This window comes from Haliotis asinina, chromosome 14, assembly GCF_037392515.1.
Source record: "Haliotis asinina isolate JCU_RB_2024 chromosome 14, JCU_Hal_asi_v2, whole genome shotgun sequence".
NCBI classification, from domain to species: Eukaryota; Metazoa; Mollusca; class Gastropoda; order Lepetellida; family Haliotidae; genus Haliotis; species Haliotis asinina.
The window spans coordinates 6,143,496-6,287,674 of record NC_090293.1 but is presented as its reverse complement, the minus strand read 5'-3'; the positions used below and the strand labels follow the sequence as shown (position 1 = coordinate 6,287,674).

Genomic DNA, 144,179 nt, shown 5'->3' with positions numbered 1-144,179 from the left:
ACCGTGTTATATCCTTTGTGGGGTGTAGGAAGGGGTATTCCATATTCTTATCCAGTAGTTCATGATCTTTTTATTTTATTCTGAAAGACAAGAGAACTACCACATTCACAATGACCATAACCCATTACGTTCGCTGTGCTAGAAATCTTTAAATACATACTCAAGGAATCATCCTATCAAATCGAAAGTTTAAAAAAAAATGGTCTACAATTAGCATCACCAATCTTGTTAAAAGGAGTCATAGGTCAAGTCACCTCATATATTCATATATCTTATTATGTCTATTAAAATTTTCTTGGCTTGTTTTGATACTTGACAGATGATTCGTAAATTTACAAATACATAGAGGACATAATGTGAGTGTTGATATCATATCATGTTAAGGTACGAATGCCTAAAGGTTGTTATTTCCCGAGCAGACCTAGAGCCATACCGATATTTAGGCATCAATGTCGCAAATATGCTAAGGTATGGACACGAATACAATTTCTGCTCATAACCGGTCGTCAAATTGGGGCAAATATACCAAAATCTACTTTCAAACAGGCTGGCTACCCGTCGTCGCCACATATGTAGCACGCAACGTCATAGAGGAAACGTTACGTCATAGCATTGTTCATGACGTCACGTCACTACAAAGTAATATTTGGCCCTTATGAAAAATATGATGAAGCCAAAACATTATATTTTCGTAATATAGATCTATATGTTTATGAGTTGGTAGTTTCTATAATATCACCTTTGATGTAATTGGAAATCACATAATTAAGCCAATGTCTTAAATTCAAAAATACACATTATTTTAGTAAAAACAATGTATGGATCAGGATTTTGTTCAAACTTTTTAATCAAGAAACTGGTCTATAACTTCAAAATTTGAAAATTATGAAAATGTTTACTCGAGTGAGTAAATGCGAACATGAATGATCAATGACAAGATCTTTTGTGGATAAATCTTCTTTCAATTCTGTGATTTATCCACAAAAGATCTTGGTCATATATAACGACTTCTAAATGCCTCTAAAAGACATCATACGTGAGTGATATATTTGACATTTGTCTAATTAATGCAAAAGACGAACTATTATGAGAGAAAGTGACTCCCATCTTAGACAATGATCAGTCTCCATAGGGTGTATTTAGATCGTGAAAAGCTTTGCATTTGGAAAGGGACGTAACTGTAAACACCCAGGAATTAAATCCAAATGTAAGCTCATGGGTTTAAATATGGAAAGAAATCCCGTATTAGAGCCCATGGGCTAAATTTTGCGTGGGCCTAAAGACATGAATTCCGGGTACCATTATTTAAAAAAAGAGCCATTTCTGAAAACATTTATTTTAGTTTCGTGTTTGTTGACGCTTAGTTTCATGAATCTAATTGTGAAGACTGCGTATGGTTTATACTTAGGAATAGTAACAATACCATTACCATGAATTAGGGACATACTCATTTTCGATGACGGTTCTAAATGAGGCAGTGCAATAATATGCAATAATATTCAGGTGATTTGTTGACATTAATATGTCTAATTCTAGTTAAGAAGTTTTACTGTGTTATCGGGGTGCCAAGTCACGAATCAGATGTACTATTTCTGTTGCCCATTTATCAGGGCTATTTGTTTCAACGGACATGTCATATTTTGAATTATTGTCGTTTCTTAGAATTGATTTTCCATTTTAACTTTTGTGCATGAGCCAAAATTGGAGCCTTTTGATTCTCTTTTCAAGATGTTCTAGTTTCATTTTGAAACATTCATTTTGATTTAGTTTGCATAATGCGCAGAACCTCTTCCTGCCGAATTGATGCTGCTCTGAATTAACGGGATCCGATGGTCGCGTTAGTAGGGGAAAAGTAATCCGTTCAGCACACACAATAGCATTCCTAAGAGAACAAAAGCATTCCAGACGAATACAATAGCATTCCAGACGAATACAATAGACATTCCAGAGAAGTAATCCTCAAAATCCTCCCTATGAGTACAATGCATTCCACAGCACAATAGCATTCCTGAACACACCTCCCTATGAGCACAAAGCATTCCAGAGGGATGAGTCAAACTATTTAAACTATTTAACGATATTATTCCACATATGTATCCTAAATACAATAGCATTCCACAAGAACGACTCTTAACACTCTTAAAACTAGGCAAACTATTTAACCTTGGCATTCCACAAAGTGCTCTTTAACGCAAAGTATGCAAACTATTTAACGATGGCATTACACAGATACATACTGAGTCAACTGAAACCGTTCAAACGATATGCGGTGAACAACCAAGTTATACATTAACCCCTTTGAGCAGATCGTTAGCTTATATAGAGTGTTTGTTTGTTTGTTTTTTTTGTTTTTTTTTTGTTTTTTTTTGTTTTTTTTTGTTTTTTTTGTTTGTTTTTTTTGTTTGTTTTTTCAGATCTATGATAGAAGGTAAAGGTTAACTTTATGAAACGTGAACATTCATAGAGTTCGGAATGTATCAAATAATGAATGAATAAACGAGACGTTGCTTTGAAAAACTTGAAATGCTCGCTGAGACATATACACAGAGAATCAATGTTCCCGTACGCTCTCGAAATTGATCGCCAAAACGCAGAAACAGGCGAAGTAACGCATTCGGTTTGACCTCATAACGCCTTGGCAGTTGCGTTCGAGTGAATGTTCTACGGTTCATGGTCTATGAAATGGAATTGTAATGCATCAATAACATCGCATCATAGTAAAGTACAACACATTTAAGTGTGATGACACATTTTGTTCACCCATGTAACACTTGTTACTCAATGGAACACATTAAATGAATGAAACTTACCTAAAGTTTAACATAACAGGGTTTGCAGATGCACTCCGTTATCGTCTTTAGACAGGTCATGTTCATTTTTTTTTTCAAAAATGGTAGCGTTAACACCTGTAGTTCCACCATACACTTGATATTTAAACACAGTCTCTTCCTAGTTGTGTCCTTAAATATTTCCAGATTGTCCTCTCCTCTCTTCCTCTTCACTATCTTCTCTTTCTTTCTCCTTTGCTTAATTGTTTTCTCTTCCAATGTCTTCTGTTCTTTCTTAATTGCTTTCCCTCTCTGTCTTATCTCTTTCAGTCTTTTCAGTTTCTGTTCTCTCTTGAACTTTTCGCAGTAAGCCTTAATTATTGGTTGATTTTCTAGTATTTCTATTTGACGATCCAACAAACTAGGAGTCTGTTTTTTGGTAAATGTTTGGTTTACTTTCCTTAATCCTAGAACGTTAAAAAAAATCTTCCATCATACCAGCAGTAAACTGTCCAAACGTACAGAATATTCATCACACACTCACATCGTCTTTGACTCAGTATTTACCAAAACAGTGTTCTATTGAAAATATTTCAATCTACCTTGTGGTTAATTTGAGGGTTGAGTTTATGGGCGGAGGGGAGGACTTCTTTGCCAAAAAGAACGTGAGCTAGGTTAACAAAGTGTGGTAGCCGTCCATGACCAAGGTTTTGATATTTGTCATGCCAACGTCAGCAAGATTTGATATCGCTTATGTGAATGTACCTAACTTCTTGAAACGTGGACAATTTCTTTTTTGTCTATAAGAATACACCCATCATGACTTGTAGTTTTTGTTGAAATCTATGTCACGATTCTCGTTTTCAAAGCTGCGACTGTGCGATATATATAAGATGGTATAAACTTATATTAATCAAACGGTATGGCTTATCTCACCTTCACCTTCTGTTTCGGGATACGATTTCGCTATACTTAAAGCAAACCATAGTATATCTTTTTGTTCTATTTCGTTCGAGAATTTGATTGATACCTTTGGATTTATTTTTTCAAAACTTGTGGAATATCAAAATTATTTATCCTTTTTCGTTGTACGAGAGAATTCAATTCACGCCCTTAAAACTAGGCAAACTATTTAACCTCAGCATTCCACAAAGCGCTCTTTAACGGAAAGTATGTAAACTATTTAATGATAGCATTTCACAGATGCATCCCGAATCAATTGAAACCGTTGAAAACGATATATGGTGAACAAACAAGTTATACATTAACCCTTGAATAGCTCGATCCGGTTAGTATCGTAAGCGTTCTATATACACGTGTGTTTCACAGCTCTCACTAGTGACAAAAAACATGCCAACAAGTTTGTTAGCTTATAAATGAATCCTTTTGTATAAGTTTGTAATCTTCTGTCACTATTCAGATCTATGATAGGAGATAAAGGGTTAACTCTATGAAACGTGCTCATTCATGGCGTTTGGAATGTGTTTTCAAATACATGAATGAATGAACGAGACGTTGCTTTGAAAAACTTGTCATGTTCACTGAAGCATATACGCAGAGAATCAATGTTTCCGTACGCTCTCGAATTTGAACGCCAAAACGCAGAAACAGGAGAAGTCAGGCGTTCGGTTTGGCCTCATAATGCATTAGCAGTTGCGTTCGAGCGAATATTTCCGGTTCATGGTCTATGAAATGGAATTGTAATGCATAAATAACATCGCATCATAGCAAAGTTCAACACCTTTAAGTGTGATGGTACATTTTGTCCTCGCATGTAAGACATATTACTCAAAGCAAAACAAATAAATGAATAAAACCTACCTAAAATTCGAACAAAAACGGGTTTGCATACACACTCTGCCGTTTTCATATCAGTGATGCTTTCTTTTTTATATAAAACTAATTCCAGTGTTAGTCTTTCCAGTTTCACTGAACATTCCAGTTTCACTGAACATTCGGTCTTTAAACACAATTTTCACATCACTTTTCAGGACAGGTTTCACATTCACATTACAGTTTTAGATTGGTACAATATTTCCATTGGAATAAATCAACAGGTGTTTTTCCGCTATAAATCACCAAAAGTCCGTTTTTCATGAGAAAGTGTCATTAAGATATCAATCCCACACATTTCAACACGTTAAGTCGCAAATAGTTTTCATATCAGTCATTAGCTACATACATAGTGAGATTTCTTCTTGGCGTCATGTAGCAGTTATACAAACAAATTGTTCAAATACTGTGATGCCCTCGGAGCACGATTGAAGTGGGTGGAGTAGTTTTACAAATCCTTTCAGCGGAATCGCACTCAGGGTTCAACTGGTGAAAAACCATAAGACATCTCACGCATGGTCGGTTTTATCGTTTGCTTCAGCCTTTCGCCGAAACAACAGGCTTTATGCAGTAACCGTTATCACAAACCGACCTCTACCCTGCGCATTTTATACTAACCGATAAACTAATGTATCACACGTTTTTGCCATAATGTCGGACACGCATAAGCGTTATACAACAAATATCACGACTTCTACTACAAACTTCAATAAAATGTACTGTTCAAAATGTCACGGACAGGATTTTGCAATAGGTTTAGTATGTAAGACGAAAAATACCCATGCATTATAACAGAGACCATTTAATAAATTTATTATATGGTCTCTGACTATAAGTGTCATGCCTGTTCTATTGATTTCACCTGCAACATTTGGCTTTGATTATTTATTGGTTATTCCTAACCATCAAATTTCTCTTTATGAACATACCATTCCATTTTCATAACTACTTTAGATCAAATCAGGAATTGACGAAACAACTTTTATCATTTTTTTTTTTTTTGGTTCATACTACCATTATTTTATGTCAAACATAAATTAGTTTCACTGTTAATTTATTTACCACGTCTGTGGAGATAACCGGTTATATTAGTAAAAAAAATTGTGAACAGAGCCGATCGCTACGTGTTCACCACCACCTTCCTGAAACACCCATGTGCCAAAAGACATCCTGGTACCTATTCATGCTACATAGTAATCTGTCCGATTGATCATTTCTTTCCGATTCAGTGCTGTATCACGTTGCGACCCAGCCCAAGTCAAAAGAATGTGCCGACTCTCTCCATCTTTTATAATCTAATGTAAAATGTAGACAAATGAAACCTGCCAAAGAGAAATTTCTCACGATTTGATATTGCAATGTCCTGGCACTTTCATAGAACTCTTTATCTCTTACAGACACCGCTAGTGCTTAGTCACAAGAACCATGATATTGCAAAAATATTTCATCTATAAAAGAGTGAGCTTTCCTATCATTCACTCACAGGACATCAGGCAAGCATACGCATTCTGGAAAAGCCTAGACTTGTCACACCGAGGATTCTTCATCCGTTCTTGCATACAACAGAACGGTAAGCATTTTTACTGACTTAATTGAATAGTTTTGTCTGTTCTTTTTTAAGTATAAGCTTGTGTTGCATGTGCTATCATCAGTTAGTTGCAATGATAATTCTATAACATTCGACATTACCTTGATCGTTTATAGGTAGAGTAAGACAAACATTGTGCCCAATATAAATGTGCATTATGCTGAGCTATGTGACTTTTATTGGTTTTCCTCTCTCTACAGATCGTCAAGGGGTGTAACTTAGAAATTGATGAATAGCCAATGGTTGTACACATTGTTGTTAGCCTAACACTAGTTAGCCATGAGTGATTTGAACTCCCCGCCGGTGTTTGTTTGTGATCATTGTCAGCAAACCTTTGGTCTTAAACATAATTTACTACGTCACCAAAGACATTGTGGTAGAGTAGACACTTTATACTCTTGTAAATTTTGTCAGAAGACTTTCAACCGAAAAGATAATTTGAACGGGCATGCCAAATCCTGTCTGCAAAAAGTGACCTATCACCATCAATGTCTGCATTGTTTTCAACATGTTCAAAATGATCCTGATTATCTAAACCATCACTGTGCATCAAGTAGAGCTACTGGTCTCACTTGTCAAACCTGTCACCAATCCTTTCCTACCTCAAAAGCATTCAGACTGCACAAAAGTCAATCAGGTCATGATATGATAGGGCATGGTAAAGGCAGGGCTAAGACAAAGTCTAAGCCAGCAACAGTGTCTGTAGCACCTCCTGATTCACCTCCTGTTTCCACTGCTCCCCCCGCTTCGCCTCGCCATCCTAGTCAACCCAAAGATCATTCAAAGGCATGTTCTAGTCAGGCTTTACATGGTGATGTGAGGGAGTATGATTTTGAAGGACAAACGTCTACTGACGCATTAGAATTTCTAGTCCGAGAACAGAGTAATGTCATTTCAACCCTTGAGTCAGAAATAGGTGAGAAAAGGGCAATTAAATGGACTTTATGTTTGCACATTAAAATGGAGAAACCGAGCGAAGATACTCATTCAAATTATCACGAGGCCTACTTTAGGAGCAGCATGCAGATAGCCATGGAAGGGAGTGATTTGATTGAACAATATTTGGATGCCATGAACAAAATGTTGCAAACACTAGACGATTATGAAGGGGTTCATTCAGGATTAAATGTTTCTGACATTGTCCTTTTGAAACTGACTGTGGTGAAGTTCGCTCCATTGAACGGTGGTACTTACATTCCACTTCCTCCAGCCCTGGCTAAACATGCACGCTGTATTTTAAATATTCAAAACAAAGACAATGATTTATGTTTTGCTCTCTCCATTCTTGCCAAATTGTACCCAGTCTCGTCAAACAAGGAAAGAGAAACACATTACCTCCCCTATTTGAATAGGCTCAATTTAGAAGGGTTTTCTTTTCCTATGACATTGAAACACATTCCTCGTTTTGAACGGCTTAACCAGTTGAGCATCAATGTGTACGGTTTTGAAGATGGTACCTTGTACCCTATGTACATCAGTAATGAGTCGAACGTGGAGGAACATAGGTGCGTAGATTTATTGTTATTGTCACAAGAAAGTCAACCAGATGATTTTGAGGGAGTCTTGGGGTTAGAAGATCACGAGGAAGTCATGGATGTAGACAAGATACCCAACACACATTATTGTCTCATTAACAACTTGAACAGATTAGTTAGAAACAGAAAAGGTAACACAAACATGTGTTTTGTTTGTAGAAAATGTTTGTGGTCTTACTCATCTCGGGAAAGGTTGGAAGCTCACAAAGACTATTGTTTTAAGAAAGCACAAAGAGTCATTTTACCTAAACCAGAGGAAGCAGTGTATGAATTCGGTTTAAGATCACAAAGCAAAACTGAAAGAGCCAAGTTTTTGATTGTAGCCGATTTTGAAAGCTTGTTAGTGACTGAAGATGATGATTCTTCACGTTTAAACCGCCATGTCCCATGCGGCTATGCCTACAAGGTGGTGTGTACCGATGAACAGTATTCCAAACCCATTCAAACCTATATAGGTGAAAACGCAGCAGAACATTTCATCAACAGCATTTTGGAAGAATATGATGCCATCATGTGCCTGTTTGATTCTGTCAAACCTATGCAACTCACTAACCAAGATAAAATTCTCATTGCTACTACAGAACATTGTGGGTTGTGTGGAAAGCCCTTAGGAACAGACAGAGTATTGGATCATGACCACTTGTCGGGGAAGTTCCGTCAAGTCTTGCATAACAAATGTAACCTAAATTTTCAGTTCAGCAAGAAGGTGATTGTGATGTTTCACAATCTAGAACATTATGATGCTCATCTTTTGTTAGAAGTAGCACAACAGTTTGGCGATCGTGAGATCACAGTGATACCTCATACCACTGAGCAATTTCTGTCCTTCACAGTAGACCATAGATTAGTGTTTTTGGATTCCTACAAATTTTTACAAAGTTCTTTGGATGCATTGACACAAAATCTGTTGAAAAAAGGTGCGGATTCTTTTGTGTATTTGAAAGAGCAATTTCCTCAGCATGTGGATTTGTTAACACGAAAACTTCCATTTCCCTATGAACATATGGATTCCTGGGAAACGTTAAATGAGACATGCTTGCCTTCAAAGGAAGCATTCTACAGTTCATTGACTGAGCAGGGTGTAAGTGAGGATGACTATGCATTTGCCCATCAATTATGGCATACATTTCAATGTCAATCCATGAGCGACTTCATGAGATTGTATGTGACAGTAGATGTGTTGCTGTTAACTGATGTTATTGAAACCTTTAGAACTGGTTGTTTAGCTGACTATGGACTTGACATTTGTCACTACTATTCCATGCCTGGTTTTTGTTTGGATGCTGCTATGAAAATCACCGGGGCTAAACTGGACCTATTCACAGATGTAGACACTTACAATTTTATTGAACATTCTATTCGTGGTGGTGTGTCTGTCATTGGTAAAAAATATGCAGAAAGCAACAATGAACATATGAGTGATTTTGCTCCACAGAAAGACACGTCCACTCTACTCTACTTTGATGTGAACTCACTGTATGCTACTGTCATGTTACAACCGCTTCCTATAGGAAATTATCATTTTATTGAACCTGCAGAGTTCACCACCATAGACTGGACAAGCATCGAGGTAGGGGGAGAGTATGGGTACATTCTGGAAGTCGATTTGTTATATCCCAGTCATTTGCACCACGTTCATGCAGCTTTCCCTATGGCTCCAACGCATGATGATATCCCATTTGAGGAGTTATCCCCTACACACAAAGAGCTTCTGGCTCATTTTAACAATCGTCCCATACATAAACTTCCAAACAAATCATCCGGTAGAAAACTTTTTTGTACCTTGAAAGATCGTACGCATTATGTGGTTCATTTTAAAACCTTGCAGTTGTATTTGAAACATGGTTTAGTGTTGAATCGCATACACAGAGTGCTGAAGTTTAGCCAGGGTCCATGGTTAAAATCCTATGTGGAACTCAACTTGAAAAATCGCAAAAATGCAAAGGATGATTGTGACAAAGACCGTTACAAATTGATGAACAACTGTGTGTTTGGCCGCTTCTGTATGAATAAACGCAAACACATAAGTGTACACTTGGTGACACACAGACCCAAACTTCAAAAACTGGCCTCAAAAACCAATTTCAAACAGGTTAAAATTTATTCAGAAGACGTGGTTGCGGTTGAATTGGAAAATTTAAGTGTGCATTTAGATCAACCCATTGCTGTCGGTTTTAGCATTTTGGATTTGGCTAAATATGAAATTTATGACTTTTACTACAATGTGATGCAAAAGGAATATGGACATGAACATTTAGATTTGCTCATGACAGACACTGACAGTCTCTTTATGCAAGTCCATGCCCCTCCACATAAACCCCTCCTGGACCCCTATGTGTTTATGAAACAGAATCTCCATTTATTTGACACTTCTAATTATGCTCCCAATGACCCAAAGGGGCTCTATTCCGATCAAAACAGGAAGGTGACAGGCAAGATGAAGGATGAAGCAGGTGGAAACATCATACTTGAATTCTGTGGACTAAAAAGTAAAATGTATTCCTTCTTGATGAAAACGGATAAGGATCTTATTGAGAAAAAGACAGCCAAAGGTATTAAAAAAACAGTCATCAAGAAATTTCTCAGACATAAGATGTTTACGGAGTGTCTTTTTGACAAAACAGCTGTGTCATGTTCTTTTCATCTCATTCGCTCTTTCAATAACGTCTTGTACACACAGAAACAAAACAAAGTGGCTTTGACCTCTATAGACAACAAGCGTTATGTGCTAGAGGATGGGATTCATAGTGTACCTTATGGTTATTCATCAACTGTATAGTTACTCACTCACTGCATCTGCACGAAATATGGAATTTTACAAGTCCTAACAGGTAAGCTATATGATTATTATGAAAAACATTTTTTTATTGAATTTAGAATCGCATTGAAATTCAAAATGTATAGTCATGTCATTATGTTTGTTTTAATACTAGACGTGTTTGATTTTATTTATTTTCTATTTATTTTTACAGGATGAGCAAACCAGCCTACATGTGTACAAGCTGCGATGGCTTTCTACCTGTGGACGCAAATGGTGAAGACCGATCAGGTCTCTTTACCTGCGTCTACTGTGGTACCAAATTAAAATATACGTATCATAGGTTCCTGACGCATACTGACAAATGTGTGGTCAGGAAGGCAAAACTGAAGACAGCCCATGCTTGCACTTGTCGGAAGATTCATCATAATGACTCATCATAATGACTAACAGAAGTCAAACTTACACTTGACAAGACAGCGACTGGCTGAATGTATCCTATGTTTCAACGAGCTGAATGTATCCTATGTTTCGCTGCAAGAGCAAAACATGAACACTATGAGTGGTTACTTCAAGACTACAAAGTGAACACAATGTGTGACTGCTTCAAGACTACAAAGTGAACACAATGTGTGACTGCTTCAAGACTACAAGGAGAACAAACATAAACACTATTGTGCTCACATTGTTTATTGTCACAAACTATACATAGAGTACATAGAGTTTGAGGTTTCAATAAAACGATTCTAATGTTGCCAACCCTGGAACACCTTTGGCAGCGTTACGTTTCACAAATAAAACATTTCTATGTATCTTGGTTTTGTCTTTCTTTTTTCTTCCAATACGTTTCCTGAAATGTTTGGGCAAATGTAAACGCTTTAATAGTTTAAGAAACTGTTTATAACCCACTGGTGAACGCCTACTTCGCGGTGACAGGATAAAAAAACGAATCAAGTTGACAATGTTTGAGTTTTGCAGCACATTATTATTGTTTCCCACAAGTTGTAAATGCTCATCTACACGCAATTGTCCTTTTTTAATGTTGTTTTTCACAAACAGCCACATTGACATCAATTTCCCAATGGTTTTGGTAGAAGAAATGTCCTTGATTAACTGGTCGGGAACTTGAAACAGGAGTTCTGTCTTCTTGTTGCATACAGGATTATCAGCCGGTTGTTCCGAGTTAGCTATCCCTTGTGAATCATCATCATCATCAACTATCTCATTCGCTTTCTGTGACTGAGCTGTCTGAAGAGCTGTCTGATGAGCTGTCTGTTGTGCTGTCTTTTCTTCTTCTTGTTTGGACATCAATCTCTGATAATTCTCTCTCGTCAGAAGAATCATGGGCTTGCTCATTTTGAACTGAGGACAAGTAGGCTTGGTAGTTCCTTATGCAAATAGGTACAATTGAATGGTAGGCAGCGATGAGCTCACGTTTCCTGTGTCTGCTGACACTCTTACTGCCCAAGATTCGAATGACAGACTTATGACGTGACAGACGGTTTTTGTCACCTGGTGTGAGTGGTATCTTTCCAACAAGGATATTATACACTGGTGTAATCACTGACTTAAACTGTTCAGATGAAGCATGCGTCAGCATAGCTTTTCTCTGTGCAGAATTAGCTTGTTCTGACATCATAAGAAAAGCCCAATGCTTTTGCAGCAGACCGCTCATGTTGATGTTGTAGGGTAGCTGTTCCACGTTCAAAGAGAGCTGACTGTAGAATGAGTGAAGTGAAGTGAACTGACTGTTATATTGACTATATAAATTAATTCAAAGTTGTATGTGTTCTAACCTTCCTTGTTGGTTTTGGGTTCAGACACCATGTGGATATAAGCACAATGTGGGGACAGTCTAAAATGTTCTGCTAATGGATCATCTTCGGCTACGAATGCACTCTCAGTGCGCATTGGAAACAGTAGACCTTGTCAGATTGTCCCGTATAGATAAATCCTGCTTCTGCCATGACTTTTGGAGGCTGCTTCATTTGTACTGGCCAACTGTTGAAAGACTTCAGTCTGTCACTAAACTTTTGCCCAAACCTAATATTATTGCATGGTATTTCAATACAGTCTGCCACTAGGTTATCAAACGGTCCGCACACATCCATGGCTCTGTTCGGTATGAAAGTGAAAAGGATGAGACGTGGCTGTATATTACCTTAGTTATGTCACTCTATATCTGTGGCAGATACACTGTACACACCTCATCAGAGAATATACCTGTACGCAAACGACCATACTGTTCATCTGCATAGGGCGAGGTATCCATGACCAGATAACCATATTTCTTTCTACTTACAGCATCTTGAAAAGATTCGGTGAAATATTTAGCCTGTCCTGGAAATATTTGTGATGCTAAAATTTTATACTCATGTGCCGAACGAGGGTTAGACAATAACACAAAATAATGTGTGTTCAGTGACATAGTTCTGTTACATTCCCCCTTTGGATACGCTGATTGTAGGATGTTGATAACAGAAATTCCCAGATGGTGGGATAATGTGGTATATAGGTGTAAAAACAGCTGACTTTTACACACTTGTTGCATGAAGTCATCTACTACCAGGAGACAATGTTTATCCGATTCTAAAGAATATGAATTTAACTCCTGTTCTGTGGGAAGGACATCTTGAAAACGTATATTGGGAATGATTCTCTTGAGCTCACTATAGACATCCTGCCACACAGCATAGCAGTAAATAATCAATTTGGGTGCAGGATCAAACATGACATTGGCTTGTCTTAACAGGTGTGAAACCCAAAAGGTTTTACCACTTGACGATCCACCTATTACGGATATGGTTGTAGGCGTTTTAAAAGGCAACAGACAAGCACTTTCATCCATGATGTAGCCTGGTCTGCTGTTCAGTATGAAACTGAACTTACTCACCAACACAGAGGGTATTTATACATAACAAAAACATCATTTGAACTAAATCTAATTTTTTTTTTATTCTACATGGAAAAAACATTGTACATCATTATCAATTAAAACAGGAAGGAGTACAGTATTTGAAATAGTTGCATATACACTGTGATACGAAAGTATCATTCCATAGGAAGTTCCTTACATCAAACTGATGAACAATACGATGAAAACTCCAGTGAGCTTTCAATGTACATAACAGATAATACAAACAATAGAACCCACACACATTGGTATCTACAGATTGTATCTGTTCACTGTTGTGCAAGTAAGATCTAACATAGGATTTTAGGTACCTATCAAATACAGCATCAATGGGTTCTGATAGGCTGTCGAACAATTCTGCTCTATTTCCTTTGAAATACATAGCAACCCAGTGACGACCTTTCTTTTGACTACAGTCTGTATTTACAATTAGTCCAACTCCCCTTCTTATCATGCAAGATGTCAGTACAGGCAAAGTGTCTTTAGCATACACTCCCAGGACGTGACACTGTAAGACAGGATCACACTGTATGGCACACTTCAGTTCAGAAGCTTTCATGTTTTACTTGATGTACACATTTCGCGCTTTATCAATTTCTATGATGGAATTTCTTTCACTCATGATAACACAGCTCAATGTCTTAGTCAAAGCAGATTTGAATTCAATTTCAAGTCTCACATTTCCCGATTTCACAAGATTGAGATAATCGACATCTACTTCATCCAGTTGGTAAACAAAAAGAGCACTGCCAAGCAAAAAGTCCTGTCTTGAAATACCATTGCCCTGGTTTTGACACCAGAGTTTCTTGCTATCAAACAGGTTGAGATAGGTGTCTGCATCGTCTGCACTTGTAGCTCTCCCTGGAACACTGACTCCATTCACATACAGGTTGATCGTTTTAATCATGCCCGATTGAAAGTTGAAAGGATTCCCATCATATTTCCCATTAAAACTGCTGCTATCAACAAATGCTACGATATATCGATTAGCAATGGGATTGGAGACATTGTCAATGGTATGTGTTAACTGAGAGACGGGAATGCTAGTGACCTTCACCTCAGACTTGACGAATGGATAGAGGGCATTAGAGTTGTTCTCAAACAAGGTATTGTGAGCTATAATCAGGGCTGGGTTGACATTCAGTCTGCAGATTTTGAGATAAGCATCCAGAAGTGTTATAGTGAATTTTTTGTTGGCCACACCACTCATGAGACAGAAGGTGGGAGAGGATCTGTACAATTTCAAAGTCATAGGTACACCATTAATCATGTATCTATTCATCTCAAAGACATCTTCAAATAAGTTTCCAGACATGGTCATCTCTTGACTCAATTTAATGAACGCTCCCCGTGCCATCAAGCCCGTGTTGCTTCCTGTTTCTGTATCCGTTGATTCTATATCACTGTTCGATGCTCCTACATCTTTGTAGAACAACTGAGAGGTTAACTGAGTAGTCTTTGCATCGGCTCCAAAATTCAGTAATGCTTTCATCATGCTCTTGTAAGCATAATGATTGTTTGTGGAAGAGACCAGTGTGTCATTCAAATAAACTGAAACCTGACTAAAAAGCGACTGAAGAAACAAGTTGACTGGAGCCACGTGTTCCTTGGGAAGCAATATGCTCCCATCATTGTGAGTGACCTTGAGTTTCACGTGCAATCTTGTCCTCTTCAAATCAAGGTAGTCACTACCTGTGTTAGAAATACTGAATTCCAAAGGCGCTTCGTCGTTGATTTGACTCACTGGACGTACATTTTCATAGTAATGTTGTTGAACACATGTCTGAAATGGCGGTAGTGAGAACAAATTCAGGGATTCTGGAATTATCTCATCGAAGTGTTTACTGGTGAGCAGCGACATGGTGTTAACCAAAGATATCGTTTTCGTTCACTGGTGTGCTCTTGAACACACGAGCTGTCTTGGAGGGGGTGTTGCTCGTTAGACGTATCCTCTTGGTTGTGGCCACTCGTTCACCTGCAGCTCTTTTTAATGATTTCTGTCTCTTCTCTTTAGCATCTGCTCTTTCCACCACACTTTGAGGTTCGGAAGTGACCTGCAGTTTGACTTTAACTTCTTTTGATGCTTCCTCAGATTGATCAGATGAAATGAGCTTAGGTTGTGGTTTTCCATTCACCAGTTGAGAACTACCTGCCATGTGTTTTTTGAAAAAAATCTGCCATTTGTTGTAATCGGGTACATACAAAGGTAACGTCTCCATCTTAGGCAACAAAAGGATAACGTCTGAAGTGAAGTGTTAGGCGAGTCTCCTCTTTCAAGAATGACAGTGGAGTTCCATCGCTTGCTTTTATACTAATTTCTATGTCAGGAGATTCTTTCACCATCACATGGATATTGTATTCATTAGCAAATGTAAAGTTAGGTCCCTCCCTCAGGTCTATGCGTCTCAACAATGGTAATTGAGTCTGTCCTACCAATGAACTGTCGCATAGGTTACACAACACATCTATGTAAGGATCATTCATATGAGTGAGATCCACCTTTCCAAAGTTTAATTCTGTCAAGCTGACTACCCAGAAGCCATCAAACACCAACCTTTGATTCAGTTTCACACGAAAATGATACGGGGTGTTGCCTTTGAAGTAATCTTTCTTCGAGTCTGAAGACTTCAGAAACACATAGGTCTCCATTACACATTTTTCAATTGACGTTCCTCCACATAAGAATCAAAGGAACTGGGCCAACCTAACCATCGAACCAAAGCATAAGTCTTTCCATTCATACGTTTCTTCTTTAAGATCTTTTCCACCTGCCACTCAATATCTTCTGCTTTACTGACCTTCTGCAATTCACTGGTATAAAAAGTACCTTGGATCATTTCATCATGAAAATCTTTGACTTTGTACAGTGGAATTTCCTGTCTTTTAAAACGATGAGCTATTTTGAACAGTTCTTGTGTCCACTTCAAGTCAAGTTCTTTGTTGAAAGGTCTCTTCAGATATGGAATGCGAACAAGATCTCCTACTTTATATTTGAACTTCTTCCTAGGGTGCAGGCTTTTGAGGTGTTTCAACAAAGGTTTGACATACACATGTTGCCAAACTTTCAATTCATTGTCCTTATTCACTTGTGCAGGTGATAAATTAGGTAGGGAGGAATGCAACGTATGATTGTAGTTGTGCACAAGTTTAGGTAAAACATTGATGTAATGTTTGGTATTGTTGTGAGTCATGTAGCGTGTAATCAACGATTTTAGCGTTCTGTTGAAACGTTCTACGTAATTACTTTTGATGTTTTCATTCCGCGTAATGGTGTGAGTGATGTTTTTCTTTTTCAAATATGAATCAAAGCCTGCTCGAAATTCTGATCCAGCATCTGTGCGAACCTTCTTTGGTTGTCTAGTTTTCAGTATTTCTTTGAAGGCTTTCAACACTGATTCAGGTTTCTTGTTTTCTAAAGGTAGCACAAAAGCATATCTGCTCAAGATATCAATAGCCACCAGCAAATATCTGACACCATCATTCTCTTTGCTATAACGAGAGAGGTCGGCCAGATCCACATCAAACATTTCATTCATATAATTCACCCTTACTTTTAACCTTTTAAATCTATGCTTGACTGGTCTATGTAAACTATAGGCGTCTTGATTCTTCACAAATCGTTTCACATTCCTCAACCTGATATGTTGTTGTTTTCTGTTTTTCTTCAATTCATCACGTAGTTTTGATGGACCAAAATAAGCTCCAGGATTTTCAGCATTGAAATAATACTTTTCTATGGCTTTTTCTTGCTTTAACATGCTGTTCTTCTTCTGCGAACTCATGTTGCACTGTGGAAACTGTGGCTGGCTAAGAAATATATAACATGAAACAGCATTGGTTTATTCATTTTATTTGAACATTCACTAAAGTTTGTTACGATACATAATGATAACTGTCATGATGAAAGCACTACTGTATTTTACACTGATAGAATATGACCTTCAAAGTCCTGTGATACCATGTCTTCCATCATTCCCTCTTCATCGTAGTAGCACATACAGTTCATGAGATCCATACAACACACATGACACTGAATTTGTCCACTATTACAGCTCATGTAACGCAACCTATTGTTGTAACGGCATACACTGCAACTTTTCTGAAGAGGAGTAAGTTTGTCTTCCTGATAGAGATCGTCCATGATTCCACTGGATGAATCAGCAGCTGTTATGTCTGTGGTTTGTTTCTCTTTTCGTTCTATGTCCTCCATGAGTTGAGTGTAATCCAACCACCAGTCATCTATCGTAGGTTCTGTGGTAGGTTCTGTGGTAGGTGTTATGGACTGATTCGTGAGGGATGGAGTTGACACTGCTTCATGATCTTCTCCCCTGTTCCTGAACATGACAAATAAGATTGGAGAATGTAGAACTGCAAACACAGTAACACGTATATACATAAATGAAAAGCTATTCCAAATGATATTCACAGTGATAAACTATTCGCTTACTTTGGTTGCATAGGAGGGGATTTCTGCTTCTGACCTCTTTTCTGTTCCTTCACTTTCCTTGGCTTCTTAGCCTTAGCAAGACGTTTGTTGGGTGATTGACGTTTTCTGTTACTTGAATTTCTATCCTCAGAGGTGGCAGCAATTTTTGAATAATCCAGCATCAAGCTCATGAGAGCTGGCGATAACGAGGGGAATTTCTGTTCTAGAGTCTTCATTCTCTGGAACATCTCTGTGTATGTGGTTTTATACAACTCACTTGTTCGCATCATCGTTTCGTGCAAATGGAGCTGAGTGTTAAGAATATCCTTCATTTCTTGAAACATACTCGAGAGCAACTGCTCTGTTGAAAAGTCCACATGTTGAAGGTGAAACATCTTCTGTGCCATATGGATTGCGAGCGGAGGTGTCTTTCTGAAACTTGTTCGCTTGATAATGACGATGAAACTGATTTGAAATGTCTTATACTAAAGGTGCATGTAGGCGCTGATTGGATGTAGAGTAGTGCACACGCAGTTTGGTTGGTTAACCCTCTACATCAGTGGAATACTTTATTCATGTTTGTTCACCGTGACATCAATAGATTAAATGCTTTCAGAAGCTTTAAGAAACACGTCACTAGAATGCTTATTCATGTCTTCTGGAATGTTTTTGTATTCTATTGAATGCTTTGACTCTCCTCTGGAATGTTTGTTCACCCGTGACGTCTTGTGCTCAGGAATGTTATTGAGCTCTGGAATGCTTTGTGCTCATAGGGAGACGTGTTCAGGAATGCTATTGTGCTGTGGAATGCATTGTGCTCATAGGGAGGATTTTGAGGATTACTTCTCTGGAATGTCTATTGTATTCGTCTGGAATGCTATTGTATTCGTCTGGAATGCTTTTGTTCTCTTAGGAATGCTATTGTGTGTGCTGAACGAATTACTTTTCCCCTACTCGCGTTGACTTGGTTGACACAGTTGCATAGATCCATGCTCATGCTCCTGATCACTGGATTGTCTGGTCCAGTTTCGATTAGCAGGCCGCCGCCATACAGCTGCTGCAGTATTGCTGAGTGCGGCGTAAAATATACTCACTCACTAAGACATGTATGGCATTTTATCAGTAGCTGTCGGGTACATATGAAACGCACGTATAGTTTCATGATGAGCGGAAGAGGGGAAGGAAAGTCAGCGACATCAAAGACTGGTGACGAGGTAGTTTTGAATTCTGCTACACTTGCTATAGTAGATGTGAAATCCCCCTTTCTGAATACGAATAACATCTATCATTTTCATTATGTGGATATTTAAAACTGAAGATAATTCAACAGAGGCACCAGAGATAAATGCTACAGATTTGTCAGTTGGTAAAATAGTCCTGTAGAAATTCCCACATCGGATCGTCTCGCTCTTCCTATGTGGTTTTTCAGACTGCCTTGTACCCTATGGATGTACAAATCATCTTATTCTTGTCCTCCAGGTTACCTATAGAGCGCCCACAGGAATGTAGTTTGCCATATCTCGGTGCATGAAGGGCATTAAACGACTAGGTAGCCAAATGGTATATACCAGCCGCTCGTCTTGCTGAAGACCCGGGTTCGATTCCTCATACGGGTACATGCAATGCGTGAATATTGCTGGAATATTCTTAAAAGCGGCGTAAAACCATACTCATTCAATCCAAATTACGCAAACCTCCGAAAAGTTCATGAGAACGTAGTTTGACTTGTCACAAAGTTCCAATACCCATCGTGTAATATTTCGTCTGTTTTGGAACTCAAAGTCATAGATATTATACATAATCAGAACATTCATTTCAACAGTATCACATTTGTGCAGCATGATTTATCAATTTGCTCATGCTCATCTTAAAACGTTTTTCATTCTTTACTCTCTCAGAGTGTGTCAGACAATACCCGTAACACAACACTGTGTAGGGTGCTGACCGCCATGTTTGGTAGCATTAGCAAAATACACTTTCCCCGTATATTCTTTACGAGACGTCAGGAATGAAATACATTTTGCATCACTTATATTTCACACGTAGCCACACTGAACACATCCCCGAAGTCAAAATACCTTTAGCTATCACATCACAAACTGTCTGTTTACTAGGTCAAATGTAGTTTATGAAATCATAAAATTTTAACAGGCAAGAAAACGAACCCAATGCTCCGAAAACCATATTTGTCTGAAAAATAACAATATACAAATTAGGGGTTTAATACCGTGCACCATATATACTAATCTTTGGTATACTCTTTACACACAATTGCTCATAAATGATCGAATGCACGGCTACAATCATAGTCGCATCAGATTTGTGGAATAAAAAACAGACACACTGCAAAACTTTAAAACAAAAACGTGGCATAGCTTTCACAATTCTACTGAACTTGAAAATTTCAATCACGAGGTAAAAAATAAGCCTAATCATATTTTGTTGTTTGCGGTTTTATTGATGATGTAACATTTTCATAGTAAGTTTACATAATGATCTTTTGCCCTAATTTCCTTACATACAACAGGCCACAGACTCTGAAATACCTGATTTATCTGCGCCAAGTCATTTCACTTTTGGCTAAACTAAACTGTTCACGTTGATAATAAATTATAGCCACATATCATATTATCCTATGGTATCTCATACAGTAACATTAACTTACGACTATCTTAGCGCTAAGAAAGCTTCGAAAATCTAGGCCTTGATTATTTGCAGACCGCCGCTAACCAACCAGTAAAATTTACCAAGAGGGAGAACCAAGGTAAAGGAACAGTCAGTTTGAGTGCTTCTACCCAGTAACTTAAAATCGGGAATTGAACCCGAGTCTTCGGCGTGACGTACGAACGCTTCACCACAAAAGTCTACCTCACCGTCCTCATTTATCCGGTTATTAGCCACAAAATACATGTCTCAGAGTCATTGGTCTGAAGGCATCACATTTTACGGAATGCAGAAATGCAGGCACGCGCGCATAAGGACATCTATATTTTGACTTTTTCGCGCTTTGATGCCGTTTGCGCTGCTGTTTTGACATGGCTGCTGTTTCAGCACCAGCCTCACAATAGTAATACATCCTGGTTCCCGGGCCTCTCATTAATATTCATGAGAGGCCGGGAACGAGGATGACGAGTAATAACGCTTCACTGCGCTTAATTCTTTGAAGGGAGGATGTTGTTTTTGCACTCACTCTTTACGACAGGGTGTAGTCATCTACACACACTGCCTTTTGACAAATCCGCTAGAAGATAAAAGTAATTAATCAATCAGTGTGTTATCGGTTAATCCTTTGATCGATGTTTGTTTTTGTAACTCAGCTGATAAACCCTCTTGTATCACTTACATGCACATATTACATAACATACAATACATTTGCCATTACAGACCTTAATTTATAATGTTGATCGAGTATTTACTCCAGACAGCAGAAATGCCAAATGGGAACCTTTGTTGAGTAACCGAAGTGGTGTTACTACTAATTATACCTGTTAAAAATTCATTAATTGACCATCCAGAGAATGATGACAAATAACACGTGTAGGTTTACACCACCAAATGCAAGTTACAGCAAGGAAGATGTAATCTCTGTGTCGCATGCAGCCTGAAAACACTTATGGGCCGAAACTGTTTTGAGGATACCAACGGAATTTCTTTACATAAGGAATACACACAGGCATTTGCTGTGTACTTGGGTAAATAGGTGAAATAAGGGTTTTTTTACGTAAGAAAATTTTCAGATTTCTCTACCAAAGGCAAAGTCATCGTTTTTTGTTTACGAATTCAAATAAATCAACTGTGTTTTTATTATCATAAATAATAAATTATTGTAGCTACCATAGCTACCAAAATTTACGTATGATATTTGCTATCACAGCTGAACCAACACTCAAAACTACCTATATATATAAAGCTTTGCAATCTTCCGTACTGAAACAAATGGCTTGCTACGTGCCTGTAGACATCATAGTTTCATGTAACATGTTTAAATATCGAGGTTAAAAACACAGAAATAGGATCAAATTGGATCAGTAACTATACCATCCAAGCATCCGAAAAGAACTACACTGCTGGGATATTTGGTTACGATCAGACAAGGGATACCATGGATATTTTTAAACAAATGGCATATGATGGGCATCCGGCCTCCTGACTGTTTAGGTGAAGAAATTCTGCTAATATGGACAGGAGCCCAGTTCCTTTGTCCGTCACGGTCGAAGGAGCGGGCGCTGACCAATTTGCGGTTTGGTTTCGTGATTCGACCGTTGGCGAGAAACATTATTCGCTCCGCATCAGTGCCCCTTTAAGCGCTTGGTATTAACGGGGATAGTCCACAATAGGGATAGACCACTCGCTTGCTTTCTTTACCATTTGTACTAAATAACGTGTGCCTCGTCATGCTCCAACGCACACATTGACTTGGCTCGATCCCAGAGCAACTTCAATTGTGTTTAACAGAACATCAGCCAGTTTATTGTATCAGTCGGAATTTTACACTGAATGAATGAATTATAGTAAGAATTAAGAGCAAGTATTATGTGAATGAATGAAAGAAAGAAAGAAAGAAAAAGAATAAAAGAAAGAAGTACATATGTGAATGAATGAAAGACTAAATGATACACAAACATGTTAAAGAACGCAAAAGTATCGCGAGAACACGTGTTAACATCAGCTGTCTTTTTTAAAAATCTACTTTGAAACATTTTGTTTACATTAATAATTAATTCAGATATCTTATTGCATGTGGGGAATGGAATGGACATTAACAAAATGTTAACTGACACTGTCACACTGCCCTTAAAAAATATAGTGTAAAACTCTCACAAAGCGTTCTAAAACACCTTTCCTGTTTTGTCAAACAATAAGATCAACAAGAAAGAAAGACGTTATGGAACTATTACCCTCAATCATCAATGACGAATCTGATCAGATCGGTGATGTCATATTTTTCACACACCTCAGTTACACCCTAACAATGTTTCAAGTCATATAACTGTCAGTATTACTTGCAAATACCTTTCAACTAAAGGTATGTTTTCCTTCTAAAAGTTAAACGAATGTGTGAAAGAAGTTTTTATCGGCACAATTTAGTCTGCCTTCGCGGTGAATCGAGAATAGAAGCCAGTGAGACATAACATACCAACTTGAAACTTTACTACAAATCTACTGTCCTAATACTAACACTAGTATCAATTATTTGACTTAAACTGAAGTGACAAAATAGTTAACCTATCTTCTACATGTAGGATTTCAGTGGTTACAACACTCGGCGAACTTAATCACCCCCTGAAACCACTGTCCTGCAGAGGTGCAGTGATGGGGTGACTGTCCGCCTGTATTTGCAGTGATAGCGTGCTTATCGCGTGCTTGTTTTGGTGGCGAATGTAAGATCGGTGTTAAAAAGCTAGTCACCATTTGCAAAACACGAACAATATCGTTTAAATATTAACATTTCACGAATGCACAGGTCCTGATGGTGATATATAGAAAGTTTCAAGTTTCTAGGTTAAACATGAATAAAGCAATCGTCGATTATCGGCAGATCATATCTTTTCAAGTAGACAAATACTGATTTCTTTATATTTCCATTTTTCCTATGAAAGACAAACATAGTTAATATGCATCACCAGTAGTACCCTCTGTGAAAAGAGGAAGTCATTCAGATCAAAACTGAAGAAGTTATTGTACAAAATGTAAGCCTGATATTCAGTGAAGTGATCGCGGGAGTACAGTGAACACATAATTCAGTGATCGGAAATTTGGTGTATGCAGCGATCGGAAATTTCTGTACACTTTTTCTCAAAATTTATAGAAAATATGAAATGAGTAGGTTTATCGATGTAACAAAGTATATTTTCAGCCAGTTTCAGACCGAGCAACATGAATGATGGGGTTAGGTGAGGATATTGCCCTTCTATGGATGACCTGTCTGCAGTTGTCAATTACTGTGTGCAGAAACACGGAGATTTGGAAATAGGGACAATGACAAAACACTTAACAAAAACGAGGGCAATAATTCATATTTACCAAGCGTACACGTATGACAATGTATATCAAGCAAACATGAGGGTACGAAAAATACATTACACATTTGCAAAAACAAAAACAATCTCTAGGCATAGTACCTTAAGCCACAGCCTGTTCCCTAAGCAAGAAAGTGAACCAGAGACACATATCCAGGATGCATCGCCAAAGTGTGGAAATCAGTGACGTCATTTGGCGGAAATATGCGTCACACTCCGACTTTCCATTAACATACTCACAACTACTCGCAGAGATTTGTTGTTGACCAACTGATCAGTGGTCACCACACAGACACACATGTAGACGGGGAAGGTTTTCACAATGTAGAGTACATACAATCAGGGAGCCTATATAGAGAGGGGAGGTGAAACTCCTCGAAAAACCGCTGAACGTATGTCTCGCTTTGTCACGTGACCAGTGGAGACAATATGGCGGCAGCGTAGTATTTAAGATTGAGCTCGGTTCATTTTCAACAGCTGATTACATTCGCTGAGTGTTGTGACAACTCGGAACCTACACGTAGAAGGTAAGTCACCTGTTCTGTTACTTCAGTTCTAGTCACATATTTGTAATTAGTGTCAGTATAAGAAAATATGTTTGTAGTAAAGTTTCAAGTCGGCATCTTGTAACACTCTGGCTTCAATTATCGGTACACAGCGAAGATAGACTGAGTTTCGTCAATAAAAGCTTCTTTCACACATTCCTTTATGTTTTAGCAGGGAATTATACCTTTAGTTGAAAGGTGTCTGCAAGCAATAGTGATAGTTTTGTGACTTAAAAACATGTTGGGGTTTAATTGGGGTGTGTGAAAAATGTGGCAGATCGCCGATCTGATCTGATGCGCCATTGAAATACTACACGCCGTTGTTTGAAGTGTGTCTAGATATTACTCATCACCGTCTTTCAGATACACCTTTAATTTTTATGAGGGGAATTTACCATCAGGCGAAAGGTGTTTGCAGGTAATAGTGATAGTTTCATAATCTAAAATAAATTGTTAGGATGTACTTGAGGTGTGTGAAATATGTGCCATCTCGCCGATCTGATCCGATCCGCCATTGAAATATTCCACGGCGTTGTTTGAGTGCTTTTGTTTCAGCTTCAAAAACTTCATTCACATACACCTTTAATTTCCATTAGGGGAACATACCATCTAGTGAAAGGTGTTTGGAAGTAATAGTGCTAATTTTATAATTTAAAAAAAATCGGTAGGGTGTTTTTGAGGTGTTGAAAAATGTGCCATCTCGCGGTTCTGTTCTGATCCGCCATTGAAATAGTATAACTTTGAGTGTTTCTAGTTATTGCTCCAAAACCTCTTTCACATGCACCTTAAATATTTATGAGGGGAATATACTATGACCCGAAAGGTGTTTGCAGGTAATATTTATAATTTGATAATCTAAACATATTGTTAGGATGTATTTGAGGTGTGTGAAAAACGTGTCATCTCGCTGATCTGTTCTGATCCGCCATTGAAATATATATACTACACAGCATTTTTTGAGTGTTTCTAGTTATTGCTCAAAAAACTTCTTTCACACACACCTTTAATTTCTGTTAGGGAAACGTTCCATATGGTGAGAGGTGTTTGGAAGTAATAGTGATGATTTTATGAATTAAAAAAATAATTGGTAGGGTGTATACATTCACAAGTATTTCATGTGTGTGAAAAATATGACATATCGTTGATCTGATCTGATCACTCATTACTACAAGCCAATGTTTGAATGTGTTTAGTCGTCCTAAAATTCATTTCTTTCAAATACACCTCTAAGTATTGAGGGGAATATTCTATCTGGTGAAAGTGTGAGGTATGACATATCTGATCTGTTCTAATCTGCCATGGATGCCTTTGATGCTTGAATGTTTTAGTTCTGAAACTATTGTTGATATTTGACAAAACTGCAAAGGACTTTTTAACGCTTTGTGATGGTTTTAAACTTTCTGGTTTTTTTAGGTGGGAGTGACTGTGTCAGTTGACATTCTGTCAGTATCCATGCAATTGCGCACATGCAGGAAGACATCTGGTCATCTTCATTAACTGCCCTCTTAAAAAAAATAATTTCGACTTTGCCACGACCGTCCATTTGTCCATTATAGACTGAGTGTCTGTAAGAATGAGAGTGACTGAATCTACAACTCATTAACATGTGCTTAACTTTCCAAACTGTATTCCTGAAGGAAAAAGAAATAAAAATGTGTTCCTCCCTCGTCATATTTTTTCTATCAAAAATTAAAAATCAAAGTCTTACTCGTCACTTTTGAAAAGAATGTGCCTGAGAAACATATTTTTATGCAGCCTAAGCATTCCACACAAACAGAAAACCACTGAAACATAATGATACATTTTAATTGTGCAACAGATCATTTCAAATACATATAATAACAGTGTTTGCAGTTCTTTAGTTTGCCATTTGGCCATCAGGGCTTGCTGCCACTTGCAGTCTTTAAAGTCTGCATACCCATTTTGTTGAAATCAAACCAATAAAAACAAAATAGTCTTCATTGTAGAGAGTTTCACAGTCCCTACAAAATCCATTAGTGAAGTGTATGGAGCACAGAGAAGTTTACATTAGTTATAGACTGCTGACATTCTTATGCGGCACTGAATATATAATACTATGAAGTGAAACTGGAAGTTATCCTAACATGAAGGATCAGGGATAATTCCTAAACATTAATACAAATTATGGGCAAGATGCTAGTTGAAAAGAAAATGAGATCTAATTGACAGAAGACCACAGGGGCCTGCAGATAACTGAAACTGTTGGCCTGATACATTAACAGCCGACGCTGGGCCTTTGGGCTGGCGATCGTTTCGAACGCTGTATCAAAATTGTCACATAAACAGAGAGTCTTTGAACAAGGCAATGTGTAAACACATTCTCAAGTCCTCTCATTAATCCACACATGCATCATTCGGCGACAGGAAGTGTAACCAGCTTGTGACAACATTCAGGGGAGCCTACTCCAATTTACCGAGTATTACTCCGGGAGATGCCGATAGTTTCCGACAATAAACTGGTTGAAATACTGTTAAGCGCAGCCGATTTGCGCAGAGAACAAACCAAGTCGACGTGTGCAGTGGAGCATGACGAGGCACACGTTAATTAGTACAAATGGTAAGGAAAGCAAGCGAGTGACCAATCCCTGTTATAGAGTATCCCTGATACAATCAATCCGTGTGTCATGTGAGACGTGGAAAGAGAACAATTCGTAGTTTTTGTATTATTTTATATTCTCTGAATAATTTTCGGAAGACGTATTCAGGGATATTTGTAGATCCAAATACATTAATGGAATTACACGCCATTACCGGTGTTGTGAATTTAGTTTTACGCCGCCCTTAGCGATATTCCAGCTATTTCCTATCGGGGGACACGAGAAATGGGTTTCACACCTTCTACCCACATGGGAAATTGAACCCGGGTGTTCGGCGTGAATAGCGAACGCTTTAACTTCTGACATACCCAACCGCCACGGTAATGGTGTTGAAGGAAGGCTAAATTCACCCCTAAGTCTGCTAGCGTCATTGATGAAGCGCCAAGCTATTAGTAACAACAATTTTAAAAGTTGTGAAATCTTCGTTTTTATCTCTCCGGAACCCAATGCGGGGGGATATAGTCGACGCCTCGTCTGTCTGTCTGTCCGTCCATCCATCCGTAATCAGTTTGTTTCCGGAGCATAACTCAAAAACCATTCAATATTTTTAGACCAAAACTGATAGATACAGTAATCTCAACCTATGGTTGTTCGTTTTGCTATTTACAGATTTTTGGCATTTTTATTTTTGTTGTTTTTCCATGGAACGTTTTGGTCTTAGTCCAATGGTGGGGTGGGTTTCGTTTCCGGATCATAACTCAAAAACCGTTGAATATTTTTTCTGCAAAACTTGGTAGATATATCAGTCAGAACTTAAAGTGGTGCCTTTTGCTATTTACAGGTTTTTGTGATTTCTTATTTTCTCGGTTTCCCATGGAAATGTTTGGACTTTGTCTCAAAGGTAGAGGTGTGTTTCGTTTCAGGAGCACAACTCGAAAACCTCTTAATATCTTTCAGCAAAACCTGGTAGATATGTGTGGTAGACCCCAAAGTGGTGCCTTTTGCTATTTGCAGGTTTCTGTGATTTATCATTTTCTAGGTTTCCATGGAAACAATTCGGACTACGTCTCAAAATGGAGGAAAGGACCTCGTTTTCCGGAGCACAATTCGAAAACTATTTAATATCTTTCAGCAAAACTTTGCTGATATTTGAGGCAGACCATAAAGTGGTGCCATTTACTATTTACAAAGTTTTGGCATTTTTATTTTTCCGGTTTCCATGGAAACAATTCGGACTTAGTCTCAACATGGAGGGATGGGCTTCATTTCCAGAACACAACTCGAAAACCATTTGATATCTTTCAACAGATCTTGGCAGATATATGAGACAGACCTTGAAGTGGTGCCTTTTGCTGTTTACAGATATATGGCATTTATTTTTTTCATGACTTCCATGGGTTTTTTTAGACTTAATCTAAAAAAACCAAAGTAACTGTCAGATGATTTTTCCTTTCAAATATATGGGGGCCGGGTGGATATGTCATCTTCTGACGGCTCCTGTTGTTTCAAACAAATACAACAGTTTTTTTTACAAACCTTCCTAACAGTACGGAAAAACACATTTAGTTCTTTAATGTGAGATACATTCTGTTTCAAATAACACACATTTTAATCAAAATGTCGACATGGATATCCATTTGTTAACACTTGCTGAAACGTGTCAGACATAGACTAATGTTTAGATAATCATAATTTTGATAGCTACCAACAAACCTATTATAAATTGAAAAGGAGCCCCGAGGAGACCGGGGATTCTGAACCAGGGGAAATCTAGACTTGATTCATTTAGGACTTTAGCATTGCAGGGAGGCTAGGATGTATGGAAAATAATGTGATTCGGGGACTGTGACAGTGTCAGACCATAGGCCTGGTCAAATTCAGCAGTAGGTTGCTATCCGCTTTTATGTGAGTCAGGATGCTGTTGGTAGACTGTGGCAGAGATTTCAAGAATTCAGACCAGTCAGTCAGTCAGTCTTAGATGACAGGCACATGACTAACGCTGCGTTATTACACCGATTCCTTAACACAGCAGGTCTTCCAACAAAACACTTCAATGTGAACACACAACAGGTCTTCCAACAAATCACTTCAATGTTAACACACAGCAGGTCTTCCAACAAAACACTTCAATGTTAACACACAGCAGGTCTTCCAACAAATCACTTCAATGTTAACACACAGCAGGTCTTCCAACAAAACACTTCAATGTTAACACACAGCAGGTCTTCAAACAAAACACTTCAATGTTAACACACAGCAGGTCTTCCAACAAAACACTTCAATGTTAACACACAGCAGGTCTTCCAACAAAACACTTCAATGTTAACACACAGCAGGTCTTCCAACAAATCACTTCAATGTTAACACACAGCAGGTCTTCCAACAAAACACTTCAATGTTAACACACAGCAGGTCTTCCAACAAAACACTTCAATGTTAACACACAGCAGGTCTTCCAACAAATCACTTCAATGTTAACAATGTAAGGGTACCCAGGAGCATCGCCCGTCGACGTTTAAAGGTCACATATACTCTAATAGGGTACAAATGCAAAATCACTTGCTGACATCGATATAAATGAAACCCCGTCATTAAAACTGCTCATTTCGATCTTTAATTACCTTAAATCGACCTTTTTGTCAATCGTGCACAATTCTCAACCGCAAACGAAATTTCAGCCAGTCAGAGCGGCGCGTCTACGTGACGTAATAGTGGGTATAGAAATGGGGGTCTGTGCAGTATTCATCTACATTTCAGGGGTTAAACTATTTCGTTTACAGGTTTGTACAAGCTGCTGAGAAAAATGAAAACTGTATGTTCTCACAATCTACTATCATTTAGTTTTGTCTCCTGCTTTGCCTACTTTGCGAGTTACAGCCCTTGTTTTCATAGACGATTCTGTCAAAATCACTTGGTGTTGCTAGGTTGTAATCCGTGTTAGGTGGTATAAACCTACACATTAATTGTCATTATTCACTTGATGCTCAGTTAATGAATTTATGACAGGTATAATTAGTGGTAACGCCACTTAGATTACCCGACAAAGGCCCCCATTTGGCATTTCTTTTGTCTGGACCGATCAAAGGATTAACCGATAACACGCTGATTGATTAATTAGTTTAATGGGGATTAAAATGGGGGAGTTGTCAAAAGGTAGTGTTTATGTATGTACATTTACTAATCTATACTGAATACACTCTGTCGTGTCTGAGTCTATGTAAAGCAGCACCCTCCTTTCAAGGATTGACCGCCAATACATCGATTGATTGATCATTATTGGCCAACTAAATAACTTTTTAAAAGACTGACACACATTATGCAAGTAGTTGCCAGGTGTGCTATCTTGGGTAACCAATGAAACTATACAGCAATGTGAAAAACCTGAAACGATACATCACGTTTTCTATATTAGACTGTTAAAAGACACAGATGAATTATACATCACTTGTTTTTGTGGATATTGATGGATACATTCCTCGAAGACCGCAATAACCTGACATTGCTCCTATAACGTTCATTTTAATATTTGCATTTTTGTTTTTAATAAGTTGTCGTAGCTTTCAACAGAATCATTGTTTTCGTCGTTAAGTGTAATGATGCAGACGACATACACTAGGGCGTGCGTGCGAATTATGATTCACATAGGAAAACTGTGAAATGTCTACATGTTACATTCCTGTTATACATTCGCAGATCGCTTCTTTTTATTAAGTTGCAAGCAAATGCATGCAAGTATGATTATAAAGTAATTATGATTATGATTATAGGATTAGGATTATATTGACAAGTGTCTACATACTGGTGAGTGAACGTTACAAACCAAGTAAATTTAGCAAGTGAAGAAATTTATCGCGCAGTATTTTCACTTCGACCACCACCTCGCTTAGGTTATGTTACAGGTTGTGTCATGCAAACTAATTTTGGTAATGATTCAAATACATATTTATGTAGTTTTTATTTTCTAACTTGATGAGAACAAACCATACATTTTCTCATTAATTCAAATGGATTTGACTTCACCATTTTCAAAAATGGCGGCGACCTGTCTTGGGATGAATGCTATTTAAGGTTGTTTTTACCGACTTACAAAATCAAAATTACTTTCTACTGGTAGTAAAATATGTATTTTATTGATGGACATTAGGATTTTACATGACATTGCTTATAACATAACAATTTCAGTCTTGGAATCGGTCAATATAAGGGGTCAAAATAATAATACTTACTATAATATTGTCACTTCGACCACAACCTCGTTTCCGAGGACGAAAGCGATATATCCATGCAAAATCCTTTTGGTCAGCAATGTGTAGTAAGCAGTCTTGATTTTATAAACTCTATGAAACTTGAACTCCATTTTCTATCCTGGAAGCGTGGTTGGGGGCGAACCATCCGATTTAGTATATACCACAGTCTTCCACAAAGCTCACATCGCACACACTAACAGCCAATTTAAGCACAAACTACGGAGTCTGGTGGAAATCTGTGCATATTGACACCATCACCCGACCCCAAGGAACAATTGAAGGCAACACAACAATTCGGCATGTCTTTGGTGACGTCTAGAAATCAGCAAAATGACGGCCTTGCTACACGTTTTCTATACAATTAACGAGAAATCGTTCCTTCTATGACGTCACTGTAGGGCTCTGGCGACAGGGTTACGTAACCTGTCTGCGGTTTCGTTTGCGGGCGAGAGAAAAGTAGACGGCTTTTTAGCAACTTTTAAGCGCTTGGTATTAATTAACCACAAGCTTGGTTTTTTTAAAAAAACAAACAACGGTGTTTCGTTTATGACTAACGAAAAGTCTTTCAAATGCAGTGATAAAAAAGAGTACAAAAAAAATTGAGTTTATTGGTCCCTTAAAGGCAGCCGGACTCCGCTGTAGGCGACATGCATTTCGTCCACCACTAACACCACGTCACAGGAAAGCGTGTTTGAGATGGAGTAGACATCGTGGCCAGTGGTCTCGTGTGCTCTCCACGGATGAAAGCAGATTCAGTTTGTTCGTCCATGGTGGTTGGCAGAGGACAGACAGACAGACAAGGCCTTGATTGATTTAACAGTCTCCTCCCCACCTCCCACCCAGGATAAAAAACCATGTAACCACTTTTAGCATACACACAATACAAGTTGTTCCCTGGCCAGGAGGCGAACATGGGTTGATGTACCCTCGATGTTTGTTTATGTTCCCTATGTTAACTTTGAATTGTTTGAAGCAAGGGTGCTACAATTTGCCAAGAAAACCAAATTTAGAGTTATCTCCCTTATATCGGTAATTTCTGTATATCATATGTGATTCATTGTAACTCGAGATAAAGAATTACTACAGCGAAGTACCAAATGAGCTCGGCATTCCCAGCCGCGGGGTACATAGGAAATGTTACTCACTTTTAAGCGGGGTATATTGAAAATAAAAGAAAAGCGCTCAGCCAATCACAAAGACATCTAGACGTGAAGTGTGATAATAAACATTATGATGACACTCTTAGTTCTATCATTTCTAATAAACGTTTCTAGGTTTGTGTCAGGCTGTACATCGTTTGACTCTTTATTAATGACTACTATAGTCCGTTTGGCACAAAAGAGGACGATGAATTGCAATCTAAGTCGGAAACTGTTAAACATAGCACACTCAGTCAAACGCTGATCATAATCAAACCATCATACCAACTCTGAGAGGGTTTTATGTCCTAAAAAACAAAAACAAAAAAAAAAACGTTGTTTAACAATCTATCATTAAAATAATCACACAGTTCACTGTTTGTTACGAGGGAGGGGTGCACAGAAACGGAAAGCCAGGTGTTCGTGAAGCACGTGTAATTCTTTCATTAACTTGTGCTGTGCCGTTATTTTTTCATTAACGTGTGCTGTGCCGTCTGAATCCTTTCTCGCACAATAGCTGGGACTTTAATTTCTGATTCTATGCCAATAAAGTTAAGATCCAAACAATATATTTCAGTCATCTTCACTTCTACATGGTCCATGCGCATGTTTGAAAAGATTGCACGATACCGATCACTGCTAGAAAAAATACGATCACTCCAGCATGCACAGTGGGTTGCAGTTATTGGACCCCGATCACATCACGATCACATTTAGATAGATAAAATGAATATTATGCATTCAATAGGGCAAAGACGTCATATATATGTAAAAAAATGTATCATCAACTATATCGGCTCATAGAAATGCTGCAAAATCAAACCATCAGGAAACAAACTTAGTATTTGTCTACGTGAAAAGATATCTTCTGCCGATAATCGACGATTGTTTCTTTCATGTTTAACCTAGCAACTTGAAATTTTCTATTTATAACCACCACATCCAGTGCATTCGTGAAATGCTAATATTTCAGCCATAGTGTTCATGTTTCACAAATGGTGATTTGATTTTAACACCGATCATATATTCACCACCAAAACGAGCACGCGATCACTGCAAACACAGGCGGACAGTCACCCCATCACTGCACTCTGCAGGACAGTGGTTCCAGGGGGTGTTAATCAGCTGTTGAAAATAAACCGGGCTCAATCTTAAATATTACGCTGCCACCATTTTGGCTATATTGATTACGTAACGACCCGAGACACGTTCAGCGGCTTTTCGTGGAGTTTCTTCTCCCCTCCTATATTGGCTCCCTGGTATTTTGGTAAAGCCAAGAGTGCGAGAATGCGAGATTTGGCGAGATTTGGCGAGATTTTCCGGACACGGGGACTGGGCTCCTATCCGCACTAGCAGAATTTCTTCGCCCTGAACAGTGAGGAGGCCGGATGACAGTCACATGTCGTTATTTGAAAATATCCCTGGTAGTCCTTGTTTGTTTGTAATAAAATATCACAACAGTGTAGTGTTTTTCTTCTGATGCCTGGATGGTATAGTGACTGGGTAAATTTGATCCCATTTCTGTGTTTTGGACCTCGATATTTCATCATGTCATGTGACAAATGATGCCTACAGGCACGTAGCAAGCAAGCCATTTGTTTCATATAAGTCCGATAGATTGCAAAACTTTATATTTAGACAGTTTTGAGGGCTGGCCCAGCTGTCATAGCAAAAATCGTATTTAAATTTTGGTAGCTGCACCCCTGGCTTATTATCGATGATAATAAAAAACGTATAATTAATTTAATTAATTTAATTGGTAGAGAAATCTGAAAATGTCCGAAAAAACTGATTATACATATTTACCAAAGTAGACAACAAATGCCTATATGTGTTTCTTATGTAACAACGAAGTTCCGCTGGTATCCTCAAAACAGTTTCGCCCCATCAGTGTTTTCAGGCTGCAGGGATTACATCTTCCTTGCTGTAACCCTCGTTTGATGGTAAAAACCTACACGTGTTATTTGCCATCATTCACTTGATGGTCCGTTAATGAATTTATAAAAGGTGTAGTTAGTGGTAACCCCACTTGGATTACCCGACAGGTGCCCATTTGGCATTTCTCTTGTCTGGAGTAAATACTCAACATTATAAATTAAGGTTTGATGTGGCAAATGTATTGCATGTTATGTAATATGTGCATGTAAGTGATGCAAGAGGGTTTATCAGCTGAGTTACAAAAACAAACATCGATCAAAGGATTAACCGATAACACACTGATTGATTAATTACTTCCACAGCGGATTTGTGAAAAGGCAGTGTTTATCTGTGTGGATTTACTAATCTGTACTGACTACACCCTGTCGTAAAGTGTGAGTGTAAAAACAACATCCCCCCTTCAAAGAGTTAACCGCCACTAATTTGATTGATTGATTGCTCATTATTGGCTAACTAATGGCGGACATCATGCAATTAGTTGACAGGTGTGCTGTCTTAGGGTGACCTATAAGACCATAGCGTGGAAAAGTCTGAAACGATGTGTCACTTTTTCGCACATTAGACTGTTGAAAGACACAAGACATAGAGCAGGATCATATACCAGCTGCAGATGAATGGAATATCGTTCTTGCATGTGGTTATTGATGGATATATACCTGAAGGAGGTAATAGCCTGACATTGTTGCTATAACTTTAGTCTGTTTTAAATTTAATATATGCATTTTGTTTTAATTTTTTCGTTGTAGCAATCAGCAAAATCTGGAATCTGTATCACAGAAAACATGCACCAGGTCGCGAATAGCGGGTGTGTGAAATATGATTCACGTTGGCAATCTAAACAATGTTTAGATATTACAGTAACGTTATATATTCACTATAAGCATATAAATGTATTTAATTTGAAATAGATAAATATAAAAAAAAAACATTGGAGGGAGATTAATCCATGCTACTGTAAGTTAGTTGCAAACCTAAGCCGAGCTGTCATGCACATATTCGTGATGGCTGATGCACAGTTGAATTCACTTCATTGAGTCAACTCGACGAGGAAGGATGAGGGGTAAGTTACAACAGCTGCAAGGCAACTGGTTGGAGCCTTCTCAGGAAAAGGCCTCATATGAACACTGATTCCGGACTCTAAACCCTGATGGACAATATTGTAAACATCATCGAGGGCATCGCCTACACAGACCAATTTAAAACAAATAAGTACATATAATCTCTTTACTTGCCACTTTCGTGCCCAAATAACGAGCGCCCACATTATTCCTGTTTTCTGTGAAATTTGTCAGAGCCTCCGAGTGGGGTGCGCTGTGTTCATTCAGCCATAACATTGTATTGGAAGTACCGCGAAGGCTACGCTGATTGAACCGAGAAGCGTTACGATTTTAGCCTTCCCGGTCATGAACCCTTCTGGATACCACCATAGTGAGTTATTTCGACATATCTTAAATGCAGTTGTGTAATATTTAGGGATACTGAGTAGGTGCCAAAAAACAGGGTTTACTTTTATTTCCGACAGTACTTTAGTGTTAAAAATCTAAGTAAATTCTTATGGCGTGCATGTAAATAGTATAGGTAAAACATGAGAATGATAGATGTCATATATACTTCTTGTAATCAACATCATGAACATCAGTCTATGCAAAGTGATAATGTCAGTCAGCAAACCCGACCACCTGATAACAGGGCTTGATTTAGTGCTTTATTACTTGCACCAATGCGACCCAATACTACAAGGTGCAACCAAGTTATTAATATAACTTACACCAGGTGCGAGTCAATTTTTGAGTGGGCACTTCTGAATAAAACATCTAAGTGATTCAATAGCATATTTCTTTCATTACATACTGCAACAAAGGCAGTACATCTGCAATTTGGCTGGTGCAACTACATTTTATCTTAGGCTGCACATGGTTCGAGTAAGTTCACATCTCTAAATCAAGCCCTGGATAGTCCTCTCTAACAAGAAACATGGGTTACTGAAGATCAATCATGACAAGGATTTTCACGTGTTTACCATCAAACATGTTTGACAATATGACAACCATTTTCTCCATTTCAAAGATTGACAGTTTATTTACACAAGAGTACAAATGCATGCCCATATAAGGGCATGTGACTAGCAGACTGTTGGCTGAGGGGGTTCATGATACACAGCTGTCTACACAACAGCTGTGAAATATACATGTGTAATATACATGCACCAGGAAATATAACACATCGCCAGACAGGAAATATACATGTCTTAACACATTACCAGTTGATCTACATGTACAATGGAATCAATGCACCAATATACTTTAATATGTGGGTAGGTTAACAAACATATTTCCTTCCCAGAAATTAAAACACTGATGATTAGAAAGTTTTGATATTGCCCATAACTGAACACTATAAAATCTTGATCACTGTTCTTTGAACATTCAGAATCTTTCACTTCCTTGCCAAAAACTTCCGATAATGTTTATGAATATACTTCATTAGCCATATTCAGCAAAAACATTCAACAGACTTCAGTGTTAGAGGTGAGGTTAAGACCTTTAGGTTACTTGTTTATATTTTGAAAAAAAAAACACAAGAAAAAACAAAAAAACAATATTAACCTTAAAATTTATACATGGACTCATTTTCATATGTAATTCTAAACACTGATTCAAACCTGGTTCTTCAGCTAGGTCAAACACCTTGTCTGTCTGGCTGGCTACCCACTCCACCCCTCATTTAGGAAGGACAAAAAACAGTTAAAACTGACTGCTGTTCACACATGTCCAGCCTGGTATATAAGGATTTATCTCACAGAGGGGAACTGTTGTGTAGTAATGTACATGAAACACCAAAACAGTAACTGTGCTCCTACAAACAAAATAAACTTAACATGTAAAACACAAACTATACACAATAATTCAGTGATGCACTTTCTCATAAAAGTCAGACGTCTCAAACAGTACCTCCTGTGTGTGGATGAGTGAGTTAGTTTACTTTTCCACTGCTTTCAACAATATTCCAGCAACATCACAGCATGTGGCACCAGAGATGGGCTTCACACCATGTACCCATGTGAAGACCTGGGTTTTCGGAGAGACAAGAAAAGTGCAGATCATTGGACATTGCCACCAAAGGATGTGTCAGATGAGCCGGTCACAAATCATCCTTCTCTGAACAAGTGTGCATTCAAACCAGAATATCCCAGTTTAGTAACACAAATAGAAACGTCAACTTCCGAAAGTAGAACAGTGGTGCCATTACATTAATGTGGATATTTTTCACATCATATTTGTAGTCAATCAACAGCCAAGAAGGAATACCATCATATAAGTAAGTGGGTACATATTCATCCTCATCAAAATTACTCAAAAAAGTAGTAACAACTGCTTCTTTAGACTTGTAGTCAAAGCTCTTTCCTTGTAGCTGAGTACTAACTTCTACAGGTGTGTCCTCGAAATTCGCGATGGAGGAATCTATCTGAATGTAACATGATTTTAATGATTAGCCATGCTATGGTTGTGAAGAACAGAGAGTATGACACAAGCTGCAGACGACATTCGGTCCTGACAGAAACATATATAAAAAAAAAATCGTTCCCTGGCAGATCTGACTAGCAACAATTTCAGATTTTGTTTAAAGCTTGACTGAAATCTACCAGTCTACTGCAATTGAGCTTCAGTTAAACAAGTCAGCATCTAGTACTGAATGAGTTTAGTTTTACGCCACTTTTAGTAATATTCCTGCAACATCATGGCAGGGGACACTAGAAATTTTCTTCACACATTGTACCACTGTGCTGCTTCCAACCCAGGTCTTCAGAGTGACTAGCCAACACTTTAACCACTAGGCTACCCTACCGCTCCCTGCACCTAGTAACTGGGCTAGTGTTCAAAACTCAAGGGCACTTTTCTGCAGACCCTTAATGGCTAAAAGTGACAAATCGTTTATTGCAAGCTTAGCAACCATATTTCAAATTCTTGACCAGGGAATCAGATAAAAACCTGAACATTCTGACAAAACATACATACTGCATAACAGTAACAGATTTTTGATGACATTTACTGGAATTAGTATCATAATCATTGAGACGGCAGTGATCTAACATAAGATATCACTCTTTATACACTGATATCGAACAGCATATACTGTGAAATCACAGCAGACATGGATTGATTAGTCACTTCAACATGGACAGACTAGAAGGGAATGTTGATAAACAGAAGGAATAAGCATTATAACCCAGGAATGATGTAAAGATGATCATATTCTGGCCATGACCAATATAGTGTATATTCCACACTGCTATCTCTGAGATACTTAGATCCTTATTGACAGAACTGAAAACATTTGTCCACAAGTGAAATCTGACCAAACATCGTCAAAAGACTATACAGTTTAAGGAAGCAGACTTTGGGACAATACAAAGACATTAATGTGTGTCCTTAATCTCATTAAGTGCATTACTGTAAATATGAAAGGAATATGGATGCTATGAAATAAGGAATCAATAACCAGTAGACACTGTGGAATGGAGGGATTAACAGTTGTTATACACCAACAAGAGTTGTACACCCTGGACAAGAAGGAGGTTGGTAAACTGCTGGCTGCTAACGCACTTCACCTATCCAGTCTTATCAACTTCGCTGTATGTCAATCCCAGCATTTCCGCATCATGTCAAGCCTAATAAAATAATACTTATTCATAACAACCAACTGAGATGTAACTAAATTTATAATTTTACAGTTGTATTCTAGGGGTAACTAATCTTTTCTTACTATACAAGATAAGGTCAAAAAGTGCAAAGGTAAATCACATGTAATTGTAACTTCAGCTCAGAAAGGTAACAAAAAGTCAAATAATGGTGAAAGTGAAGTTTGTCCACTAAGTCTTGTAGCAAGATTGTTAGATAATAAACAAAAACAAACATTCAAACAGTCCTTGTGGATGACTATCAGGAAAAAATAAAAACAATCTGTGACTTGGACTAGACTTGGCCTGAAGGTATGATTCAAGAAACCAGTGAGAAATCAGACTAGACCAGTCATTTCAAAAATAGTTAACAGATGTGAATACCATATTTCCTACATTAACAGACCAGGGTCTATTGACACACATGGAGGAATCATTTCCCTTATTTCTTTGTTGAGAAGAAATACTTCACACAAGTGAACCTCAGCTTATAAAATCAGTGTGAGTGAGTATGGCCTTGTGCTGCCTCCAGTAATATTCCAGCAACATCACAGCAGGGGAAACATGAGGAAAAGTGACGTATTTCCATGGAACTATGGGCTTCACACGCTGTACCCACGTGGGGAATCGAACAGCAGCCTTTGCAGGTGAAGTGCAACTTTAACCACAAACCGCACAACTCATCATTTTGATGGTTTTCATGAAAAATGGAGAGAACTCTTTAGCTGTATAGTTACCATTCATCTTAAAAGAGGAAATACGGTATTCCTTGTCTCCAGCTATTAGCACTGTCAACAAATAAACTAACAACATTGTCACATGCGGATCAAAATGCTTATATTGTACAATATGAAATACAAAATCTGTACACGTGTATATACATGATTACACCTGGCTAAGCCATGTTAGTGCACATACCATATTTACATTCCAACGATATATATAAACAATGATTAGCATTCACAATCTCTTTAGATCAACATACATTTTCTGACTAGCAACAATTTTGATTGACTTAAAAACAAAACACTGGAAGAATGTTTGTGCATGGGTGCTTTCAGAAATTATGCGTGTCTTTTAAATGTCATTAGTATGGTAACTGCTAGCACCAGTACTTGTGGGAAGCTGTTCTACTGTGTACTATGCAAAGCCACAATCATATGCTAAAGTATCACACACGTAATTTCTGAAATCATCATCACAGTAACATACTGATATTGCAGTGATAACTAAATTAAAACTAATATTAGCAACAAAAAAGTGGTTGCAACTTTACCTGACCGAATTTATAATACATGGAGCATAACTTCCAGTCTTCATTACCATACTGGGTGATAACTCCTATATCAAACACTGATATCCTACATCAAAGTGATATCCTACATAATGAACTGATATCAGTCAATAGAATGCCCTGTAAGGATATCTGATAAACAGTATGGTTCTAACCGTAATGACACGATCTATGATCACGGAGGTGGTAAACAGATGCACATACGGACATTTTGGCAACGACTAGCAAATTCTTCTCATAGAAACATAGAACTACACTGTGACAGAATTCTAGCATGCTAAGATATCGGTACACATCAAACAGTATCATTGCATCGGAGTCTCTTTGTTAATCACGTGAGAAGCTTCCATTCTGTTGAGTGCTTGGGATCACAGTTCACGGTTCTAGGGCGACACTCATTCCAGAACAGCCTCTGTGGTGTACATGTGCCGCATGTTAGTGCACTCCCCAACTCGGACCTAGTGGTGTATGATGTAGGTGCATGCAGCGTCACACATTATCATGGCACAGCTGGGCATACACACAGACTATCGGAATACTTTCTTCCAACACCCTGAAACCTTATTCACCATGGTCGGACACATTTGCATAATCTCATCTCCTTGGTAACAAAATGTACAAAGAATGAAAATGACTTCAAATCCATGTCAGGATTGTCTCTTCGAAAGTTCACTCTCTTTGGGGTGAGATTTGGCAGGAGTTGTCTCCCTTAGCTGAGGAGATCTCCAATTTTCAGCACTGCATGGATGGTGACAAGACACAGTGATGTTTCACTTTTTCATCTGAAGTCCCTGGAAGCCATGGGAAGACAGCTGGGCTTCCTCGAACGCCCGTCTTCCCTCATCACCTGGAACAAAAGTCAAGTATTCAAGGGTAAACTATCAAAAGACCATATTCAAATTATCATCAGTCCAAACCAGTTGTATGATGGTGTCCAGGGGGCAACCAGAATCTGCTGACAATAAGGAGTGTCCCTATACATCATTGCTTGTGATTCAGGACAGTAAATCTATGAAGATGAATTCCCAACTATTACCGGAGAACTTGAAATAGACAAAGAAGTTACACACCTAGATTAATCAAGAGTGATAACATGGACTTTCTTAGCATTGATGGCAGCAAAGCCATCATGAAATAGTATTGAGAGGAACTTCTCAAAGTGGCATGTACAAGCTGGTATTATGAAGAGGAATGCATTTGATGGATAGACAATAAGTAAGAGTAAGACTTACCCAATGAAAAGAGTGCATCCTTGGCCTTTCTCCGGACTGTGGAGGCAGCGTCTGCCTGACACACAAACACCAGCTGGTCAATACTCTCCACCGCCTACAATGTATAGCGTACAGAGGTGTCAGCTAGATGGGAGACACTTAATGGGGGTCACGAACTGGGAGACATGAGAAGGGGATCATGACATGGGGGTTATGATATGTCAGTGAGTATTTACATCATGTAATGCAGAATTATCCACGTGGGGTAATGACCACAGGCCTTCAGCCTGCTCAGCAAACACCATACCTACTCCACCACCCACTGGTATGTAGTTACGGAATGAAATACTGGAAGACATTTCAGCTACATAACAAGACATTCAGAAAGTAGTGACACAGTACAGATATTGTGCTGACAGGGAAATCAAAGATTGTGCTACTTGTCCACAATCAGCAATATTCAAATCAAACGACCTTCTTTGCAAATTTATCAAATCTGAATCAAACGATTCAGTGTTTGACTGAGTAATGGCCTATGCCATCATGGTTTGATGACAAAGCTCCCTTTGCAAAGCAATGAGGTGATCGTTAGTCACTAAGGTAGCCTCAGTGCAATGTTAAAGAATCAGAGTTAAAGCTGACCTTACTAAAGGTCCGTAAAAGGAGCCCCAGGTCGTCAAGTGTGACCACCTGATCTATTCAATCGTCTTGTGAGACACAGGCGGGGACAATTTTTAATAAAGAATCTCACAATACATTAGCGAGCAGCATGACGTGAACTTGTCCTTACCTCCAAAACTGATAGTGCATAGCAAGATCCTCCTCGGACATCGGGGATCTGATCCTCCAGACCCTCTACGAAAATCACCATCGCCTGAAACACACCACCAAAATGTCAAACATTCACACATCTCAGAACTGCTGAAAAGAGTGGCTTGGGACACCAGAAATGGGCTTCACATTTCTAGTATATACTATATATGTACAAGGGTACAGTTACATTCTCTAACAAATTTTAAACAGATACAGTTTATCTGGAGCAACTGTAATTCACAATGCAGCATCACTGAGTAAGCTGTTGAAGTCAATTTGTGTTGGTATTTTACAGCAGCTTCATTTACTCTTGCTATGGTAATAGTTTTCAACACTGTCGACTAAACAAAGTCATCCTTCATAATTATGATGAAGATATGAAATGTTCCTCTCAAACTCACCTTATCTCGAACTTCTTTGTTTCGTCCAACAGCCTTCAGATAGGTTGCTGCAGCAAACAGGGACATGTACAACACATATACAACTTAACTCCATGAACCCACGCATACAGTTGTGAGACTCAAATTATGATAATGTCAATTATGAACAAATGGAAAAGTCTGTACAGAAAGTCAAGACATTATGGTATCATTCTAATATTAAACAGCAGGCTTGCATTTAGTCTGTCGCACAGAAGACCCTGAAGCAAATATATCCAAGAAAGCCCACACAAGTCTAGAAAATGTGGCAAGTCTAGATTTCCTTAGCTTCAGGAAATGAAAGCCTGAGGGCTCCATTTCATTATATTATTTTGTTCACTATGAACTTTTTTCAGTAAAATTTGTTCATTTCAGAGACTAGCTGTTAGTCTAGCTTGCATGTAACTCCGCAAATATTAGTTACAAAACCTTATTACATCATATTTTGGAAATGAAATGTCAGCCTGACAAGAAGACATCAAGTTCTTGAGTAGAGTGACTTACATGGCTTTTAGCAATATTCAAACAATATCACAGTAGGGGACACCAGAAATGGGCTTCAAACAGAACCTGGTCTTCTTAAACCACCATGCTACCCTACCGCCTTTAGTTCAACAGAACAGTATTTCAGTTTTATTTATGCTGAGCCAGCGGGACAGTCAAGTGTATCCTGTACACTTGGAATTAAGCGACTGCACTATGAATCTTCTATATAAGACAAATAATTGACAAGTATCAGATTAACCACGACCTCACAAATGACCCCAATTTCCATATAAGGGAACACCCTCCAGAACATTCCATTTTGATTGTGTTTTGATTGTTATGTCATACTAGTGGACACGTTTAAAACAGAGCGGTACTGAGTTCACACCATGGTCAGCATGTATTGCACACGCTTAATCCCCGATCTACCTCAAGTACCTGTAGGAACCAAGTGTATTTGTCTACATTCCCTGCCCCGCCTACTTTTAACAAACTTGTTTACTGTGTAGGTTCTTCTAATACATGTCAAGCAGTAAGTGCTTCTACCAAGGGACATAGACCCGTGAAGGTCCCGGGGTAGAATAGGCCTTCAGCAACCCATGCTTGCCATAAAAGGTGACTATGCTTGTCGTAAGAGGCGACTAACGGGATCGGGTGGTCAGACTGGCTGACTTGGTTGACTCATGTCATCGGTTCCCCATTGCGCAGATCGATGCTCATGTTGTTGATCACTGGATTGTCTGGTCCAGACTCGATTATTTACAGACCGTAGCCATATAGCTGGAATATTGCTAAGTGCGACGTAAAACTAAACTCACTCACTCACTCACTCACCAAGGGACATAACTCTAAACAACAAAATAAAAGATCTTTGCATAGGCAAATGGATCTAAAAATGATGAAGGATTCTGCATATATAGGCTGATGGGGACAATTTTGCAAGGGCTTAGATATAGTAAAACTCTGTGGTTGTGATTCAAGAAGACTTACTTGCTGTCTGGTTGATCTCCCTATTATTTGCAATCAGCAGTGTTCCAACAACCTTGAGGCACGTTGGGGAAGGAATGTCCTCCTTCAAGGTCAACACAGCTTTGATGACCATATCTGTGTTTCCTGAACACAACCGATCCATCAGGCTGACTGTCAACACAAAAAACAAGGGTCATATTTCACTCTCTGCCCAGGCACAATGCTCAGATTTCTAGTATAATGAGGGAATATCTGACTTGAATAAATGCTGACACCACTATCCATCTATGGAAACCTCCTCCAATGTAACACTGATACAATGTTGTGAAAACCGTGAAAATGTTGTATGAGAAAATAACTGTAATGGTGTCCATGATCATCTTGTCAGTGAGTTGGGTTTTAGGCTGTATTTATGAATATTGCAGCAGTATCTAGGTGGGTCAAACCAGAAATGGGCTTAACACATTGCACTCAGCTGATGAAACCTCATCTCATTATTTTTTATATTCTTGTTTAATTTTCCACAAAAAGCATAATCTTGTCAAGAAACATCAGACAGATTTAGGTGATAAACATCATGAGTTGCCCACTTTCCGGGTGTAATTGAGTATTTGAAGCCTGGGAATACGTTTAGAACCGACGGTGTCAGCTGTCTGAGTTGGTTCCCATGGCAGCATCTCTAGCTGCTCATTTGTGGCGTCATTCTATTATTTTGTCACAATATGATTTGAATGACATCACCACTGTTGATGACCCAACAAAACAATTGTTTGCGATGTTTCTACGTGTCAATACGCAGTGAAAAGTCTTGCAGTTTCCGTGAATCAAATACCATTTGATCATGTTTTTCAACCAATCAGCTTACAGAACACAGTGACTTTTGGTTTACAATGGAAAAATACTCACTCTCCTGAGCGATGGAATCAATGAGAGCCAGACCATCCTTCTTGAAGAAGCTTACAAACTGATGCAGAGTGACAACCAATGATGGACGCAGCTTGTCGGGGTCGTACGACGGCAGGTCCAGCACCTTCGCCATTATGTAGGCAAACACTGTAACACAGGCATCTTTTATTACTACCCTTTAAATTACATTTGAAGGCACAGCATCCAAACAGACACATCATGCAGAAACAGAGTTGTGTGGAGTACTGTTTCCACTCAGTTATTTTAAGACATACAACAACATAATAACCATTTTGACAAAATGAGACGGAATCATCCCCATGTCTTCAGCAGGACTAGCAAACGCCTCAACCTCTGAGCTAACCAGCCACCTGTATGTAATCTCGAGAAACGAGAAAATGAGTGAGTGAGTATGGTTTTTAGCAATATTGCAGCAGGGGACACCAGAAATGGGCTTCACACATTGTACAAATGTGGGGAATCAAACCTGGAACATCGGTCTGTGATGAGTGAATGCTTAACCACTAGGCTACCCCACCACCTTTTAAATAACAGAAAAAGCTGCAGTGTGATAAAACTGAATTTAGTCACAAGGCATCATAACTGACTTCAATAAATGTTACTGCAAACAGAATCAATCGGGTCTTCAGCAGAACAAGAACCCTTACCACTGTCCTTCCCTAAATTAATTTAAATGGCAGAATTTGCAGGTTTTGCTAACCCCTATGATATATAACTCTGCAAACATATTTCTAATACATATATTCATTTCAAAAGCTGAATATGGATGGATTCTTTCATACAATGTTTTACCTTTATAATTACTCCCAGTATGTCACTCAGCAGTACTTCAGCTATATGGTGGTTGCCTGTATGTAACTGAGTTTGGACCAAACAATCCAGTGATTGACATCATGAGCATCAATCTATGCAACTGGACAATGATAACATGTGTCAACGAAATCAGCGAGTCTGACCATCCGATCCCATCAGACGCCTGTTATGACAAGCATGGATTCCTGATGACCAATTGCAACCTGGATCTTCACTGAACAATGAACATGCTTCCATGCCAGAATGATGGTCAAGCATCTTGGATCTTCACTTTCTGAAGATCATGCTTAACTCGGATCTTCAATGGGTCAATGAACAACGTACCTCTGGCAGGGGCAACATCAAAGGTCTCCTTGATATTGAGTCCAAACTTCTGCTCCATGGTGTAGGACAGCTTCTCTGGGTGGACATATAGCACGTTCTGGTCCACACACAGAACCCAGAATTCCTTCAATGCCTTGTCTTCGGTCAGCTCAGACATCACTGAAGAAATATGGCATGATATTAGCAGTTTATTTTTGTTTCATTTATGCTACACTTGATTATTGTAACTATTTAAAGCAGGACTGAATTTACTTCAGTCAGGATCAGATAATCCAGTGATTGCCGGAATTGTATGGGAGTTATGATCACCTTACTACTACAATCACCTTGTGAAACAGCCAAGAACTTTAGTGAACTTGTTACTGACTTGTCCATCAATGTAACATTTAACCGGTGAAATGTTAACCAATTTGCTGCGTATGTTATCTCAAGGTTGATTCTTTTCCTCCTTAGACATCCATAAATGATGCTAGTTTCCACAGGCAATTCAACATACCAGAATGCAGATCCACATCAGGCCCTTGTTTGGCGATCTTCATCAAACTTTCGATGATGAAGGCCTGCTTCTGGAGTTTATCCAGTGCGTAGAACTCTCGACACCTCAGAGGACCAAAGTTGCCCAAACTCTGCAAAATTCCAATATTATTAACATAAAAACAACGATAAAAACAGCACAAAAGCTGTAAGTACTGTCACTGGTATCATCTCTCTATGTCCAATTAAAATGCCATGTTGATTCATGACTCAGCAATATTCATGATATATCTGTTTCTAACAATCCACACTGTCAGACGGCCAACTTACAAGATCACGAAGTAATTCCTCCATACATTAAACAGCTCACTAAAAATGTTTGGACAATTTGTGCCAAGTCTCTGTAGAGTGGATATTTGAAACCAGTTGTTTAGATACTGAACTATCTATCTGCATTATTACATACCTTTACCAAGGATACTTTGTGAGAACATTTGTGAAGCATATTATTCTGTACATTTCCAGATTTTGGCTTTCATTAAACATTTAGAAACCAATCAACATTTTTGATGTTCTCATTTTGCTAGAATACTTGTCAAAACAGAAGGAGGCAGCCCCACTATCTCACCTCCAGAAGTCTATCACAGTATCCAAGATGAAAGAGGAGGGCCTGGTCAACTTGTTCGTTCCCTGTGGAAGGGGGAATGGGGCTTGAACCGAGACTAGAGCCCAACTGAGTGTCCTCGCTGAGACGCTTGGCGAGCGATTCGATACCGGAGTCAGCAGTCTTGGCAGTGGACTCTGGGCTGGCAAGAATTTGATCAATGCTGGATGTCCGACTCACTCTGCAAGTAAAATGACTTGTTCTGTGGGGTGTTCGTGATGTATGCATAAGACAGTGACTTGCTAACAGAATCAACTGAATTCTTCCTTTCATCTGTTAAGTTTGCACTCTAATTACGAGTGAGCGGGTGAGAGAGTGAGTTTAGTATTCTCTGCACCCACACTTAGTAAGTAATATTCCAGTTACAAGACGGTGGTCTCTGAATAATCAAGTCTGGACCAGACAATGAGGTGCTAACAGCATGATTATGTACGCAACTGGGATTCAATAACATGTGTCCACATGATCCCGTTATTTGCCTTTTATGACAGCTATGGACTACTGAATATCAGCTGTACCCGGATCTTCAAGGCTAAACTACTGATAAAATGGTATCTACATGATACTTTAATGTTGCCATGAGGTTGTTTCTTAAATTCAGTAACATGATTGTGATCTTACTTCCTAAATGTTTTTCTAATACATAACTAAAATAACAATTTCATTAGTATTAGTACTTTCATTAAACACTGTGCAACTGCATCAGTGTTATTTCAGTATCATGTATTATGATTACTACATACTCAGGACTAGGGTCAAGGTCATCTGTGGTATCATCTGTTGTATCCTCCGTGTTGAGGAAGTCGAAAGCTTCAAGTGCACTCTCTATTGAAACACTGATGCTGGAAGAACGAGAGCTGCATCGCGACTGTTTCTGCAACATGACACAAAGTGTTTATGTCAGTTTTATTCAGAGGGGAAACTGTAATGATTAATTAGTTACCAAGATATCAGAATACATGACATACAAAACATGCTTTTATGGATAAAAACGTCTTTTTAATCTACATACAAGGTTTCACAGTTAATTCTTGTTCCGTCATAATACTGAAGTCTGTTTGAATCAAGAGCGGACCAATGAATTACAGGTTAACTCAAAAACTATTAAACATTAAATACTCAACGCTGATTGTAATAAAAACATCATACCAACTCCATAAGGATCTTGCAGAAGTTCTGTACTAAAAATATAAAAGTTGATTAACAATCTATCATTAAATATCGACACAGTACACTATTTGTTACGAGGGAGGAGTACAGAGAAAGGGACAGCCAGGTGTGCAAGAAAGGATGGAGATGGCAGAGCACAGGTTAATGAAAAAAGAACTTTCTTGGCACTTGTGCATGAGTTTCTCCCTGGCTGCACCTCAACCTCATAACAAACAGTGAACTGTGTCAATATTTTAATGATTGTTAAACAAACTTTTGGTTTTTAGGACAAAACTTCTGCATGAAACCTCACAGAGTTGGTATGATAATTGATTTTGATCAGCGTTTCATTGAGTATGCTATACTTAACAGTTTTTGAGTTTTTTGAGATTGCAATTCATCTGTCTGTTTTTGAGCCAAACAGACTATAACACATACCATTTAAAAGTCAAGGTTATCTGTAACTAGACACCAAGCACACAATACTTACTCAAAGGTGGTTACATCATTTTGAATCCTCTGACCTACCAGGAATAAGTATTTTCCATTTTCAGAAGTAGAATTTTGGTTACTAATGGGAATATATGAACAGGGAGATAGTGTGGTTATTTGCACCACTGCCTATAAACCAACAGATGGAAGGCAAGAACATGTTGCTTATTTTCAGTTTTTCCATCTAATCACAGCTATGATCTGTCAGGTTTTCCCCAGCAGCTATGGCAAAGCAAGAAGGTAGCAAAAGGAGTGGGGTTTAAACTGAGTAAACAAGATGCAGAGATGTAACAAGTACCTAACCACAGTGTAGAAATTTCCCCACGATCAAGACTAAGATTGTTTGCAATGCACTGAGGTAAAAATATGCGACAATTTGCTTTTTCTTACGTTCAATTCAATTTGGGGGGAATTTTGAGGATTTAGAAAATTTTGTTCCAAAATCTTTGTTGCAGAGGTCAAATATAAGCCTCTGAACCTGAGATGACACGAACCATTCCAAAACCTCAAACTAAACAAAATGGCTTCCACTCACTCTGATGAACTGCTCCAGGAATACCACCACCTCTTCCAGCTTCTGCAGCTCATTATATTGTCCGAGGAAATCCTCTAACGAGGTCGTCAGCACATTTAGCCCTTCCTCAATACTAGTGGGATCATCCCGATTGGTCATAACTGTCTGCGAAAGAACACCGGGTAGAAGCGTCTGAGGGAGAGGCTGCACTGGCAGGGCACTAGATAATACTGTCTGTGATAGTCGTGATCCCTGAGTGTGGCTGCTCACAAACACGGTGTTGTCCTTGCTGCGGAGAAGTGGAGACGCCTGGTACGAGTGGGACTCAAAGGCTCGGGTAGGCAGGGAGGTAGAGGAGCCAAACATGTAGTAGTCATCCTTGGAGTGATGGAGATGAAGAGGGCTCGAGTAACGCCGTTCCGGACCCGTTGGCAGGTCGCCATAACTACCAGACTGCAGTGGAGGAAGCTTTTGTTACTTGCATGTGAGTGAGTATGGCTTTATGGTGCTTTTAGCAATATTCAAGCAATATCATGTTGGGGACCCAATGAGGTTCACACAATGCACCCATGTGGGGAATCAAACCCAGAACTTTAACAACTAGGCTACCCCATCGTCCCACTTCTTGCATTTGAGGGACAAAAGCTGACAGTATGAAAGACAAGTTTTCTGGGTAAGCGACACAGTGTAATCACCACCATCTGTGGCTCTTTCCACTACCCGATCTTTGCGCTAGGATGATCATTACTGCCTTATTTACATTGTTGCAGCTCCATGATCACTTCATGAACTGGGATCTGGATCCCATCATTACTTCAATAAGCACTGGCTACTGTGAACATTATTCTGTTCTGTCTCACCCTACAATTAATGAAGGACAAAGTCTCATTTGGGTTACACTTTCCTTGAATGTCTACCTTGGCCCTGTTTCACAACCTTGTACCGTTGTGACTGTCACCAGTATATGTTATTGTTTAGATGGTGCAACAATCATAGTGCTATGATAACGTTGTGGAACAGGACCCAGGGCAACCACCAGTCCTTCTGTATCTTAATGGCTTTCTAACAGACACTGAAACACAATTGGCAAAACAGACTGTCAACTTACCAGTTGGCCATTGAGTGCTAGAACCGACACGGGTCGCCTTCGGGGAGTACCCTGTGGTCGACTTGGGGCCTCGAAGAATGTCACAGTTTCGTCCATGCCATCTAGAGGGCTATAATAACAACAAAGCATGAACAAACTGATACAGTCTACAGCCAGGAGCTGAGTCAAGACTAGCTTAACTGGTCCACCATACCATTACAGGGGTGGAATGCCCGACGTCCCAGTTGAATGTTTTTTTCTGCCGAGAAAGCAAATTTGTACGTGATGCTGTACCTGTGTCCAGCTGACTTTCCAATGTTAATTATGTTTCTTATTTTAAAAAATCAACAAGAAATATGGCTGGTAATTATCAGGACAAGTGATTTTACATGTGGAACTGTACCGGAGTACTGTAGGAATTTTAATGTTATTTCCACCCCTGCATTACAGTTCAACGACAAATGTAGGTCTATGATAATGTACAGGAGTCATGATGAACCCTAGAGAAGAGGTGTAAACCCTGCTCCACTCCTGCTTACTCATGTATTATTGCTATACCACCATACATTTACTTACTATAGACCTAGCCTTAATGTCACATTGTGTTGGAGATAAAATACAGGACAAAATGTACAGCTGTTAAAACATGAGATATTTGTTTCAAATAATTGTGCCGCAGTGAGTGATTCAGTGTAGTTTCACGCTGTCTTTAGTAATATTCCAGTAGTATCATATTGTACCCAAGTTGGGAATTGGGCCAGTGTCTTCGGTGTGACAAGTCAATGCTTTAACCACTAGGCCCCCCCATTGCCCCTCCCAAACTGTGTTGTAGTGATTTATGGCGATGTTGCACATACTTCCATGTGATTACGATGCTGAGTTTGAGAGAGCCGTTGAAGTTGATGCTGACTGTCATCAGTTGTGGGTTGGCAGAAAACAGATCCTTGATCTCACAGTTCTTCTGCCCAAGCAGCACACTCTTAAAGCTGCGCACCTCCACTGCCTGAATCAAGAAAATCTCATCAAACACACATACTTCAGTAAACCTCTCTGGTAATTTAGGGCTAAAATAGTCATGTATAATGTTAAAAAGAAATAGGAGAGCAGACAACACATGAAGGAATTTATTTCAGGCATAAAACAATTGTCTAATTTGAAATTGTGAAGTGCATTTAAAAAAAAAATCATTCCAATAATTGACTAATCATTCTATGTTTTCAAATTTCTTTCAATTTTCGCAGCCTACTCTTTGTAATTATTTCAGAAAATATTAACATTGATGGTTTATTCTAAAACAATGCTATTTTTCAATGTTAAAAATATTTGATGATATCTGATAAATTTATGACTTGAGAATAAAATCATCAAAACAAAATTGAAAGGAAACCTGCTACAAGTTTGAGATTTTACTGGAGATTGGTTTAGAAATGGTTTGAGAGTTGTCTCCCTTGAATTGCTTCACAAACTGTTTCATAGAGATATATTATTATAAATTTATCCCAAACAAGTTCATTGAAATTAGTACTGCATATTATCATAAGTAAGCATTCCCTTACGAAATTCTAATATGGCGAGAGATTAGCAAAGTTCTTGAAAATCTTGAACAAACAGTTTGCAAATAACAGTTATGGCAATTCTCCAACATTTCTTGAAAAATTACTTTCTCAAAAAGAAACTGAACCCCTTCTAAAACCCACACAGCCCCCCTGTTACAATTCGGCACTCTCTCGATGTCAAGATGATCTTACCTTTAGACTGAGGACTTCTCCTACCAATGCTTTAAACATAAACTCCGGCTGATCCCACTTCTGTGTGTTGTTCTTCTCGATGCGGCCTTTTGTCTTCCATTTCTGTGGCCCGTGGCGGATGGAGACCTCAAATACATCACCAGGACAGAGCCGAGCAAACCCTGCCATACCTGTAACGTAAGACAGGGTCCTTAAAATAGTCAGTGTACAAGTTTGTAATCTGCTTTGAGTAGTATTTCAGACTACTACACTCTTCATCAGACTTGGCATGTGTTAGAGTGAGTCAGTTTGGTTTATATGCTGCTTTTAGCACAATATTCCAGCAACATCATGGTGAGGACACCAGAAATGGGCTTCAAACATTGTACCTTAGTGGGGAAACAAACCCAGGCTTCAGGTGTGATGAGCGAAAGCTTCAACCACTAGGCTACCTAAATGCCCCTGTTCAGAAAGTAAATACAAATGGTGGTGACTCAAACATGTACATTGTTTGAATTTATTGAGACAAAGTAGGTGAGTCAGATATTATGGAATTTGTACAGCAAAAATCTAGCAACACACTCCGGTCTAACAGACGTCATTTTATCAGTTAAGAAAGGATTATAAATAAGAATATCTTACCCTTGAGTTTACAGTGGAACGTCCCGAGCATGTTTTCCAACTGGGCTTCTATTGCACATAATGTCTGTAATCAAATGAAGCCAGGTTAGCTTCAGTTCTACACTCAAATTAACTTATACTTAAAAATAACTTCAAAACAGTTTTGTCTAAGAAAATACAAATTACCAATATGTATATAGCCCAAAATGCATGGGCATTAATGGGACACATAACAAAAACAAGATGAACCAATTAATGAAACAATCTCTGTCATTTATATCTTCGCTGAACCATGAGGAACCCCCTCACTGTCAATCTCTATGGCCAAATACAATTCATTTATTCTGTGAAGATGAAAGATACAACTCATATCATCTTGAAATTTTTGTCGTTGCAAGTTTATGATATATGGAAACGTTTAAAAACAGCCACCCATAAAATGTACATAACATACATAATGTTTATCATTCATTGCCTTACTAGGAAATTGTATGAGAACTTCCTACAGTACCTGTGAACATTCCTTATACCCGTATTTCACATTAGTGAGGGACTGCTTTCTGTTGCCAGGCGACGTTGTGTATGCTCTTGCCATTGTCCGAGCCCCTACAGATCAAACAAACATTCTCGTATTTATCAAAGATAATTATCAAAAATGTTAATTTCAAACATTCACTCAAAGGTATTCATGAATACTTGAGATTAAGTCACTTTCAGCAAAATGTGATGTGATAGTAGATTTCAGGAGTCTGCCTCATGCTGCCTGAACACTTGGACAGTTAATTGAAGATGGAGCCACACTTTCCCTTACCTTCTCGTAGTTGCTGATGAACCAGATAGCACTCATGGAGCTCATCAATCTGAAAATGTCAGGTAAGAAAAATTAGCATTTTTTCTATTTTGTGAGTTTGTAATAGATGCAGTTCAGTTTCAAAGTTGGGTATTTTAAAATCCTTTATGACAAGACTCAGTTTTTCCCCAGGGGATTCAATGCTAGGCATGATGGGGTTATTCAATACCCATTTGGGTATTAATTGTATCAGTGTACCTGAGATTTTAATGTGTTCAGTGACAGTATGTATACACTCTAATATTGAAGTGAACTTAAATGTACCTCAAGCTCGTATTGTTTTACATTATAAATCTCCTAGAATATGAGGAGAATGTATCAAATTTTGATATCCACATGTACAGAAAACAATTTTAACATATTTGTTAATATTTACATGTGGGTGGGATATTTAATTATTTTTAAATTTCAGTACTCAAAACATAAGTTGGCATTGTTCTCACCACTAAAACATTCATGACCAACAGGAATATTTCAGAATATGTAACAAACATGGAAACCATGCACAGATGGAATCAATTCCAGAAGAGTGAGTCATATCCACGGTACACGTCCTGCCATGGACTTGTGCTTCCTCACCCAATAAATCTGTACATAACACTCACCTAGCCTACGTAAGCCACATTCTCACACATGTCCTGGCATTGTGTTAAAATCTACAGGGTGAAAATTTCCATCAATTTACCTTGGCATTTTTCCACTGTTTACAGTTACAGACCCAACTGATTTTTGACAATACAGGTTCAAGTTTTTATTCCCATAAAATACACTCTCATTTTTATTTCTGAGGAGGTAAATATTGCATGCCGTCTTCATTTTGGATTTATCTAGATTTATCTTACACAAACTCATGCCCTGTAAGTTCAAGGTCAGATCAATTCTGTTGACACCATGATTATCATTGTCAGATGTAATTTTTGCTCTTTTCATTCTTCAGTTTATCTTAAAAAATATGGCTGAAGTACCAAAATGAAATTAATGAAGTCACACATAAACTTTGTGTAAAAACAATTCTATTCTGAATCGTCATGGTTACGTAATGAACTGAAAATGGGGTTTCAGTATTAATGAAAGTCTTACCCATAATGCTATGCTACGGGCCATGGACATACAATGGTTGACAACATATAACATTCAATGAAGAGATATGATAGATAGAGTGCTTCTTTAAATGACATGAGTTATGTCCCTTCCAAAATTGATCCAGTATGACTTTGTGAATTACCAAAACATCAAAACAACCAACCTTTGACAAGTGAAATTCCAGTTTCTTCAAATATCTTTCAGCAGCTTTGATTTGCTGGAATAAAAAATAAAAAATTATTATTAATATTCCAGATGAATATAGGCACAGTATGTAAATGATCAAAGTCAAGAAGATGGTAGCTGGATTGTCTGTACACAATGGATACCTATGACACACAGACACAATAACACCATGCTAGTGTCTCAACAACCGGTTGTACATTGGTTCAGATTGAACTTTCCATATTCCCCAACCTATGCCAGCTAAGCAAAGAGAAAGGAAGCTTCCTCTGACAGTGAGCGAACGTCAGATTTGCCACTGATTTTGTGACTGACTGAGATAATGATATCAACATCAACTTTCACAGTATGCAATAAAGCAATGCATCCATACCAAACCATCTGCTCTAGGGGGTCTACATGCTTCAGTCCAAAACTAGCAGGATCTCAAGCACTATGCACAAGTCCTCTGAAAGTTTTTTCCCTTTAAATCTCTACCAAATAGCCATGCCCACATTAGTTTCCCCAAGTACCTACAGATGGAGACCAAGAACATGGAGGCTGTTCATTTTCTATCACATTCCACTCTGTTTAAACTATACATATGGAAATTAATTAAGCAACACCAAATTCAAAGACACATAAAAACTTAACAAAGTTTAACGAAGTAATTTTGATGATTGATTATTCAATTTTGATGTATTGACATACAGCATGAGCTTTTCATGGGTTGATATGACGCGCGTGAAGCTTGCACAGCGCACGTGCATTGCTTTAACCTCAACTTTCGAAAAATGCACTTTTTCCCTGGGGTGTTTACAAGCGCAGGTTGTCGATTGCATTCGGTTTTTCATTCATTTCAATGTCATGGCACGTAGGAAATTATCAGAGGCCACTCGTTGGCAAATAATCGGCATGAGGAATGCTGGTATGTCTCTAAGACAAATCGGGACTCAAATCGGACGACATCATTCCATAATTTCAAAACTTTTGAAAAAATACCGGGCCACTAATGAAGTTAAAGACCTGCCTAGACCAGGAAGACCCAGGAAGACCACAGTCCGAGAGGACAGAGCTTTACTGAGACTTGTACGGCGCAGGTCCTTCGACTCGAGCTCTCGGTTGAGACAGGAGTGGCTTCCAGGGAGACCCATCTCGAACAGGACTGTTCGGAATCGTCTGAAAGCTGCAGGATACCGGGCAAGGAGGCCAATCAAGCGACCCAGACTGTCTCCAGCCCATAAGGCAGCCCGACTGGCCTGGTGTAATGACCGTTTGCACTGGAACATTGCCTCTTGGAGGAAGGTCCATTTCTCAGATGAGAGCCGGTTCTTGCTGCACATGGTGGACGGTCGTACTCGGGTCTGGAGGCAGAGGAACACAGCAATGGCTCCACGGAACATCCAGGAGACTGTGGCCTTTGGGGGAGGTTCCGTTATGGTATGGGGGTGCATTTCCATGAACTGCAAGTTGGATATCATTACCATCCGTGGCAACCTTAACGGTGTTCGTTACCAACAGGAGGTTCTTGACAGGGCTGTGGTACCTCATTTTGAGAACCATCCTCTGGCAACGAGACCCATATTTATGGACGACAATGCTAGACCTCACAGGGCGCATGCTGTAAATGATTTTTTGCGGCAAAATGCAATTGACAGAATTCCATGGCCTGCCATGAGCCCTGACCTCAACCCCATTGAACATTTGTGGGACTTTATTGGCCGTCGTGTGAGGCAGAGAGACCCACCAGTCCATAATCTCAACGAATTGACGGCTGCCCTGCATGAGGAGTGGAACAGGATCCCCCAGAATCAGATCCGGAGACTCATCCAAGGAATGAGGAGGCGTCTGGAATCGGTGGTGCGTGCGCAGGGAGGACACACTAGATATTGATGAAAGTCGGTGTGCAGACTCTCAGATGACTGTTCTTTCTTTCCATGTGACATTTGTGTTAATACACCTGACAACAACGTCTGTGGATGAATAGTAAATTGTGTCCATTTTTTCATGAATTTAAGACAGTTTTAAGAATTTGGATTTCGTTGCAATAAAGCAAAGTCTTGATACTTTTTCCCTTTAAGTTGTTTGTCAGAGATCGTCTGTTGAATAAAAAAGTGTCAAACTATATCAACCCGGCATATTTTGATTGTCAGAACACTTCAAAGTTGCTCCAATAGAAAAAATTGGGGTGTTGCTTGATTAATTTCCAGGTGTATATATGATGGTGGCATGTCAAAACTGACATCTGAACCCAACCATCCAGTGATTGACATTGTAAATAGCACTCCATACTATCAGTGTGATGACACACAACTCAGCAGTATTCCAGCCATATGCTGGCGGTCCTTCAATAACTGAGTCTGGACCAGACAATCCAGTGATCAACATCATCATCAACTGGAATATGCTTATAAGCATAACATCTGAACATGTCACTTATAGAACAACCAACAAATGTTTCTCAAAGACAGGGTGGTACATGGTGAGGTACACAGAGAGAACAGGTGGGTACATTGGTGGTACAAAAGACATCTAACTAACATTTGTACTTCTTATACAAAATAACCCAAACCATTATCCTTATTATTTCCCATTTTTATAGCAGATCAGATATTCGGGTTAGGAAAGATCCTGTTAGTGAGAAAGAGTTCAACCAATATGACAACTTTGTTATAAGGCTATATACCTGGAGAAAGGTGCATAATGATTTTTATAACATGGTATACGGAGAGGTGTTATGATGCATTGTCTCAACAACAGATGAGATAACTGTTTCGCACACAGGAATCAACTGTTTAGCATTGCAAACTTCTTAAGAGAGTTAAAAATTTGTGCTTCACTAAAAAAATTAACTGAAATCAAACTTGTGTTCACATAAGCTGAAAACATGTGCCTTGCAGAACAACATCAGTCTCTTCCGAGCACAAAAATCAAAGAATGTTGCACAATGTTAAGACTCAGGAATCAATAGGCATGTTTAGTCAACACAGCACATCGTTCATAATGATTTTAAAGCAGCAAATATGACAACCTCATTAAAGTCAGATCATTTACTCTCACTTAATACCATTTCGCATGAAGATATTGGCCCAGCACCAAGCACAATCACTTCAGGTGAACCCCTGTCTTTCACCGGTCAAAACAAAGCATTCATTAGCCAATCAAATAGTAGCTTCTTTCTAAAGTGATTCAGTTTTGCTTCTGCACTGCAATTTTCAAATTATGATTTAAAAACAAAAAAAAAAAAAACATAAAAAAAATCCCGTTAATTGTACTCCCATTTCAGCACTCATAAAATGGTACTTTATTTGTGCATGCTTTGGTACTCATAAAATATTCACAACCATAGAATGTGTCAACCTTTCTGATGACCAGCATTGGATATTAAATTTAATTTGAGATACAGAAATCAAATATGCTGCTTTGCTAGCATTGGTTGATTGTACTAAGAATTCTGAAGCCCTTGTGTTGATTTACTGTGCAGAATGTTCATCAGACGTGGCCTTCAATGAAGGAGACTTCAGGTCTTGACAGAGTGTCATAAGAGTCAGAGATCTGACTTGAATGAGATTGTTGGTACAAGGGAGCAGTGTCTGCTGCAGGAAAGTATTGTCTAAACATGCACTGACACTACAATCAATGAATCACTACGACATGCATCAACCACAGTTACCTTGTCTGTTTCATGGAGCCTACCCTAAAATAGGAAGATACCACACCAGCTTTAATCTACAGACCAGAATACACGACCTCTCTCAACCACAGGATCTTAACAATATCATATTAAAATGAGTGTGAGTGACTTTAGTTTTACCTCACTTACAGCAATATTCCAGCAATATCATGGCGGGGCACACCAGAAATGGGCTACACATACTGTACCCAGGCGGGGAATCGAACCCCGGTCTTCAGCATGACATTTAAACTCTCTAACCACTGGGCTACCAAACCACTCCACATTTCAGTCAACATAATAAACGGTTAAAAAGCATTTTCTCATTTTTATGGGTTGAATGTCCTAAAACACTATTTCCTATTGCCTTTCATTCTTCAGTGTTTTCCTGCAATAGAAAAGTAATATTTCTTTGCTTAAGAATTATATAAGTTTATTCATGTGCATTTAATTGGGGTGGGTTTTATTCCAGATGTATGTCTTAAATACGTCATTCTGTTGTTCTTATTTCAGTTCTATCCTCGACTTCATAAAACATTTTGTTTAATGCATGACAGTTTTTTATTCTATTATTTACTGACGTAAGTACCATATTTCAAAGATAATGCTGCACTTGTTGTTGTTTTAATTCGGTTTATTGCCACTTCTGACAACGACCTGGCCATAAACAAGACGTTGATATGCACCCATAATCAATATATGTCCAAATATTGACCCCGTAATACTGGGCTGTGTGACTGAAAACAAAGACATCACACTTTCAGGAAATACTTCAAGGAGGGGAAGAGCTTCTAAATTCCTAAAAATATCCCCAAATTGGGTTTTGTTTTTAGATCAAGCAAGCAGGGAAAGGCAAAAGCTTTACTGACATTTTTGAAATAGACAACCTGCTAGCTTCCTTGCTAGTCCAGTTGTGCTATGATATCATGTTTGCTCCATGTCCAACTAAACTACATTCACAATCGACTTGTCAAACTCCTCACTGCCTCTTTAAACACAAAAGCGAAGTTTTTGACAAAACAGAGAGGTGTGAGATTTTACAGAAGGGCGTTGAAGAAAGATGTCACCTAACAGATTAGCAACTCTTCTCCAACCAATCAAGAAATGGCTGGTTTGTTTATCTTAGTAGGAAGCTAAAAAAAATGATATGCACTTTCGGCTAGAATAGGAAAACATATCTTCAAAAAATGCAAAAACATTTATGTGAAGGTGTGAAGAATCTCCTAATGTCACACACTGCTGGTGGATTTATTCAGCTTCTCAGTCTCCAGAAAACCTTCAGTTCATGAATGGACTTCACCCTTTCCTCTATGCTGTGCATTCAGATAACCTGTTGCCACGGAAACACTTAAAGCTGGATGGATGTCTAAAAAAATGCTTCAGAACTAAGAATATGCCAAATCAGACATGTGACTTGTACAAACTGCACGTGATACAGTGAGATGCACTGGTGTGGTTGACAAAATCTGAAACTGTTAATGAGGACAAGGAGACATTCTGATTCTGAGTTATTGATTTGGTAACACTAATTAGTTTAATACGTAATGGAATAGACAGAACATGATTATCCCCAGCATATGTTGAGTAACATATCTGAGCCAAATTGTCCTCTAATCTAACCCCAGTTTGGCAGCATGCCATTTGCATGACACTGGCCATTGATATTGTGAACAATATGTTGTCTGTCTTAAAATCTGTATTGCTTGTTTGTTGACCATTAATTGCTTTACTGTTCACTATGGATTAACCTTTGTCTACATATACGTTTGTAAAGTAGGTCCAATATGTGGTCACATTAGATTTCATATTACTACATGTTGGTATATACATCTCCATGAGTATAGATGAATATAGAGGTGCACAAGCTTTTGCACTGATGGTGATTTTTCTCACCTGTGCCGTGGATGTGTTAGAGTCTCCAGTCTGAAGCTGCATCACATCCTCCTGGGTAGCTCGGATGAACTCCCTGCAAAACAAAGTACAACCATACAATAAGGTATCCTTAAATAACATTAATCTGCTATCCAAACAACAGTCTTTAGAGTCTGTACCGTTCGTGCATGTGCATGAATGCATGAATGCATAGATGATGGTGGGAGTTGGGGCTATGTGAGTGAGTGAGTGAGTGAGTGAGTGAGTGAGTGTAGTTTTATGTCGCTTTAAGCAATATTTCAGAAACATCACTGCAGAGGATACCAAAAAAGGTCTTCACACATTGTACCAATGTGGGGAATCGAACCTGGGCATTTGGTGTGGAAAGTGAATCACCAAGCAACCCCACTGACCTGGGGGATGGATGAACGAGATTAAAAGGAGCATGATTAGGGGGCTTGTTGAGAACAATTCAGCAGTTTAGATGTCACTCTACTGAACTTCAACGAATTGGTGATGAGAAGAGCCGTTTAGATTGATATTACCACATGTTTGCATCCAGAGTCCTCGTTCCTCAATGCGATTGTATTGTTAAGATGATCGCAACTCCTATACTTTAACAAAGACTTACGACTGTCATAGTGCTAAATTGCTTTGAGGAGTATCAACCTCTATCAATTGAACACACAATCACATCATTTTAGGGCAGCCAAATGACCAGAACCTGAATACTGCATGAGTGAGTGAGTCAAGTTCTATGATGAATTTAGCAATACTGCAGCAATAGCATGGAGGAGACCACCAGAAATGTGCTTCACACATTGTATCCATGTGGAGATATTAAGTAGATTCTGAAGTTTTGTAGGGGTTTTGGGTGGGGGAAGGAGGAGACAATTGCTGGTTCAAAAGGTCCCAGGGGTTCCAGGGTCAATGTTGACAAAGTTGGTCACCACCCTGTGTCAAGTCCTTGTTAGCCTATCTGTACATGTTTGTATGAACATTCCAGTTCGGCCATGCCTTGGTGAAGACTACAGAGCCATGGCAACACCTATCTGATGTTTGATGAAGATTGGGGCTATCAACATCCTCACGGTTTCTATTGAGAAACAAACAAAGCAATTTCGCAGTCCATCATATCAAGGATTTCAAGAAATTAAGCCCTGGGATCAGCTTGAAGAGATCCACTTATAAAGCTAACAAAGAAAATTGCAAATGACACAACTCGTTCACTACATTTTATTTCTATTCATGTCGTCCTTTCAGAACCAAAAGTCTATCTGCCTAAGTGGAGTGAATTAGCGAGTGAGTGGATTGTTCTACCTTTGTCAGCCACATACCAGCTATACCACTGAGCCCTGTACATGGACACTCTGCACGTTTAGTTTAATCCCGATTTGAAAAAGATTTCAGTGTATTTGTGTCAGCTGAGTGCGAGATGAAAGCCTGAAGTAAAGAAGGTCTTGATGGAACATGAAAATAGTTACATCTTGTGTCTGGCAGTCCTTTCTGGTTGATATAGTGTTCTGTGAACAACTGTGAAAACTGTGTGTTCTGTGAAAAACTGGGCCAATTTGTTAGCCCTGTCAAAGCAGATGTAATTCGGGTAACATGGCCGTGTTAAGTATCACAACATTAACAAATAAGTTAAACATTTTTAGGGGTCTTTCTTACAAGTTATAGATGTGACAATGAATTCAGGTCAAGACAAGACAGATGTGTTGGCTTGGTCGTCAGAAACAGTACTTTACATTTTACATGAGTGAGTGAGTGAGTGAATGAATGAGTGAGTGAAAGAGTGAGTGAGTATGTTTTTTGAGCTGCTTTTAGCAATATTCCAGCAATATCACGGAAGGGGACACCAGACATAGGCTTCATACATCATATCCACATTGAGAATTGAACCTTTGTCTTCAGTGTGACAAGTGGACGCTTAACCATTAGGCTATCCTACCAGCCTTACATTTTAATAATTTCTAAGACAATTTCAAGTACATCTTAAAACAGATAGTTTCTGGGAGTCGGCTGAACCTCTCATCATTTTACAGTGTAACAACATTCAAAGTACAGGATTTACAGTAATGCACTGGAGGTACAATATTCACAAACATTGCATAAATCATTTCCGAGATTACAATATGTGACCCTGAATTTCAGAATGTCGAGAAGCAATTTGCACAATTTTCAAATCCTACTCATGTAATCATTCCTGTGTAAACACAAAGATTAATGAAAGACAACATGAAACTGATCGAATCTTCTTCGAATCTTGGGACATACAATTCAGTCCTTGCTTGTACCATGTGACAAGAGCTGATCCCATGACATGGCAACAGTTCTGGTGACTTGAAATAACCTTCAAAGCAAGCCCTCGCATGTACCAAACACGTTTTTCACAAGATATTGTTACTAGATTAAGTTCTATCCACATCTTACCATACCTCCATCTTGTCTGAAGGAGAAAAATTCCCTAAATCTTCTCTTAAACAATACCACAGCCTTCCTCCGCCTAACAGGAAACCGTTCATGGATCTCCCAGCAAATGCTGCCTTTGTTTACAAGGTTTGCAATGTTGACACTATAATATCAATCTTGAAGTTCCTGTTGATATTTACACATCCACTTTTCATCTCGGTATATAAATAGACAGGTCAGTGAGAGTGAGTAAGTGAGTGAGTGACTTTGGTTCAATGCCGTTTTTAGCAATATTCCAGCGAGGGACACCAGAAATGGGCTCCACACACTGTACTCGTGTATGGAATCGAACCCGGGGCTTCCACATGTTGAACACTGTAATCGCTTGGCTATCCCATCGCCTCAAGTAAGTGAGAAAATAATTGTGTTTTCAACAATTGTCACTGACTGGTCAGGGAGGTCGACTTTCGTTACAGTTCATAAGTAAATCCCAATTCCATCAAAGTTATGATCTGAATGATTACATGTCATGTGACCTGTCAGGCAATGCCACCATGAAAAGATGGCCCTGAAGCCATACTGACCACCACTTATTTTCCAACATGGGCTGTGCACAAGGTCACAAAATCCTTTCCTAACACAGTAAAAAATGTTAGAGGCAGGAGCAAGTTTTATGAAAAGACGGATCATGCAAAACTAGATATTTTTTACCAAATACAAAAAGTATTTGTCGCTGCATTGTGATCTTCCAAAAGGACCAAACCATAATGCTATACTTCAATCAAATACACTAGGAAAAGTGTCTGAAGCCAAGGTAACATAATTCACTAGCCTAAAACCTGAAATATCATATGGTAGCTATTCAATGAAGACTAGTAGTTGTTTCATATAAGTGCCTTTTGAAAGGGAAGTAGCTTTTGCTTTTAGAAACATGACAAATACCTCCCACTAATAGGAGCCAGAGGTTTATTAAACATTTGAAGAATAATTTTTTGATATCAGTATGTGTAGCAAGGTTTGTTTTCATGAGATGTAATAAATGTCATCACAGTTTAGAGTATTAGAGGCAATAACAAATGTCAGCAATAGACTTCTTCACATTGGAAGATACCACTGAGATAAACCGTAAAGAAAAGCAACTAATGTAAAATTGCTAACAATGACGCACAATTAAAGACCTCATTTCAAATACTTCAGTTGACCAGTCATATTCTCAAACTACAGTTTCCACACCCAGCCCTCCCCATCCAGATTCCTTAATCCACTCCCAAGCCGGTCACTACAATACAATTCCAAGGCGCAGAAGTACACAAACAAACAATAGTGACTGTCAACAACAGAGTTTAGCAATGAGGTATCAGTGGGGTTTTATGAGAGCTAAATATAATCTGTCACGTGTGGGATTAGTGAGCCGAGAAGGCCCGTGGTCATGACTCGTCTCGCTAATGCGGATATCATGAATCATCCACTTATCACTGATCTGGCTTTAGGGAGTCTCCCTGGAAATAACCTGTCTTCCTTGTAGAATAAAAACCTGGGTGTTGGGATGAATGTATGTGTACAACCTTGAGGCCCATATATAGATAATAAATAGAAACACCCCTCTAATGACGCTATAACTAAGTGAATGAATGATCAAGTTAAAAGAATGATTTTGTAATCTATCAATGCTAAAGCCACACTGATATAAATTAACATTGTTCAAACTGTTTTCTGATATCGGAAAAATATTCCATTTTGTAGTGAAAATCAAATTCTCTGTTTATTAACTGTAACTATACAATTATTTAGTTGAAGAACACTGTAGTTTAGATTAAAGACCAGATATCTTTCTGTAACTATACCTGGCTTGAATAATACTTTTTGACCGACACCTTCAAGGTTTCACAAACACAAGTTCAAATATTTCAACATTGTGCATTATGATTTCTTTCAAGAACATGCAAGACAGATCGAACATGTCACCAGCAATTTCTTAACACTGCGGCTTAAAAAATACAACAGTTGATTGTCTTGTTCCAAAATTAACAGGTCTGCTCTGAAAAACTTCAAAGTATGCACAGACAGACTCCTCATCTCTAAATTCCAAAAATGCAATTTTTTCGTCACTGGGATGCCACATCTTTTTTCTCTGTTTGCCTGAGTGGAACTTGCGACATTTCATACGCTATCCCCATTGGGAGGTTCAAGGTTGCTGTAATGATTCCCTTAAGTTGTGAAATCACTGCTCTTAACATGGTTTAACTTTCACTGAACCCCAAACTTAGGGATGGCAGGGCAAATAACACTGTCGTATAGAGGGCAAAGACCTCTGCTTTTCATAAATAATAACATAGGGCCTACCTGATACCCTTTTTCATGCTCTCAAACATCAGGAGAGCTCTGTTTGGCCTTGGAATTTTGGGGATTTTTGGTGATTTACGAAAACTGAATCCTAATCCTCGGCTCGTCTGTTGGGGCCGTGTGTACAGCCTGGGACTATGACGTATCGTGTCACCCAGCACAGACGTGGACGAGGATGAGGAAGATTGGGAGCGTACTGACATCCCGCCGAACGACTGGCTCCTGGCAACTGGTAATGTGGCTCGTGCAGGACGCTCCTGCTTCAGCGACATCTTGTCTTCATGTCGGGACGGCTGTGTCTTGCGAGTCATTGAGGATGTTGGATCTGAAAATAAGTATAAATGGTTAAATTTTAGGTAGACTGATACTGAGGCAATACATACAATAATGAGCGATTGTGAAATTCGACATGGAGGACGGCCATATTGAGCCTCATTCACCAACTTCCTCATGCAGTACAAATGAAGACTTAAACATAAGAAACATTCTTCTGCCTGCTTGAGGCGATCAATGTAACGGTAGGAGCTTCATGATAGCATCGTTATCATCAGTATCAACACATTCATATTTACCAGCATTATCAACACATATACTTCATTAACAAATATCCAAAAGGCATGAATGCCATATTCAACAATAAAAGTAGCTAAAAACGTCTGAGTGAGTGAGTGAGGTGTGTGCGACAATCAAACATTTTAACCAGTAGATAAAAAGACTGACCCTCATGAAACATGGAGAATATTATTACATATCTTTACTTGATATCCTCTCTATTGATATATGATATACCTCATATGACAACACATCACTGAAAGAGTGAGTGAAATTAACCATGTTTTATATTTATCTTTGAAACATGGAGATAAAAGGTCAAGGTAAGATATCTGATTTCAAACCAACAGCTAATGTATTGCCTGAATCTAAAACCCATAGTCACATTTTGTTTGTAGTGAGGAATGATATTTGTGCATCAGGCAGTTAGCATACAGCTACAACTGCTAGTCAGGATTTTTTCCTTCGCTCTATAAAATGTTTAAAAAAATGTTCGCTTGACATGACACTGCACTTGCACTTTTAATCTTGCCTACTGAGTGCAGTACAGGTGCACTCTGTCCACCTGCCATGACGTCATAACAAAGTATCCAAATAAAGTAACCTCCAAGTGATGTTTCTGAAGGTTGTAGAATTAAGTTGATGGAGAAAGGACACTAGAAAACAGCTGAAGAAACTAATGGCTCTTCAAAAAGTCATATTTTGTTTTAAAAAAGTCATTAGAACAGATTCAAAGAAAGTAGTCATTAGGAATTGGTGCATGTGGTACACTGATTGATCCAGTGGTCAACAGTATGAGCATCGTTCTATGCAATGGGTATACATGTCAGCCAAATTATGAGTCTGACCACCTGATCGAGTCAGTTGCCTCTTACGACAAGTTGGGCCAGATCTGTCACATGAAGGTCACGGTGACATGTGACACTAATAAATAGTGAATGTACATGTTTCTTTCCAACTGAATCAACCTTTTACGGACACAATGTTTGCATTATACCTACTATCTGATACAAATGCCATGTGTTTAACACAAACATTTGCAAGATTAACAGCCCTGTTTACTTAGTCCAAGCTACAAAACACGGATACGACAAAAGTTCATTCTGATAATTGCAGTGAATAAACATCCTAAGGTCTCAGACCCTTGATAATAATATATTCTTGAACATATTGACAGCTAATTAGAACCTCTGGGCAGGTGCTTGTACAGTCTAATTCAAGATACATAGGCTGGCTGGCAGTGTGTGCGCCCCATTCTCTATCAATATTGAAAATTCGGCCAATCAACATAGTTTCAACACAGTTGACGTGGGTAACAGTTTCCCTTACTGCGCTCTTAGTCATATACTTCTCATGATTCTTAAGTTAATTCTGATGTTCATCATGATGATAATTCTGTTATCTCTGAACCTAATCAATGTTCAGCTAATTTCATATTTTATTTTATTTTATATGCTATTTATTCTTAATTTGTTTTGGCAGGAGAGGAGAAGGAAGGGTTATTTTGAAATTACACATTACTTAGTACATGAAAAACATGTTCTCCAAAACTAGGGTATAAGTCGCATATCACACACATCTGTCATCAATAAGTAATAAGTACATGACAACACATGCTGTGCTCAGTACATGAACATGTGGGCTGTCGCATCTGTCCTATGAATAACTCAAGTGACTTCAAGTGACCGCTCTGCTGATGGAATTAATAAATTTCTGACAAATATTCAACAACGAAGCTTTGACTAATGCTTCTTTTTACAGTATTAATGGAGCACTGTGAGTCCCTCCCTGCACAAACTGGTGTCACTCCTTATCGTCAATGTACAAACAAGCTGCACCACCCACTCGCACACAGACTAGCCGCAGAAATTCCTTTCGTTCACCATTGTCCAGGGCTATGTACTCCAGTCATTTGGTTCACAATAACCTTCCCATGAGTTGGAACATTCTACCCAGAATCATTACAAAATACCAGAAAAATATTTAAAAGAGCCATGGCACAACAGGCTCAAATAATTGTCAACTATTTCAAAATCATTTTAAAATTGATTTTCTTAACAAAACACTGAAAAACATAATAGTTATCTTAAAATAATATTGCTTGAAATAATAATTTACGTAAAGGATAAACAGAAATATTAATATCATACACATAATGTCAAAAAAGGCGAATACAGAATTATAGAAATGAACAAGTTAAAAGTTAATATCAAATCCAAAATTATTTCAGCTGTATTGTTACAAAATGATACAAATTAGGTGTAAGAATAAATGGTAATCTTATTCATGTTTCTAAGAATGATAGATTTAATTCATTTGAAAGTTAAATACAATATGTTCAAAATTGTCAACCAGAATATTCTGTAAAAACATATCTACCTATAGTCAGTTGTGAATGATCACACCTCCAATTGAAATCTACCTGTCCACACTTCCGTGGCAGTGTATATACCAGGTGCTCCTCCTGAATGACTCAAATACCTAGCCTATTCAAGTCAATTACAGTGGCTGAATGGCGGGTGCCTTTGTTTACCATTATCTCCTGGGCTTTTCAAGGCCCCCAGTCACGATTGTTTACATAAACACACTGAGTTACGTACAGCGATACACTCCAGTATGAAGCAATACATCCACAAGAATCTCCCAGTGTGACTAATCAACACAATCATCACTGGTACAACATGGGTGGTTATCACACGCGTTATACGATGGGTATACAACAGGGTGTATACAGGAACCAGGAAATAGTAACTCGTAACCACAGAATGCTGTCCGTGAAGGCTTGCATGACCCAGTTTACAGTCCATGAAGGCTCTCCGCCCACATGCTAAACACCTGAGTCAGACAGCAGCGTTGTTCAAACTGGAGTCTTCGTTCATCCAAGTTCAGTGGTCAGTACTTAACCAAGGACAGAGCTATTTTGACCAGTGCCTGTCAGGCTTATGGCAAAGCAGAAATCTGGTTTGACTGACAAGATCCTCTCTTGACAGAGTTCACCATGTATTGATCAGAAAATCAATTTGCACTTATTATTAATCCTGGGATACACAGATAGAATTTGATATTCCATTGTTCACTGTTTGTGTGGAATATGTGTATGCAATATCAAACTTCAAAATGATGTGACCTCACTTCATTGATCAGTATGTCCCATAGCTGTTTCAAGCAGTTTCAAGCTTGAACTGTCATAGCAACGTATACATGAGTATCAGGGTAGTGAGAGTGTATGGTTTAACAGTCACCTGCATGGGGCTGTGATATGTACATGCTAAATGTAGGTGTATCTAACATTAAACATTACTGATGACAGACATGACAAAATCCTACAAGATTTTTATGAAATTTGGGAAAGTGCCATTTGTCTGCACAACAGTGGCTGTATCTTGTTTATTTCTTAGGAATGACATAAATAAGTGAAACAAGGGAATATCATACACTGTCCTTATATTCTTCATCAAATAATCTACTTGTTTCATTCACACAAATACTCTAGCTATTCAGAAGGTGCTTGTACATAATGAGACAATACAGCGATTGATGTTGTGAGCAATGATCCACACATAATCAGGGTCCAGTACACTCAAAGTCTGTCATTTCTGAGGTTGACTCTGATGAACAGATCTGCCACACATCTATTCCAAGTAGAGTAGAAATAATTCTACCAATTTTAGAACAAACTTAGTCACACAGAACTTGCACTAATATATTGAACCTACCGTCTTTCTCTGAGATACAGAATCCAACAATCAACACTAAGGTCTGGTATTATGAGGAATCAAACCTGGAGTAACCACGACTAAAACTAAACACAGACATAATCATGTCTGGGACAATGTCCTCAGTTGATCTAAAATTCAAACTGACATCCCTCCTCATTCCGGAGTCACACTTTCCAAGTTAAAAACTCATCCCCCAATTAAACTGTTCCTAATTACACACAAAATAACAAACATGCCACCGGGACTACAGGCAGCAACTATTGTAATGTTGGGAGTTACACTTCAAGCAATGTGTTTTGTCATGTAAATTCTTTTCGCTCCCAAATGAATTAAGGACAAATTCCTGCACACAAACAACAAAGGATGGCCATGGGAGCCCACACTGCGACAAAATAGTTCCGACAAAGTTACAGATTGTCCTCATCAGATCTGGGGCTCACTGCTATTCTTGCAGGGAAGGAAGGTGACACTGGACGTGAACTGGCTGTCCATGATAGCTCAGCCTCTATGTGTGGTGTTTGTGTAGTACGCAGCCAGGTAAATACCATCTCAGTACAGCAACTGACCCCTTCTTTGCAGTTACTTGCTCTATCCAATATGGCAAGAACGCTAAATTCCACAAAGTAAACCTTGGCGTCACCACACCTTCCTTCATATACTAGGGGGTTGCATGATATAGTCCACTGGTTAAAGTGCTCCCTTGTCACCTGACCCGTGAGGGTCCCGGGGTAGAATAGGCCTTCAGCAACCCATGCTTGCCATAAAAGGCGACTATGCTTGTCGTAAGAGGTGACTAACGGGATCGAGTGGTCAGGCTCGCTGACTTGGTTGACACATGTCATTGGTTCCCAATTGCGCAGATCGATGCTCATGTTGTTGATCACTGGATTGTCTGTTCCAGACTCAATTATTTACAGACCGCCGCCATATAGCTGGAATATTGCTGAGTGCGGCATAAAAGTAAACTCACTCACTCACCTTGGTGGTTCAGGTATGAATCCCTATACAGGAGGCAATCTATCAAGACTAGTTGTGGTGTCCACCCATGATTTTGCAGACTTTTGCAGGATGGTATATAACAGGCAAAACACTGTCTTCTACAGATATAATAAATAGCGTTTTTTTAGGTCAAAAACATTAATGTCCAGTAAGATACTGTCCTATTTTAATTGAAAAAGGTAACAGCTGTCACAAGGAAACTGGCACTGTCTCATTTCATACTAACAGTATATCTTTCGGCATTTGATATATATTATTATCCAAAATTCTATTGGAGGAAAAACAATCCCATTCTAGAGGCAAGATAATAAGCATAAATACACATATGGAATGCTCAGAAAGTATTAACAGGTTTCTCAGAATAGACAGGGACAGGAATCTGTCATAATAAATATGACAAGATGACACATACAGCTGTGTAGAAGCCATCACAAGAAACAATATTAAGATGTATTTTACACCATGGTGCAGAGAATCTACTCATGGAAGTAAATTAGAATATGCATTAAACACATTTCCTTTTGATACAACAAAAATGATACAGCATCTAAGACTCAATTCAGTGATAACACCCGAGAGGACTTCACACTCACTACAATATAGCAATGCAATCTTTCAACATTGACAATCCTGTTGTCTATTTATGATACTGATGACAACACGAAGTCGTGAACATCAAACAGCTGGCTGTCACTCAGAGATATGACTTATCAATGCAACAGTCTCTTGATAATACTGACTGACAGGGATTACAGTCGGCATATTGCCCCCATAATGCACTAGCAGCAGGTATCACCACACTCAGGACATATAAGAAGACAACTCTGATTCCCAAATATCTTCCTAGTTCTATCATGACTTTAGTAAATACTGGATTGTGATTGGTTAATAGTCATTCAGGGGTATATATCATGTTATATAGCTCTGATTTTCAACACAGTATGTTTATTTCCTTATAATACATCAGTTAATTTGGCTGTAAAGTTAACTATGAAAACTTATTTTCAAAACTATTGCTGAAAGATATAACAACGAATGAGCATATTCAAATCATAGTACTATAAGGGAATTTACAGATGAATGAATAAATAAATAAGTAAATAAGTAAATAAATAAATAAATAAATAAATAAATAAATAAATAAATAAATAAATAAATAAATAAATAAATAAATAAATAAATAAATAAATAAATAAATAAATAAATAAAGTGAATGAATGAATCAATGACTGAACGAATGAATATATATAAATGAATATAAATGATGAGGAATAAGATGATGAATGAAAAACCACCTAATAAGTAAATACCTGATGAATGAATGAATGATTGAATGAATGATCAGTTAAACGTGAAAAGGAAGAAATAAATTTACAGAATTTGTCTCTCTACCAAAAATCTTAAGTTTAAGGCGAAATATAATATCAAATAAACTTACTTCAATTCAAAGTATTTCCAGTATCTCAGGTTCAAGTCAGGAAACTTCTAGAATGTCAAAAGCCCAGTTTGAGCATGACTTGATATTATCTCATCTAATCTCAGAAATAAAAAACAGCTTCTCTTCATTGGTTATTTCACATAAACATCTTACAACACAGGGCCGGGCACTGCATGGTGTAATCGGTCACATGATCACCTGCGTAATGCTTTCATTCACAACAAGGTAACCTATCCTGCAGTTTGACTCAGAAAGTCTAAATATAATTGTCTACACATAATATCACGACGAATACATTCCAGAGCTATGTTATCAATCTCTTCACACTTTCTCTCAAGGAGATTCATGAACTTACTGCCATGCATGACAGGTGACATGGTGAATGGATGGGACAATGTCTTGAACTACAGACCCATGCAAAACATATTCGGATACTTGACGTAATTTCCATGGACTTACATGTTATTTCAGTGTAGCATAAATAACTTTCATGAAGTGAGTCTAGCTTAGATCATTGTAACACTGGCAAATTGGAAATCATGTCTGCTCTGCACACATTATATCAGTTCAATTTTCCGACAACTATAATTTAACTAGTGACATCACATTTATCAACTTACATACAAATACACAATGTACAATTCCATAGGCCGCCATGTTAAATGAGTTCATGGCACTGTACATATGTTGATTAAATTGTCGCCATTTGATAAATAAGCAACAGAAAATTAAACAGAAATTATCATGGTTTGTTTGGTCCAGACTGAATCAGTCATACAACACAAACATAATGGACCACAAAATAAGATACACTTGCAAAATACATTCTAATCTCAGTATGGCTTGCCATGTACCGAACAGCCTTATTATAGGGATATATTAATTTAAATAGTGCTACAACCTCTGTAGTCTGTCCCAAAGTCCCTGAACCACATTATTTTCCCTATAGCTTTGCCCTAACCTCAGTGTTAAAGCCCTAAATGAAGCAAGTCTAGATTTCCCAGGTTAATCTCCCACAGCCCACTGAGGCTCCTTTTCAATCTGAATGGGTTCAGTTACTATCAAACTTACATATATTCAGGGACTATGCATTAGTCTACAACCGCTGAAGTGACAATATTCACCATGATGCACTTTTTAACACATAGTGACAAGTGACAATGTCATCCTAACCCTTATAGACCTCAATCTCAGTCTAAAAGTCAAATACAAATGATCTAATTTTCTTTAACATTTAATATCTAAATTATTTTACAAAAAATAATGAAACACTGTCATCAAGTGCGGCCTAATATGGCCATACCTGAACACTAACACCAAACAAAGAGCACGAAGCAATGTCACGTACTTCACATTCCACCTGTAATCAGTGGGGCCAGGTGAGAGATGGGGTGGGAGAGATAGGGGATAGGTAGGTAGACATCTCAGCTATCTAAATCCTGCTATTGTTTACTTGATATATGTACATGACTGACAAATACAGACTGCGAAGGACACGCTTAGATCACAACTTCCTTTTATGGAAATCAGCAGGAATGTTAACGCTAATTTTCACTTGATACTACTGGAAAGTACCCGATATATCTGTAAATCTTGTGACAAATACTTCCTGGGTGTGAAAACTGATATGACTGACAAGGTAGATACATTCTCACAGTGGAATACACAGAGCAACAGAATGCTGAAAACATAGGTTTATGACAACCTTATTACCTTTTGAGCTTTCAAACAGGTAAGGATCATTTTGTTCAAACATTTGCAATAAATCTTCAAAGGCCTAAGCCCTTCCCAGCGGAGTGAGTACAGAGGTTATCACACACAAATATTCCCTTCTTCAGTGTACTTCAACATTCAAAGCTTGAAGTTGAAGTGTCAAATTTTGACAAATTTCAGACTGCACCCAGGTCCTAAACAATTTCCAAGAACGACACCACAGCAACTGAGTGTTTTACGTGACATAATTTATGCTATTCAAAGTTACATAGGAATATTCTAAGAGACTGCTTGACGATATCACACAAATAGTGTGTCATAATATGACTGAAATTTTGTATTAAGTAAATGGGGATAAATACATTTTTCTTCATTAAAATTTGAGCTGATTGTCACAAAAGTATTCCTGTCTAAATTTGAGTAGCATGAACAGGAGGGAATCTCAATTTATTTTTCCCGCACCTGACAACCTCTTCCTGAAACTTTATTTTACCTATTGACCACTGCCACATGGCGATAACTGCCTTGATTAGTTACACTTGTACCTGATATCAAAAAGTTTGTTAGCACTTTCAGAACTGCTGGTCATTTAATGGCTGACATCTTAACACTGTTTGTGTGATGTTGAACATGATGATGTTATCAGTGAACCTATTATAAGGTATACGGATACAGGTCATAATGAGGTTTATCTTAACAGCCATTATATACAAACACTATGAGAACTGTAGATTCATGAAAATTTCCTCTTATTTCAAAAGATAACACAGTCACAACAGCCAGGTTCATCACCTGAAATGTTTCAGTCTCATCATCAGGAATACAAAGTTTCAGTATCTGGTTACATTGAGCTAATTTCACTAAGGGACTGTCCATAAAGGTAGTGTCGATGATTTCTATCAAGAAGCATGCACAATGAGAGTGACACCCCCTAACTCCCAACCCCTCCCCATCATCAATTTCACCTAGCCATATATAATGAATTTTTATTCCCGAATGATAAGTACCCTTAGGACTAGTAGTATTTCAAACATTTTGGGGATGTTTCTAAACTTTCCCACTATTTGGAAACTGTCTTGGTTTAATTCTATCCCTGCAACATGAATTGGCTGACCTAGAATAAAGAAGCTAACAAACATATCATCATTCTCTCTGCCAAAGGTAACAAAGCATTAAACACGGCACACTTTCAAAACCTGATCCACTTCTTAACACTCAAATGTTCCTAATTCCTAGTCAATAACATGCAACAGCCCTGGAACACTTTGTCCAGCAAAACTGTGTTCCTAACATTAGCCAGGCAACTTTGACATTGCCCACGCCATCAGAACAAATCCAGAAGAATGACAAGAGTTCTTTGAACATTTGTGCCCCACCAGGTGTCAAGAGAACAGTGGCCAGGGACCAACTAATGGATACCATGGACACTGGTCAGTTTGAACATGCTGAGCAGCACCTTGGTAGATGACAGACTTGTGATGTATCACAACCACACAACCTTCCATTCCAAGGATTTCACACACGTACACATAATGGTGGTTTATCCACCAAGGTCTAGCACACATTTACATTAGCATCAAATGAACAACACGAGTTCCTCAACAAGAGGTGTTGGAATCCTAATTTTGTATACCACCTTTTTTCCTGGCATTAAGGCTACATATGGATTACGATCTGTCCCATCTGAATCGCCCAGAAGTAAATATGTTAAGTTTACAAAATCTAAAAGTGGAAAAGACAGATTTTTCTGAACCTTGTACAGGAAACATCTTGGACCAAGATGATGGATTTCATTGAGAAGGTTACGAAGTATCAAGTAAACTTTTATATGGACCTATAAAAGGGTCTGTTTTAGCCAGATATAACGTCTGATTCCATGCAGGGTGCCATGCTGCAGGGTCTAAAAGATATCTCAGAGATACTGGAATTGCCATACAAATAATATTTGACACTGCCATGGAGCTAACATATTTCACTTTCACTTTAAACTCATATCACCATTTCAGCTTCATTCATATCACCATTTCATTTCAAGCGAACAGTTGTACACATTTACAAAAGTGACCAGAACACATTTAAAAAGTCCTCCAAGTTTCATAACAACACAAATTATCTCCCTGCTAATTAAACACTGAGTGTTAGAGAAAGGAAAAGCAATGGCCGTGGTTCGAGACTACACAGTCAATCAATATAACATGGCTGGAAACAAAGGAACCACATCATAATGATGACCTACAAACAAATCCGGTCATATCCAACAATTAATGGTCATCCCTGTCCACTAAGTAACTGAACCATACATTCTGTAACATAATGCTCAAGTAAACACATGTCTGACTTCCATAATCCCACCTACAAACCCTAACCTGACCTCACGTACTTCCTGTCTCATAATGAAGCAAACAGCCTGTTTCTTTCATCTTTCACACAAACAAGATCTGTGTTTACAAACTTTATTACATAAATCTTGGTCGTTATCAAAGGGTGGCTCCAGAGCCACTGCAAATAGTGCACCGTAACTTAGTATGATGTCCTTATACCCTAGAATAACTCAAGTCAGTATTTCACTACACACCAAACTCTGGGGGTCATTATATACAAGACAAAGTGTTATTTATACAAGACAAAGTGTTATTTCTGTATGCTAACTTACTAAGGTCTAGATCCATGAATACTTGTTAACTTACTAATATCAAGATCCGTAGATGGATGTTAAGTTACTAAGATCTAGCCCTATATATGCATGTTACTTACTAAGATCTAGACCTGTATATACATGCTAACAAGATTGAGAGCTATCATAATTTAAGTATGTTGTTGACTTACTTGTTGTGTTATTTAATAATGTTCACGGGATTCAGGGCTATATGCATGTACCTGATTTAAGACTAATTATGCATGTCCACTGAGTGGTGAATGAGTGAGATTAGTTTTACGCCAGTCAGTAGTATTCCAGATATATGGCAGCGGTCTGTAAATAATTGTGTCTGAACCAGACAATCCAGTGATCAATGTAATTGGGAACTGATGACATGTATCAACCCGATCCCGTTAGTAGCCTCTCATGATAAGCAGAGTCATCTTTCATGGCATACTTAGCATGGGCTGCTGAAGGCCTATTCTAATGCCGCACCTTCGCACGTACATGTCCACTGAGAGCTACTTCTGCATTTCTAAGGTGAAGTACTCCTACCACCTGCTATTCATGCAAGTACTTGAGTGCTAATTTTACAGGTTCTGGAACTGCTGTTATTTGTGCTTTTATCAGAGCATCACCTGACAAAACCTCTCCCAAATTACACACATGCACACTGCATGAAGAGCTAAACAACTTCAGATTGTAAACACATACCAGAATTTGTTGGCAGCTGATATAGTTGCCTAGTTTTTTGTGGATTTGAAACATACTGAGACGACGTGTCAGTGAGATGATGATGAACATGTTGCAGAATATCAAGACTCATAAAAGCATCATGTTTTAAAGTTTAAAGATTTTTGATTTGTCAAAGAGAAATGGCCGATTTGTTTTATCCCAATTGCTATGGAGCAGGTGCTCATTTCACAAAGTAAACTTTACCAAGGTTAACCTGAACTCCCATTCTTTAACACTTCACTAAGGTTACCTTAGACTTAGGTTACCTTAGACTTAGACTTAGGTACTTTAGTGCAGTGTTAAGGAATGGGAGTTCAGGTTAACCTTAGTAACTCACTAAATGAGTGAGTTGGGTTTTAATGCCACTGTCAGCAACATTACACAAATATCACGTACTGACTGATTATTAAGTTTCAACACAAGGAGTAACCAGTCATTGATGTCAATGATAATTAATTTTGAACAAAGTAATCATAAATGGCATGATACAACTTGAATGAAGACCCCCCAAAATATAACCCTTACACAGAAGAAAGTATTAATTTTTCACAGAAAGTATCTCAAGATAAAAAAATTCTCAAAGGCTGAGGTGTGACATTATCACCCAGCTGAAATAAGCATGAAAAAACCATGGTATACCATGGTATACCATGGTAGACCATGGTTCACAGACCATGGTTTCCATGGTCTAGCACGGCTTACCACATCCGGTAAATGGCACCACAGTTTACCATGGTAAAATAAGACCATGGTCTACCATGGTCAACCATGGCAGAATTAGACCATGGTAAGCCATGGTCTACCATGGTAGCAAGACCATGGTGGCGGTAAATGGCACCACAGTTTACCATGGTAAAATAAGACCATGGTCTACCATGGTCAACCATGGCAGGATTAGACCATGGTAAGCCATGGTCTACCATGGTAGCAAGACCATGGTGGCGGTAAATGGCACCACAGTTTACCATGGTGAAATAAAACCGTGGTCTACCATGGTAAAAAGTGACTATGGTGTATTATGGTAAACCATGGTAAAAGAAAAACCATGGCATACCATGGTCTACCATGGTAAACCAGAATAAAATAAGACCATGGTGGACCATGGTCATCCATGGCAAAAAAAGACCATGGTTAACCATGGTCTACCATGGTAACAAAACATCATGGTGGTAGTAAATGGCACCACAGTTTACCATGGTTAAGTAAAACCATGGTCTACCATTGCAGAAAGAGACCATGGTGTACCATGGTTTGCCATGGTAAAAGGAGACCACGGTGTACCATTTATTACTACTGAAAAAAATGAGACCATAGTAAGTACAGCATGTTCGTTAGATTGCACAACAGTTTACCATCAGAATAACCTTTGGCTATTGAGACCATGTTGAAAACCAACCATATCACACCACAACCTACATAGAAAATTGATATAGCACAAACACCATGGCATAGAAATCAATTAGAATATCAAATATTAAAGAATTAACATAAAAAAGACCCATGCACTGAAAACAAACTGTTTACATTACGAAGACAAAGTTTATTACGAACATTGCCTCAGATTTAAATGAAAGACAATTTGACGATAGCTGTTGGAAAGCTCACAGGGATTGTGGGATATCCTGTGCAGCTAGAATTATAAATCCAGTTACACTGCTGAGGAAAAATGGTATGTGGACATGTTCATCTTTTTTCAGAAGACATTATTATTTATTATTTTAAAACAGAAATGGGATGTCCTTCAGTCTGTATCCAGGAAAATGAACTCTTTCGGGACAACATTTCATGCAGTAATATACAATTTCAGAAATCCCATTAGACTATTTGATTTAAAAGTAGACACAATGAGAGTCACGACCAACACAGAATTTACAGGCGTGCCCCAAATCATCTACCTGGAAGTTGTACAGGGGGCATCACAATTTCTCTCAGACGAGACAGGATTATACACACATGTTGGAAGAACCTTCACGAAGAGCTGTGGGGACATCACAGAAGATACCCACATTGCTTCAGGGATAGTACGTGAGTGAGTGACTGACTGAGTTTAGTTTTGCTCCACTTTTAGCAATGCTCCAGCAATAGCACGGCGACAGACACCAGAAAGGGGCTACACACACTGTACCCAGGAGAGGAATCGAATCTAAGTCTTCAGTTTGAAGAGCAAATGGCTCTGGAACATAACTTAATCTTCAGTGTTTCAACATTAGTACCATTTCTTCAGAACTGTCCAGTGGAAATCTGAAAAACACACAAACAACATTTAATAACAGTGTTTCCCCATTTCAAAGGTTCTTAAGCAAATATTGAAATTGTGTTGTTTAATTGTATATTTATAACTGCTGAAAAAATGTTAAGTATTTTCCCATACTTCGGATATTTTTTCACCTGAGTATTATACTAAATCATGTTATTTAAAAACATTTCTATACATTAATGACTTTGAATCACTTTCTTTTAATGTGAAGAGTGTATATCAGTAGCAAAACATGCAATAGAAGTCAAAACACAAAACTGGCTTCCAAATCACTTGTCTACATTCATAACCAAATACAATATTCTGAAATGATGCATAAAATTTCATAATACTTATAATAATCAGCACTATCATAATATTGATAAAAACGTATCTCAAAGTATTTGAACCTATTTCCACGTTAAATGAATGGCAAAATGTACTGACACATTCAGTATTGGTTTACAAACAGCAGTTATCACAAAGCTGAATACAAATATATACGATAGAAAGAAAATGGAATGTCCATAAACGTGCCTATAGCAATTACCTCCCTTTTATGATCATTTGAGTGTATTTTATTGTGTGTGTAATCTGAGAACAAACGGAATCTTTCAGGCTGACCTTACAGGCACCGTGAACTTTGACACCTTGTGCTACACAATTTTTTAAGTCATAACGGTTTTTAAAGTACCGTTAGATACTGATCGTGTCTTAACATAAATGAACGGAACATATTACATAAAACCTCAAATTAACGTTCATCACACATTATTCCTTCCGTTTGAGAGATATTCACTGAGAATGTACGACATAAACACTTCATACATTGCTATATATGTTATTGTTACATTGTCTTACGTCATTCTAATCAAAGAGTGTTGCTTACCCCTTTACCTATGTTCGTATGCGAACCTTAAGGTACTCAAAACAATTTAAATATCGGGGCACTCAAAACGATTTCAATATTGCTGTTGTTTACTTACCGCTCGTGCTCATCTCCATTGGAAATCAACCTGAGACGTATCCATCGGCATAAATCTAGTCTATTCCTTCTTCACATATCCAACATTGGATTATCCTCCAAATCCGTGAATCGCTAATACGTTAGGTTATTCTTCGCTTAGATCGTTGTCTGTTGGCAAAAGTTGTGTTTGGCGCCTCTCGCTCGCTTTGCGCGCTCACACAGGTCTACGTGACACACAGCACTAGCAGCAATGGCATCGTGCCGCGAAGAGATCGTCCACATTCGGCTTGTCCCGGAATGGTGCGAGTTTGAAGTGGAAACGTATTTTTTAAGAAAAAAATTAAAGCCAACACGTTTTCATAGATATATACACATATATCTACTACGACCAGGAATATAATCGAAACTGCATATGTAATAAATAAGCTGTACGGTTAGCGCTCATGAAGTCGCAATAGATTACGGAAGAACGAAGGGCGTGGCCGTGTTTGGCGCGAAAATCGGAGCCATGTACCGCGCGTTCGTGTTACTTCACAAGAGTGGATAATTTCTAATCTTACGATGTAATAATGGCTAGAATTACAGTATTTCGGCATAAACATCGAAATTTGAATAAATATTTATGTCGTATTATTTTCAACGGTGGGAATTGCGAAAACTTGATGTTCTGTGTGCACACGTCCCTTGACCGATTTGATCGATCTGTGGAAGGACAGTTTATGTACATATCCCCGCCCATAAATTTAATGTCATTAGTCAAAATTGACCTAATTTCTTAATGGTCGTATTTGCACGTGGTGAACAGAATGTGACAGTGAAATGTGTTCAAAAGTGGAGAGCACTGATTTTTTTTTCAACGGGTAGATCGACGTACGTGTTTGGAAAGCTGTAAAAAAACATCGATATCAAAATTCTTTTCAACATTTCTTTCTGTTTATAGTACCAAGTGAATTGTTTGTTGTTTTTACTGTTTTATGTTTTTGCTTCACCATAAACAATGCGAAAGACGTACTTATAAGTATCTGCTCACTTGCGATCGAGAAAATCACGGAAGAAATTCAATGAAAAGAGACGAATTTGACAGCGTACTTCAAAGTTTTACTTTATGGATAGACTAACAACTAGTCTCTGAAATGAACATATTTTACTTAAAAAAGTTCATATTGAAAATACTATAGTATAATACTATAATAATATAATTAAATAGAGCGCTGAGACTTTCTTCATTCGCAGAAGCTAAGGGAATCTACAATCTGAGAACAAACTGAATCTTTCCTTACAGGCACCGTGAACTTTGACACCTTGTGCTACACAATTTTTTAAGTCATAACGGTTTTTAACGGACTTTCTTCATTTGCAGCCTGAAGTTAAGGGAATCTACAATCCATATTTTCTAGACTTACATGGGTATTCTTGGATATATTTGCGTCAGGGCCTGTACTTTATGGATTAAATATCACTATTCAGGGCAATTAGAAAACCTCTACAGTATCAACTAGTTGCGTAGCTATTAACAAAAGGTGAGTTTTTCTTTGAACTGTCTATATTGCTGAGACATTGTTTAGCTTTTCTGTCGTACAATGTTTGTTGTGTTTATTTTAAAACAAGAAGAAAAAGGCACCCACACACAAAAACTAGTATTAGAGAGAGACGAGATTTACACAGTTTAATGGACAACTTTAACAAAGGGATTGGGAGAAATAAACCATGCCTATTATATTTTCAGATGAACACAGGGTTATTTTTGTTTTGCTTTTCCAGAGTATAAGACGTCAGTTGTTTGTTTGTGTATCTCTGCAGCAAATATTAGTAAAATCAGTGAATAGTTCCGCTTATGATTATTTTTATGACATCGTGTTCTATTTTTTTTATTATATCACATTACATTTTAACACTCACTGAGGTGTTAAGATTTAGTTGTTTAATGCACACAAATGTAAGAACAAGGACCTACAAGATTTGTTATTCATAAATGAAACACAGAGTCATGAAACCATCAGGTTTCCCCTTTTAAATTTTTTATTTATCACAGTTTAAAATGTAAAATTTTTCTGTGATGACCATGGTCTACCATGGACTTTCATGAAATGACCATGGTCAACCACTGCTTTGAACGAAAACACCATGTTTTACCATGGTTTTGTCTAGGATGACCATGGTCTGCCATGGCAAAAGGACAATGACCATGGTCTACCATGGTTTCTGGTGATCATGAGTTGTGATGACCATGGTCTACCATGGTAAAATGGAAAAGACCATGGTCTACCATGGTTACTGGTGACCATGGTCTATAATGACCATGGTCTGCCATGATGACCATGGTAGACCATGGTCTACCATGGTCTAGAAATGTTGGTGACCACGGTTTAGCACGGTAAACCATGGTAATACCATGGTTTACTGTGGTAAGCCGTGGTTGACCATGGTCAACCATGGTGCCATTTCAGCTGGGCCAGTGAGTTTTGGCATCTGCTTCTAAATCTGATCTAACTGGAGTATAGAATATTCATTCTTCAACTACAGAGAGAATTTCTCCTTCCAGTAACTTGACACCAGAACCTATGTCAAGATTGAGGAAACTGACATTTCTTTTAATCAAAAAATGTTTAACAGCTTGTGAAGAATGAGCCATGAAATAAAATTCTTCAAAGTGTCAAGAGAACGGCACCAGAAAGAATACAAGCACCTATACTCTTTTCTTTGTCGGGAAGGACTGAGTTCACAGGGTAACAACGTGCTTATCAGTTGACAAAGATGACAGTTTTTCATTCGTGACAAACATTAGCCCATTTGCCATTGTGAGGCTTCACTAGACGTTACTTACATACTCATTATCAAACATTTGGAAACTCTCATCCCACTTGTCCAGTACACTAGAGTGGGCCATGTTTGCTGGATAGAATAACATTTTGTATAAGCTGAACCACTGTCAACAAATTTGTTTAAAACAAACACAACTTTTAGCATCTCTTGCTGCTCACACGGAATATGTGTTTGCAGATTGGATTAAGTCCGCCCTGGCTAAATGGTGATGACGTAGAGCACATGATTCCGTTGTTAATCCCTGGATAACTGTGATAATCTTATGTGTCCCAGTGTGCATGACTATGTTGTGTCATCAGTGTGTCATCAGTGTTTTCAGTGTGTCATATTCCTCATAAAGAATATTTCCAGTCATTGCGATAATTATTTCTTAAATCTGAACACATGAAATAATGTTGGTTTTGCCAGAAAAAAAATATTACATATAATATTGTGTTCAAATTTTGCATGAAAATCAGTGAGAATAAATGGGGTTGGTAGCAGCATAACATTTGAAGTTAACATTTATAATTTTTCATATTGGGGTTTCTGTAGCAGGAAAATAGTACAAAAGCCATTATGACCCCTGTTCATGTTCAGTATGATCATCTACGTGTGCGGTATTCAGAGACAGAATGTCCGTGTTTGAACAAGGTTGTTAAAATATTCATAACAGTATGTACTCCATTAATTGATGTTATTACTTGCCCGTTGAAGATACTGCAGTGTAATATTTTTACGGCAATATTGCACTAGTATAATACCACTTGACATATGCGTCAAAATGGTTCAAAGTTGTGACATCACAATGCTAATGCCGATGTTGCAATTTTACTTGACCTTGCTTGACTCATGGACAGCTGAGAGTCCTCACACTGTAGGGAATTTTGCGGCAGTTTCTGTCAATTTATGTTGGTGAGTAATAAACAGAATACTAAACTCGCTTCCGTGAAATATCATTTTTATTAAACTCGTTAAAGACTTAGCATCAAACTCTCTTTCGCATGTTTGATACCAAATCATTAACTCGTTTAATAACAATGGTATTACACAGAAGGTCATTTAGTATCCTCTATATATTAGATGGAATGACCACCTTTCAGTAACATTGGTTTTATCCACAGCTTCACACATTGTACCCATATGGGGAATCAAACCTTTGTCTTAAGCATAACCACACGGATACTCAACCACCTCAAGTAAAGAATTTAGTTTGCTGGTTTGTTTGCTGGATTATAACTAGGTGTTGTATGTTATTCAACATGGATAACAGAGGTCACATAAACCTCTCTACATAGATCCAATCACAACAAATTATACATCTGGGATGACATAACCACTGCACCTTCAAACCTTATCAACATATAATATTCTTATATTTCTTAATGTTATACACACTGGATGATGACCTAAGTAATATTTCAGGTTTTCCACAATCTCCACTACACCTAAACCCAGGGATTTGTCAAGACCTGCTCTCACGTTGATATTAGTAACAAGTATGCACAAATTTCAAAACCTGAATTATTTTTTTTTTTTTTAGATCCCAATTCATGCTAACAAAATAGGCAAATGAACTGGAATTGATTTGCGTATCACCAATAAACAGATCAAAAGAGAATACTCAAAGCTTCCACAAAATACAAAGCTCAATCTCAGTCATGCACAAAATACTGAGCTTTCTCCCAGTTTCACAGCAAAGATGAATACTTAGTTTTTAAAGTGGGCAATTTTGGAATTAGATGAATCAGTAAAACAAATTGTGACTTTGCATGTTACTACAAAAAAAAGATAAATTTATATAATGTACATTTGTCTGTTCTCCTTTTCACATCCTCACTAATTAACCTTTCCCAGAAACCTTACACCTAGAGTAATTCTTCCATCCTTAACTGGCTGACCTTACGCTAATATCCCTCCTTGCCCTTTTAAAAGTAAATGACACGACTTCAGAATAATCTATTAATTAAAGCGAGTCTAACCTTACCTGAATACAGAACAACTTTCTTCTTTGGAAAGGTCACACCAGATTTACGAAATGACATTTGTCGCACTCTCAAAATCTGCACATTGCTTGGGCCCTTGTAATGGCCAAGCCTTCTTCTCCCTCGTTCCAGCAACATTGTACAATTCTCTTTAAACCTCACAAGCAATCTCAAAATATGAAGCACCAAGTTTCCAAACAAGTCCAAACAATAATCCAATGTCAGCTGTCCACAACTGGTTATTCCATAAGGATCAGTATGATACAGATATTATCACATCCCAACCTCCCTGCTTCAGCTGTGAGGGATTTGTGGCTGGACAATCAATGTGTTAACAGTTAGGTGCGACTCATACCAGCCAACAATGCCACAAATTTCCACCAATGCCAGTCAAGCCTGGCCCAACCACAAATCAAGGCCTGTACCTATATAAGTGTGGGATTGGGTGACCAGCAAATATTGACTCCCTTGAAGACGTAGATATTTCTGGTGTATAGGGTATGAGTCGGAAATAAAGAAAGATGATTATTTCTACTTTACATCCCATCGGATGTTTAGCAAGAATAATCAGTAGTCACTTACAAACAAAGAGCATCAACAAAAACAAAGAAAATCGATGCAGGGTTGTGACATCCGTTGTTTCTGTCACAGACTTGTTGACGGAATCACTTTACCCAGCATCCCCTTTTCCTGGTTCCACACATTTCTTGAATAACCCCCACGTTGAGGAATGGACCAGTCTCAACATATATTGTCTGATGACTTCAGTGTATCAACAGCAACAAACAGCGTCCATTTCTCAAACAGAAAATCACGAGATTCTACTGGAGGGCGTTTCTTGTGCATATTGGAACATGACGTCAAAGTCTTTTTAATAGGAAACACGTTTTCCTCAAGAGTTACTCATACAGTCTAGATATAAAGAAAGCACCTAAGCAGAATGTCTGACACCAACTTGGTATGACAGAATCCAAATCTGTAACCTATGAATTTAACATCCTGAAAAAAACCCAGGGATTTACAAATGATTGCGATGACAGTAGTGAAGTGAGGTTGTTTCTCATTACAGATGACGCCCACCATAAAAAATGGAAAGATCATAAATATATGAAACCAAATGAAATAACCATGTGTCTTCAAATTTATTTTCCCACACATACAAACAAGGATTTTTACTAAAAATAACGGTATGCCAAGCACATGTGTATGGCTAAAGTACTTTTACTCTGCAGACATATTTCACTAAAAAGTGGGAGAATGAATCACACCAAGTTTGGAAATGCATACAGACATAAATCCCACCCAGAACCCCAGCAAGGTAACTAACTTACGTTATGATTATTTTCCTGAATATATCATCATGACAGTAACGTCTATGATCATCCACAAAGAGAGAAATATTCCATATCTTTCAACTGATTAGATATGCACAAGAATGTCTTCAAACAAAACAATTCCAGCTTCTACAAACCAACTCTCATCAAATGTCTGTTTTCCTATTAAAATGTCATGTATCGGACAGCCATGAGATTTGGCTTCAGTTTATTGCATACAATGAGTGAGATAGAGAGATGTTCTACCTGGGGCACAGTTAAATCATTCATCATGCCAACATAAATGTCCAATCACGATTCTCGTTAAGTAAACCTGAACACTAGGGAAAATAATTAAATAATGTACCAGCAAAGTACAGTTCATGACTACATGGGGAAAGCAATGTGTTTGAAGGAGATGTTACACTAAAACCAATAAATTTTGGGATAACATGCCCGTGTGTCATCTGAAGTGTGATTCCACCATGGGAGAGACTAAGAGTACACTATTCCTCTACTGTTTCAATTGATTAGATCACAAAATTGATGCATCATCACCGTTTATTGTAAAATGATCACTTAAATTTACAAAATGAAGTAATATCGACCACAAAATACAAAAATCATATGTGGATACGACAAATTTTCATTTAGAGTAAAATAATCTGGGATTCAGTTTTACTTTCATGCTTAATTTGCATCCAGCAACATTCCAAATATTTTATGACAGCCTTCAAATAAACATGTCTGGACCAGACAATCCAGTGACTGATATCACGAATAGTGATTCCCTGGTTTCAGGATCCACTAACACCTTTTGAGTCAAGACACCAGTCAAACCACCTCATCAATTTGGATGTTAATTAGACTTGCATGGACATGTGTGCATGACCTATTCCATCCACAACTGCCCAATGGGTTACTGGGGTAGTCTAGTGGTTAAAGCATTCACTTGTTATGCTGAAAACCCAGGTTCGATTCCCTACCTGGGTACACTGTGTGATGCCCATTTCTGATGTCCACTGTCATGATATTGTTGGAATATTGCCTAAAGCGTCCATAAACTAAATTCACTCATTCACAAAACTGTCCAGGGGGAAAGTGATCTCTAAGGTTACTTGACAATGAATTATGCACTTTCAGCCTTGAAAATCCAGTTCTGACAAATGTAACAAAAACTTTAAAACTTACAACACAAATGCACATGCCATTATTGTGACCTTCTGACATTGTTATATGACAATGTGAACATTGTGTCTGATAAACTGTATCCACAATCAGCATGAACTTTAACTATTAGTTTAGGAGTGAGTTTTGTATGTGGAATGACTGTAACAAATGTCACATGACAATATCAGACATCTAAAAGCGTGTAGTCTGTTCTAAATGATCCATGTGATCAAGAACATACCAAGTGGATTATCTCCAGGTAATGGAAATTACAACACATGAAATCAGACCCTCTCTTAACAAACTAACGGCCCTGTAACTCTACATCACTATTATCAGATGCATCAGTTATAACACATGCATTCCCTTCCCATTAAATACCAAGGCATACAAGAACTTATAAGTTTTCTCAGGCAGAAGAATTAGCTGGTCTGAGAACAGATGAAGATTTCTCAGAAACCCATGGTTGTGGGTTTGGATTACACTAACAACTAGTCTCTATAATGAATATATTTTACTGAAAACGTTCTCAGTTAAAAAAAAAATAATGAAATGTATCCCTGAGACTTTCATTTACCTAAAGCTAAGGAAATCTAGACTGGCCACATTTTCCACACTTGTGTTGGCTTTGATATATTTGGTTCAGGGTCTGGATTCCAGTTTTCCCTGGTACATTGTCTCATGTCTGAGCCACAAATATCAGCTCATGAATGAAGTGTTTCCTTATGATAATAACAAAGTGCAATTACTGAATATTTTTATGTTCTGATTTTTGTGTTTGTCACATACTGTCAACAAGTTGCATGGGAGACTGTTTTCATTTTTGCAAAAATGTTTATTATTTCTCATTTTAACCATATGTTATAACTTATTTTAAACAGACATGTACATAAAGTTACTAAATAAATTATAGTGTCTCTTTACTTAGCCTTATTGGCTGGGCGAATGAATATCTTGCTGCTGTTTTATTTCATGTAATCATTCAAGAGATCCTTTTAATAAACTATGCCTGTCATACATTCCCTTTGGTGCCAAAAGCTGAGTTCATAATGACTCATATGTTTACTCACAACTTCACACAAAGTTATACAAAAAGAGGCTTTCAAGTTTGTAGATACGAAAATGTTTTCAACATAAACTGTAATATTAATTATCTGCTGCCACAATAAAACAGTAAGTATTTAATGAGTGTCTAAATCCACTCTGCTGACACTGGAAGCAGCCATGGCGTGAATGAATGAACTCACTGTAAGTATTACAAAGTTGTCTTCCCTTGTCACCCACAGTCAGGCTATTTACTGTAGTCAGGATACAACAAATACCCAGAAACATGGTGGACATATGCACAATTGTTCTCCAGCAGTATCAAACAGACAGAATGGGAAGTAGCAGATTTGCAGAAGTTTATCATCAATACCGAGCAAAATAATAAGTTGATCAAAACAATAGAACAGCAGCCCATGTGTACCTTGTATAGTGATGATGTGGTATACCCCTTTGCCCTCCATAACCTCACTCTCAATAACAAGAAAATCATTTAACCTCCACGTGTGTATACATGTGTGTGTGTGAGAGAGAGAGAGGGTAAAGAGAGAGAAGAAAGAAAGGAAAGGGAAAGAGAAAGAAGGGAAGAGAGATAGAGGAAAGCGGAGAGGAAAGGAGAAGGGGAGAGAGAAAGACAGAGAGAGCGAGGAAGAATGCACACACATGCATTTTTATGTTGACCCCAAATTCTACAAACATATCAAGATATAACAAATAGATCATCTTGTCTTTCTCACCCTGATTTTAGTAACATAAGATATCCCATCAAATTGCTGTGAAGATTGAGAAAGCCAAGAAGTGCATACAATGTTTCATTTTTCTCTCAAAATGGTACCATAACCCATTCAAAATTTCACAAATCGTAACTCACTTTTCTTGAAGCGTCCATCTCTGGAGTGGTCCAGGTACCCATGCTTTTGTATGAAACCTGAAAATAAGAGAAAATCGTTGAGACTTACGTCCCAGATCCACAGTATTGCACACAGACAGTGAGACAAGATCAACACTAGGCGAACACCAGGAAGACACTCACGGCTGACCTGAAGTTCCTGATAGTGATACTTTCCAAGTACATATTTCCTTATTAACCATTACATGCACCCTGTATCACACAGTCAGTGTATAACGACAAACACCACAGCATTCAGCCTACTGTAAAACATATCCTGTAACACCAGTGTTACATAACTCACCAATATCATTCAACAAGTTAATTTCAAGGAGATTTGTCTGAGAAAGTGATTACAGAACAATCACGACCAGTAGAGACAAAATTAATTGTCAACTACCAGTTGTACACAATAGCTGCTCTTCACCGAGTTCACAACATGAACATCTACAGCTACAGGTCAAGGGGTCATATACTATTATTTACATGTCAGTATACATAAAATAAGTTCATATGTTAAAAGTTTACAATTTCAACATCAGTACAATGAAGTCTCTGGAATAAACATTGTTGAAATAATCATCTTCCCAACTTTTTCTGAACTACACGTGTGTTTATCATTGTTTAAGTATAGTAATAAATTAGATGAAGAGATTTTGATATGTCCCTTCTTGTGGAACTAGCGTTATCTGTTGATATCATTATATATCTAAAGCTATGCAAGTCTAAAGTTTTCCACAGCTACCAGAAATATGCATTTGATGTATGTTAGTCATGACTTACCCTGTCCATAAGAACAACACCTCATGTTCAAAACATTATGGTATTCACAATGTTACGTAAAAACTACCATATAGCCATCGTGTCTGGTTATCTTGCACTGTTTCCTGTGTCTGACATGAAATTTGGTTTTACGCTACTTAAGAAATTGTCCAGTCCAAATGTCATAGTGAGTGAGTCTAGTTTTACGCAATATCACCGCAGAAGACACCAGAAATGGGCTTCACACATTGTGAAGGGGAATCGAGCCTGGGTCTTCCGTCTAACAATTGAACACTTTAGCAACATTTCAGCAATATCACAGCGGGAATACCAAAAACAGGCTTCAGATATTGTAGCCATGTAGCGAATTGAACCTGTTTTTTTGGCATGATGAGCAAACACTATTAAACCACTTAGGCTACCCCAGTGTCCCAAAACTTGAGTGAGGGAGCTGAATTCCATGGCCTGGATCACTGAGCTTAATGATGGAGGAAAGCCTGAAATGATGCATGTCCAGATTTTCTCTACTCCCTGATTATAGCGATGTGCTTATGACCTTGCTAACACGTACTGATTGTATCACATCCCTGATACAACCACACAACATATGCCAGGTAAAGCAGGACCATATCATACCCCTGACAGAACATCTATGAGGCTTTAAGTCACATGCTGGTATTTCCTACCCGCTTAGATATAAAGATTAGAAATACTCAAACAGGAAGCTCACAGCTCTGATATCCAAGAGCAACTTCCTCATACTTGGACGGGGCAAGGTAGTCGGAGCTACCAAAGTAAAACACCTCTCTCATGTCGTTGGGTTCACTGCACAGTACGGCTCACACTCAACATCCACTTGTTGCAGTTTGTATGTTCCCCAGCTCAGCACAACTGATGTCTTCTTCCTCACAACATAAACAATTGACTGGTAGAGAATTCCAAATATCTTCACACTACTTTGAAGGAGATACAGTAATGTGGATTAATCCTTCTCCAGAATTATAAGGTAATCAAAATTCATATTTCCAAATTCAAACACGTATCCAGTCAGTGTTTTGTTACAATGTTTCCTTCATGTCAGCTGATACTGGCCTTGCTAATGAAAAACAGAAGTCAACAATTCAAGGTGGTCATTTTCAGTGTTTCCAACTGAATTCTCGAGTTCCCCAAGCACAAACAGCTGCTGAGAATACTTCCACCTCTTGATTCATTAAACAGTTGCTTCTTACCACCAATAGCCACCATCCACCATAAAGCTGTCAGTGTCGGCTTAACCAAGACACAATTAATCCAGATATAATGAATTCAGCTGATCTCAATCCAAGTAAGGCTTATAGCATCAGTACACCTTAGTGAAAACCATGACCACAAGTGCTATTCCTTAACCTTCTTGCTATGGCTAATAAAGCAACCGTTGGAATCACTTTCAACCTTAACTTAACGAGTCAGGGGAAAAGCTCCTGTACAGGTGGTTTAGCACACAGAGTTAGCATGCACCGCATGCCTCCAGAGCTATTAACCCCTTCTTAGCATGCCCGTAACACATTCACCAGACTAATGAAAAAACAAGGAGACAGCAGACACCCCTGTCATAACCCCAACCCTAGCCACAGACTCGCCAAGGCCAGTTGGTGGGAGTGAGGCCACACAAAAATCTGTTGCTGTTTAACAAGTTTTCAACCTCACTGATGACCTTTTCTGCGAGATGGTTTGAGGCAATGCTCACATACTTAGACTCTGACCAAAACAAGTATCAGCCATATTAGTAAAATATTATGTTGGACATACTAAACTATCGATGGTTTCATGAATAAGGGAGAAAGCAGGCATTTCATAGAGCAAAAAGAACATCCCTATCAAATGTTTCAGCATAACCTTCCCATTCAAACTGTAACAGGACAGATAAAAATGATATCCGCGAGTGAAGCTTCTTTGACTTATCTTGACTTGGCAGTTACTGTAGGGAGAAGCACAAGGTGATGCTGGTCACAAACGTTCTCCACTTGGTGAAATGAATTAGGAATGATATGTGAGTGATGTTCTACGTTGCTCTTAGCAATATTCCAGTAATACCACAAGAAATGGGCTTCACATACCACTGTGGGAACTGAACCTGTGCTTTTGACATGACTAGTGAACACTTTAACCACTCAGCTCCCCTCATCTCCAATGATAACCTGAAAACACACCTAGACTGAATCAGTCTTCAAGAATGGCATGCCCAAGTGAAGCAAGTCTATGGGCGGATCCAAGAATATTCAAAAGGGAAAGGGGTGGGTGTCAGGGGTTTTGAACCCACAGAATTCCTTGTTGGTTCTGCCAAGGAATTTGGTCTTTAGTCATTTTCAAAAGGGGTGGTTTCAAATCCACACCAAAATGTAAAGCATGTTCAGTATGATTTAAGCTGTTGAGAAACAAGACAAATTTCGCATTATCTTTTCACGAACTTATTCAGATGTAGTTTCAACCTATGATCAGTAACAGAAAAGCCAATAGGTCCTCACATAATGACCTGTTTATGTGTGTGAGTGATGACCTTGAAACAAATATGCATGTGGAATGGCCTTAATGACCAGCATTTTGGTGATGGTCAGTTCTGTCAGCCTGTCTGTAATTGCTGAGACAATATTTGTGTTTGAGTCATGTGGAATCTCTCCTCTCCTCAGCATAACCATTAGTGTCAAGCCGGGCATCACAAAACTGTGACCTGAGGCCACAGTGGCTTGGTAGATCATGAACAGAATACATAAGTAAGTTGCAATACTACTTTAACACTTAACGACCTATTTCCACCTCTTTTGAGAGGTTAAACAAAAAGGACTCTAACAAAACTACCACAAAGTACAAATACATTAAAAACTATTCCTAATATTGAAGCTTTAAAACAAGAAAATCAAAATATTTTTCAGTAATAACATATATTGGTCTATCTGTCAGAAAGATGCAATGGAGACCTTAAAACTGACCAGTACATCAGCTTTCCATTCTCCAACAGAGAAATTACATGCATATCCATGTCACATATACCATCAAACTAAAACTTGTATTTTTTCAAACTTTAAGTATGGTATTGTGACACTCTTAACAATATTCCAGCAATTATCACAGCAGGGGACACCAGAAAACTCTCTCCTCGTCCTGTATAACATACTAATACATCCTGTTACATGTAATAGCTATTGACCCCCTTGACTTCAAGTGACCTTTCATGCCAAGCACAATTACAATGCCATGAAAAGAATCAACATGGAGTGAGTCTATCCAAAAAATGTTTGAAAAAAAATATAAAAAAATGCAAAAATACTTTTCAAGTAGTGAGAGGCATCGTCTGTCGTCACTATAAAATCAGGTCCAGAACTGTCACAAAAAAGTTAAGAAATACCCACCACTATCCTCTGAAAGGATAATCTGAGAACCTACCCACCAGTGTTTCTTCAGAGGAAACCTTCAGCAAATGTGCAGAAAAAAACCCATTCCAAAACACAAACCCCCCTTATTTATTTGAAAGTAAGTGTCTAATTCATCGAGGACAAAGAAATGTTTCAACAAGCGAACAAAACATTTCATTTCATTTGCAATCACACCTTCTACTGTAGCTACTGTGAAAAATTCAACAAGTTCTACACCTTCTCAGGGGCTCCCCTACGAGAGTAAAGTGCTTAATACATGTAACAGTGAAGGCTTTGTTTGACATTATCATTCAAAGCATTGGTCACATTCCTTCCCAGGACTTGGATAAAATCTCAAACATATCTTCAAAAAGCTTTTTATCACAGAGATGCAATCTGCAAACATCAAATGTTACAAATATCACAATCTGCTGTGTGTCAAGAGAAATGTTAATGTCATTATTAATATACTTCTATCCAAATCTATTTTCAAGAGTATTGAGTGATCGTATTAAGAATTTAGAATTGTTCAAATAAGAATGGAAGACGGGAATATTTTCTAGTAGGCGAGTGGCATTATGATACTCAGTGATTTTGTCGACCTTTTCCTTACAGTAACTTTCTTCCATATCAATGGCAAATTTTGAAAATAACTGCGCACATGCAACAGATGGAGGCAGACTTAAGGGTATTAACTAACTGCTTAACAATGGTATCACACTCAAAAATTAGAATGTTACATTTATCTTTAAAATTATCATTATTACCGACAATGGATAGTCTAATGATCTAATGGAAAATGGTTAAAGTACAAAGCATCAAAATGTGGAAACATGTTTACTCATACTAGTCCCTGAACTCGTCATTTCTGAACAGTACAAGTGATTCAAAATGATTCAGTACATTGATGTGTGGGTTATAACATATATCGCCTTCCAGTTTGTGGTACTGGTACATGGTCAGGATCCATTACCAATGTTTCCATGTATAATGAGGTAAGTGTGGGAGGTTGCTCATATTCAATAATCACTGGCATGTCTGGCCCAGATCATTTACTCGCTTTTCCACTTATGGTCCCAATACTGCACACTGTTCATGGCAGGTTTTGTATGAGTGCTTGCAGAAATGAAAATATAAAAATGTAGTCCAAATCTTTTGCGCATGAAATTTTTATTACGTTTCCGAATCATTTCAAAATTTTGGTTTTTTATATATGTTGCTGTTTTAAGGTACTTTTTAATATTCGCACATCATAATCTATGCATCCAAAACACCTAAAATATTTGTTTTTTATTTAGTTTTTGGCGTGAAAAACGCAGGTTTCTGTGTTGACGTGAACACTGCTGCTGACTGGGGAACATGAAAAACTAAATATACAATGATCCCACTACAATCAGATTTCAAATGCCACAAGTGGAGATGTATCATACATTGAAACCACATGTAATTGAACATAAACTAGAAATTAATTTTTTACAATTTTTATCAACAGATTGAGCATGAATGATAAAGACTACACTCATAGTTTTTTGCCTCACTTATCTACAATTCAGGGCACTTTTCACAAAGCTATCACAGCACTAGGACTGCCATAATTCCTATACTGTAACAAACTTTCAACAGTCCAAGCGCGGCAGTAGCTTTGTGAAACGGGGCCCTGAATAGCCAAACTGCTATTACTTTAGAATGCTGAGTGAAGAGGATTTCAATCTAACTCCTGGACCAGCTTGAAACTCTACTGAGTTTGATTCACACACAGCTCAGACATGTCCCATGGCTGGGTCAAGGTTTACAATTTGTGTAACTCCATAATCAAACAAAGAATGTTGCTCAGTGGAATGTGATCCACCTCACTGACAAAAAGGTCCCAGATTTACTAGAACCATCAAGTTGACTGTATGAGCGGTGCAGCCACCAGGATGATTCTTCACTGTCATTCACTGGGGGACAGTGTTGTTTTCAGGAATATTACAAATTGAGACAAATTGATATGGTAATTATGTTCCAAGTGTGAATTTGAATCTTTGTTTCAGTGACATTTGACCTATACTAAAAATGTTTGTGTGAGGATAAATGTCTAGTTCTTCATATTCATATAAATGCATATACAAACTTTATAATTTCTGAAAGTTTCAGTTTTCTTTATGTAACACGACCACACGGGAAAACATGGTCTCTATCTTGTCTCATAAAAAATTCAAACTCATACATTTCCAGACATAAGTCTCAGAATCACGTAGGACCTTCAGTGTTGCTGCACCGCACTTTTTATGAAGAGTATCGTCACAGTTTGTATAATGAAACCTCATCCTCAGAAAATCAATCAAATACAACACACAATATCTAAACAGAGACCTTTAGAAATGAAAGATCTTACTTTAAGTTCAACACTGCTACCCTCAAACAATCACAGAACTTGAACACAGTTGGTGAAATATTAGACTAGTACAAAGAAATAATTATTAATAAAACCACAATTCCTAGATTCTCATATAACAAAAAGACACACCTGTTGTAAGGAGAGAATTGTGATATCCATGGACTAATCATTCAGTACAGCCTTGAGTGAAGGCAAGTGAATAATGTATAAGACATGTTAGCACTTGTGGTGATAATCTCAGGGGTGTAATATTACATAACAGAGACATTGTTAATCCCTGTACTTACAGACCACTGACTCATATGAACCCACACATAACGGACCACCAGGTACACAAATCCTCTCAACTTTCATCTTGACTTGATCACTGGGATTTCCAAAATGCATCACCAAACCTTCTTCCTCAAATTTTAAAGCCAATAAACTTAAACACCTGACACCTGACCTCTGACATCACTGGGTAGTTTTCTGGCATTCAAGCTGGTTCAGTTTCCCCAGTAGTACTCCAGTGTCCTCTGTGAATGGTCCCAATGGTTGTACTGCACTATCCCTGAATGTAGGTGTGACCTGGAGGTGGTGCTTCATAATATCTGTCCGGCAATGTGGACATGTGTGCCACACAATGTCCTTCAGGGGTCATGAGGTCGGTCAGACAAGCTCCATACACACTGGGAAGGTATGAATGACTGCACTAACAAGTTCAGATCTGTTCAATTAGGCAGACAATCCCATTATGGTGATGGGCACTTTGGAATGTCGGTGATGAAATTGAAACATTGAGAGAAGTTCTCATTGCAGGTCACTTATGGGTAAAAGTACATGAAACAACGAGACTGTAGATAACCAGCTTCAGACGGAGTAGATAGTAGTCAGGCCCCGATTTCTCGAAACAATTAACTTAAGTCTGAGTTTTGACATAAGTCTGAGATTGTACTCAAGTTTGAGAAAAGGCATTTCTCAGAATGAACTGAAATTGGCACAAAACTCAAACTATAGGAAACAATTTGAATAGATACTTAATTTGTTTGCGTTTTATATGTCAAAAATGCAGTTGAGTTAAAAATTCAGCTGTTTCAAATTGTGAAACTCAATTTGTGTTGAGCAAAAGCTTTAACCACTAGGCTACCCCACCACCCTATACACACAGTAAAGAAGCAAGAGTTTCAACCACTAGGCTACCCCACCACCCTATACACACAGTAGAGTAGCAAGAGTTTTAACCACTAGGCTACCCCACCACCCCATACACACAGTAGAGAAGCTAAGTCCTCAACTTGGATATAAAGGAGGACAGTGATGGTTATAAAGGAGGACAGTGATGGTTAGGTACAAAATATCACAAAGTAGAAAGGCTTTCTGGTGTTCCCGAGGAAGCAACATATATTATCACTACTGGCATGTGTCTGGGTTGTGTAATATAGGCTGTCGGGGCCCAATGGATGATAACACCAGTGAGTAGAAGAATCATAAGATTGTCTAAGTTAGTACGAACTTCTTTCACTCTGAATTACAAGCACAAAGGGAGATGATAGCCATTTAGTGAGTGTTCACAAAACAAGTTGTTGAGGTGGGTTTCAACTTTCATCCCTGAGGGGTAAATCCAATTACCAGCAACAGGTACATGTTGAGCTGTGTGATAGGTACAAGCCCTCCACAATGACCGGTGACAGGTCAACTGGTCAGGTGTCAAGTTGATGGCTCATACCCACTTATAGTTCAGCGTCATTCTGTGATGGGAACCTTATTTCTTGGATATAGTCCAGTCCTGGACATAATGTAAAATGTTCTTCTTTGAACTAAGAATGTATCTAGTTCTATTGCCAGCTGTTTGAAACTATTCATATGTAATTGAATAATCAATTATACTTGTTAATAAGAAAGTCGGTGAGGTGACTTGATGTTTAATGCCGTACTTCAGGATATTTTACTCATATGATGACATGCATGTATGTGTAGATGTGGTTGCTTGTACTAGCCTACTTAAGCTGATTTTTAGTGCTAGCTCACTGAGATACTATGCCACAGATAAGCATAAATACCCTACTCAGACAAATTATACTAATTCCGAGCAGACGAGTCCTTGCTGGACCCATTGATGCCGAGTGCCAGACAGGGACCATAGTTGAATGTCTTTTGGTCTGACGAGGCCGGGGATCAAACCCATGAGCTCCTGCTCTCTGGGGAGGCAGTCTAACTCTGCGAAAGTAAGCGTATGTGGTTAAAATTCAACATACCATCACCTTTCTCATTAAACCATAAAATAAACTGGTTCCATAATTAGCTCTTTCAACTGTCCACAGCTAAACAGGCTAACTCGTATTTATGACTGAATAAACGGAAATACTGTTTGACGACAAAGTAGGCATATGCAGGCAAAATTCATCATACCACAACCATTCTTATTAAACCATTAAATAGATCTCATAATTACACATGTGAAATTATGTCAACCAATAATCAAGACAGAAATAACTTGACCCTTAAAGAAATTGTTTTTCACTAACATTCAACCCAAGCAGGTGGGAAGGTTTACAGTATACCTTTCCACAATAGCCTTTGTAATCCTCTGTCACAAACATCCACACAAACCTACTTATTGCCCAATCACAATCCATGGGGTCTTGTCACATATCTCCTGTTATGTAATTATCTCCCTTTATCCAACCGAGCAGCCACTTTGATTTATATGCTTGTGACCAATAAGACTGGCAGCCTACAGCCTTACATGCACATATCACAGCTGAGTAGATTAGAACCATGCTGTCTGACACTGTCATATTACATCGACAAATATTCCTTGAATGTCCATGAAGAAGGTGACACATACCTTTTCATTCACAATTATTGTTTGACATTTTCTACTTAATCCTTTACCACACTCTAGCTGGATCAAATCAAACATTCCTCTTCCCGCCAGAATTACCTAAACACTGGTCTTCATAAGCTTATCTGTAAATACTCAGGTAGGTGTGAATCCAGGTTGGTGATATGACAGATTAGGGCTGTGGTAATGTATTTGTACTTGATACAATGTTGGATGTAAATGGATGTGTTAACAGGAATGCTGGACAATACAGGATTCCACCCATCAGTCAAGTGATTGAGTAGATCTTTTCATACCTATCAACAGCAAGACTGACCTGGAAATATTTGAGGTGGTGAGTGTGTTCGGCATAATGCCGCTTGTTCTAGCAATATCACAACTGGGGACACCAGAAATAGGCTTCATACATTGTACCCATGAGGGGAATCAAACCCAAGCCTTCAGTATGATGAGCAAACACATTAACCACTGGGCTACCCACCACCCATAGAAATATTTGAGGGTTTTTTGTTTGCACTCTGCAATATTCCACTTGTATATGACGGTAGTCTGTCAATAATCAAGTTTGGACCACACAATCCAGTGACTGACATCATGAGCATCGATTTACACATCAACCTAGTAATTAGATGCCTCGCATGACAATCATGGTTGCTGAGGTCCACTTCTAACCTGATGTACACATTAATGATGCAGAAAAATATATTGTCAGCAATGCAGCTGAGAATGATGAAAAAGCTGTCAAAAAGTATGACACTTGCACAGATCAGGTTTAGCATCCCATAGCATCCCATCACCCCACATCATCGTGAGAGTCAAGGATGACAACAACATAGTATCCCATCAACCCACATCATCAACAGAGTCAAGGATGATAACAACACAACATCCAATCACCTCAAAGATGACAACAACATAGCATTCAAATCAACTCGCATCGTCAACAGAGTCAAGGATGATAACACCCCCTCAAGATCCATTAGACTTTCTTATCGCCGCATATTCTGTGATTATAAAGACTCTGCTGCTGGGTATACTGGGCTTAATAGTTACAGGTATATCAACAGCCTGATCTTTGCAATGATGCTTGATTTCAGAATGATAGCATAGATATCTTAGCTGTATTCTACTATTCGGAAAGCCATCCTGAAAATATCTTAGTACAGTTTCTCAAAGGTTTTGTGTGGTCCATTTGTGATGTCCAGACTCTCATGTGACCTAGCTGCATAACAATGTTTGGGAAAATACAAGGTAATGTGAAAGACAGTGATGGAATGCATTTAAAACCAAATCTGTGTTTGAAACTAAGCCTTTACTACTAAATACAACAGACTAAAGATACAAAAGGATACATGGCATTATGAACACCAGTGCACCCCTAAAGCAACTGAGCTTAAAAATTCATAAAACAAACGAAACTTTCAAAGGAAACTGCCCTTATACCTCAACATCTCCACAGGGACACATTAATTCCAGAAGGACTAAAACAGCATTGACACACTGTACTTCCAACAATACAGAACCACAAGTGCCCAAAGACTAAGAGTAGAGTAAACACTAAACGTGTATTGGTTTACAACTCTACTATCAACAAAGAGAAGTCATGCGTTACGATGACATCAAATCAGGTAAAGTCGATCAATTCCAGTCTTCCCAGCAGTCAATTATTTAATACAAACCAACGATTAATTTCCCCAGAGGATTTCCTATTTCACGCTTACTGGATGACACTCATGGTTGGGGTTTATTTAGCCCTCAACAGCAACACATCTACTTCAGTGAGTGAGTGAGTGAACTAGGTTTAATGCTGCTTTTAGCAGTGTTCTAGTTACATCAAAGCTACGTGACTTAATGTGTGAGAAAAGCCTAAGTAACATCTCAGGAGTTAAACTGCCAAACACTGCCTTCCATCCAAGGACTGTCCGAGCTTGACGGTGCTTTATAACTTTAACTGATAGTGACCTGAGCACTACGCACAGGACCACTCTCCGCCACAAGTCTCAAGTGACTTTTGTGAAATTCACATGCATCAGTATTGAACTGACAAACACAGAAACATAATCAGGAAAACCAGGTCTCAAACATTCAATCATAGGTTCCTGGAGTGCAAAAGGGAGATAACCCCACACAGCAAATTGTGGTGTCATAGATGATTTGTCCACTAGTTCGTCCCCGCATGCTACTAAAAATATGGTGAATATGGGTATCTCTGCAAAACATATTGGAATAGTCTTTTTGGGGTATATGGTACGAATTGATTTGTTTTGTCATTTCACAAGCCCATTTCACATGATTTGTATATGAACATGACAACACATTTGGCCACAGCATACTTTTAAGGATCCATTAGAATTCAAAAAGGAAATACAGGCAATTGGATAAATGTGGAAACTTGGGTTTTCTCAAACAGTGTGTGATAAATTAACTTCAGGATACTTGAATAACTTCTCTACCAAACCTTGACATCAAACACAGCAACCCTTTATTGTGTAATGCACAAGATAACTAATTCATTAAATGACTACCTCATACCTCCTGAGCAACTACATGTGAAGGATGTGTGAAGCCCATTTCTGTAGTTCACCACAGTCATATTGAAGGAATATTGCTAAAAGTGACACAAAACTAAAAATAACTCACTCACTACATACAATAATGTGTGGAATTTGAGCCAGCTTGAACACATGGACTCAAACCAAGACCATCAATGTAGTTGGTGAACACCTGCACCTCTTGGTTAATTAAGTAGTAGATGTACTACTTAATACATGATACGATCAAGTCAGGGAGAGTTAGTGAGAGAGTAAAAGCCCTAAAGAAGCCCTAAAGAAGCCCTAAAGTAATGGATCAACACTGATTACGCTGAAATATCAAAAGGTTAGTCATTAGAGCAGATACTAGCTATCAGGTTCTAAAATTAGTCATATCTAGGTCACACTGATCAGAGGAAGTGTGACACTTCTGTCACACAAATCATTAAGTTATGGTGCACTATATTAGGAAATAAGCATGTACAATTTTCAAATAAGGAAACGATAAACTACCTACCTCATCACAAGCTGGTTCAACATTCAAGATGTTACACATGAATTATACAGGCAGTATATTTGTTATAAATATTATTTGGGAGTTATACATGATATCAGCCAGGAGTTATACATGATATCAACCAGTACTATACCAATTAATCAGCAGAGTATAACTCTTGGTACATAGTTGAGATCATGAACTGACAACACAACTAAAGTACAGTGATGGCACCGATGTATTCCTGGCACATTTACGTTGTTGAGATGTATACTGTAGGGAACATTCTGCTGGTAACACTTGACCTTTGTCCTACCATAGTTCACGTAATGTCATCACCCTCCATTACTGTTTACCGAAACCCTTCCTACTGTAGTTCAACCTACTGTCCTAACTAATCTAGTGGTTTACCATACTTCACGTAATCTAGCTGCCTGGGCCATACTCTATCAAGTTGCCTACTGTACTTCACCTTATCTAATGCCTACAGTACTTCACATAATCTAGTTACCTACTGTACCTCATTGAATCTAGTTGATTACTGTATTTCAGTGAATCTAGCTGCCTACCATACTTCACCTCATATAGTTGCCTACTGTACTTCACATATCTACTTGCTTACCATACTTCACATAATCTAGTTACCTACTGTATTCTACCTATATTAGTTGCCTACCGTACTCTTCCTAATATAGCTGCCTACCATACTTCACCTAATCTAGTTGCCTACCACTCTCTACCTAATCTACTTGCCTTCAGTACTTCACATAATCTAGCTGTCTACCACAGTCTAGCTATTCTACCATACTTCACCCAATCTAGCTGTCTACCACACTCTAGCTATTCTACCATACTTCACCCAATCTAGCTGTCTACCACACTCTAGCTATTCTACCATACTTCACCTAATCTAGCTGCCTACCACGCTCTAGCTATTCTACCATACTTCACCTAATATAACTGTCTACCACACTCTAGCTATCCAACCATACTTCACCTAATCTAGCTGTCTACCACACTCTAGCTATTCTATCATACTTCACCTAATCTAGCTGCCTACCACGCTCTAGCTGTTTTACCATACTTCACCTAATCTAGCTGTCTACCACACTCTAGCTATTCTACCATACTTCACCTAATATAGCTGTCTACCACGCTCTAGCTATCCAACCATACTTCACCTAATCTAGCTGTCTACCACACTCTAGCTGTTTTACCATACTTCACCTAATCTAGCTGTCTACCACACTCTAGCTATTCTACCATACTTCACCCAATCTAGCTGCCTACCACGTTCTAGCTATTCTACCATACTTCACCTAATATAGCTGTCTACCACACTCTAGCTATCCAACCATACTTCACCTAATCTAGCTGTCTACCACACTCTACCTATTCTACCATACTTCACCTAATCTAGCTGCCTACCACACTAGCTGTTTTACCATACTTCACCTAATCTAGCTGTCTACCACACTCTAGCTATTCTACCATACTTCACCTAATCTAGTTGTCTACCACACTCTAGCTATTCTACCATACTTCACCTAATCTAGCTGTCTACCACACTCTAGCTATTCTACCATACTTCACCTAATCTAGCTGCCTACCACACTCTAGCTATTCTACCATACTTCACCTAACCTAGCTGCCTACCACGCTCTAGCTATTCTACCATACTTCACCTAATCTAGCTGCCTACCACACTCTAGCTATTCTACCATACTTCACCTAATCTAGCTGTCTACCACACTCTAGCTATTCTACCACACTTTACCTAATCTGTCTATCACACTCTAGCTGTTCTACCATACTTCACCTAATCTAGCTGCCTACCACACTCTAGCTGTTCTACCATACTTCACCTAATGAAGCTGCCTAGTTCCCAAAGACAAATGTTTTCCATGACATTAACGAACTGTAGAGTGAGTGAGTGAGTGAATGAGTTACAATTTAAAGTCACATCAGCAAATGTTCAGCCATACTTTGACTAAACTGTTGAATGAAGCATTCCCCACGTTCCTAAAACACAACATTATTATAGATGAAATTTGGTTCGGAATGTGTGTTTGGGTTATGTTATTTTAGATTCACAAATACTCTAGCTATACTGTATGTCTTCAATAATGATATTTTGTCATCTTCCATGATCCATGATGTTGGTGACCCATGAAGATCCAGGTTAGAGTTGATCTTTAGCTACCCATGTTTGTCTTAAGAGACAACTAATGGAATCAGGTGGTGAGGCTCGCTGATTCAGCTGACACATGTCACTGAATCCCAGTTATGTAAATCAATGCTCCTGTTGTTCATCACTGGACTGTCTGGTCTACTCAATTATTTACGGCCTGATAGATGGAATATTGCCTTTGTGGCTGAAAACTTAACTCACCATGTTATTGGATTACAATGACTTGCATTCAAGCATGTAACAGTGTCTGATAGCCTGATTATTAAGCCAACTCATTTGTCAAGTACAAGGGACCAATACAAACAAGGAATCACCTGAAGGAAGACACTCAGGATAAGTAGAGAAAAAAAAATGCTTCAGATATAGAGGATACTAAACGACCTTCCATGTGGATGATTTGGTATCAAATAAGTGAAAGTGAGCTTGATACGAAATCATTAAAGTTTAATGAAAATGGTATTTCATGGAAGCAAGTGTAATATTCTCTTCATTACTTCCAACACAAATTGATAGAAACTGCAGTTACAGTGTATAGTTTACTGTTTACTGTCTCCATTTACTATCATTGAAAACTGGGTGATTGTAATTATATAGATTTAAAAGCTAACCACCAGAAACATTACTAATCATTAGTTTCATCTTAGAGAAACTGAATTAAAGAAAAATTCCACATAATTCAATTTAAAAAGAAGTCCTCAAACTGTAAGCCAAGTAAAAAACACCCAATAATATTTTTCAGTTGACTTGTTCTACTGATATGAAGGTCAGAACCGGTTAACATGAATAAACTAACTGTTAATAACTGGTTGAAGAAAACATAACATACAATCTCTCCAACAATTCCGCTTGTAACACAAAACAAATACTGTTAACAAGAAAAGCCAAACAACACAATGACAGGTCTGTATTGGACTCTATTTAAGCTGAACACCTGGGTCAACAGTCATGAATACCTCACATGGCCAGACACCTCATATGTAGCCAGTCATCTCCTGTCTATTCTGTTTATGGATGTACATTCTTAATCAGTCTCTTTCCCACCTAACAACACTCAACCAATATACAATATATACACAATTGTCATGACCTCACTCCAATCAGCTGGGAGAAGATTGTTTGGTGGAGAAGCTGACAAGAGTTGCTTCCCTTTATCTCCCACTATAACCACTGTAATTAGGAAGAATGTTCAATAGTCTGAGTGATTTTCTTTTCAGATTTTATTTTGAAATCTATGCCTGTTAATATTATTCCTTGGTGCTTACCACAGTTAAAATGTGGACTTTTTAATCAGACCGGACGACCATTAAACCTTCCAGTCCAGGGAGATGAATAGGAGTTGCCTGTATTATTACAGGCATAACTAAGAAAGCCTTCCCACTGTACAGAGAAACACAGAAAAGCCCACATTCATTGTGGAAATAGCAGCATAAACATATTACCTTCCAAATGAAACAGTAAATACGACAACGAAAAACTGAAAAAAAACAGCAAAACAGCAACATTTTCACATCTATGACTTTTACTGCACATGGTCAATATGATCTGGGTTTCAGTCAAATTTCCGAGCCCCTCGCGTGGAAAATGTATTGAATATGTCAAAATAGTTACTGTCTTACTGTCAATTATTTCATACGAATGGAAAGTAAACTAAACAAGTTGTGCACACAAGCATGATGATGGTAACTGCCAAATAACACAACAGAAATACTTAGAAAAGCAGCTGAAAACTACCTGGATTATATATATACCTTTATTGAAAGCTGAATGGCAGGAAGGATCACTTCAAACATTCTGATTGGCCGTGTGGTTTGAAAGATAGGTGACAGGAGGTAAAAGATTCATTTCTATCAATATCAAATGTTAGTAACCTAGTTCTGACTGTCATTACAAAGTGGCACAAAACAAAATTCTAATTCAACTTGGCATGTAAAACAAGTTCTGACTGGTCAATGCTATAAATTTCTGACTGTATAATCAGCAAATACGGTTACAATTTGAAAATCGATTCACAAAAATTATCCCTACATTATTGGCGTAATGCTGCTCTTCAGTGCATTGTCATTGGCAGAAGCCCCAGGTCAACTAACTCCCCTATCCTGCTAAAATGGACGGAACTGCATGAAAAAAGACAAAACGGCATAATAAATTTATTTTTAATTTCATACAACTTATCTGCAGTAGGCTGTTGACCCAACACTGTTAGATCACAGAAAATGATTTATGACGTCATTATGGAGTGTGACATCACCCGCTGTGACGTCATTTGCCAACAGAACTGTTAATGGACCATCGTTAAGGAATCAGTAGTGTTGAGAATTGGTTGCAATCTCAAAAATGATGATTGCTTCATTACCGGTGAACAAATATTTAAAAAAGTTGGTTAGGGTCCTTTTTCAGATTTTCCTTTACAGGTCGTTATTGCAGAAATTTATAGCATGATCCGACTTGGTACCTTTAAGTGGTGACTAATATATCATGATCATTATTTCAGGAGTCATCAAGAAATATTCAGCCATGACTTTTCAGTTAACTAAGCCAAAGTTTGTCTACTTGAAGCGATCTCAATGCCTCTCCTGGCAATCAGAAGGAGAATTACTCACTCAATGTGTGCCAGTAAGAGAATGACAAGAACTCCTATCAGTTGAGAAAAATAATGTCACCACGACAATGCCTTTCCTTGACACAAGTTGACAAACTCAATGTCACTAAACTTGCAAGATATTGAAACAACTAATAAATCCACTGCATTGTATTACATGATCATCAACATGGCTGACGTACCATCCATTAACAATGGCCAAAAGATAAAGTGACGTCTGGTAATGAAATGCAACAAATCACAAAAACCCTTCCCGAGCAATGCATTGTTAAGACGGCCATTGTGAAAGCATCGTCACACAAACAACAAGTCCATAACATAATGAAGACACAAACATGGCCAAACAGCCCAACACTGCTCTCCACGCTGGTCAAACACACCAAGGCTTGTGGAGGATTTACTGAAATGCAAACAATTAGGCTAAGAATTATTTCAAGGTCGACCAACAGTGATTGCTGTGTTAGCTGTCCGACTAAATGTATCACCCAGGTGACACATTTGAATAAAGGAACAAATTAACATCCTCCATTCTTACGATTACCTTGATTAGAATGAAGGTCAACAGAGAACAAGGGCTGAAGACAATCTTAACACCTGTTGAATATGAGGACATAGTACAAACACATTTGCATTATTTAGAAAACGTTCATCTAAACCAAACAACTACTTGATGGGAGGCAGACTCAGCGGGTAAATGACACTTATTTAGATAATTCCACAAATTACAGATACCATTGAGCATCTGTCTGTACATGCTGTTTTCATTTGAATTCAGTTAACATTTTTGTATGAAAAGTCATGGTCTAGTATTTTAAACTGCCCTTGTCTCTTCCTACTGAAGTAACCTGCAAAATCCATAAAAAAAATTCATCCAACAAAGGTTCATTGATTGTTTTTAAATCATTTTTGTTAGTGTCATGGGTTGCAAGACTACTGGCAAACATTCTATGCAAGCAAGAAGCCATATTGATAACTTACTGTTCTATCATCAACAGTGGCATGCAATGTTATTTATTTCATAACAAAATTCCTGTTCTGATGTCCAACACTTTGCAAAGAATCTTTTGCAAGTGTTCATATTTTGTCAGTGAGAATAGTTTAACAATATATTCCATCTGGGGACACCAGAAATGTGCTTCACAGAATCACACATTGTATCCATGTGGGAAATTGGACCCAGGTCTGTGGCCTGACAAGTGAATGCCTTAACCACTAGATTGCCCCTCCTATTTTGTGATGAAAGTTGACAGCTTCACAGTCACACTTAACAGTAATTACCAAACAAAACAAAGACCCTGAACAATTGGACCATTCTTTCACCTGACACATCGTTAAGGTGACCACTATCACAAGCTATCACCAGCATTGGATGTGTGCAGAGAAGTTAACAGTTACAATCAGTTTCTTTGTCAGTTTTAAAATAAAACCAATAATTTCTTTGCTTAAATTCCATGAGTGATTTTTTGGCAAAACATGGAAGGATTGGCAGTTTCAAGAACTTATGGAGGTAAACACTCGTAGTGGATGTAGTAAACCAACTTTCTTCTGCATTTTCAGCTGCTGTATATTACTGTGGACATCTACAAGTAACTTAACAAACTAAAATTATAAATCCCTTGAAGTTTGTTATTGCCACAGTTCATACATGATGAGATATCAAATCTCACACTTGATCATTATATCTAAGAAATGAGTGAGTGAGTGAGCTGAGTTTTACACCACATTTTGCAATATTTTACTTATGTGGTGGTGGTCTATAAATAATCAAGTGAGTTGATTTTTACGCTGCACTCAGCAATAGTCCAGCCATAATCACCAGACAATCCAGTGATCAACAACATGAGCATCACTCTGCACAACTGGGAACCGATGACATGTGTCAACCAAAAGAAATGCTTAGGGCATTAACATCATAAAAAGCCTGCATTATCCAAAAAGTGATTTAGATACAGTCCAATAAAGCAATATTTCAATCATATCCTGATGTTTCAGTTTGGCATCAGGTACATTTGACAAAGACTGCAGATGTTCACACTAAGCACCTTAAGGACTAAAAAGCTGTGATACAAATGGTAGTATTAGCGACTAATGAATTCCTACATCTGTATTCTTTCAATCTGATTTTTGTGACAACCGTGCTTGAACTTTCGACAAGCGTGTGGGTAGCAGCTTGAACACTGTTTCATGGTTTATTGGACGAATATTTTCATCAGGCAGAGATGACAGTTGAATACATGAGAAGAATTCAAATGCTAATTTTACCTGACGAGGTGACCTCAATCATGTTGAGGTCTTAGTTTATTGTTCAGTGACATGATACGCATGTTGCCACATGGTGCGAGCTCTCCAGAAACAGACATACAAAAGTAACAATGTACAATATTACTCTAAAAGCTGAGCATAATTGAAGACATTTTTTTTCGCTCTGGAGGAGCTATTGGAGAGTTCGAACTCGTCCCTTTCAAGCATTCCTGGATATGTCCATGGCTGAAAGTTGTGGTCCATTGCCAGTTCGTATGGTCAATAGACAGGTGTGTGCACAAATTTTCATGTCACTTTAAAACCAGTACAGCTTAACTGAATTGTTAAACCCTCAAAATGGAGGCATTAAAATTAATAAATTGAACCTAATGCTCAAAAGCAATCAGCACATTTTTGCTGAGTTGAGTCTATGACTCATCATAACTGTAACTTTAGGAAGAAGACAAAGAACATGCTTATCTCAGTTTCATCTTTGACACTTTCATAAAGGAAGTAACAAGGAACACTTGCTTGACATGCAATTTGTTTAAAATCATAGTCTTCTCCACATCCTTTGCCATCGATGGTGAGTGAACCAAGCCTAAGAATTAATGCCTAACCGAACAGTACTTCAAACATACCATCTCTGCTTCAGTTTAGGTGTGCGCATGCATGCATGCTTTGTTTTGACTTACTCTGCTTTTAGCAATATTCCAGCAACATCACAGTTGGGGACACCAGAAATGGGCCTCATACATTGTATCCATGTGAGGAATTGAACTCAGATCTTTAGTGTAACCACTGAGCTTTAACCACTGAGCTACATGTCAACCCCTTCTTGATGTGTGGTGATGGGAAGTTGTGATGCTGATTGCATAGTCTACCACTGGCTGTTGTGAAACCAACAAGCTTTGCACGTGATGATGATACATAAGTGACAATGCTAAGATGCAGTATCTTCTTGATCAATTAAGGTCACCTTTCCAAGAAGGACAGCAGTAAATACTACAGAGAATTTCATTGGATGATAAAACACAAGTCTGAATATGGGTAGCAAATTTGTTAAAACTGCTTTCAGTCAGACCAATTACTTCTTGTTTTACAGATCTGTGGTTGTATTTTTTCAAGAAGAAAAAAAGTATAAATCAATTTTCCTTGCTAAAAAATAAAATCCTTTGACAGGCCAAAAATGTAAACTTACAAGAAAACTTTCTAGATTGTATTTTGCCCCAAATACAATGCCTAAATTCCAAAAAGTAAGATACTTTTACTACTTCAAATGAATATTACTTTGACTGGTGATTATATATTTATGTTTTTTCTCCCCCGCCTTTTGGTTTTCTGGGGACAAAAATCTGTAAAACAAGGAATAAAATTTGTCTGGCCTCACTTGTCCAGCACTTTAAAAACAAGCAGCATTCTACTGTCACATGTAATTGGTCATCAATTAGACATCCACTTGATGATCTTTATCCCTCAGAGAGTTATCATATCTCACATGAAATTAAGTAATTAATTATTCCTATGTTTATTCTACCCTGACTTCAGTAAATACAGGATTGTGATTGGTTAATCAAAGTTATTCATAATCATGTACCTCTGATTTTCCATCACAATATGCTTATCTCCTAATTTTGTCCATGAGTCCTGCTAGAAATTCATGCTTTATGTCAAGAGTACTTGTGTTAAATTAATATTCACAGACACTTTGAACATCTGAACAATGTCACTGCATGCTAAAACATTTATTTGAAACAGAAAAAAGAAGCATACATTTACACAGTAAAACCAAATACTTATATCTGTTTTGGGTAAGGGTTCAAGCGTTGCCATCAGCAGATTTGTAAAGCAATTCAAAATTTCCTATTTTCACATCAAACTATTAGTTCCTACACATGTGTATCCAGTCAAATACATACGTTTGAGATGTTTAGGTTGTCAATTAGAAATGGAAAAATCATGCTGAGTTGAGAGACGTGGAGTCCACGCGAGCAATACTTTCATTACAGAAACACCTCTCCTGGATGCTTGGTAAACAAGGAGACGTGACTTCTACAGCTTAAGTTAACCATTGTGATACCAATGCTTTATCAACAAAATCAACCTACCAAAAGTAAGTACAACGAAATAGTACCTTGCATTTGTCAAGTTCCGTTCTTTGTTTTGAAACTACATTCATGAGCAATGATATACAAAAATACTTCAAGTATGGTGAAATGAAAATCTTACCATTTGGGGGATAGCGCCTGTTAGGAAGGCCTTTTAACCAGTGGAGTACCAGATTTAGGGTATTTTCATCTTTTAGCGATGCCTTCCCATCTTTGACATCCTGTGACAGTTGAGCAAGTTGAATGTATCGAGCTGCCAGCTCATGTTCACGGGTCGTTGCCCATTTCTTCTCCTCGGGACACACTGCTCTAACCATTGTTCCAATGACTGAGTTTCAAGACAAAATCGTAATGAACTTATACTTTCAACTGCTTGGAAGGTCTGATAAAGAACTGAAGACTATCTTGGGATCAATATTGTTTCAAGGCCAAAAAGCGATAAGTCAAAGGCCACAAAAATAGCAGATTCTCAATTCTGAAAATAGCGGGAAGTGTAAATCACTGCTTCTCACTGAAATCTAGCTGCAAAGAAAGTGGCAGGTCCTTGACAAGGTCACAGCATCAATAGTCCTAAGATAGATCGTGCTGGTCTCAAAACCACTGAGAATCTCTGCACAGTTGATCTGAACTCCAATATGGACTTACGCCTGATATTTGACGCAGGTTATTGAAATGTCCTTAAAATGGGATATGAATCTCTTGATCTTGGATCAGACACATATCTCAAACACACATGAATATAAACCTTTATGAAAACAAGTCCTCAAAATGAAACATTGAAAACTTGTGCCATGAAGTTTAAAAAATCATATGACCATCCTAAAGCAGAACTTCAAAGACATGAGGGTCCATGAGATACGAAGTAGCCACTGGAGGAATCCCACGCCTTGAGTTTGACTGCAGCAGAGGAAGAAAGTCATGCAGGGTACGCTGGAGACACAATGATTGTGAATCAAGACAGCAACAGGTTTTGTCCCTACAACAGCTCCTGATCAATCAAAGCAGGCTCAATGTACACTCAAGACACCGCAACACAACAAATAAACTGCCGTGGCAGTGTCCGTGGATGGAGTCTGAGACGTATCGACACCTTCGTCTAACCAATCACACCACTGCGGACAAGTACATACAGCACTCCTTAAAAGTCGGCAGCAAAGGTTTAAGGAAAGGCTTAATTAGTTTGAATGTCTTGTCCACGTGTCTGCCTCACTTCTACACAGCATGCTCCAGAAATTGTCAATGTGTGTCCAAAGGATAACTTGTTTGAATTTTTTTATTTGACTTCTGCCTTCAGGCCAACCACAGGAATGTCTTAAGATTTCATGAGCACCAAGTACTTTTCTCCACTGCTCTGACTTGAATTCTTATACATACTATTTGAGCAATATTATTTAAAAACTACTATTTGAGCAATATTGTTTAAACTCTCAAAATATACGACACCTTCATAAGTTCTGTTCACTGTGCAATGAAAAAGAACTATAATCTTGTGCCATTATTTCAGGGACAGTTGAACAACAGATATTATTTCCATTTTCCATTGAAATGCTGACAATTATTTTAGAACTGTTTCCTTGCGAAGGGTTTGTTCATGATGACTGATCTGTTCTAATGTGATCAGTTCTGTGGGAAATGGGCTCTGTTGACACAACTTCAAACACAGCCTCTTTCAATTATGTTTATTCACTTTGACTTTCGAATCTATGAAAAAAATTTAAACAAGAAACACAGCATGATTCAAGGTCAGTAATTTGGATTATACACTTCAGAAATATTTGGCAGGTTTTTATGATAATTGATGCAACTTTGGTTAACATGGATACAGGAATTTACTTTAATTAACAAATTATTGCTGGAGCAAAGAGATCACTTCTCCAGACACACCAAAATGTTACCGCCTACAAAAACACATACTTACAAAAGATGCATATAGTCCACAGTAGGTGTCCTGACATGCCAAAAAGAAATGCTGTTCAATAAAAATTACCTAAAGTGAAGATTGCATATACCTGGCTTTTATATTATGGCAAAAACTCTCAAAATTCAGAGTGTAACTGGTACGCTTTCATCAGTCTATAACTGAAGTCCCCATACTTAAAGCTCAGACTATATTCTTATTATGTAATGAAGAACTTGTGAAGTCTTTTGCCACATTGCCACACGCAAAACACATTTCAGCCCCACTCAATAATTGTCATGATGTTTATCAATACTTTAATGTTTTAGTCTTTTCTTAATAATTTTCATATTTGTATGTGGATTTGTTATCTTGTTTCATATGCAGTAGGACTTGGTGGTCCACATTTTTTACTGCAAATGTTATGTGATTTTAATAAATCAAGTGTATACCACATGACACATTAATTAACAATTTTCTTCTTTCTTCCTCTTCTTAATGATAGACTCTTAAGCCATGCAGTGACATTACATCAGTAAGGCCTGACCGGTAAGACTTTCACCCGTAAACCTTGCATGAAATTTACCCTATTTATTCTGAATATTTCTAGGGGTTAGGGTTTACGTTTAGGCTTTCGATTTAACATTATGTTAGGTTTAGGGTCAGAATTAAGGGTAACTATTTATTCCCACAAATAGAATGTTCTTAAAAACGGGGGTTACGGGCAGAAATCTTTTCGCTTGACCCAAGTGGAATGCATCACAGGAAGCCAATGGATAACATGGGTGTATTCTTCTACTTGAAATGTGCCTTCTGATCAGCCACAGGAATGTTCTGACATTTGATAAAACAAGTATTGATAAAGAAACAGACAGAATTACAATAAAAATCAGATAAAAAGTCCTATTTATCAGCCTAAGGTGTGCGTAGGTGAGTATGATTTATAGCAAAGAGTGCAGTATTTCTGGTATAGCATGGGGTATGAGATAATTGTGGAAAGAAAGCCTTGACAGATACATATCCTAGTCAATTCCACCCAGTCCATGCCTTGAGCACAATCTGACCAAATTTTCAACACAATCACGGGTTTCTGGCATAGCACTGGTTCCAAGTATACAGGGACAGATCACTGGCAATGATACTCCTGTGGATAATGTTTTAATTCCTCACCATTTAAGCCACTGATGTACTATCTGATTCCAAACTTTACCTTCAGGTTCCTTGTCCGGAAACAGCAATCGCTGGGATTTCGACCGAGCTACAAAACTGATTGATCTCCATTTCTTCTTGCATAAAAATATGCTGGGGCTTCTCTTGATGTTAGTTTCAAACATTTTATCAACAAGTGTGAGCAGTAGAGACAGTGTAGAGCTGTTCTGCAAGACGGCTGCAGGAACTATATTTCAGTGTCCATCCAGATCAGAATCCTCAACACAACTGACCACAACTACAGTGATCTCACAACAGACCGTGACACCTCTCTTTGCCACTCAAGGTGTGAACCTCTTGTACTCATTCAACCATGACAATGATTTTATCTCATTTACAAACATCAACATATTGAAACAATTAATGTAGTTAATTTCCATTTAAATGCAAGTAATAAATTCATCTAAATAATCAATATAGTTAACTTTAGAAAAGAAAATAGCAAAATGTATGAGAATGTTCACACAGACATTCTTCTGAAGTGGCCGTTTGAATGCATGAAACTCACACTTCATGCTTTTTACCAGGTAGAACAATAGAGAAGGTGAGGCTGATTGCTGCATTGTGTTAGGACAATGGTCTACACAGGTAATCAGACAATACAGCCAGTTGGTAGCTCCAGTGTGTTTGTCACAGCTCTGACAATTCACCTACATAATGCCATTCAAATATTCTTGTCCTCAGGGTAACCTGAGAGGAGCTATATCAAAATATTGTTGAAGTTATGTCCAAAACAATGCATACAACATTCCAAAGATTTTCATCTTGGTGCTACCCATTTGACTTTGCATGTAACTTTTTCTTGTTTTCTTTTTTTGCTGTTAATTGGTAGATGTGCTTTAGGCTATATTCCAAATTACCTGTTATAATGGTGAGCTATTTTGCTGTTATGGAACATCTGTTCATAAACCTCAGGTAACACTCACTGAGATTATCTGAGCAAGTGTGTGGGTTGAGTTTGACGCCAGCAATCTATACTGAACAAAATAAGTTAGGGATATTGGTGTATTTAGGAATGATATTTTATTAGTGTGTCAATGAACAAACAGATTATTATTCAGAATTTCAAATTTTACACATCTGAATGAGGTTATATTTACTTAACCAAAAAACAGTAAAGCTTTTTGTCAAATTAAATCATTCACTTACATCTTACATAGGATTACTTAACCATGTTTGAGAAGTAAATTTACATTTCACAGGGTACCTCAACAACTGATTTCCAGACCACAAAAGTGCAATTATGTAAAACAAAGTTGATTTATTTGCAGGTAGCAAGTTTAAACAAACATTCAGATGTTTGAAATGTGATGCCTGACATCATCAGCCCAAGCTTTTCTTTTTTCACTTCATTTCACTAATTTCATTTCATCCCGTAGCTATTCGGTATTCTGCCTTGAGCATAAAACAATCCTGCAGATACACAAGCTTCATGACTATGCATACATTGAGCCAAGCAACAATGCTGGTGAACTCATCAAGCCCACTGTTTCACCTCGCAGGTATCTCTCCTGTCCTTATTGTTTCCTGGTGGGGGGTGGGGTTTTAACTTAGCTAAAATACAGACTTATCCATGCCTAGAGTCATCAGCACACCTGGATGCTGGGTTTCCCACCTGAACTCTGACGATTACAATTGTGTTCATGAGTCATGACTTGTCAGATTGTTGTTTCAAGAGTCTCGGACTTCCCACACTTCTCAATGTCTGCAGCCTCCTGCTTTGTAATCACACAGGTCACAAGTCATGTGTTAATAGGACACTGTATGTTCACATAGTTGTTCCGAAATTGTACAACATGCGATAAGTCTCAAGCTGTATGTTTGTAGTGATTTTCATATTTTTGCCATTTTTACCATCTGCCTGTTTCTTAAATAGCCACAGATATGAAGTTCAAGTTGACCTCAATCCCTCTTTGGCAATGTTTCTAATGTTGTCTGTACATGCTAGGCAACAGACTCATCAGCCAACACTCAGTGTAGTTGAGTAGATAATGTCTGCTGAGAGAGTGGAAGGTCTGTGGTTCAATACCCAATCATGTCATACTAAAGGATATTAAAAGAACATGCTCTTGCTTTGGCTGGTGTTTGGCATTTATGGAATAAAACACGGTTTGGTCAGTATAACACATTAGCCAAGGCAGGCATCCATGTTATATTACTGCATTGCTGGCTCTTTAAACGCCAGCACTTGACCATACCAGCAAGTGAGTGAGTAAGTATAATTTTATGCTTTTCTCAGCAATATACCAGCAATATTATGACAGGGGACATCTGAAATAGGCTTTAGATATCATACCCATATGGGGATTCGAACCCTGGTCTTCAGCATCACAAGTGGATGCTTTAACCACAAGGCTAACCCAACATCCACCAGACCAGCAAGATTCGGAAACTCATATTGATCTTTGAGTACGATAAACTTGGGCCCAATCCATGAAACAGTTCATAGCACTATGATATTCGTAAGTCTATGATAATCTATATACACTTACGACTGGTCGTAACACTACAAACATTTTGTAGATGGGGAGCAGTACAGGAGGAGGGCTCATTTGGGTTTGACCCCCTGCTAAGTCAGATCATGCTTTTGAGTTTGTCAGCACGAAAAACAAGAGGGAGTGGTATCACTAGGGGCTGTCCACTGACACGCTTCAATATAGAAGACAATGTTGAAAGGTTCATAAAGGAAACTCAAATCACTGTAGCACTCACTTAAATACCCTTACAAAGACTTTGTCTCACCTATTTGGCACTTCACAGTTATACTTTGATAGAATTTGTCTTGCAGGTGTTATTGTTAATCTCACCTGTTACAAACATTAGGGAGTTTGTCTAACGTGTTACACAGTCTATGTGGTTTGTCATTACTGTGACAGGGATCATAGCTTTTTCTTCACCTGTTAAGATATAATATGGTATGTCTAGCTTGTAACAGATATAATAGTGTGTCAATTATTGGGTGTACCACCTGTGAAAGGCATTATTCTATATCTCATCTGTTAAAGGTGAGATCCAGTTTGTCTTATCTATTACAGGAACATTGTATATCAGTATTTGTTTTAATTGTTACAAGCATTATGGAGTATGTCTCACCTGTAAAAGGTATTCTAGAGTATGTCTCACCTGTAAGAGGTATTCTAGAGTATGTCTCACCTGTAACAGGTACTCTAGAGTATGTCTCACCTGTAACAGGTATTCTAGAGTATGTCTTACCTGTGACAGGTATCTGCTCCAGTGTATACTTTGATGGCTGATGGTTGATGTTCCACACTGACACAGATTTGCGTGGCATGTACATCGTTACATATATCCAGTGTCCCAAAGGCAGGTAAATCCACAATGATCATTCACAGGCGTTTCAAAGACTTATCCAAAAACTCAGTCTGATGATTAAGAAGTTGCTTGTCCATCAAACAAAATTCTGATTGGATGAAAACACTTCCTTCATGTAACCTGAAGAATATCACATTACAAAGTTCTACAACTATTTCACAGTCCACACAAACTATGTCCCAAGATCTGGTATCGTGAACACAAAGTCGAAAATCAGGCAGTTTTAACACACTAATTTCCAATCAGTTATACACAACAATGACATAGTTTCAACCGTAAAACATAAAAGTTAGCCATCTACACAGTTGAAAAGAACAGAATCAAAATTCTCCTCAATCTAAATGAACCAAATACCTCCACTAAGAAAAAATAAATCCACGATATCCTAAAATTTTGTCAACAGGTAGAACTGGCGAAACTACTTGGATCTGAGGCTCCAACTACAAGATCAAGAGGCGTATTTCCCTGTCCGTCAGGTAACAAACAGCCTCATCATGTCTCTTCCCCATTTACATGCATACCACCTATCACTGGATACCTGCCAACCTCTCACTACCTGACTGAAATTCACATCAAGTGCCACGCCCACTTGTTCCACGGATCATATATCAAATGCTTGTGAAACATGATACACAGACAGTGATAATCAACAAGTTGAAACTATTTTTCCGGTATATATATGGCCATTGGTTTCCCTGAGTATCAGCCAATAGCTAGTGACACGGGGACATATTGTTCCTGCCAAAGTCCTGACACAATAAGCAATGGCTTGCCACACTTCTGGCATGAAATAATGAGGCTTTTTATCACAGTAACCTGTCTAACGCATTTTTAATTGCCACTCTCATGAAACTGCAAGAAAGCATCATTTAAAAGAAAACTGATATATTTTGGACATATTTGGACATAAAAATTCCTGAAATTTCTTGTGCAGCTATTTATAGATCATAAAGACCCATATAATATGGGAGGTTTATTACACAATGCCATATATAGCCAATTGACAGACATTTGACTGTGCCAAAGTGTATTTGACGGAGAGGATGTTTCAGGCTGGATGCTGAATCTGCTAATATGTGCCTGGATTACGAATGTATGGTATCTGCATAACATGAGACTTCACTCTTTATTTCTGTTTCCATTGCTTGACCAAGCTCATTGTGGGTAGCAGCCTTCACAAATATAGTTGTTTTGTGAAATACCGAAGAAGTCTAAAATGAAAGTGTTGTTTTCACTTATTTTCGTCTTTCCTTCAGGTCACTATCACCCCAAATATTACACAAGTTATTTCACTTGTTTCCAAGTTTAATAAGAGGTCAACAGTCATTCCCACAAGTAATGCATAAACATTCTAAATTGTTGTTTCTGAAGTTCAAACACTCAAAGGTTTTGAAAAAGCAGTGATTAGTAATAATAATTTACGTTAAACACTTCACCATTTGTTTACTCTGGTGCTCTTTACCACAAGTCTAAGTGTTGACATAGATCCCCCTATAATTCCCTCACTTGACATTCCACCATCCACTCCACAAGCAGAGAGGCCTATAAAAGTTGACTCTGTTTAGGAAGGGTGTCAATACAAGTCTGCCCTACTCCAGAATAGAAGTAGTTTAAAGTAAGTACTTTAAAGAACACAATCACTCACAAGCTTACACGACCTCTTGTGAGAAAATGACAAGTGATAAAATCACTTTTGCTGACCTGTTTGCTGATACTCAAAGATTGAAGTCAAGACTGGGACTACTTATAATGATAAGACCTTTTACTACCGTGTGCTACTTGACACTGAAATACTGAAGTTCAGTGAGATTCTCACAATAGTTTTGGATAAGAGTTTATCTTCACACTAAACAAAGATATGAGGCTTTCTTTATACCTGCTGTACAGTAATTGACCATTCATAAACAAATTGTTCTTTTTCAAAGAAGTTTGTTGTTACTCCACTATCAGCAGCATTCCAGCCAGATTATGATAGCTCGTCAATAGTTAAGTCTGAGTGTGTTTATTGTTTTAAGCCGAACTCAGCAATACTAAAACTTTATGATGACAGCCTGTGAATAATCAAGTCTGGGTCGGAAAATCTAGCGACTGACGTCAGCAGCATCACCATATGCAGTTTTGGTACAATGACATCAACAAAGCCAGCAAGCCTGGCAATCTGATCCCAGTAGTCGCCATTCATGACAAGCATGGGTTGATAATGACGAATTCTAACCCAAACCATCAAAGGTAATAGAGTCTGAACTGTACAAGTCAAATGAGTGATTTTATGAACACCCGACACATTTAGTCACCCCTTATGACAGGTGGCATGGACCAGTCCTAACCTGGAATCCTGATGGGCTCCTCAATCCCCCAAACTAAGCAAGTGTCTAAGTACTAAGTTATGTCTGCATGTGGTTCACAAGTGCTTTCTTCCCTTATCTTCCACTAATGTTGGTAATCAGAAACCACAAAATTCTGATTTATCAAAAATATGTTTTTTACAGTTGAGAATCATTATTAATCCTTCTTTCCATTGGTTTTTGATTATTTTGGGAACATAAGTAGATAGCACTGCCCCATTTAGGAGTACACACAGATGGCGAGACACTGGTTCTAAACTGACAGCCTAGACAATTACACTGTAACATCACCAGGTACTAAATCAATGCATAAACAATAACAATGAGTTGCATTTGCCCAAACAGCAAAAGACATGAAGTTCGATCCCAAGGCTGGCTTTGGAGTTTCTAAGAATGTCTGCTTGGAGAGTTGGAGGTTGCTGGTTTAACTTTAGTCTCATGGACAGACCATCTGCCTGGGGACTTCTGTGGTTTTGTGGGAAGAAATTCTGACCTCTGAGCTTGGGTTTGGGTTTGGGTTTGGGTTTGGTACTCTGACCACTTCTGCAGTTTCATGGAAAGTGTCTGCCCAACTGTTTATGTTCGTCTCATAGACAGACTGCCTGCCTGGGGAGCAGAAGGTTGGTGGTGTGATCCCCTAGCGTCTTCTGTGGTCTTGTGGGAAGAGACTTTGACCACTGAACTGAAAGTCAGTGGTTTTGGTACTCTGACCACTTCTGTGGTCTCATAAAAGGGATCTGCCCAAAGAGACCGGAAAGTTACTGGTTGGATGAATATTCCTTCAATGTCATGACATTGAGTATTTACAACATACCGGATAGAGCTGATTAACTGACAGGGATTGGTTTTATGTCGCTTTCAGCAATATTCCAGCAACATCACTGCTGGGATCACCAGAAATGGGCCTCACAAATTGTACCCATATGGGATTTGAAGACAGATCTGTGGCATGATGAGCCAACACTTTAACCACTAGGCTACCCTACCTCCCCTACCGGATACAGATCATGATTTACAACACAGAACAGTCACAAGGAAAATCAAATAACTGATAGTAAAACGAGTATCTCTTTCAAAGTGAAGAGTTATCCTATCTGTCTACAGACAAACGACAGCTCACAAACAAAGCACGTCATAAATCTCACATGAATAAACACATATCCATAACTGAAAAATGTGTCAGCAGACAACGCCATGTGTGTTTGAAATATGATCTGATTGGCTTTGCAAATACAGCTCTGTAAATATGCACTTTAATCTATTGATTTGTTTCTTAACATAAAGATTATTCTCTTAAATTCTATGTTTAAATAAATCCAAAATCTGTTTATTTGTTTGAGACAGTGGCAAGAACATGTAATCCACTAAATTCATCACAATCTCTTTCATAATTCCTGAACTACAGCTGTGTTAGACATATCAGAGTAGGGTTGCAGTGTTAAAACGTGTTGCTGGTGTGCATGTTATTATTTTGTTAAAACATTTTCATTTTTTTTTAAAAGATTTGGAGGATAATTCACATTCACTAATAAACAAATGAAGCATTGATAAAGGGGCAAGTCCAGGGTGACCAGACAAGTTCAGGCAATTCTTCCAAGATATTGGATGGGTGAGGTGAGGATTTAACTTAAGATTTCACTCATATGATGACAGGCGTTGATGTGTATGTGTGTCTGCTTGTATTAGACCAGACTTCAGCTGGTTTTATTACGCTAGCTCACCTATACCATGCTTATATTAATGCCGAGCTCCAGGCAGGGAAGAACAAGTACCATACTTTAAAATCTTTCGGTAAGATGCCGCCTGGGGATCAAACTTGTACCTTCCGCTATCTGGCCTAACACTCTAACCACTATATCTTGGAGGAATTTTGAGATGGGATGGTGTAGGCAGGTGTGTGATGGTGTGGGGCAGGGATGTGGTGTGGGGCAGAGGTGTGATGGTGTGGGGCAGGGGTGTGATGGTGTGGGGCAGGGGTGTGATGGTGTGGGGCAGGGATGTGATGGTGTGGTGCAGCGGTATGATGGTGTGGGGCAGGAGTGTGATGGTGTGGGGTAAAGTACGGTGCAGTGGGACAAAACACAATTTTCATCTGATAAAATCAACTATTAAGTGGTAAACTGATTCAGATCACTAATTTCATTCTTGTTACTTGCTATAGTATTTGCTCATCACAGCAAACTGCTGAATCAGCCTCATTACATAATCATACAGCGAACACAAAGATTGAGACAATATTTCTGACACTGACATTAAACATACAAATATACCAACATCTTACCTTTTGCAGACAAAATACAAACATCGTAACTTTTCCTGAAACGTTTCCGCCGAAAGCGTTTGTGAATAAACTCCAACATGATATGACAACCCCACAGTAACAAGGGACTCCAGTCTTGGCTGAATTAGTACTGAAGTATTGGTGTAAAGTGCCACTAGGTGTTATTTGATGTGAAGGAGAGAAGGAAACAGTTTTACATTAACAACAGGAAGTCACCAGGGAATATTGGACACCTAGAGTGACAGGGTCTGTGGCAACTGAGACACACTGTGATTAGATCTTCTAAAAGTGTCTCATTACTAGACATGAGATTCATGTTTTGTGGGATTACTGTGACAAATTTGTCAATATTGCAAGAGGTGGTCACATTGTTTTTTATCAGTTTTGATAAATCCTAGATATGGCATATATTATCTATACTACTTTCTTTATGTCATGTTTCAGAGTAAACACACTGTTAGAAATAGTTTATTTTTTAATTTACATATTTCAAGATGAATGAGTGAGGATTTGTTCTTAATGTTCAGTGCTATTTTGAATTGGTCCCTATCAGCCTAGGCTTGTTCTACAAGATGATGAATGATAATAATCTGTTGTAAGGCTTGGTGACATATTTTTTCATCATTCTCAGACAGAATGGGACACTGCTCATGGTATTTAAATATAAACTACTTGTTTGACAGTGTGCCTATTGCTCAGAACATCAACCACTCAATTGACAGTGTTGGGCGTTTTTGCTCATGACATTAACCCCTTTTTACACAGTGTGGGATATTGTTCATGACAGTGGCCCCTTGTCTGACAGTGTGGGATATTGCTCATAACATCAACAACCTGTTTGACTGGTTTAGACTCACAAGCTGCCATCATACAGCTGGAGCACTCACAGCTGAGTGAGAACTAAACACAAACAGAACTTGGCCCCAAGTGCAATGTCACGTATAGTACATATTATCCTGGCTCCAGAGTAACACTGAAGAGGGTCAGGAAGCTATTTACCTGAACTTGAACTGTGGTGGTAACTGATGCACTAGCATCATTAACCAGCCTGAAACCCATGGGGTAAGAATATTGGCCTGGTTTTCAGATCTGGAGTCTGACTAAGTGAAGCTCAAATTTGTCAATGACCTAAATGTCTGCTATATGCTACATGCTATATGCTACATGCGATTATGCTATCAATTATCTCCAACATACGTAAGATTGCTCACATGAAGTGATTGTAACCTGAGTGCCATGCATAGGGCCAAACACAACCCCACCAAAGAAAGACACAAACAAACCAAACACTGCCAATAACAAGGACAAATTACAACTATATATCTTTTCCATACCTTGTCTTACTCCTTCCACCAAACATCACCCAACCCCATATCCATAGAATGAAACCCCTGCACACTGGAAACACCGGCACTCTCAAAACCATTAACACATCTCTCCTACAGGAAACACTCAACATATGACACAGTTCAATATGTAAAACACAAACCATCATTTAATGGACATCAGCCACTTACCGGTATGACATTACAATATCAACACTTCGTCATTTTACATCTACACCATGTTTTGCGGTATTAGGAGTAGCAGCCATATAGCCACTGGCTGTTGCATCTATCTGCATCTCATTCCATGCGTTCACAGAATCCTATCATAGAGTCTTGGTTTTCAAACTTGCCTCAAATTCTTTCACAAGCTGTGTTGCAGACTTGTTTACTCATTTTGAGATCCACCAATCTCACGAATGGGGGAAAAATATGAAAAAATAGCAAGTCTTTTATCTTGCTGCCATGGTGGTAAACTAGCAATGAAGTCTATTTTAATAATAGCTTAATAACTCTTCGTCATAAAAATGTCAATATGGCATTATAATACTCTTTTTCGCTTGTAATTTTTTTCACTATTTCTGCTCACCTACTACAACACTATGTATGCTATAAACAATATATTTAAATTTTAATTTTGTACAGAGATCATCAAAACTGAAATGTTGATAATTTGTAGATTGATTTAGGTTTTTATGGATAAGCTGTGACAGAGACCATATACCAATATGGTCGCTGGCAGCGATGAAAATATACTGAGTACTTTGCAGGTAGTCTAGACAAGTAGTGTAAACATAAAAGGTCAAATGAGTTTTGCTGTATTTTATCATTATTCAGGTTTGTAGGCTTCACTGAATTCTGTTGATACTTATATTCTGGTGACACTGGCAGTGTTCAGGATATATGTATCATTCATTAACTAGTTACAACTGCTGAACTGTCATTTGTCTTGTATCTTATAGAAAATACTTTTGGCAAGTACTAATTCACATCAATATAGTACTTTCGTAAGTCAAAGAACTGTGATGGTTCCATAATCTGGTAAGTCATAGGAGTGAGTGAGTGAGTGAGTTTAATTTTTGCAATATTCCAGCAATATCACGGCAGGGGACACCAGAAAATGGGCTTCACACATTGTATCCATGTGGGGAATCGAACCCGGGTCTTTGGCGTAACGAGCAAACGCTTTAAGTTTAACCACAAGGCTACCCCACCGCCCAGTATGTTATAGGAACATACTGATACTGCAATACTGTATTGTAATGATACAGCAATGCAATAGTTAGGGTAAATAGTAAACATAACATCGGTTAAGCGGTATCTAGCATTATTCAAACTTTGGTACACTTTTCACGAACAGGCTCACCCGATACGATCAGTAATTTTTGTGATGTAGGAAAAACTACTAATAACATTTGTATTTCTTTTATAATGTTCAGTATTTAATTGCCGCATGAGGCTAATGCGACGATACATTGATTTACAACTTTTGTATCACAATAAATATGATATATTATTGCATGTTCAGTTGGTGAAAAATCAAAACAAAATGGAAAGTGTTCAAGAACTTATGCCGATTCTCCAGTACTTCCTGCTTGGTTGAAAAGAGCAGAATCATCACAGTGCCCCTATATTTCCTCATACAATATACCATCTTAGCCGTCTGAGATCGAAAAACATTATTTCTGGCTGCGATTCACCTGCACAAAATTTTAGAGTCAATTACAACTTATGAAATGAAACTAGTGTATCTGGATACAAATCATATTTGTAACTACTGTGCTTACATTTGTAGTGTATAGACCATGGCTACAGTTTCTTCATCGAATGCATTATACCTCAATAAATATGCTATCTCATCTTATTACGCACTCATCATCACATTTCCAGTGTTTATACTCCATGTTATAAGCAGTTATTGTTTAGTTAAACCCAGTAAAGACTGCAAGTTTATAATACAGACCAATAAACGCAAGACTGAGTAGGATGGATTCGAACCTGAGATCCACACATTTCGCAACAGATGTAAGCAGGACAGTTGACCAAACTGCTGACCCTCAGACACCTGTGCCATCTGGTGAGTGTCCATGCATGCATGCACATACACACAGAGGGTACATGTAGGGACTTGCTGAGATTTCTTATGTGAGAGAGTGCTAAGGAAGTTTAGCTAATAGGAACAGTAATCATATTTGGAGTTAATCATGTTTGACCTGACAGATGGGAGTTCTCTATCTGTTTATCACATGGCTGAATAGTGTGGTAACACTGAAACTAGTTGAATGTCACAGCAGAATCACATTACGAAAACCATTCTCACTGATTGAGGAAGTAAGCATTACATCTCCCTACTTTTCTATGAATATTGAAAAGCTCGTTCTCCTGCATCACCTTTTCAGCAAGCAGTTAACTCTTCAATAAAACACTCAAAGATAAACACAGGAAAAACTGAAATTATTCACCAAATCTACATATTCAGGATGAATGTATTGATGAATTCTGTGAATTTCATTGTGGTAAATCTGATAATCATTACTGTGTAACCTCAAGCTATCTATTTACCTTGTTTATGCAGCATGCAAGTGATAGAGGAGGTAAACAAGTGCAGTGAACTCCATTCTTGTCACATCAGTCAACAACTACATGGGAAGACACCCCTAGAAAAGGACATCTTCCATAATTCAGAATTATTTTGGATAGTTCTCACTGGTGTGTCACCATGACAGGGATAATCATTAGTATTTGAACAGCAGGATTATATGTTTGGACAAGCTAACTTGTTCATTCATCATCTGTATCTCCAGTTTAAACTTCTGTTTCCCTCATCCATCCTGAGGATCCACTGCTTTGCTTGCCAACCTTGGTTTCCATTAAGGCTGCAATGATTCACCTAGAGTGTTTCCTCCAGACCACAAAAAGAGCAGGGTGAAGTTTCTACAGAAAAGAGCACCCTAGTTTGAAAAGGGCACAAACCACAATAAAAACCAAACTTGGCCCCAAGTGCAATGTCACGTATAGTACATATTATCCTGGCTCCAGAGTAACACTGAAGAGGGTCAGGAAGCTATTTACCTGAACTTGAACTGTGGTGGTAACTGATGCACTAGCATCATTAACCAGCCTGAAACCCATGGGGTAAGAATATTGGCCTGGTTTTCAGATCTGGAGTCTGACTAAGTGAAGCTCAAATTTGTCAATGACCTAAATGTCTGCTATATGCTACATGCTATATGCTACATGCGATTATGCTATCAATTATCTCCAACATACGTAAGATTGCTCACATGAAGTGATTGTAACCTGAGTGCCATGCATAGGGCCAAACACAACCCCACCAAAGAAAGACACAAACAAACCAAACACTGCCAATAACAAGGACAAATTACAACTATATATCTTTTCCATACCTTGTCTTACTCCTTCCACCAAACATCACCCAACCCCATATCCATAGAATGAAACCCCTGCACACTGGAAACACCGGCACTCTCAAAACCATTAACACATCTCTCCTACAGGAAACACTCAACATATGACACAGTTCAATATGTAAAACACAAACCATCATTTAATGGACATCAGCCACTTACCGGTATGACATTACAATATCAACACTTCGTCATTTTACATCTACACCATGTTTTGCGGTATTAGGAGTAGCAGCCATATAGCCACTGGCTGTTGCATCTATCTGCATCTCACTCCATGCGTTCACAGAATCCTATCATAGAGTCTTGGTTTTCAAACTTGCCTCAAATTCTTTCACAAGCTGTGTTGCAGACTTGTTTACTCATTTTGAGATCCACCAATCTCACGAATGGGGGAAAAATATGAAAAAATAGCAAGTCTTTTATCTTGCTGCCATGGTGGTAAACTAGCAATGAAGTCTATTTTAATAATAGCTTAATAACTCTTCGTCATAAAAATGTCAATATGGCATTATAATACTCTTTTTCGCTTGTAAATTTTTTTCACTATTTCTGCTCACCTACTACAACACTATGTATGCTATAAACAATATATTTAAATTTTAATTTTGTACAGAGATCATCAAAACTGAAATGTTGATAATTTGTAGATTGATTTAGGTTTTTATGGATAAGCTGTGACAGAGACCATATACCAATATGGTCGCTGGCAGCGATGAAAATATACTGAGTACTTTGCAGGTAGTCTAGACAAGTAGTGTAAACATAAAAGGTCAAATGAGTTTTGCTGTATTTTATCATTATTCAGGTTTGTAGGCTTCACTGAATTCTGTTGATACTTATATTCTGGTGACACTGGCAGTGTTCCCATGCCTGGTAGAGTCATCACAGATAATATCCGAAGTCAACACTGGCAACAGTGAATTAGGAAGTATTCAATTGACCTGTGAACTCTTGATGATTGACAAGGGTTTTCCCACTCTCATCCCACTCAGGATGTACATTAGACTATATAAAATTAATGATAAAATGCAATAAAACTCACAGCTTCAAAACAACATTAATACCAATCCTTCATATAAATAACAACAAGCATTGTCACTAAGGTGACATTAATGAACCCCCGATGCATACTATCAAATCAAACATAAAAAGAAATGAGAAATAAAAGTGAAGGTCATAGTTTAAGATGAGGGAAAATGTCGAGAAAAACATTACAAGGCAAAACGCTAAAGTCCCCTTGTGACCTTGAAGAAGGTCAAGGTCACCAAACCTGACTGAGACCTTTCTCTTACTGTGATAAACCTAGATACCTAATATGAAAAGAATTTACTCAACGGCTCTTAAGATATTCCAATCCGTATGTATGCTTAACATGCAGCAAGGGTAATAATAGTAGCTAGATTTATAATGCACTTAACTTCATTTCTAGGTGAATGCTCCTTGCACTAACAATCAAAGTGCAGCACATTATTACCACAAATAACCCAAGCTAGACAGTTAATGTCCCACCAGGTACCCATTCTCTGCTTGGTGAACAGACACAATTTTGAGACAACTCGCTTGCCTAAGTTGACACCTCATGTATCACATGTCCTGCATTGTGGGTCAGGACTGAAGTCCTAGACACTCTCAGGCATTATGTTTCCAAACACAGTCACCCATCCAAGGACTTTCCGTACGAACGTAACGCTTAACTTCATATGATCTGTGACCTGAGCTCTATGCACTGAATCACACCAGCACACCATACACAAAGGTATCCTGAGCAGTAAACACTATTTAAATACAAAAAATTGAAGATACAATGAAAATTTTGTTTACGATTGAGCCTGAGATCAAAGTATGCCTGTCATGACCCTACTATCATGAATACATGCTAAATTAATACTCATGTACCACAATATTGCGCTATACATGAAGACTCTCAATAGATTTCAAAAACAGCATTCTACTTACCTCATTTGGTTGGTATAGCAACAACTCCCAGCCAGGTTATGTAAAGGGGATGTTCCTGCAACACAGAAAGGAACACTCTTAGGGTGGTCACACAGTGAGTGACTCGTGCATTCTCCCATGTCAGTGTATCAAATTAACAAGGAAGGAGATATAACTGTTCCTCTTTTTTTTTTGAATAAAAACCCTTCTTACTAATCATTCACTTCATCACTTTCATACAGGATGCATAAAAAAATATCCTCAAAGTTAAAAATTACTGCACTGTCATGTGACTGTCATGTGACCATCATGTGATGGCACAGCATCAAGTCAGTGGAAAGATCTAAGTTTCAAGAGAGTGAACTGTATTAAGTGCCACAAAAGACAATAATTTAGCTATACCCTTGTCACGTGACAGTCAAGTGATTCAGAAGGCAACCAACCACCTGTAAACTATTACAACGGTGCGAGTGAGTCTGCAAAATTGGTTTAATTGACCAGTATTTGATTTCTATAATCGAAAGACACTTTTCATAAGTAGGGCTGACTATTTAAGTCTTATTTCCATAAAACAACCACAGAAACAAGGGAACACAAGTTCTTCACAGTGTTCCTTGTCCATTCTCTAGTTTTCACCCACAAAGCATGCAAAGGAACCTGGAACCAAAAAAAGAGAATGTGTACTATCGTGCATTTGTTTCCGTCAGGATATATGTATCATTCATTAACTAGTTACAACTGCTGAACTGTCATTTGTCTTGTATCTTATAGAAAATACTTTTGGCAAGTACTAATTCACATCAATATAGTACTTTCGTAAGTCAAAGAACTGTGATGGTTCCATAATCTGGTAAGTCATAGGAGTGAGTGAGTGAGTTTAATTTTTGCAATATTCCAGCAATATCACGGCAGGGGACACCAGAAAATGGGCTTCACACATTGTATCCATGTGGGGAATCGAACCCGGGTCTTTGGCGTAACGAGCAAACGCTTTAAGTTTAACCACAAGGCTACCCCACCGCTCAGTATGTTATAGAAACATACTGATACTGCAATACAGTATTGTAATGATACAGCAATGCAATAGTTAGGGTAAATAGTAAACAAAACATCGGTTAAGCGGTATCTAGCATTATTCAAACTTTGGTACACTTTTCACGAACAGGCTCACCCGATACGATCAGTAATTTTTGTGATGTAGGAAAAACTACTAATAACATTTGTATTTCTTTTATAATGTTCAGTACTTAATTGCCGCATGAGGCTAATGCGACGATACATTGATTTACAACTTTTGTATCACAATAAATATGATATATTATTGCATGTTCAGTTGGTGAAAAATCAAAACAAAATGGAAAGTGTTCAAGAACTTATGCCGATTCTCCAGTACTTCCTGCTTGGTTGAAAAGAGCAGAATCATCACAGTGCCCCTATATTTCCTCATACAATATACCATCTTAGCCGTCTGAGATCGAAAAACATTATTTTTGGCTGCGATTCACCTGCACAAAAAGAGTCAATTACAACTTATGAAATGAAACTAGTGTATCTGGATACAAATCATATTTGTAACTACTGTGCTTACATTTGTAGTGTATAGACCATGGCTACAGTTTCTTCATCGAATGCATTATACCTCAATAAATATGCTATCTCATCTTATTACGCACTCATCATCACATTTCCAGTGTTTATACTCCATGTTATAAGCAGTTATTGTTTAGTTAAACCCAGTAAAGACTGCAAGTTTATAATACAGACCAATAAACGCAAGACTGAGTAGGATGGATTCGAACCTGAGATCCACACATTTCGCAACAGATGTAAGCAGGACAGTTGACCAAACTGCTGACCCTCAGACACCTGTGCCATCTGGTGAGTGTCCATGCATGCATGCACATACACACAGAGGGTACATGTAGGGACTTGCTGAGATTTCTTATGTGAGAGAGTGCTAAGGAAGTTTAGCTAATAGGAACAGTAATCATATTTGGAGTTAATCATGTTTGACCTGACAGATGGGAGTTCTCTATCTGTTTATCACATGGCTGAATAGTGTGGTAACACTGAAACTAGTTGAATGTCACAGCAGAATCACATTACGAAAACCATTCTCACTGATTGAGGAAGTAAGCATTACATCTCCCTACTTTTCTATGAATATTGAAAAGCTCGTTCTCCTGCATCACCTTTTCAGCAAGCAGTTAACTCTTCAATAAAACACTCAAAGATAAACACAGGAAAAACTGAAATTATTCACCAAATCTACATATTCAGGATGAATGTATTGATGAATTCTGTGAATTTCATTGTGGTAAATCTGATAATCATTACTGTGTAACCTCAAGCTATCTATTTACCATGTTTATGCAGCATGCAAGTGATAGAGGAGGTAAACAAGTGCAGTGAACTCCATTCTTGTCACATCAGTCAACAACTACATGGGAAGACACCCCTAGAAAAGGACATCTTCCATAATTCAGAATTATTTTGGATAGTTCTCACTGGTGTGTCACCATGACAGGGATAATCATTAGTATTTGAACAGCAGGATTATATGTTTGGACAAGCTAACTAGTTCATTCATCATCTGTATCTCCAGTTTAAACTTCTGTTTCCCTCATCCATCCTGAGGATCCACTGCTTTGCTTGCCAACCTTGGTTTCCATTAAGGCTGCATTATGATTCACCTAGAGTGTTTCCTCCAGACCACAAAAAGAGCAGGGTGAAGTTTCTACAGGAAAGGGCACCCTAGTTTGAAAAGGGCACAAACCACAATAAAAACAAAAACAAAATGATCAGAGTCTCATGTATTATTAACATACAGTCTCCTTTGCTTTTTGTCTTTGCTTGTTTGCTTTTCACAACAGCTTCAAAGTCGGTGTCATTGTGGCTGTCACTGTTTAGGCTGATCATAAGATGCTTGCTACAGTTGCTGACTTTCAGTCTGTTCCTATGCTCTGTCAAAACTAACAAGTACAGGGCAGGGCGCAGTAAAAAGGGGCAGGGCGCCAGAAAAAAGGGCAGGGCGCTAGAAGAAAAGGGCAGGGCGCAGCGCCCTTCTAAAATGCTCTGGAGGAAACACTACCTCGATTTGATTTGATTTGACTTTTGATATTTGACCCTCGATTTGATAACTTTTTATTTGATTCCTCATACAAGTAAAAACATGAACATTTATTTAACTCTCAGTTGGCTGTCTTAGCATGAAATCCATCATCACCTTGTCAACTTCTACTAACAACAACTCGCACTGGATAATTAGCCCAGCATCAACCAAAACTTCTCCCGTTGGGATTCTGGGTAAAAATATGTCTCAGCTGTCTCCTATGGTCGTAAGAGATGATGTAACGGATCAGGTGATCAGGTGACTTGGTGGCTCAGTCCATTGTGTGAAATACACCAACAGTACAGATAGCTGCTACTAATATCAGTCACAGAGTTATATGGTTTGATTACTGCTAAAGGTGACATAAACAACAAACGCCCTTATTACAGCTCTCAGGAAATGTTGATAAAGGCACAACATATTATTTCAGATGAAAATGCATGAACACAGGAACAACTGTCAGGATGAACTGTCTGTCACAGACAAATTAATCCTGAGATTTGTCCCAGAAATAGCCAGCAATAATTCAACTGTTCTCACGGCCATGACATTATGTCAGTTATGTCTGGCAAGTGGCGTCCTCCTCAGCACAAAGCATGCAGGATAAAAAAAATGTTACAATAACTTTTGACAAAATCTATTTTGTTCTGACTGCTACCAAGGTCAAAAAGTGCAAGTGAAGAGGTAAATAAACTGAGCTTTCTAATATCTTGTGAACTTTATTGTAAAGATATTTGTTACATTTAACTCTTTACAGAAATACAGTTGTTGAAAAGATCCTTTGCCCATGAGTGAGCAATAATATTCCAGCAATATCAAAGTGAGGGACACCAGAAATGGGCTTCACACAATTTACCCATGTGGGGAATCAAACCTAGGTCTTTGGTGTGATGAGCAAATCCTTACCTACAAGGCTACCCAACCATCCCAAATTCCAAAGATAATTGTACTGTTACCATGGCTACAATGATTTCATGTGGCACCGATATTCAAATCAGTTGCATCTGTTTAATTTATATCAGTGTGCCAAAAGACCAATCATGACCAGACAAGTGACACACATTCAATTTCAAAACAATTCAAGATTCTTTAATTTCTCAGTGTTGGTTGGTTTGCTGTTTAGCAGCACACTCAGCAATACTCCCAACAGATGGTGGCGGTCTGTAAATAACTGGGACTGGATAACTATCGATCTACATATAATTTCAGATACGATGACATGTCAAGAGAGTCTGACCACCAGACCTCAATAGTCGCATACAACAAACATTGGTTACTGAAGAACAATTCAAAACCGGATCTGCAAGGGTTATGGACAGTAAGTGAGAAAAAAATTAAGAGGATAAATGTTTAAATGAAGTGAGAACATAACATGTCAGTAAATGTCATTCGAATGGGGCAAGAACATTTGGAAAGTCACTAGTGTTTTTCATAAAAAAACCCAGAAAGATGGAAATACACAGAACAGCAGGTATCTGACGACAACAGTATGATGTGAGGCAGGAAGCTTGATAGTTAGGTAGGACATGGCAAACCTCATTCAGTGCTAATATCTGGTGGCCATCCATCTATTAGCACCATTTACCTAGACAGAAACAGGTTAAAGAGGTGACAGGTAAACTGTGCAGACACAAATCTCAGCTGCACTGATTAAACTAGTCTGAGATGTATTCCCGTCTGAAGTTGACAACGTATGAATGACAACGAAACCCATAACTACATGACCCTATGTGGTTTGAATGAAATTCAAACCCAGAATCCTCAGTGGGTTAATGCAGAGATATGAACAGGAAACTAAACTATGTGCCCCCAGCAAAAGCACCAAAAACATTATCATTTCTTAAGGTTCTTCTTTATATATATTCCCACGTATTTTCAGTCACTTCTTATTTGGTCCTGCAACCCAAGAAGGTTCGGGTAGAATTGATCTTCTGCAACCCATAGTAGTTGTAAGAGGTGAGTAACGAGATCGGGTGGTCAGGCTCGCTCATTTGGTTGACACGTCACTGGTTCCCAATTGCACAGATGCTCATACTCTTGATCATTGTATGGTCTGGTCCAGACTAGATTATTTACAGACTGATGCAATATAGTCATAACACTGCTGAATGCAGTGGAAAACAAAACCATATTCAGAGAGATCTGTGCACACCTGGGTGATATAATGACCTCTGAACGGTTATAAAGAAATCCTTTTAACATAAAGCAAAAACTAATCACATAATCCAATACAGTAGAAAATTTTAAGTGAGTGAGTGAGTTTTAGTTTAACGCTACTTTTAGAAGCGTTATATTCCAGAAGTATCACGGTGAGGAACACCAGAAATGAGCTTCACGCATTGTACCCATGTAGGGAATTGAACCCAGGTCTTCAACGTGAAGAGCGAATGCCTACACCACAAGGCTACCCCACCACTCTCTTTCAGTGTCAAGTATAAAATATATATGGGAATAAATAGATGCAGTGCAAATGAATTCCAGTGAAGAAAAAGGACAAATATCATTTTTCATTAAAATGACCAAAAGGACAAGAAACCACCACGAACATAAGACAATAATATTTTACTATGCATTATTTAGTGGCTCCAACATATATGAGCTAAAAATAGGAAGGACAATGAGAGACAAATCTATTCCTGTTCTGCAGGCAGAAATAGACACTATGACAATAACGTTCATCATCTTGTTGCACAATTATCTTCTCAATGTCAAACATAATGCACCATTTAAACTTGACCCGACAAAAGTTTATTTGCTGCCGACAATATATGAACACTGAGTCTTAGTCTTTCGTTGAAATGACAGGACCGACAAGCATGGAGTTATGTCAGGTTCGGACAACATGACTCGGTCAGAGTTGCACCCAAAACATGCCCCAGTAGCAGGTGCCCTTATACCACAATGTTCTCAAACAATGACTTCACACAAAAACAGCTGTCACATAAATGAGGCAAATTTCACACCACTCTCAATGGAACAGACCTGTTAAGAAAGACTTGTATGTCTTTACAGCAGTTACAGATACAACTCCTTTTCATTGGTCAATATTTGTGCAGAGCTGCTTTCAAATCTGATTCGCAACAAAACAGGTGGAGTGTCAAGCATGTTCTGGTACAACACTTTGAAGGAAAAATGTAACCTGTGACACTGCCAAACACAACTGTCGTGTTCACCCATTGTCAGCAAACTTGTTGAGAATTTCACAAGTTTCATTGTGTCCCATGACCATTTTGACAAAACCTTCCCTACTGACAAGAAGTCAGTGTCGGAGCAAGGAGACTTCAACAGATGATGGGCAAAGTCAGCCATGTTGAACTGAAGGTCAAATAATGCATGTAAAATGTTTCATAGTGGCAACAAAATCTGTTATTCAGTAAACGGGTAGGATAGTCATTAGTTTTCATAACGATATAGGACTTGTAAGTCTAGAAACATCTAATCATTGCTAACTGTGAATCTTGAATGTCTTGAATCTTCAGCAAAACTGTTACAGTATAAGCTCGAGACAAGCAAAGGAAAATGCTTCATCACCAACTTGCCCTGTAATGGTAAGCACTGTTTCATCTGTCAATTATCACAATTTTACTGTAAGACTTGCGCTACTGAAACAAACTAAAATATTACCCTTTATTACATTACAGTGAACTCAGTTACTCTTCAGTAAACATCTTTAATCATGTTAAAGATTAAAACAAATCTTGAAACCCCCCAAAAACATCATCATCTACCTACATGGTAAAAGGTTTGAAAAGTATCAACTACGTTAAAGTAGAAGACCAGTCTGTGACATTTGACATCACTTCTTCCAAATGAGTAAAAACACTTTCCTGAACTGAATAAATGGTATATTTGGTAAAAATATTTCATATTATGGTAAAGACCAATTAAATGTAAATAAATGTAATGGGAAGAAAGGGTACAATTAGAGAAAAATATGGACAGTGTTTAAAACTATAATTCTTATATTTCAATCTTCATTTTACTATCCAGCATTTGCGGCAAACTAAACAGTTTTCAGTCATATGTGTGGCACTTAGAGCACATTGACTAGGCTACAATGTTTACAAGTGCACTGTGCCTGGCAAGAGAGGGAATCATTGCCATGAAGTATGAGGTCATGAAATGTTTCCTCATTGTGTGACACCTCTGGAACATAAAGGAGTACCAGGAACCAGGAATTATGGCACTGTCACAGACGAGGATGTAAAAACTTTGAGGTGAGCGAGAATTTGATTTTATTTGAGTGAATGACATTTACTTGCACTTACAGCAGGAAAGGCGCCACCCCAATCCATTTTGTTGTTTTTGTTAAGCCTTGCACACAGCAGTACCTAACTCTGGGCCAGATAATCTTGTAATCAGTGTTGTAAGAGCATATGAAGAGACGAAACCCATAAGGTCACCATAATCACAAGCTGTAGCTTTAACGGGATCAGGTGGTCATGCACGCTGGATTGTCGACACATCATCATATTCCAATTGCAAAGATCGATGCTTATGCTGTTGATCACTGGATTGTCAGGTCCAAACTCAATTATTTACAGACTGCTGCCCTCTAGCTGGAATACTGATAAGTGTAGTGTTAAACAGCAAACAAACCAACAGTGAGATAAAAGCTTGAAACTGTCTTCGACATATATTGATATTTGAAATGGATTGTGTGACATGTCTGATAATGATTGGCTCTTAGGTTTGTCTTTTGATGCACTCATTTAAATTTACTTAACAGGGATTTACCTTGAGACCTGTATTTGAGGGTCCCTGGGACTCCTACTCTTAATTTTCAGCGGCCCTGCGCTGCAAAAATTGGAGTCCTAAACACTTGAATATTATTATTAATACTATGTTATAATACTGTTGCATTTCAGGTACTGTTATTATCATCACAGTAATTAAACTGCAAACCCAGCTAGTAGCAGACTCAGTGATAACATATTGTTACTTGATCAACATTCAAAGAAAGAGTATTTGAACCTTTTCTGGATGCACTGATCTATTTCGTTTCAACTGTTGCCTTTTTCATACGTATTGGACGAAGGGATTTGTGTCCTGTAAATCCTTGAATCCTAAATTTTCCAGTCTGCATCCAACAAACAAGCACGTGCTATCATAATCACACCAATAACTTAAGTCACTTGATCACTCATTCTATTTAAGCTGATGTTTACAACACACACTGACTGCCAATTTAACTCTGGCATCGCCATAGAATCCAGACATTATGGAGAACCACGTCAAGGAAGATTCACTCCGTTGAACAATATATTCATTGACAGGGATCGTAAGGCTGCATAAACAAATGTAGAATATGCAGAACATGTAGCATTTTTGAATCTCATCTAAACTAAACTGAAATGGTGCTTTGAACAATGAAAACAGAAAATAACATGGAATCAGTAAATATTCAACTTCAACACTAATGACTTGACAAATTTTATTCCCGGATTTAAAGCAAACCTTCTACAAAATTATAGCGTTTTCTTCAAAAATAAATAATACGTCTTGAACCAAACTGAATTATCACCAAAGAGCAGTTGCACATATTTGGACAGCAACTGGAAGCTGTTAAATGTCACAACAGCCACTTTCTAGTTTGCAAGATGCATACAAGGCGCAGAGAATATTGTTTGCCCAGCAGCACATGCCCCTGCTCTATGTGACACATGTCATGGGTTTGATTCTCACCACCGACTGACAGCATCATTTGATTCTCTCAACAACTGTGGTCCAACAGTGGGGCATTTCGAGGCATTTTGAAAATAACATTAAAACATACTATACAACTGGCTATCATCATGAACTGTAGAACATGAACATACCTTCTCTTCATAGCCTGTGGATTTCCCAGAACGAGTCGGACTGTGAGTAAAAGCACTTTCCACAACTGCTCAATACTTGCAGCTCTGCCAAACTCATAATAACAGAATGTTTGCGTATCACTTTTGCCATTACAATAGATCAATGCTTGCATAAACAAGCCAACATTCACAGCTTATTTCATATAAAATATGCCAAAATATGACATCCTTCCCCAAACAGACTGTTCACGCCAACATGCAGTTTCACTTGATTCAGTAAACTGGGAAATGCTTACACTACTAATATACTCTTTATTGTCAGGCTGGGATGAAACGGAGGTGCATCAAGCAAATTTCTCTTCCAATACCTCCAGGAATTGACAGCATGATGCTATTTGCCTATGGACATATTACATAAATGAGGGAATGTCATGTTATGATGACATTGGCATGGTTCTGGTGCAAGTGGAGAAGCATGTTTAGCTTTTAACTTAATTAACCCATCATACACTTAATTTTCTGTGTATGGCTTATCATTGATTCTTTTGTTTTCCTACACAGATTTTTCTGGAGATACAGCAATAATTTGTTGGCTGTCCTACATCACTGTCAGCCAAGTTTCAGCGGTATCACAGTGGCTTCTAGTTTGGAATAGATAAGCCTTTGATTGATACAGAAGCAATGTCCAAAGCCACTGGGGTACAGTGAATACCCTACGGACAAAGTCTACCTGAACGAAATCAGTCACAGCCTATAGTGAGGGAATTTAGTTTTAACAACTTTTAGCAATATTCCAGCAATATCATGACAGGGGACACCAGAATGGGCTTCTCACACTGTACCCAGTCTTGGTATAGAACCCAGGTCTTTGACTACTAGGGAAACCCACTGCCCCGTCACCTTCTATGACAAGTACCTAAATTTATGCCGATAGTGATATATGGTAATTGCATTCACAGAGAATGAAAACTTAGCTATTGATGTACTATATACACATACATAAAATGTATAGAACTGTGAAATGAAAAAAACTGATGTTCCTTATCCGATGCTTGTTATAAGAGCGACTAAGACCACTGAGTGGTCTGAGTCAAACTCTTCCTTGAATATGTCAATCACTGGATTGTCTGGTCCAGGTTTGATTCATAACCATGATAACACACTGCCGCAGGGTTTTATCCTAACTCATAACATACAGGTTGACTTTTTGTCTGCATCCATTCTGCATTTGTCACATAATCTTTGCTGTTGTGATACAGTTTGAATATCAATGAGAGTGGTGTTACCCTACAAACCAAAGAACATGCAAAACTCGACATGAATAGTTCAAGTAGTAAATCATTAAGTCCATGCATTAGTGGTGTTCAGATTAATTAAGATATTCAAAGATTGGTCAGTTACCAAACAACCAAGCAATCGATCACATTTTCTCATAATCGAACATTAAGGATTTTTGAACTTCTGTTCTAGTGTCTGAAACATTTGACGATGGAACATATCTGTGAAGTTGTCAGGGTCGTAAAAAGGTGTTTACTTCTTAGAAAACTCACTTCACTAACTGTAAAGTCATGACTGAATATTTCTGAAGACTCGAGAAGGTTTATGTTGATGATATACTAGCCATCACTTTAAAGTAGCAAGCTGCATCATGTTAGACATATCTGCAGTAACAACCTGGATAGGAAAATCTGAAAAATGATGCCAATCAATTTTTTTCGATGAATGTTCACTGGTAATGAAGCGATCATCAAGTGTGAGATTTCTACCAATTTCAGCCACCACCATGTGCAATGTTTTGATAAGAACATTACAGTCATTGGTTGTATAGCACTTAAATAATCAAACAGAAAACTCAATAGTCAATACAATTAATTACTCAACATGATCAATGTCCCTTCTTCTACATGCAAGATTAAATAATAAACTTGTTTAAACCAAAGAGGGAGGGAAAACCTGGGGAAAATTCAGAATGTTTCATTTATACCTTTTGAACAGGCTAGGGGAAACAGGAAAACTGTCATTACAGCATTGTTCAGGGACACTGATGGGAGCCATAACGAGATAGGGTGATAAAGTCAATAGCAACATCTCAACCACATAGCAACCTCAAAAAGCTGACCGAAAACAAGACGGTAATCGTGATAAGATGACACAGTAAAGGTAAACTTACTTTCTTGAAAATTTGCAAAACTAAGTGTAACATTACCTCTGGCACCATCCAACAAAAATATTAGATTATTCTATCAACAATGCCATTCAAAGTCCTAGTCCTGCTTTGACATTTCGTTATTACATTTGTGTATTTATGGTGGAAGAATTTAATTGTGTTATTCCATTCCACTAATCATATTCAATATTTATTCAATATTGTATGCAATGTTTTCTGCAGGACTGAGAGTGAACGAGAGTGAACAAAACCAACTCTGTTATTTATAACAACCATTTTGAGATAACCATTACTGACATATTGAAACAAACCATAGTTGTCACAGAATGAAAATATATATCATAGCAGAAAAGTTGATGTTTAAACTGAACAATTTTCTGTAAATATCATATTTTCACTAGCTTAACAGGAAAACTGTTTTTGATACTCCTTTTCTCAGCTGTTGCAGGGAATGAGGTGGGGTAGCCTAATGGTTACAGTGGTTGCTCATCAAGCGAAAGACCCTGGTTCCATTCCCGCCAGGGTAAAATGTTAAGCCCATTACTGGTGTTCCCTACCATGATACTGCTGGAGTATTGTTAAAAACAGCATTAAAACATACTCACTCACTCATTTGATTTGAGTCAAACCTGCAACACAATGAAACTGTAACCACTGACTTAAGCTAGTTTAAATCATCATTCCAGAGATCACTGTTCACTGTACCAAACTTGGCTCATTTTCGAGTAATTTAAAAGCTAAAATCATGATCATATGTGAAGCTTATTAGATCAGGTTCAATTCAAGTTGGTACAATAAATATGCAGCGACCATTAACATCATTTACAAAAATATATAATGAAATGGTGTACAATCTATGTCCATTTCAAGTGATGCATCATATACTGTTTAATGAAAATTGTTCTAAAAACCTGTTCCTTTTTTTTTTTTTAAAAAAAGATACAAAATATTGATTTGTAAAGAATAAATTTGGATGTGACATCATTTTTTTTCACTATTAAACTGTAACACATCATGAATCATACATCAAACTCAAAATGTGCTCTTCGGTTTGGGTACCAAATTTGTAACTGTTTTGCTAAATACTTTCACATTGTAATGCTATTTAAAAAATTATAGGTAATATATGGATGTATTGATATTTCTTTGTTCTTCTTAACATTAGAAAATATAAATAAAAAAACAAAGTTTGATTTGTTAATGACATCCTACTTTATTCATTTTAAATTCCATATAAAAACTCTACAAGATGGTGACCTAAATACTACGTTTTGTTACATTAGATAACAAGGATTAAGAAGATGAATTACATATAATCTCTCGCTGACAAACATCCAATTGTTTCTGCAAAGTGATAATCACTAAAAGATTTGCAACAATGTCCAACAATCCCAGGAATGTCATCAAGGGTAAAACTTCAACAAAGATTCTTAAAAACCACCAGGACCAACCATCATGTGCAAAAAAATTCTAAAGTCCCAAACTACAATTACAAACCTGGAATTTCAAGCGCAACATTACAACTGTTTCTCCCATATTTTGACAAAGTCCTCCCCCCATACCTGAATCATCCCCCACCTACCTCCCAACCCCCCAGTCTTTGTGTGACACCCTCACTGACCCATATGACCGTTGGTTCACACAGGGCTGCGCTTCAATCTGCCATGTTGACTTGTTCTTGACTCCATTGGTCTCTACTCAAATAGCAGCCAATCCTTCCATTACAGAGCCTAGCGTCATGCAGGGCCATGTTTCCCAACACAAGAAACACACTCTTTTGAACTATAAATACAGTTAAGAGGTGTCAATACAGCATTCCTGTGTGATAATCGGAATGGTATACAGAAGGGAGACAACATGGACAGTCTGGATCATCCGTGCCCACACTGACTCAGTTAGATATTGGACTATCATGATTCCGGTACAGAGACATAGTACTTTCATTTCCGCTGGATTTGACAAGAAGGGCTGACACTACCAGGTGCAAGAGTTCAGTGAATTAGTTGGACTGGAGACACAACCAAACATATGATTAGTGAATGTTCGGATACGTTTTACCCCAAGAGAGTCGAAGAATAGTTATTTCAGGGTTTTATCTTTCTTCTGTCCTTTGTTTTTGTTGGCCTTTAGGGGTTTTCAGATACAGAGAGTTACAATCATTGACACTATTCTCATTTACAGAAGGGTGAGTGAGTGAGTTTGGTTTTGGTTTGGTTTTCCGCCACTTTTAGCAACATTCCAGCGATATCACAGCAGGGGACACCAGAAAATGGGTCTCACACATTGTACCCATGAGGGGAATCGAACCCGAGCCTTCGGCGTGACGAGCGAACGTTTTAACCATTAGGCTACCCCACCGCCCCTCATTTACAGAAAACCTTTTTTCTCAGCTAATAGTTGAAAGTCATCTGTCATCTGACATCAGCTAAAGTCATATGAAAAATATCAAGCAATCTCTAACATCTTTTCATTGGTATTATCGATTTTACCACTTAGCATCAAGAAATTGCTGTCTATAGTTACACAGTTTGAAAACAACATTACATAACAGTCAGAGTCTCAGAAAATGTACAGATTTCAAAGACTGCATATCTGCTTTATTCACTGGTATCACACTGCCTCTGTAACGTTTCACCAAAAGGGATTCATCTGGGTATACTGATTTGCAAGTTCTTGGGACTCTCTGAGGATCAGTCTCAGCTATAATCAGATCTTTTACTCCAATATTCTCCAATATTCAGTTCAGTTGGAGATATTATAAATGTTCAAAACAGCTACTAAGCCACATGCTTTCTGGATTTCTAGATTTTTGGCACACAGGAATAAAACATTCTGGTCAGTATATCTGAATTCTTATTTCTGCAAATCAACAACAAAAATATAGATAGAAGTATGCCCTCACATTGCCATGTATACTTGTCACAGTTTATAAACATTAAAGACTGTCGTCCATTGATGCAAAGATGATAAAAACAATGGGCTAGTTGTTCCGTATACTTCACTCCGACCAAAGCACGAGCATGTCTCAGAAGTGACACTGCTGAACAGGTCATGATGACCTCGCCATTCCACACAGCCTAACATTGCCTAACTTCACTTGAATTGCTGATCAGTTGGGCACACAACCTCTTGCCATAAATCAGATTGATTGAAAGATCAATTATTGATTTTAGTTTTGTCAATGGTACCAAGATGGCACAACACACTCTGTTCTCATGTTCAGCACTGGACAGCTGCTTGTACTATTGAAGAACTGGACAAGAACTGGACACCTTACAAATCATACAATCCCAGCTTATCTGTCAGCTGAGACATATGTAGCGACTGGTTATGCAAGGGAGATAATTTACAAAAATTCTTTCCTGCAATTTATTTCTAGCTCTACAAATATTACAGTCAACTATAATCATACTGAATACACACAGACTTCTGAGTTTCATGAGAGTGAGTGAGTGAGTGAGTATTGTATTATGAGGCTTTTAACAATAGTCAAACGATATCAAAGCACCAGAAATGGGCTTCACTCATTGTATATATGGGAAGAATCAAACTTCATACATTTATTTGTGAACATAGTGCAAGTTATTGTTAATTACAAACACATTCATATAATCATAACTGTACTTTTTAAGAGTAAATTTCTAAAAACAACAAAAACATCTAAATCAAATGGTATAGCCTCAAATGTTTTAACTGATATAGTGCATGATACAATACACAGTCAAAACATCATTTCTGTAATGTTCAGCACTGAGTGGAACTTAGCAGGAATATGGTGAAATTCCTCTGGGACATGTAATGAAAGTATCTGATGACCATCCGGGACAGTAGTTACCATGTTGTCTTGTTTCTGTACCCAGTGGAATACTGGATACCATCATGATCGCTATTAATTAGCTGACAACTGGCCATGTTTGCATGTTTACAGGCTACTGACTCTGACCCCGTAGGTTGTTGACCTCAAAACAATACTACATGTCCTACGAGTCGCATGTGTGCTGTTGTGCCAGGTGAGGTAAGGTGAAGTGACGTGAGGGCACAATGGGATCGACTTGTGTGTATGATTACTGTACAATGTAGTGGCATGTGTTTGTCCGTCTCAGTGTCTGTCTGCAAGTCTGCCTGACTGCGTGCGCCAGTATATGTGTCTGTCTGTGTGTCTGTCATCAGTGGTTCTAGACTGACTGAGTGAGTGAAAATTACCTACGCTTCATCAGAAACTTCACAGTTATGAGCACAGAAAAGAATATACAGCAGTAACACTGACAACCCCACTGTGACATATTATGAGTTAGTGAG

General features: G+C 38.2%; 2 protein-coding genes across 2 annotated transcripts; both read right to left on the bottom strand.

The window, feature by feature from the left end:
• Positions 1-13,958: 13,958 nt before the first annotated feature.
• On the bottom strand, positions 13,959-15,257 carry LOC137262039 (uncharacterized protein F54H12.2-like). Its single transcript, XM_067799831.1, has one exon. The coding sequence runs from the start codon at positions 15,255-15,257 to the stop codon at positions 13,959-13,961; it is 1,299 nt and encodes a 432-aa protein (XP_067655932.1).
• A 21,062-nt stretch (positions 15,258-36,319) lies between these two features.
• LOC137262038 (rho family-interacting cell polarization regulator 2-like) lies at positions 36,320-117,457 on the bottom strand (the record flags this gene model as incomplete). The annotated part of the gene is made up of 23 exons (XM_067799830.1): positions 36,320-41,088; positions 41,474-41,567; positions 42,243-42,326; positions 42,667-42,713; positions 44,161-44,310; positions 45,046-45,192; positions 46,204-46,362; positions 46,700-46,829; positions 47,306-47,522; positions 48,085-48,215; positions 49,518-49,949; positions 50,605-50,713; positions 51,441-51,586; positions 52,332-52,501; positions 52,953-53,016; positions 53,443-53,537; positions 53,743-53,791; positions 55,028-55,081; positions 58,700-58,723; positions 60,593-60,665; positions 65,327-65,651; positions 89,509-89,565; positions 117,367-117,457. Coding segments are annotated over 23 exons (2,925 nt in total), but the record flags the coding sequence as incomplete, so codon positions are not given.
• Between the last annotated feature and the right edge of the window lie 26,722 nt (positions 117,458-144,179).

Excerpts from the sequence above, each read along its gene's own strand:
- LOC137262039 (XM_067799831.1), bottom strand. The coding sequence starts at position 15,257 with ATGTCGCTGCTCACCAGTAAACACTTCGATGAGATAATTCCAGAATCC.